At 41.9% G+C, this 144,179-nt stretch overlaps 2 protein-coding genes across 5 annotated transcripts; one reads left to right on the top strand and one right to left on the bottom strand.

The window, feature by feature from the left end:
* The first annotated feature begins 49,074 nt into the window (after positions 1-49,074).
* Positions 49,075-69,190, top strand: LOC120540083 (schlafen family member 13-like). The gene is given in 7 exon segments (XM_039770564.1): positions 49,075-49,178; positions 50,775-51,840; positions 57,096-57,224; positions 59,968-60,425; positions 60,427-60,609; positions 60,611-60,684; positions 67,247-69,190. Coding segments are annotated over 6 exon segments (2,766 nt in total). The 5' UTR covers positions 49,075-49,178; positions 50,775-50,783; the 3' UTR covers positions 68,112-69,190.
* A 14,733-nt stretch (positions 69,191-83,923) lies between these two features.
* Positions 83,924-131,667, bottom strand: LOC120540082 (sialic acid-binding Ig-like lectin 13). 4 transcript variants are annotated; one of them, XM_039770560.1, is made up of 11 exons: positions 131,588-131,667; positions 122,191-122,273; positions 117,142-117,495; positions 113,804-114,097; positions 110,356-110,616; positions 105,014-105,274; positions 101,539-101,799; positions 94,674-94,773; positions 94,441-94,518; positions 91,150-91,228; positions 83,924-84,514 (listed from the first exon to the last, which is right to left on the bottom strand). In XM_039770560.1, the coding sequence occupies exons 2-11, from the start codon at positions 122,243-122,245 to the stop codon at positions 84,443-84,445; spliced, it is 1,815 nt and encodes a 604-aa protein (XP_039626494.1). In that variant the 5' UTR covers positions 122,246-122,273; positions 131,588-131,667; the 3' UTR covers positions 83,924-84,442. The 4 variants fall into 4 exon arrangements, with proteins under 4 accessions (XP_039626494.1, XP_039626493.1, XP_039626497.1 ...); XM_039770559.1 differs by lacking the exon at positions 131,588-131,667 and adding an exon at positions 127,028-127,372; XM_039770563.1 differs by lacking the exons at positions 105,014-105,274; positions 131,588-131,667 and adding an exon at positions 127,028-127,371.
* Between the last annotated feature and the right edge of the window lie 12,512 nt (positions 131,668-144,179).

The raw sequence follows: 144,179 nt of genomic DNA, 5'->3' as shown, positions 1-144,179 counted from the left end.
GTTCAGCGAGCGACTCTCAGACTAGATGGGGATGAGGGAGAGCTGACTGGAGCAAAGTGCAGAGATCTCCATAATGAAAAATCTGCTCAAGGTGCAGTGGACCTCCAAATGGGCTGAAGGTTCACCCTGCAACAGGACAAAGCAAAGTTAGGGACCATTCTGTGAGAATATCTTTGAGTGGCCTATCCAGAACTCATACTTGAGCCCCAACAATCGTCTCTGAACAAAGCTGTCCAACTGATGGTCTCCTTGAGAGGTGTTCTGAAAACCCCCAAATCCAGCTGTGTGAAGCCCTTCATGTCAAACCGGAGAAGACTTCAACTAAGTGCTGAGCAAAGGCCCTGAACACTAGTGACAATGGGATATTTCAATGTTCTATTTTTAATAAATGTGCATTTATTAAAATAAAATTCCTAAAATCTCGGGATATTGAGTGTCAAGTGGTGTGATGTGAATTTAGATAATTTTAGCACAAGCCTGTGACATGAAATGTGCAATAAGTGAAGGGGACCGAATGCTCTCTGAATCCCACTGCATGTTTCTGGAGATCCTCGTGGGGTCCTCTGCTCTCTCTCTCACCTGCTCAGCTCTGCCCCTGGTGATGCCACCTCCACATGGCATCAGATCTCACTTCAGACACTTTTCCTGTGCAGCTTTGAGCTGGCGAAACAAGCAGCCCACCTGCTTCTGAAGTCCCGACTTCCTGTGTTCTTGAGAGGTGTTTGAAGACCCTCACGTTGTGTGAATTACGGTGAAACTGCTAATATCTTTGACTGCTTCTGGTAACTAAGGAAAAGGTTGTGTTGTTCTGTTTGGTTTAGAGCTCTTCATGGGTGATGATCGAGTTTCTAATCTTCTTGTACCTAAGATGACCCCAAGACAACTGGTGTTTACTCAATTATGTGGACTTCTTTTGGATAAAAGCATCTGCTAAGCATATAAACGGCAATGTAAATGGACTTTGCATGTTCTCCATGGGTCTCCCCAAGTGGTCCAGTTTGTCATACCGGTTAGGCTCAAACATGGAGAACAGTGAAACAAATGTACCTTCTATCACCGATGACTCTGAAATGGAAAACTCAGGAAGCTGTTAAAAAAATCATCTCACCACGTGTGACAAATGCAAATGAGGAGGGTGACAGCACCATGAGAGGTGCAGCTCACTGTGTAGGACAGACTGCCATTACCCACGTTGCTCTGCTTCGTCACACAAGCCCTTTGTTGTATCAGACCCTGACCTGACTCCATACAGCAAGACCCCTCAACTAGGCAGTGACCATAACCAAGGCTGTAGTGACGATCTGTTTTACTCTGAAGGGCGACCTGGGGCTGCACTGGAAAAGCAGAAGACTTGTCGAAGTCCAATGCTGACAAGAGTGCTATTAGTTGAAACCTGCTAAGGAATAGCAAAGTGCACGGACAAGAGCGAAACCGCACTAAAAATGCCACACGCTCACCCCGGCTAGAGATCACCAAATGCTCAGCAGATGAAAACGTAACTAGCAGGAGAGGGCACAGTGTGTGTAAAATCTCAAAGAGAAAACTGCAGTACCAGAACATGAAGAAGGGGAAGGAGATCTGAGCAAAAACAGAAAAACATGCCGAAGATCCTTCCATCTGTGCTGGTCAAAGTCAATCAGGAAAGGAACAAAGCATCTCCTATGCCAAACTAGAAGTACACCTACTTTGATTAGTAGTTACAACTTTGGACAAGGACAGCTAAAGTATGATGGGATTGTTAGAACATTAGAACACTCTAGATGAGAACAGGCCATTCAGCCCAACAAAGCTCACCAGTTCTGTCCACTTATTTCTTCCAAAAAAACATCAAGTCAAGTTCTGAAGGTCCCTAAAGTCCTCCTGTCTACCACACTACTTGGTCGCTTATTCCAAGTGTCTGTGGTTCTGTGTGTGAAGAAAAATGTCCTAATGTCTGTGTGGAATTTACCCTTCACAAGTTTCCAGCTGTGTCCCCGTGTTCTTGATGAACTCATTTTAAAGTCACCGTCTCACTCCACTGCACTAATTCCCTTCATAATGTTAAACACTTTAAATCAAGTCTGCTCTTAATCTCCTGTAAAGGCTCAGCTCTTTTATTATTTCCTCAAAATTCATCCCCGGGAGCCCTGAATCGGCCTTGTTGCTCTTCTCTGGACCTTTTCTTGCGCTGTTATGTCCGTTTTGTAGCCTGGAGACCAAAACTGCACACAGGACTCCAGATGAGGCCTCACCAGTGTGTTATAAAGCTGGAGCAGAACCTCCTGTGACTTGTACTCCACACATCAAGGCGCTATATAACCTGACATTCTGTTAACCTTCTTAATGGCTTCTGAACACTGTCGAGAAGTCAATAGCTTAGAATTCACTATAACTCCTAAATCCTTCTCATAAGGTGTACTCTCGATTTTCTGACCTCCCATTGTGTATTCAAACTTCACATTTTTACTTCCTATGTGTCATTCTTTACATTAACTGACATTAAATTTCATCATCCACCAGTCTGCCCAAGCATGTCTGCTGTCCAAGTCCTTCTGTAATGTAATGTACCCCAGTAACTGAAGAGTAATAACCTTTCCGAAGGATGAGTGTTTAGCGGTTATACATTTCTCTCCCTGAACCCTGTAGGAAGTTCAGGGCAGTAGCTCACTGTGTGTTGGAGGGTAAACCAGTGCCACCTAACTGGGGGAAAATGAATAAAAGGCACTGCAGACTTTATGACAAGCTAAAGAAGTTGACCAACATGAGTTGAAAGATCTCAATTCATAAGTCGTGTGCCTTTTTCTATAGGAGAAAAAACAACTAAGCTGTGGTGATCTTATGTCTTGTGTTGATTGCTATCGTCCGTCGTTTATATATCTACATACACTTCCACACAGCCATCTTCTACTATCCTTATGTTATAAATAAATAGTATTATTTGATTTTTTGCAGTATGTTTGTTTGAGTTATCTGTTGAAGAGTAGCTTATGACCACATCCAAACCACAACAGAGAAAGTGAAAGTTAAAGTGGACGTTTCTGATTTATGAACCCCACAGCTCGAGGGTGTCGTGTCTAAGTCTCCCTTTCGGATTTCCTCCATTATCCAAAAAGACATCCATATCAGGTATGATAATAATTGAGCCTGGACACAAAAAAGGTTTGGGGCTGCCTCACGTATACTTGGAAAAATGCAAATTTGCAAAAGTAGCAAGAAAAAATTATCTTTACAGACGAGATTCCAAAATGGAACCAAGGTTTAGTACAGACATGGCAGGTTTAATAGATGGAGGGAGGAAGTGATGTCTTCAGGGCTGGAACCGGATGTGAAGTCTAAGGGCCCCGACAAAATTTCCTGCATTTGGTCTGCTGGGAAAAAAAACGAAAGGATCAATGCACCCTGCCACCCTCTGGTCCGACCGGGTATTACTTTCTTTCGAGCCCTTTACCTGCCTCCCAAGCACATGTGTGTGACACAGGTTAATGGGGATGGGATTCCAAATTGGATTAAGCATATTTGAGAATGTTATGGTGAAGAAATCAGCAAATCCCCCCAGCCAGGTGATGTCTGACATCACGCAAGTGTGAGAGCCGCGGTTGAGCGGGCATAAACTGTTTAAGATGTTGAACATGAGGTAGGAGTCAAGTCGCATTTCACTGAGCCTATCAAAACGCGATGTATGAGAGAACTCGTACCTCCGTATGCAGCCGCTTGAGACGCAGCCAGCTTGCTGCTGCCACATCTCAGTTACCTGCTACAGTGCTGCCATCTTGTGGATAGCCATAAATTTTTTTTTTGGAGGGGGGCAACAGATTGCAGAAAATAGTGCAAGAAATAAACAGTTTGGTCATCACAAAAATTGCTGATGTTTTGAAACAACAAAATTTGTTGCAAGATGAAAATGTGGATGATAATGACAAGATGGTGACAATCAACTGGATGTTGTGATGTTGCATAATGTGCAGGCTCTGGCGCAGACGGATTTTATGATTTGTCAAATATGCAGCATCCTGCTATTAAATTGTCCAGAAGTCGATGTGTCACCGTCTTTAACCACCGGCGCACAAGTCTCAGTGAACTGGGAATACACAATGTGTTATTTGTCACGTCAGTGAAGTCACATACAAATCAAACGTTCAGTATAGAATGAAGTGAAATGCTTAGTCGCTCAATTCCAGTGACTGTGACCTTAAGAAGAATCATAAAATAAAAATAACAATAATACATGAATTTATAAATATCAAATATCATACAATACAATTTATTTTTGTGTAGCCCAAAATCACACAAGAAGTGCTGCAATGGGCTTTAACAGGCCCTGCCTCTCGACAGCCCCCCAGCCTCGACTCTATAAGACGACAAGAAAAACATCCAAAATAAACCCTTGAAGGGAAAAAATGGAAGAAACCTCGGGAAAGGCAATTCAAGAGACCAGGTAGGTTGGGTGTGCAGTGGGTGTCAAAAAGAAAAAGGGGGTTAATACAATACAATACACGGAACAGAAAAAATCCTCAATACAGTATAAAAAATTTAAATTTTACAAGTAAGGAGCAGAATTTAACAGTAGATGATATCACATAACAGGATTTGGATTTGTTTGGAGTCCCGGAGACCTCATCCATTAAGCTGCCTCCCCCATTTGGCCATTCCACAGCTGAAACAGTGCTGGGCCAGCCAATCTGATGAAAGGACCCCTCTTTCCCATGATTCCTGCGATCCTCCATCAGGGATGACTTTACCTTAGGCAGGCAAAACAACTTGGCAGGTGGGCTGTGGCACCAAGTGCTACATTTGAGTACTGAGAAGAGAAACAGAATAGGTGAGAAGGGTTAGTAACCAATTCTAACTCTCATATTACTTCTGTTTTAGTGCTAATGACTAACAACAGAGATGCAGTCTGCACAGTTGATCAGCAGCTCTAGTCAGGGTGTGCTAAACTGAAGTTGTGCGTCTTCAACCATGATTTGAAAGCTGAGACCGAAGGGGCATCTCTTATAGTAGCAGGCAGACCACTCCACAGTTTAGGGGTCCTGTAACTAAAAGCTCGACCTCCCACTGTTATTTTATTACATTTTTGGAATCCTAAGCAGACTGGCATCTTGAGATCTTAATGTGCACTCTTGGTTTGTAAGTCATGATAAGTTCAGACAAGTAAGCCGGACCTCAGCCATTTAAGGCTCTATATATTAAAAGGAGGATTTTAAAAAATCTGCCCTAAACTTAACCAGGAGTCAGTGTAAGGATTTAAGAACTGGAGTGATGTGTTCGTATTTTCTTGTTCTTGTAACAATTCTTGCCGCAGCATTTTAGATTAACTGGAGGCTGTTTAAAGAACAGTTTGAACATCCAATGAACACCACATTGCAGTAGTCAATCCTACTAAATCATCAATAGCGATGTAAGTTTGAGTACTAGGGTCCCCACTGGAGGCCGAGTGATGCACATCTGAGCCCTATGGGGTGGGTGGGGGTCCACTTAATGACAAAAATTGACCAGAAGCTCTTAATGGGTCCACGTGAAAAGCATCCTCTGCATGCATGCACCCCCAGTCACGTTACATATGACACACGTCACTTTTTAATCCCCTTATGGAATGACCACCATGGAAGCCGTCTGAACTCCGCACATGAGTGAAATACAAAGCTGACACGTGAGAGGTGACAGTTACAAAGCCTGTGGTTATTACTAAGATGACATAACTTTTTAAAACAAGTTTGTTTTTTATCTGTTTAATTGTGAACATAAAAAAGCTGATAAGAAACTAAAATTGCTATTTTGTTTCTTTCACAAGCTGCAGAGGGTTCATGAATTGCTCCGCTGCGCATTTCCTGTGGTCTGCCTTATCTCTTAATTCATCGGGTGTGAAGGCAGCCATGGAGACTTTCCTTTCTGTTGACTCAGCAGCAGGAGAGCGTTGGGCATCTGTTCAGACACATGAACTGTGGCTTTCTCACAATAGCATTACGATCAATAATATGGGGATTTTTCATATTTTAAGAAACGTATCTGAATAAGGACATCACGTGCATGAAAAGACTTTGAGGTCAGCGCTCACCTCGGCAAAAGTCGCCTCTTAGAGAAACAGTTTAACTAATTTTTGAATTAATTCATCCATTCATTAAATTTTGAATTAACTATTTAATTAATTTAATTTTTTTATTTTATTTTTATCTTTAATTAATTAACTGATTTTTTTTAGAGTCATAACTGTATGGCTACATATTTATATTATAGTCCCAAATACACTATATGGGCAAATGTTTGTGGACACCTGAGCATCACACTTGTATTAGCTTGTTGGACATCCCATTCTAATAACCAAGGCCATTGATATGAAGTCCCACCACATACCCCCCATAATTGCCTCCACTTTTCTTTCCAGCAACTTTTGGAGTTTGTCTGTGGATATTTGTGCCCATTCAGCCAATAGAGCATTTGTGAGGTCAGGTACTGATGAGGACGAGAAGGCTTGGCGCACAATCGATGTTCCGAATTCAAAGTGTTCGGTGGGCTTGGCGCCGGCCACTTGGGTTCCTCCATGTCTTTGCGGACCACAAAAAGACCCTCCACAAACTGGAAGTACACAATTGTCCAAAATGATGTAGCATTAACAGGACCCTTCACCGGGACCAAAGGGCCTTGACCAAACCCTGAAAAGAATCTCTCCTCTACCAAACTTTACAGTAGGCCCCATGCAGTCTAGAAGTCCTGACAACCACCAAAACCAAATTCGACCATCAGACTGCCCGACGGTCAAGTGTGATCACCACACACTAGAGAAAGCGTCTCCACTGCTCCAGAGTCAAATGGCGAGATGGTGTGCTTTACACCCCTCCAAGCTGGTGCTTGCCATTGCATGTAATGATTCTAGACTCAGCCATGGAACTGGATTTCATGAAGCTCCTGACGCACAGTTCTTGTGACGATGATCCAGAGGCAGTTTGGAACTCTGTCGTGAGTGATTCCTCACGGGTTTGTTCATTTTTATGGGCTTCAGCACTCAGGGGTCTCCTCTCCGTGAGGTTGTGTGGTTTAACACTCTGTGGCTGAGCTGCTGTTGCTCCTTCTCAACTCTTCCACTTCACAATAACACTACTGACAGTTGACCAGGGCAGATGTAGCAGAGCAGAAACTTCACATTCTGATCTGTGGCAATGGTGACATCCTGTGACAGTGCCACACTTAAAGTCACTGAGCTCTTCAGCCTGACTCGATGTTAATCAATGAAGATGGCCTGGCTATGTGCTTGACTTGATGAAGCTGTTAACAATGAAACACCCGAACAGAGTCATTTGGAGGGGGGTCCTCATACTGTATATTAAAACATCTCTATCGATTAAAACAATTTTTTCACATGACTGTTTTTTTGGAACTTCCTTTTCATCTTTTAAAATATATTCATAGGTTTTCTGCCGATTCAAATATGCTTGGGTAGCATTCTGCAGTCCCCAAAAGTGCAAGCAGCACTGCCCTAAAGTACACATCCTGTTGAGGCCGCACTCACAACCCACACCCAAAATCTAGCATGTTGGCACCCAGCAATTAGAACAACAGGGTATTTGGAGATCACTGTGTGTGGTTTCTGTGTCTTGACAGCCAATAAACACTTAATCAGAACTAAAACCCACACTCTCATCCTTCTAGCTGTTTACACCCACCACAATTAATAAGTCCCCCTCAGGAAAGATGAAGTTCTGTGTGGCACAAACCTGCAGCATTGCGCCAAACAGGTGTCAGCCAAGTCTCAGTTTGCTGGACAATAGGCAAGTGACGTTTGCTAATAGAAATGGTCAGACATCCTCACTGTCCCTAAAGGAGGGTAAGCCACCCTGCTTGAATGGCCACACGCAGAATCCGTTGTTAAGAAGGGACAGGGAATGGATGGCATCAGGCCTGTGACAAGTGCTGGCTCAGACCTTCTACATTTTGAGGGCATTCATCTGGAAGGAGAGGTTGATGGTTACAACTCGAAGATGGAGAGTGAACACAAAGGTGACTTCATATCAGGATGCCACACCTATCTAATCATAGAAGTCTTTGGGGGGGGAAGGATTTTCACAATTTGCACTTCAAAGTAGGTGGGCCAATTTACTCCACTGAAGGCACAACATGTGGGCAGGGTGGTTCTCACAAAGTGGTAATGCGCATAATTATATCAGAGGTAAGAAGTGGATGTGTTCACTCAAATTAGTGTGGACCCATCCAACAAGGATTTCTGCCATACATCTAGAGCCACCTAGATAGGCCCTGGTCCATGTGACCCTGGAAGGGTTAAGCGAGTGTGAGAATATTATGTTACATTATATGGCCAACAGTTTGTGAACACATGACCATCACACCTACAGTATATCAACTTGTTGGACACTCGGGATGGAGTTAGCTCGCCTATAACAGTGATTTTGGAGTGTGCCTGTGGGAATTTGTGCCCATTCAGCCAAAAGGGTGCTTTTGAGGTCAGGTACTGATGCTGGACAAGAGGACCTGGCCCATAATTGTCATTCTAACTCATCCAAAAGGTGTTCAGTAGGGCTGAGGTCAGGTATCTGTGCAGGCCGTTCAAGTAGCTCCATGTCTTTATGGACTACAGGAGGTCAGTCATACTGGAACAGAAAAGGGCCTTCAACAAACTGAAGTGCACAATTGTCTAAAATGTCTGCTGTTGTATTAACAGGATCCTTCACTGGGACCAAAGGGTTTATCCCAAATTCTGCTATTATCTGTCCTCCACAAAACTTTACAGTAGGCACTCTGCAGTCCAGTTCGTAATGTTCTCAAGGCAGGCACCAAACCCAGATTTATCTACGAGAGCGAGATAAGTGTGATCCGTCACGCCAGAGTCCAGTGGTGGTGTGCTTCTGTGCAGCTGCTTGGCCATGCAAGCCCATTTCATGAACCCCCCCAGACACACAGTTCTGATGCTGAAACTCATTTGTGAGTGACTGGAGGTTCTTACGTGCTATGTGTTTCAGGACTTGGTGGGCCAGGTCTGTGAGTTTGTGTGGTCTACCGTGTCATGGCTGACCTATTCTTGCTCTTTCCATTTCCCAATAATGGCACTTAAGAGTCGATTAGTGGATTTGTGGAAAAGGTGGCATTATATGTGCCAGGTACCATTGTAATGAGAGAATCAATGTTATTCACTTCACCCGATTCCCATAGATTGTGCTTTTAATCAGGAAAATGTGATACTATTTATCATGACATTTAATGTATAATTTAGTATACTGTATATAATGATGTATGAATTATTTGATTGCATATTTTGTGAATCATTTAAAGCACACTACCACCCCCACCCGAATAGAATTCTTAGGAATTTCCTCATCAAGGAATGTCCATCAACTTTTGAAAAAATATGTATACTAACTTGCAAGAAATAGTAAAACAGAAAATGAAAATGAAAGGAATTGCCTAAGAGTCGAAACTGGCCATGAAGGAGACCGTTCAAAGGCAAAACACAATTGGAAAATCAAAAACCCAGTAGTGGGGATTCAAAAAACCAGAAGGACTAAATAATGTTCTATGAATGCAGGGAAGCAGGGTTAGTCTGTCAGGCTTGGATACCCCAGAGATGCATGGGGTGGCCTTTGTATCGTCGCCAGATTGACGTCACAAATGAGTGCACCCCTGGGAACACTGGGGTACATCTCCAATGAGATGGCAGAAATGGAAATTTAACACACACAAGGAACAAATCGGGCATCACAACAAAATGGGATAAAGTAATGAACTTTCTCAAAAACAGATTCTAGACACAATCAAACCCCATATTTGAATTCCTAGAGTCTCATAACCACATAATCCCGAAGATTGAAATGAGCTGCACACAAATGCACATTGTCACACATATGCGCTTATGAGGGAGCCAACAAGCCCCAAGGTGAGTGATATACCACGAGATGAATGGCCATTCCACATCAGTTCCACTTTCCTACTCAAAAAGATGACGTCATGTCTGGCTCTTAATGATGACATCACTTTCCGGTCCCGCCACGATGATGTCACTTCCGGCTTCTTCTTGATGACATCACTTCCGATAGATAGCAGTGATGTCATTTCCTGCCATATAGCATCCAGTCGACATTTATGTGTATAAATACCACCTTTCCAATACTGTAATTGGTCAATTGCTTCTTGACCTATTTTGATCACAATCTTCATGTCTGATGGACATCATATGGGGTAATTTTTTGAATCAATTTATTGCTTATTACAACATAAAGAATCAAAATGTTTTGGAGATCTCAACAATACACATCAAGGGTTTCTACCTGCACTCACTCGCCTCGTTAAGCCCATTTTATGGATTTTGGAGTCAGGCTGCCTAGGGTGAGGCCTGTTCTAAGGAAGCTATGGAAGGCCTTGGCCTGCTTTATGGGCCTTTTACATACCCCTTGTTATTTTTTATGCTCTCAAAACATTACATTGATTATAGCATCTAACTTATTGTTATTATTACAGATTAAAAAAATAATTTAACAATTAAATCCATAGTTAAAAACTCTATTTAAACTGTTACTTGTTTATCTATATTATGTAAGAGTGTATTGATTAATTGTTTTATGCTGTAGAAATAAATGTTGTTGAAGCAAGCCCAGTGGGATGAAAACGGTTCAGAAGCAACATTCAAAATTTTTGCTTCAAATTGTAAACCGCAGCATATTCTTTCCTTAATCCCAGTTCAGTGGTAATCGCACCCCCATGAAGCTGTCAATTGAGCAAAATGAAACTAACAGTTGGAAAGCAACACTTTGGAAACCGGGTTAGCGACACCCTTCTTCAAATAAGAATAACGAAGAAAAAGTGTTGTTTTCTTTTCTATATGTGGGTCTTGAAGAAGTTGATAATGCCCAGCAGATTCAGGAACTACAAAGTGGGTGCTGAGTGACTTGGAGATTGTAGAGAGAGAAGTGCTGCGGAGTTCAAATAGGCTGAAATCAAACAAGTCACCAGGGCCAGATAATATTATTTACCCATGAGTTCTTAACGATATCAGTGAGTACAGATATAAACCTTTGGCTCATATTTTTAGGAAGTCACTGCGCACTGTGGAAATTCCGAAGGACTGGAAAATAGCAAATATTATCCCGTTAATACAGAGTCTAACTGAACAGTAAGCATGGGTTCAGAAGAGGGAGGTCATGTTTTACTAACATGTTGGAAGCAACAAAATGATATGATAGGAGAGATGCATATGAGAGTATCTTGATTTTCTGATACGGTACCACAGAGTTTGGGCATCAAACTACGAGGAGAGTTTAATAATTGATCGACCCGAGTATGACATATTTGTGTCACAGATCTGAACTGGTTGATGGAGATCAGGATATATTGCGGCCTGCCACTCAAGCGGTTTGAGGTCTTTTCATATCAAGCACTCCGAGAGAGAGGATGGGAAACACATCTACCTGGGAGTCTATGTGGAAAGCGACAGATCGATCACATTGTTCCATCATTAAATTCCTTGCAAAGGGGCCAAAGAAAATTCATGAGTTTGAATACTGTGCATGATGGTAATGCATCCAAGTACTAGAAGGAAAAGGTTTGGACCAAGTAATTTAAATGGAGTTTTGAATTAAAGAAGCTCCCGGCCCTTCCCAGAATGTTGCATTCTATGGAGACAACTTCACAAGAAAAGTGGAGGATACGATTACGGGAAAGATCATCGTGTTAAGGTTAATGCTATAGTCCCTAAACTAGGCATGACAGCTGACACAGTTTCCACAATCATCCATATTCACTTGATGATGTCAAACGTCATTTCCCAATGGGTTCCCCAAGATGCCAACACAGGATCAGAAAGCATGTCATGAGAATTTCTACTCTCTTAGAGGAAATCCCACTGACATCTTCTTTTGGATTGTTACTGCACTACACTATGATCCTAGAACCAAAAACAGTCCATGTAGTGGAAGCTTAAGGGACCTCCAAGAAATTTTGCACACACTAGTCGACCAGAAACGTCATAACCAGAGTTTGCGCCACACAAGTCAACCATCACTGGACAAACCTACACATCCACAATGAACACGTTACTTTAGGCCATCAGAGAGAAATGCTGTGGGAAATCGTGAGCAGATGTGTTGCTGCTTCATGACAATGCAGAGTCCCACAAATTCCAAAAATCAAAGACTGCTATCAGGGATTGTGGCTTCGTAGATCTTAACCATCCATGTACAGTCCAGATTGGGACCCCAGTGATTATTTTCTTTTTCAAAACCTGAAGGAATTTTTATGTGGATGGAGACTTCCTGATGATAATGACCTCAAGGAGACAGTAATGGGTTGGCTGGAGGAACGAGATGAATCCTTCTGTTCTGGAGGGAATACATCACTGGAGACAAAGTGGACCAAGTGTGTTGAAGTGAAAGGTCTGTGGAATTACATGGACAAGTATCAAGGTGAGCTTGAACATCAGATGTTATTTTCATAGTGAGGTGAATAAATTATTGAACACCCCTGAGAAAGGAAGTGAGAGTTGAGGATGTGACGTGTAGGTGGGTACAAAATGCAGACGCTGCATTCACGTTCCACTGGAGAGATGGTAAATAAGAGTTTCTGAATCAGAAATACCACATAAATGCTCTACAAACTCCAAACTCTGAGTTCCGAAAAAATAAAAACGACCCAAATTCAACCGAGTTGTGATGCAACGCTGACCTTTCACCTTAAGTCAATTGAATAAAATTTAAAAAAATATAATCTCTTCAGTCAGAAGTGTCATGTTTGTGGTCAAGTTACATTCAGAGCAAAAAGTGATGCACATTTGATATGTTTAGTAGTTTCCAGGAAAATATACCGTAGACCAAATAGCAAATCAGCAGCAACCTCGCATTCCTCTGAATCGTCCGACCAGAAATTCACACAAACACATTGAAGTGGGAAGATGAAACGTCACAACTTGGAGGTCCAAATACTCAGATGGCGCAGCATAAATCATGAGGAAGCAAAGAGTTATGGAGAGAGAAACCTTCTCAGATCGCGGTGAGGTTAAGGGTGCTGTCCCTGCTGGGGCTGCTGCTATTGTTAATATACATAAATGGTGCAGATAGGAATATAAAAATGATAAGATGGTTAAGCTGATTGTTCACACAGAGAACCAGAGACACATGGAATAAATGACCAAGTAGTGTGGGACTTTATAAACCTCTGAAACTCAACTTATTATTTTAGAAGAATTAAGCAGGTAGGACTGGTAAGCTTTATTGGGTCAGATGGTCTGTTCTCATCCACATTGTTCTAAATGTTTTAAAGTTTGCAGATGATGCCAAGCTGGACGGATTCACCACAGAGGGTCTTGGGCGGCACACAGGCTTGGGCAGATTTGTGGACAATGAAATTTAATGTAAGTAAATGTAAAATATTACTCATGGGGAGCAGAAACGTTGAATTTGAATACAGTGGGAAGTCTGAAATTTGAAAGTACACCTAATGAGGACTCATGGAGTCACAGTGGACAGAAACCATTAAGAAGGCTAACAGAAAAATCAGGGTATATTCACCACAGTGCGTGGAGTACAAGTCCAAGGAGCGTATGCTTCAGCTTTATCACACACTGGTGGGGCTTCATCTGGAGAACTGTGTGCAGTTTGTGGTCTCCAGGCTGCAACTAAGTGATAAGAACATTAGAGCAAGTGAAGAGAAGAACTCGTATGCTGATTCAGGACTGCAGGGTATGAGCCATGAGGAGAGACTGAGGGAGCTGAACTTTGTTAGATTAATAAAGAGTTAACATAATTGAAGGGTCTAAAATTACTAAAGGAATTAATAGTTAGACCACGGCTGTTTATTTGAAATGAGTTTGACGACAGCATGGAGACAACGTTGGAAACTTGTTAAGGGTAAACTTCACACAAATGTTAGAAAGTTTTTCTGGTCACAGAGAACAACCGACAAACGGAATGAATGCGGTGGGACCTTCAAAACTCAACTTGATGTTATTTTGGAGAAATTAGGCAGATACAGTTGGCGTGCTCGGTGGACTGAATGGTCCATTCTCATCAAAACTGCTCTAATCTTCTAATTCATTCTTTAATGTCTTACGATGTTTTAAGAGGTCTCATTTTTACAAGGTTCCTTAAATGAAAAACACGCAGGCCTTGCAATATGGTTCATGTACAAATAACAGCCTTCTGCCAATTCCTGACTTGTGGGGCCAAGTGATCCAAGTTTAATTCTACGACATGTGCATCGGGTGGGGGGGTCACCCTCCAAGTTCTTCACAGGTAGGTGATATCACCCCAAACCGAGAGGGGGACACTGCCTCTGCTAACTACCTTGTCTCCTCTATGTTTGACAGCACAGAAAGACCACCCAGCTCCACCCCTTACAGTCCCTGGGCCTATAAAATCGAGACCACCCTGAGGAAAAAATCTCACTTGAGGCTTAGGCAACCAAAAAGAGGAGCTCCAGACATTGACCGAGAGAACAAAGATTTGACCACCTGATTGCTGAGGAGCAAGTTTTATTTTATTTATATTATTGTTAATAATGGCATTGCGTACGTTGTTTTGTTAAGTAAAAGGAGATGGCCGGCTTTGCACCCCAAATGCTGCAGTTGTACCGGCCCGTTATTCCATTTTTTTCCTTCCCCAAACAACAACTAAGATTTTCATTTTTCTTGATTTAGCCTGAGAAAACGACTACTCGTCCATTCTTAAATGTTAGTAAGTCACTGGACACTTGAGGGGCAACAGGCGCTGGCTTTGGGGGCCTGGCCTCACTACCTTTTGGCCACATCATAACCCCAGTCCTGACCTTAACCATAGCATAACAATACCTAAAGGCTCCATAATAAGTTAAAAAAATATTAAAAATATTAAAAAATTACATAAAACAAACAAAACTACAATAGCATTAAAACAATGGGAACAAGCCTAACATTGGAATGAGTCTTCAGAGAGTCCTGAGGGATTAATGGCATTTTGCCACCAATAGACATGCAGTTACATGTTCTGGCTCTGCCAGTCTCCTTCTCAGTTGGCATGAGCAGGTGCTGGAAAAATGTCACCTCTTAATGGCTTGGGTGGGGTGGGGTGGCTTGGGGTGAGGGACAGGAAAAGTTTTCTATTTTTTAATGTTCATTATAGTAATATAATATTTGATTGCAAAACAACCATATCACCAATACAAACCCCTTGCCACGTGGGGGGTGTCACCCCATCAGCTGACTTTAGAGAAAAGAAACTGAACTTTCAATCATTTGCTTACTGAACTTGAGCAATAAAAAGCAGCCATTCTTTATCAGTACTCAGACGACAACCCGAAACCACCAGCCCCCTAACTCAAACCAAAAGTGACACATCCGCACAGCGTACACGTTCATCTGGCCAAAACTACGAGGAAAAAATAAAAAAAGCAGCCTTGGCACTTTTAGTTCTTGTATACGTTGTGGTGTAAAGTGCATGACCGGTGGTTTTATTTTCGTTTCGAGTCTGAACAGTTTGTTCAGTAAGTGAATTGAATTTCCTAATTTTAACACATATGGATGTTCCACGTGGCGCATTTTCATTTTTGCATTGACATTTAGAAATAAGTCGTCCTGAGGATCAAAGAACTTGCTAAGGTAGTTGTGTGAAGTTTCAAACGACTACAATTGTAGACAGTCCGCATTTTGTATGCTTACCTTGCATTACATGTATAAATAGGAAGTCACTGTGCACTGGAGAGATTCCAAAGGACTGGAAAATGGAAAATATCATCCCATTATATAAAAAGGGTGACAGGGCAGATCCAAGCAACTACAGGCCAGTAAGCTTAACATGCATCACAGGAAAATTAATGGAAGGAATTATTAAGGATAAGACTGATCTGAGTTTGCAGATGATACCAAGATAGGTGGACTAGCAGATAATGTGGAATCTGTTATATCATTACAGAAAGACTGGATAACATACAGAATTGGGCAGATTTGTGGCAGATGAAATTTAATGTCAGTAAATATAAAGTATTACACATAGGAAGTAGAAATGTGAGGTTTGAATACACAATGGAAGGTCTGAAAATCGAGAGTACACCTTATGAGAAGAAGTTAGGAGTCGTAGTGGACTCTAATGGCGCTTTTCCACTGCATAGTACGGCACGACACGGTTCAGTTCAGCTCACTTTTGGGGGGTTTTCCACTGGGAACAGTACCTGGTACCTGGTCCTTTTTTTAGTACCACCTCAGCCGAGGTTCCAAGCGCGTCGAACCGTTACCAAAACGTGACGTGTAAACTCTGCTGGTCACTGATCGGCCGGAGAAAATCGTCATTACTGCGTCACTGGCTATTCTTTTCTTTAAAGGTACACACACGCGGAAGTTTGTGTCCCGTCTCTCCATCGCTGGACGCAGTTTGTTGCATAAGTGGATGAATGTTTCTTCAGACATTCGAAAGTTCTCCAGCCACTGAGTGTTTGTAAAACCGGGAACAATCACATCCCACCACTCTGAAGCACGGTTAAATGTCCAAACAGATGGTCTATTGCAGCGACTTTTTTGCAAAATGTGGAAGATCTGTAATATACAGAATCAGCATTTTAATGTTACACTGGCGTTAAGTTCATTTTATGCTTTGCAACAGTGATATAAGTTAGCTAGTGATGTGTTTTTTTTTTAGATGCTTACCCTTGCGCGTCGTCGAGCTAAAGTGTTGTCGTTGTCTGCGTGTTGTTGTAAAAGTTCCACGGTGTCACGGCAGTAGACGCGGCGCAACTATAACGGCACGTGAATAATCCCGCCCACTCTAAAGCGGTACTAAACTGCAGTCGAAACGCAAACCGAGCCGAACTGAGCCGATCCAAGGTGAGCTGTACTGAACCGTGCTGTGCCGTACTATGCAGTGGAAAAGCGCCTATAGCTATCAACTTCCAGACGGTGTTCAGAAGGCTAACAGAATGTCAGGTTATATAGCGCCTTGACGTGTGGAGTACATGTCACAGGAGGTTCTGCTCAGGCTTTATAACACACTGGTGAGGCCTCATCTGGAGTACTGGGTGCAGTTTTGGCCTCCAGGCTATAAAAAGGACATAGCAGCACAAGAAAAGGTCCAGAGAAGAGCAACGAGGCTGAATCAGGGCTACAGGTGATGAGTTAAAAGGAACTGAAGAGCTGAGCCTTTACAGGAGATTAAGAGGTGACCTGATTGAAGTGTTTAAAAATGATGAAGGGAATTAGTCCAGTGGATCGAGACGGTGACTTTAAAATGAGTTCATCAAGAACACGTGGACACAGTTGGAAACTTGTTAAGGGTAAATTTCACACAAACATTAGGAAGTTTTTCTTTACACAAAGAACGGTAGACACTTGGAATAAGCGACCAAGTAGTGTGGTAGACAGTAAGACGTTAGGGACTTTCAAAACTCGACTTGATGTTTTATTGGAAGAAACAAGTGGAGAGGACTGGTGAGCTTTGTGGGGCTGAATGGCCTGTTCTTGTCTAGAATGTTCTAAATGTGTTATCTTGATCATCTGTTTAAGGAATGTGTATGTTGAAAGTCAGAGATAAAACCACATTACGAGCAGAGGCTTTCAATAAGGAAATAAAACATTAATGACTTAAAAAAAATACAAGCCCAGATTGTAGTGTTGCGGTGGCGCTAAGATTCACACCGTCGATGGGGCAGTGAGGTGGAGATTTTTGGTGGAGATTCCAGGGACGCACCCAGCCTTGGCCCAACCCGTAAATGCACTCACAAGCAGAGACACAAACCAATGAATGAATAAATAAAATATTGTAGCGACCTCCGCGTCAAGTTCGAAAAGGAAAAAAAAAAACAGACGAACGAAGTAAAGCTCACAAAATAGTAAAGAAGAAAAAAAACACAGGGATTTAAAACACGAAAAAAAAGAACGTCTTTGATTTTGAACTATTTACAATCTCCTATACTTCTGTCATATTTGTGGCCCCGAGAGACGCCATTAAAGAAAAACAAAAACAGAAAAAGAGAAACGCAGACTTCGTAACTAACCACACATCACAACCTCCAATGAACCTCCTAACCCTCCTCCCGTCCCGGGTAAAGTCAATCACATCCCCGCTGTACTCCGCCCTTCCTCAATTGGACCCAACAGTCACTCCAAAAGGCCTGGCTGGGACGTTACGATATTAAATGAAAACCCAATTCACAACAACAACAACAAGACAAACCTCCCGTTTCCCCTACGGCAATACAATTGTGACATAACAATGACCCACAACAATAAACTCACGACAATGTCTTCATACAGTCCGATACAGCAAAGGCAGATGAAATGGTTTGGTGTGAAGATGACAATCCCGAGAACAGCTTCCTTAGTAAATGAGTGAAACAGTCCAACTGGTAGTCCTGAGTGGTGAGGGATGCAATTCCCAGGAGCGCCCCTTTTGAAGTACCACCACTATATACATGACAGGAAGGCCCTAACGGGAAATGATCCAGGGGCACAACTGACTTTTCAGACGACATGTTGGACAGGATACACAAAAACACCGATCACTAGGTGTTTCCCCAGAGCCCCATGTTTTCAACTTTACACCTGGCCTCTTTCATCCCGAGCAGCCCCTACTTCCTAGGTGGGTAATCCCCCTTGGCCTGCTGGGAAATGGAGTTCTTCCCACTGTAGCACTACTGCCAAATTATAGTAGTAATATTCGCTCTTTCTCTACTCTTTATAGGATGCTCATCTTGCACTAACATTTGTAAATACACTGGCCACATTATCTGTCAAAGATCGGGAATAGAATCACTTTGAAGATATTTGATTTCTCTCGCCCTGGTGTCAAGTTTCTGAACTTCTGTTCCCGTAAAGCCCGCTTCTCAGACTCGTCCTGCTCGCCTCCTGTCTGCTTTTTGACTACCACATTGACAGATGGGCTCCCATCACCCTCTGTGAAAACCTCTCCCATATTCTTGCAAATACGTCCCAACTTTCTGGGAGACTCTTGGAGTTCCTCCTATGCCTTTCCACGGTATCCTCCTGTGTCTCAATCGAAGACAGAGTAACACATAAAAATTAAAAATTTGATATTTCTTATCCTATTTGCACCTTCTGTATCCTGTGAAGCCTGCTTCTCAGACTCTGTCACTTGCCCTGATCTTACTTGCCTCCTGTCGGCTTCTATACTTCCTGTCTTTGAGGGCGACTCTCAATGTTCCTCCTAAGCCTTTCCTCGGTATTCTCCTGTGTCTCGATCGAAAACAGGCAACAGAAGAAAATAAAAATTTGATATTTCTTGCCCTACTTGCACCTTCTGTATCTTTGAGCATCTGAACCACACTTAGCCAGCACTCCCCTTTTTGAGCATGTTCCTGTGAAGCCTGCTTCTGAGTAATTTGTCCCGATTTTACTTGCCTCCTGTCCGCTTCTATACTTCCTGTCTTTTAAGGGGACTCTCAGCATTCCTCCTACACCTTTTCTCAGTATTCTCCTGCGCCCCAATCAAAGACAGGTAACGGAATACAAGTAAAAATATCCGCTATCTCCTGCCCTAACATGTACCTTCAACGCCTTTCTTCAGGTTCCACGTGTGTCTGAACCTCGTTGGACCGATGGGCTCACTACAGATTTTCCCCATTGCTGGCCCAGCACCAAAAATTCTTTAAGGAAGCTCGACTTACTCAATGCCTGAAAGTCCACAGTGCTTAACATTTCATCCTTCACTGAAACCCAGTGTTCCTTTTCCTTTTTCTAAGAAGAGGAAGCTCCAGTCTACCACAGGAAACAACAACCCCGGAGTGACCAGAGAGACTGTGAAGAGTGAATGGGGAGAAAGCCCAGAAAGTAAGCTGTACTCGGTATAACGCGCCCGCTTTTCTGTAGCAAGCACCATCCCAGGGTGCAACAGACAAATGACGGGATTTGTCCAGGGGCCTCAAAAGGCTCAAGTGCAGGTCTGCTGTCACACGTCCACAGTTTGACACGTCTCCTCAGAATAAGGACAGTAGCACAATGCCAACAAAGGCATACAAAGAATGCAATATAGACATCTACAATAAGTTGTCAGAATTGAAACCATTTGGTGGACCCCAGATTTGGAGATTCAGGAAGGACCAATGCTGTCCACAATGGGTATGGAGTTGCACAGTCCGACTCTCCCAGTCAGCAGGTAAACTTGCATGGCCGACTACTACTGTAATGTGGTGTCATTAGTTCATACGCAACATGAGGAGTTGTCCGTAATCTCGGATACCCCGGAAATGCACATACCAACCTTCACACAATCACTTCGATGTCAGATGCATTCTGGGGAATTCAGGGTAGGACTGGCATTGAAAACGGCCAACGCATTTGCTCCGAAATGGTGGTGCCCACTGAAAATCAAAGATTTGAGCTTTTCAACATTTAACCTTTTCAATTTGTCACTAACCCAAAAACTAACATTAAACTCCAAAGCCTTGTGTTTTGTCAGCAAATGTTACAAAGACTTGAGAGCCAACCAGAAGACAGACGTCTAAACCAGGAGATCAGCAAATTTGAAGATGGAGTTGGCCTACATGAGTCAGGAGCAGTGGCTGAGCCTTGCAGTTTAAAGACCTAAAGTCCAAGAACTTCATATGAGTTGTAGACTGCAGCTCTGGGCTAAATGAATAAAAGCAAATCTCGAAAGGAGACGAGACGCGATTTTCTCAGAGAGACACGTTCACGTCCCGCAAGATGAGCACTTTGTGCGAAGAGATTTAACCACACCTGGGGCCGGAAATAAGACAAAGAGTAGATGACAAAGTAGAACGTTGTAAAGAATTCAAAAGCGCTGGCGCGATACACATGCAGAGCAGGTTAGAGATAATGGAAGTACGAAAATTCAAAAGTCTCAAAAAAAAAATGACAGTAAAGATCGCATTAGCACAAACAAATGGAAATTATTACTCGGTGAAATAACGGAACAACAAAAAGAGATCGAATATATGGTTTGGCTTTAAACTAAGTTGGAGACTTGTAGATCGTCTAATTTGTGTTGCCATCAGGGAAAAGTAGCGTTTCTTCCCAATGAAGAGTCGTATCCACGAGAATGAAATGTGAGCGACATGTGAGCGATATGTGAAGTTACTGGCCTGAAGTGCAGGTGTATCGGGTGGTGGGGGTTGGTTGGTGAGTGAAGCAAGCAGGGGGCTAAGCTCCCTAGTCATTAAGGAAAAAACAGAATCACAACACTTGACGGGATTACATTATCTGAGAAAATCTAGGAGATTCGTCTCGGTCAATTGGAAGTATCCTTTGTCAATGGGAAAGTGATACATTAGAATAAAAAAATAAATAAATAAAAATGAATCTCTCCCTCCAGGGAATGGTTCAAGTTATTTTTTCAGGCTTTGGTAAAAATTCCTAATGGTATCATCAGATAGCTTGCCGGGTCTGTGCTTGGTCTCCTTGGTTGTTTTAATGCATGCTATATGAGGAATCTCCTTGCCCTTTATAGCCATGTGCAGGCTCTCTGATGTGGGCAGGGGAAGGAAGTTTTGCGTTTTCCTTTTAGTTTAAAGAATTTTTTCTTGCATTTTTTTAAATTATTATTTTTAGAACACATTGCTTGTACTGCTGAATTGCTCACGAGTTTGCCTTTGACTCAGTTCTCTGTTAAAAATGCCTAAACATGAAAGAAAAAAAAAAAAAATCTAAGACTCGGATGTGCTTCACTAGCAGCTTTCACAAGGGGAGGATTCCCAATGCTGGAGCACAGACCTCCAGTTGGGCTCCTCTAATTTCTAGTGCCCCTCCATTTATGTGTCTGGATCAACAGGTACTGAAGGATGTGGCCAGGGCCAAATCGGAGGGGCTAAAGGCAGAGCAAATGCAAGCTCAAAGATTGGATGGGGTGGAGCAAGAACAGTCGATAGGAGGAGCTAAGGGCGGAGCAAAATGCAGGACCAGGGAGGGAATGAGTGTGGAGCAAATGGAGTTAAAGGAGGAGCTAAGGGTGGAGCAAATGCAGGCTCAAGAAGGAGCTATAGGCGGAGCAAAATGCAGGACCAGGGAGGGGATTGGCGAGTGAAGCAAATGCAGACTTGGTGGAGCGAACAGATTCCAAAGGAGAAGCTAAGAGCTGAGCAGATGCAAAATAAAGGAGTTTCTAAGGGCAGAGAACAATCCCACTCCTGACACTTGCCTTACTAGGACAACCTGCCTGTCTGTCGGCTGGCCCTCATATGTCTCCTGCTACTTCTTTGCTGTGGGTGCCTGAAGATGTCCACCATTTGCCGGACACTCCTAATAAAACACTTTGAGTATGCTGGCAGTCAGGACTTGGGGTTTATTTTTTTTTTTATGGTTAGATGTCAAGGAATCCGATTAAGCTAATGTATAAAGTTAGTGAATTTGATTTTTCCATCTTGATCACTTGGATTAAGCAGAAGATATTATCTTCCTTTTCACCTTTATGTCTACTTTATGTCTATAAAACTGATTTAGTTTTATTATTAGACTAGGACCCTACACTTCCTCTTTCACATGAACGTTTGGCTTGCATAATGAGATTTCCTAATAACCTCATTACAGGCAGAAGGAGTTACAGTAGCAGGAACAAAAAGAACTTGCAGTTGTTTAACATTTGTTAGTAGGAGCTGAGGGTGGTCTTCAGCTGTGGTGTCATGGGGGGTTCCACCCACAGAATACAAGAAACACAGAAGAACAATACATACATAGATAGTCAGTAGGCCCACCATGACACTGAATCACCTCGGTGGTCTCCCTGTCATCAGCGTAAACCATATGGTTGCTGGACAAACATCAAATGATGAAGACATGGAGGGTGAGGGTCGGGTTACTGAATCAGGTTTCAGATGTTACAAGCAATGGCACTGGGCTCATTTTTCATTTGGTATTTTCCAGTGTTAAAATTTTGTGTGTGGAGTATTTTTTATTTTTAGGGGGTCTACTGCACTACCGGCCAGTGGGGCACCAGATGTTGTGCAAAATAAGTGACAAGTGTTCTTCAGTGATTGAATGTACTCGTATTACTAAAATGTTCAGAACAACCCTATTCTTAAGCATTCTCCAATATCATATTAGAAAGTTATTGCATTTAATTTATCTAGGAAAATCTTGTAGCCTGTGAAATCGTCTGTGTGCAGAGTACTGCCAGCTTGGTTCTACATGAGGAGTGGACCAGTTGGCCCCGCAGCATCCTCTATGCACTTTGTCCTTCCCGTTAAGATTATGCAGGTCACGCCAGTGAAAAGGCAAGTCCAACACCATCTGCACACTTAAAAGTAGTCACAAAGGAGATCACTGATCATTTGTTTTATAGCTGCGCCCACTCAGAAGTATTTTGGACAGAAGATGCTGCTCTGCTCTTTGTAGGATTTCATAAAAACTTTGAGATATCTGTGAAGGTGTGGTTTTATTACGATTAGGATTAAAAGTCAAGACGGCGGTAAAGAATTTAGTGGTAATTATTGACTCTGACCTGAATTTTAAATCACATATTAAATCAGATTACCAGGACAGATTTTTTTCCCACTTAAAAATATCACAAAAGTTAGACCTCCTATAACACTGCAAGGTGCTGAGAAATGAGTTCACACTTTTGTGTTTAGTCAGCTAGATTACTGTAATGCACTCCTCTCAGCAGCACCAAAAAAAGACATCAATCGATTACGACGAGTGCAGAAAGGAACTGCTAGAATCTTAGATAGATAGATAGATAGATGATACTTTATTAATCACAAGGGGAAATTCACATACTCCAGCAGCAGCATACTGATAAAAAAACAATATTAATTAAAGAGTAATAAAAATGCAGGCATAACAGACAACAGGGTCGTTGTCTTGCTGCATGACCCACCATCTCTTGAGATTCAGTTCATGGACAGATGTCCTGACATTTCCCTTTAGAATTCTCTGATATAATTCAGAATTCATTGTTCCATCAATGAAGGCAAACCATCCTGGCCCAGATGCAGCACAACAGGCCCAAACCACGATACTACCAGCACCATGTGTCACAGATGGGATAAGGTTCTTATGCTGGAATGCAGTGTTTTTCTTTCTCCAAACATAACGCTTTTCATTTAAACCAAAAAGTTCTATTTTGGTCTCATCCGTCCACAAAACATTCTTCCAATAGCCTTCTGGTTTGTCCACATGATCTTTAGCAAACTGCAGACGAGCAGAAATGTTTTTTTTCTTTCTCCTTGCAACCCTGCCATGTACACCATTGTTGTTCAGTGTTCTCCTGATGGTGGACTCATGAACATGAACATTAGCCAATGTGAGAGAGGCCTTCAGTTGCTTAGAAGTTACCCTGGGGTCCGACTATTACACGTGTGTCTTGCTCTTGGAGTGATCTTTGTTGGTCGACCACTCCTGGCGAGGGTAACAATGGTCTTGAATTTCCTCCATTTGTACACAATCTGTCTGACTGTGGATTGGTGGAGTCCAGACTCTTTAGAGATGGTTTTGTAACCTTTTCCAACCTGATGAGCATCAACAACTCTTTTTGTGAGGTCCTCAGAAGTCTCCTTTGTTAGTGCCATAATACACTTCCACAAACATGTGTTGTGAAGAGCAGACTTTGATAGATCCTGTTCTTGAAATGACACAGGGTGCCCACTCACACCTGATTGGCATCCCATTGACTCGAATGTCACCTTCAAACTAACTGATCATCCGTGAGGTTCACATACTTTTGCCACTCACAGATGTGATATTCGATCATTTTCCTCAATAAATAAATGACCAAGTATAATATTTTTGTCTCATTTGTTTAACTGGTTTCTCTTTATCTACTTTTAGGACCTGAGTGAAAATCTGATGATGTTTTAGGTCATATTTATGCAGAAATAGAAAATTGTAAAGAGTTCGCAAACTTTCAAGCACAACTGTATAACAGTAAGACTCGGTAAGTTTATAATTTTGGTAAAGCTTTGTAGCAATCTAAAGATGTAGAAATCAGAAATAATCCCATCCGGTTTACAGGACTTCGCTATGCAAACAGCCCAGCAGCACAGTAACATTTTCTCCTTGTTGTCTCACAGTTCCTCTGTTATCACTCACAAGGAGTTTGTATGCCTGTTACTAATAAAATACTGGAGTCACACAAGTTATTAACCTTTAACTTTGGGAACTGTGAATGAAATCTGTCTGTATGAGCATATAAAAAATATCCGGTTTTTCATTTATTGCGTTATTTTATGTTTCTTACACAAGGGTCACAATAACAAAAGTGAACACTAGGCATAGAAAAAAACAATACAAATTTATTTTAAAAAGCTCATTTATGCTGAATATTCCAAGTACAACACCTGTCAATAACAAGCATAATAGTTACATGAAAAGGGGATTTTACAATAAATACTGATGACTTCAGAAGCATTGTGCCATCAGTAAAATGTTGATATATTCTAATTTTTTTCATGTATCATTTTTATGAAAAGTAACATTTTTACAGGGTAAGACTTCACAAAATAGATACGTCACTTTTTTGTGTATTTCTCATTGGCACCCTGCTACACTGGTTACCTGTGCCATTCAGAATTGACTTTAAAACCCTGCTGATGGTTTACAAAGCCTTCACTAATCTGCTTCATCCTGTATTTCAGAATGTCTGACATCTTACACTCCAAATCGTAACCTTAGATCTTCAAATGAGGGTCTGCTTAGAATTCCAAGAGCTAAATGTAAAAGAAGTGGTGAGGCGGGCAGGCGGCCTTCTGCTGTTAGGCACCTCAAATCTGGAATAGCCTGCCAATAGGAATTCACCAGGCTGATATTGTGGAGCACTTTAAAAAACTGCTAAAAGCACATTACGTTAACATGGCCTTCTCTTAACTTCATTTTAGTTAAATCCTGATGCTCTGTATATTAAATTGATTATCATTACCACTCATAGTGGTTCCACAATTCTTACTAACCCCTACGTTCTCTTCTGTTCTTTTTCCGGTTTACTGTGGTGGTGATCTGCCGTGATGTCCCTACATTGATGGATCAAAGGCCAAAGGTCCACATGACCATCATCATCAAGTTCTTCCATGTGAACCCCGAAATACCATGAGGACTGATTGAGGTTATTTATGTCAGGTAGAATGCCTAGAGGGGGCTGGGTGGTCTCATGGCCTCAGAACCCCTGCAGATTTTGTTGTTTTTTTTCCTCTGGAGTTTGTTTTTTTCTGTCCTCCCTGGTCATCAGACCTTACTTTTATTCTATGTTAATTAGCATTGCCTAATTTTCTTTTTATATATTTTGTATTTTTTTTCTTTTTATTCATCCTGTAAAGCACTTTGAGCGACATACTTTGTATGACAATGTACGACAGAAGTAAATGTTGTTGTTTAGATACTCAATAATTATTAGTTATGATTACTCCTCAAAGCCGCATCCGCTCTCGTCAAAATATCACATTCACAATACTGAGGAATACAGTAAGCAGAAGACATGGTGTTGCATCTTGATTATCATCCACTGCCGTGGAAGACTGTGCAAAATTTGAAAAGGTCAACAGAGTGTTACAATAAGTGAAAGGGAACCCACCTCTGAAAGGACCCACAGAACCAGGCCAGATTCTTCACTGGCATGCTGAAGAGAGGCCTCCTCCAAGGCAGGCTGACCCCAAACCTTGCTGATAAACTTTAGAAAATAAAGATCAGGCTCCTAAAGTTCAAAAAATTGTGAAAGGGGAGAGTCACAAAAATCTGACATGAGGAACCTGTCCTCAAAGGATCTTTAAAAAAATATAAAATCTGTAATGGCCTTTACTTCACTATTGGCACATCGACTTCTCTTGCTCTACTGGAAGAATCCTAACTTGCCTCTGTTAAGTCAGTGGGTACCTGATATTATCTACTATTTGAAATTGGGGAAAAAAATCAATTTCTTACTTGGAGGCTCTGTACAAAATGTTTTCAAAACTTGGCAGGATCTAATCAAAAACATTTTAGAATAAGGATTTAAATTTATATTTATTTACATTATTTTTACTGTTGTAAAGCTTTGCTCTGCTGGCCTGGCGCTCTCTCTCATTAGAACAATCTGGACGAGAAAAGGCCATTCAGCCCAACAAAGCTCGCCAGTCCTATCCACTTATTTCTTTATATTATAATAAAAAAAATCCTGGGATGAGACAAGACTTTTAATCCTGCGATGAGACGTGACTTTTTCAGAGAGATACTTTCACGTCCTGTGAGACGAGACTTTATGCCAAGAGATTTAACCAGGCCTGGGACCAGAAATAAAAGACAAAGAGTAGATGACAAAGTAGAAAGTCGTAAAGAATTCAAAACCGTTGGCGCCATACACAAGCAGAGCAGGTTAGAGATAATGAAAGTACGAAATTGGAAAGTCTCAGAAAAAGGATAGGAAAGATCACATTAGCAAAAACAAATGGAAATTACTCGGTGAAATAACGGAACAGCAAAAAGAGATCGAATATATTGTTTTGATTCAAACTAAGTTGGAGACTTGTTGATCGTCTAATTCGTGTTGCCATAAGGGAAAAGTAGTGTTTCTTCCCAATGAAGAGGCGTATCCACGAGAATTAAAAGATTTGCTGTTTGGTGAAAGTGAAATCCACATACGTCAGCGGCAGAGTCACAAAGTGGCTCGAGCATAACACAAGCTATGGGCAGGATAGCGAGCAAAGTGAGCAGGGTGTGAAGCCTCCTAGTCTTCCAAGAAAACGTCAAGTCAAGTTTTGAAAGTCCCTAAAGTCTTACGGTCTACCCACACTACTTGGTTGCTTATTCCAAGTGTCTATCATTCTCTTTGTGTAAAGAAAAACTTCCTAATATTTGTGCGAAATTTCCCCTCCAAGTTTCCAACTGTGCCCCCGTGTTCTTGATGAACTCATTTTAAAATAACAGTCTCGATCCAGCAGACTAATTCACTTCATCATTTTAAACACTTCAGTCAGGTCTCCTCTTCATCTCCTTTGAAGGCTCAGCTCTTTTAATCTTCATAATTCATCCCCTGTAGCCCTGAATCAGCCTTGTCGCTCTTCTCTGGACCTTCTCCTGTGCTGTTATGTCCTTTTTGTAGCCTGGAGACCCAAACTGCACCCAGGACTCCAGATGAGGCCTCACCAGTGTGTTATAAAGCCTGAGCAGAACCTCCTGTGACTTGTGCTCCACACATCAAGGCGCTATATAACCCGTTAGCCTTCTTAATGGTTTCTGAACACCGTCGGGAAGTCGATAGCTTAGAGTCCACTAAAATCCTTCTCCTAAGGTGGACTTTTGATTTTCCGACCACCCATTGTGTATTCAAACCTCACATTTTTATTCCCTATGTGTAATACGTTACATTTACTGACATTAAATTTCTTCTGCTAGAAATCTGGGAGGTTGATTTGTTTCATACCTAGTTTTGTTAAAGTTGACTTGCTTGTATGGAATGCTATTTGATTTTAATAAAATCAATCAAATGTTAAAAAAAAAAAAAAAAAACGAGGATTTATTTCAAATCAATTGAACATTTGTTTCAAATGGAAAAAGCCAGAATGAGGCACAAAAGTATGCATAAACAGATAAACCACAACATAAGCCAGAAGCAAAAATGCAGACCCCAGAAAAAAAACAAAACTCTCGAAATGATGCACTTCTCGTAAAAACCACAAATCGACCACAGTGAACCACCTAAGGGTCCGCTCCTCAGCCTCACACACAGTGGGTTCAGAAGGTGTTGAGACCCCTTCGCTTTCTGCACACTTGACTGTGTTACAGATTTCATTTGAAATGAATACATTTGTCATTTCTGCCCATCAATCGACACTCACGTGGGCACATGTGACCAGAAAGGTGCGTAAATGTATTAAAATTAAACTGAAATCTTTCATGCATTGGAGGTTTCAACTGTGGCTGCTGATCTTGTCACCCGAGTAGATCAGTGTTATGCTCCTGGAAAAATTCCTTGGCTGCCAGTGTTTCAAATGTCTCTTATTTCTTTTGAGTTCATTATTTAACTTAACATTGTTGATCATTTAATTTCAATATGTTGGCATATGTTTTGCTATGTTTTGTTAATTGTGGGTGGTAACCCCATGCCAAGATGTGGGGCCACCTGCCTGTCACCACAAGGGTCTGCCCTCAGCCCTATAAAGGCTAAGAAAATCCTGCAGTCCTTTGCGGTTCATTAGATGTGCTTGTGGTGTGGAGAGTTTCTCCAGTGTTTATCCTGTGCTTTTGTGATTTTCTGCTGACAATACTTTCAAGTTTCCATTGAATCTGACATTATTGTCGTTAATGCTGAACAACAGAGAGCACACATGGCACCAGCGGCAATGTATTTCATGTTCAAAATTCATCCATTGATGCTGTTGCATGCAAACGTATAAAAGTTTTCTCCCTCCCCATCAGGTTCTGTTTATTTTTTAAATATGCAATTTTGCTCTCGGCACACGCATTTATACGTTGAGTAGTGTTTTTTAGGAGACTGACTATTCATCATGTGGTCCCCGGCCGGGGCTGGAGCCCGGCCGGGACGCCCAGGAGGACCAGAGGAGGGCTTGTGCCTCCTCCAGACCGCGAGGGGGCGTCCGTCCTGGTCATGTGGGGGGCCTCGGGTACAGGGCTTAGAAGCCCAACCCTGTAGGGACCCGAGGTCACCGCCAGGCGGCGCCCCGATGCCGGTTTATCCCGTGTGGTTCCGGGCCGGGGATGGAGCCCGGCCGGGACGCCCAAAAGACCAGAGGAGGGCTTGTGCCTCCTCCAGATCGCAAGGGGGCGATCGCCCTGTTTGGATAGGGGGCCACGGGTAGAGGGCTTGGAAGCCCAATCCTGTAGGGGCCCGTGGCCACCGGCAGTCGGCGCCCTGGAGCCTGAGGAACCCTGGAGCCCAGCACTTCCGCCACACCAGGAAGTGCTGGGGGGGAAGACTTATTGTGGCGCCCGGAGAGTTGCCGGGAGGACAGCCGGCACTTCCGCCACGCTGGGGCGTGGCCAAGGAGTGGATGCCGGAAACACCTGGTGCTCATCCGGGAGCCCTATATAAGGGTCGCCTCCCAGTCAGTCGACAGCGGAAGTCGGGTGGAAGAGGACGGAGCTAGCGGGAGGACTGGAGGCGGCCAGAGAAAAGAGAGAAAGAGGCATTGTAAGGCCTGAGGACTGAAAGAGGCATTGTAAGGCCTGGAATTGGTAGAACGGTGCAAGAGGCACTGGGGAGTTGAGCACGGGACTGCTTGTAAAATAGTGTAAATAAATAAGTGTGTGGTAAAATAACGATGTCTGTCTGCCTGTGTCCGGGGTCAAGTTCACAATCATAATCAGAAGCTTGCCGTCTGTTGGACTAGGTTAATGAGAACATCTCGGATCTTCACAGCTCAGAATCCCCGCCTCCAATTTGAGCTGCACCTTCAGGTGGCGTTGGATTGGTTTAGCAACGTGACACTCAGTGAGCCGAGTAATTGTTCCCACTATCACTGTAACTGTCAGAATTATTCAAATATACACTTACTCAGAAAAAAGCGACACACTAAGAGAGAAGTTCAAGATGATTATCAAGCCTAAATGGTATCGTTAAATTAAAGTTAAAGGAAAAATATCAGCACAATTATTAATATTGTGGATGTTAAACACAACAGACAGATACGCAGACACAGGGTAAAAGCACAAAGGAGATCTTTTACTTATTTTTTCTTCTTCAAAGTACCCTTTAAGCACTACAGCCACCATACACAAATAAACCAATAATTATTCAATACAATATTCTCCTCCACACCTCCCAGCAAGCTCCGTCACACTCCTCCCGACTCCAGCTCACTTGCTGGGTTCACAGCAGTCCTTTATATAGTCCTTGACCCGGAAGTGCTTCTGTCCTTCCATCCCCGGGTCAGCTGGAGAATTTCAGTTTTAATCAGCCAGGAAGTACTTTGGGGCTTACGTTGTCATAGTTCATTAGTACTTCCAGGCTATGTGAGAATTTGTTCTTCCACCAGCTTCCCACAGTGTCTCTTGGCGGCACCCACGGTACCTAGCAGGGCTGTGCTGGCGAACTCCAAGTTCCATAGTGCCCTGCGGGCATCCGGGGCACCGCTGCAGTCCAGGGAAGCTGCCAGCTATCATCTGGGGTTGAACCAGAGATGGTGTTTCTTCATCCAAGCTGCAATATTGGCGAGATTCTAGATGACACCATGTGGTGCTCTGGAAGGAATGGCAGGTATCATCAGCATGGCACTGATAAGAGAAACCATGGGACATGATGATAGGACCAAGGGAGTAGGCGTATAGAGAAGACGAGAGGACCCAGCACCAGTCCCTGGGGCACCATTGACATATCTCCTTCACTAGGAAATATGGTAGGATCTTCCCAAGAGGGAATGCTGGGGTCCGAGAGGGTGACAAGGAGGAGCTGGTGGTGGACTTCCATCTAGCAGGAAGAGCACAGATGGCACGCCAGTTGCTCTAGCCTGTCGACAACGGTAACCCTAACCCTGAGTTGAGCCGTCTTGGTGGAATGGCCCCTCTTGGTTAGGCTCAAGCAGTCCGTTCTTAGTGTTGGAAGAAGAAAACAGAAGGACTGTTTGACAAGTGAGGTGTTTAAAAATGTCACCTTCTGTTTCCCCTCTATTTCTGGATTCCGCTTCTCCCATCCACGCCACACAGCATGAAGAGGGTCGTTTTCCTTTTTTTAAATTCAAAATGGCCCTTTTACAAACCTCTCTGTTTGTTCACAGGTTTCTTTTTGTCAAGTCAGTTTTTAAAAGTTTATTCTTCACACTTGTGGACTCGTGCTGTGTAGCGGGTGTGAGGGTCTGTCAGCTGTGATAAGCACAGCCCAACTCATTTAGAAGACAGGAGAACAGACGTCTGCATTTGAGGAAGTGAAACTTTTTTCGGCCTGAAATATTTTTGATGCTTTTCTTTTTATTTGCCTTAAACTCCAGAATGAGGCTTGTTTACACTGAAGAATGTGAGTTTTATTTCACTTTTTCAGTGCAGAAGACTTCCCTGTTTTGTTTGTCAGACCCTGTCACATGTGACTTTATAAAGAAAAAACAAACAAACAAACAGTCTTATCTTTACTCCTCGAATGCATTCGGTTCAGAAAGTATCGACACCCCTTCAACACTTCATTGCGTTGTAGATTTAATTGCCAAATGGATACGTTTGTCATTTGTGCCTATCAACCTACACTCCGTAACCCATAATGACAAAGTGAAGACAGGTCCTTACAAAGGTCTGCAAATTTATTAAAAATCAAAACCTGAAATAAACTCTCCTTCACACAAGTATTCAGACCCCTTTGGCAGCAATTCCAGCCTTGAGTCTTCCTGGCAAGTCTCTACAAGCTTTGCACCCCTGGATTTTGGGCAGTTTATCAGATTCTTCCTGACAGATTCTCTCAAGATCTGTTAGATTGGGTGGGAAGTGTCTGTGAACTGCCATCTTCAGGTCTCTTCACAGAAGTTTTAATGGGTTTATTAACAAAATTCTTTGTTAGTTGTGGTAATTATACTTCAAATGATATCCTATAATGTGGTGTTCAAGGCTCTATCCTGGGTCCGCTGCTCTTTTCGATCTACATGCTTCCGTTAGGTCAGATTATCTCAGGGCATAACGTGAGCTACCACAGCTATGCTGATGACACACAGCTGTACTTATCAATAGCACCTGATGACCCCAACTCTCTTGATTCACCAACATGATCGTCTTACTTGTGTTTCTGAATGGATGAATAGTAATTTTCTCAAGCTAAATAAAGAGAAAACAGAAATATTTCCGTGACTGGCAATAATGGATATAATGAGGTTATTAGAAATAAACTTGACGCATTAGGATTAAAAGTCAAGACGGAGGTAAAGAACTTAAGGGTAACTGTTGACTGTAACCTGAATTTTAAATTGCATATTAATCAGATCACTAGGACAGCATTTTGTCACTTAAACATAGCAAAAGTTAGACCTCTTATAACATTGAGAGATGATGAGAAATGAGTTCACACTTTTGTTTTCAATCGACTAGATTACCGTAACACACTCCTCTCAGGACCACCCAAAAAAGACATCAATCGATTGCAACGAGTGCAGAATGCAGCTGCTAGAATCCTTTTTTTTTATTTTTTATCGTAATCATTCCATACAAATCAATCAATGTTTGCAAAAAGTAGGATTGAGAACAAGTCGCCCCCAACCCTGAGAGAGAACGTGGCCAACGGAGTAAAACTTAAGGCTTGTAAACATATCTAATGGATGAGTTTGATAAGCCAATTGAGATGAATGGAGAAGAAAAAGAAATGTGCTTTAAGAACTTATTCTAAAATATTACTGATTAGATCCTGACAAGTTTTGAAAAAAATCTCTACAGATCCTCTGAGTATTTGATTTTTTTCCAATATTTCAAATAGTATAACACATCAGTTTCCCACTGACTTAAAAGAGGAGAGTTAGGATTCTTCCAGTTTAGCAAAATAAGTCTGCGTGCCAAAAGTGTAGTGAATGCAATCACAGTTTGTTTGTCCTTCTCCACTTTAAACCCATCTGGAAGACCACCAAACACCGCTGTTAATGGGTTAGGAGGGATTGTGAGACCCAGGCTGTCTGAAAGGTAATTAAACATTTTGGTCCAGAATGATGTTAATTTGGTGCAGGCGGCCCAAAACATGTGACCCAGTGAGGCTGGGACTTGATTGCAGCGTTCGCAGGTTAGATTTTGCCCTGGAAACATTTTGGACAGTTTTAAGCGAGACAGATGTGCTCGATATATAAATTTTGAGTTGTATAATTGTATGCTTTGCACATATGGAGCTCGAGTGAATTCTCTGCATTGCTACTTTCCGCTCCTTTTCTGATATCTTTTCCCCCCCTGTGTCCTCTTGGATCTTTGAAAGGGAGGGACTGGAAAATAATTTTATATATTGCAGCTGCTAGAATCTTAACTAGGAAAAGAAAATCTGAGAACATCACACCAGTCTTGGCGTCACTACACTGGTTACCTGTGTCATTTAGAATTGACTTTAAAGTCCTGCTTATGGTGTACAAAGCCTTAAATAATCTCACTACATCTTATATTTCGGAATATCTGACATTTTACATTCCAAATCGGACCCTTGTATCTTCAAATGAGGGTCTGCTTAAAATTCCTTAAAAGAAGTGATGAGGCGGGCAGCCTTCTGCTGTTAGGCACCTCAAATCTGGAATAGCCTGCCAATAGGAATTTGCCAGGCTAATACAGTGGAGCACTTTAAATCACTGCTAAAAACGCATTACTTTAACATGGCTATCTCAGAGCTCCATCTTAGTTTAATCCTGATGCTCTGTATATTTAAATAATTATCATTATCATTCATGGTGGCTCCACAATCCGTACTAAACTCTACTTTCTCTTCTGTTCTTTATCCAGTTTTCAGTGATCTGCGCCACCACCACCTGATCAAAGCACCGTGATGTCCCTACATTGATGGATTAAAAGGCCAGAAGTCCACATGACCTTCATCATCAAGTTCTTCCATGTGAACCCTGAATACCATGAGGACTGATTGAGATCATTTATGTCAGGTAGAATGCCTAGAGGGGGCTGGGTGGCCTCGGGACCCCTGCAGATTTTAAGTTTTTTTCGCCAGGTGCCTGGAGTTTTTTTGTTCTTTCTGTCCTCCCTGGCCATCGGACTTTACTTTTATTCTATGTTAATTTGTGTTCTCTTATTTTAATTCTTACTTTGTCTTTTTATCCATCTTTCTTTATCATGTAAAGCACTTTGAACTACATTGTATGAACATGTGCTGTAGAAATAAATGTTGCTGTCTGGGCCTCTCCAGGGTTGTCTGGGCCGTATGCCATGGGTCACTGAACAGTCACACCAGTCTGAGGTGGCGTGCATTTTGAAGCAGGTTTTGTTCAAGGACCTCTCTGTATTGGACTGCAGTCATTCCTCCCTCGGTTCTGACCAGTCATGCTGTCCCAGAACCCATTGCACAATGCTACCACCACCAGACTCTATCATAATGATGGTATTAAGGAGATAAAGAGCAGTACCTGATCTTTATATTCTGACTCCGAGTTCTGATCAAACAGTACATTTTTGTCTCCTCAGGCCCCATTAATCTATCATCTGTCTTTTACTTAATGGTCTTCTGTCTAGCCACACTACTATAAATGTCTTATTGATGGAGTGCGAATGTCATCCATCCAACAGGTTCTCCCAACTCAGAAGAAGCTCTGTTAGAGTGACCATTGTCTTCTTGGTCACTTCACTGACCAATGCCCTTCGTGCCTGGTTACTCAGTTCGACCAGATTTAGGAAGAGGCCACTGTGCTCCTGGGGACACTCAAAGCTTTAAAAATGGTTTGCTTCCCTTGCCCTGATCTAATGCCTCTCCACATTTTGATCACAGAGGTCTACAGTGAGTTCCTTGGGCTTCATGACTTGATTTTTACCCTGGCATGCAGTGTGAATTGTGGGACCTTCTATAAACTGATGTCATGGATGGCAGGCCTGGGCTGGCATCCCTGCTGGGGTGGGTCCTGGTTCATTACCTGGCTGGGAGGCCAAAAGAAAGGCAGGAGACTTCCTGTTTTTGCCATGAGATTGGCCGGAAGGACAACATCATGGACCAATCGGAGAGGACTCCCTAGACTTCAGTACTCAAATGGACAACTGCAGGGCATGCTGGGAATTTTTGTGTCTTAGAGCAGCGGTTTTGGGCTCCCTGGGTGCCATCAGGGGCTGCTGTGGCGATGTATGCTCCACTTGGGCACTTCCAAGGACACAAGACACCCAAATTGCCACCTAAGTGAGTCTTTTTTCGGATTGTGCCCTCGTGACATGGCATCTCTTTAAGATCACAATTCTGTTTGGGCTGCTGTTGGAGGGAGGGAGGGGGTGCTGGAAACCCCTTAGTAGCCTCACGTGAGCTGAACACTCTTTGGGAGGCCAATGCCATATCTTCATCTCGTTCAGTTTACCCACCCATTGCACCTGCGCACCTTTTTCTTCCTTCTGGGACTTGAACGACCGGCTGGATGAGAAGATCTGAACCCTGATCTTTTCAGTGGTGGCATTTTACAAATTTGTACTTTCAGACACACACGCTCCTTTCCAGCCATGGTAAAACAACCTGGGCAAGCTAAGCTTGGCATTTCATCCATCTTCTCAATTTCCAAAATGACTTAAACTCAGTGCAGGGTTTCAAGGGGACAACTTTGAACTGCAGCCCACCGCAGTAACGCGGAGCCCTCGAATGAAATCCTGTCAGCAGAACCTTCTATAAGAAAAGTGAGCTGTACAGAATCACAACTGAGTCATATAACAAGAACACCGACATTGAGACGAGATTAGTGAGGACTGTAGAGGAAACAGTTTTTATTAGGTTGGATTTCATGCTATATGTGCCACCATCTAAGACAGGGGAAATCTAAATAATCAATGTGGACATACAGCAGGTGTCAGGCTTTGTAATGCAAAATGCGATGCACACGTCTCTGTCATATGCCATTTGGTACGGGATTCGTAAAAGCAGTGTTGTCCAAATATCCCCCTGGGGGCAAATAAAGTTCTCTCTATCTAATATTTGTGATGCACCATCTGTTGGAATTAAAAATGAAGTGCATTTTTTTTTTTTTTACTACAAATGTTTACAATGTGCCCTCTTTTGGAATAACAGACGTACCAACTACGATGGATACACCTATTCTTTCATGAAAGTGGATTCTTCGGATTGTTACAAAGATTAGAGACAATGTATAATATTATAGCTGCATGTTTTAACTTTAACCACATTTCTTTGACTTGAAAGCTGTGTGTCTAAACATGGAGGAAATGATAGCAAGACAGGGGATTAAACTAGCAAAAATGAAACCTGGCTGGGCAAAACTTTAAGTGGTCATTTCCTGGATTTTTCCAAAGGCGTAAAAGCAAAGCTCTTGAACCATCGGTTATCTTCATGCACGCTCACCTCGTGGACATGTACAGATATGGTCTGTCAAAACGACACTGGGCAGAGAAGGACTTGCTACTGCATCAGACAACTTAAATCATCAGTCAAAGTTGACCGAACTTCTTTTGGTACAAAGCTTAGAGCTGCTTATCTAACACAGCTTTGCACATTTTTTTTTTTAGAGAACGAGAAACTAGTGCGTGAAATATTTCTGAATTATTTTATGTAGAAACACTGCACAAAAACCATATGCGGATATTTTTGGAACCAACTGTGCTACCCGTCGAAGACGGCTTGAAATCGAAGTAATCAACACAGACCTCAGCGGTTAATGGGTCTGGGATTCAAAACAGCAGGGTCAATGTTTGTGTTGCACCAATGGCATAAAATGCATTTCATTACTAAAGTGTCTGTGATGTGCCATCAGTTGGAATGACATAGCAACTGGATGGACACACAGACACTTCTCCTTTAACTAATGCATGCAGCTCAAATCAAATAATGTACTGACTCAGCCCGACTTTCACTGTGCAAAACTGGATGCCATTACGCAAACACTCCTCCAGGAGGTGCTCTTTCAGCCACAGGCTCGTTCTACATGCTGTGCTAAGAAATGCTGCTTGGGGTTTTTTTTTTTTAATCAGCCAATTCAATGCTTCCTCCTCCCAATACCACAAACAAAATGGATACTCTAACTTCATTTTGCAATGCATCTACACTAGATTGACCTTTAGGATCGAGTTATTCTAATCTAACTGCAAGAATGTAAAGTTGAAAGTTTGATTCAGAGACAGCACTTCGTGTCTTTTTATTGCAAAAAAAAAAAGTGAAAAGCAAGCCTATTAATGGGCTATTTTTATTGTTCCCAACTCGGGTGTAAAACGAACAATTACTCTTCATGTTTACAAAATGATTTTAACTTTTTTTTAGAGATTTAAAAAAAAAAAAAAGCCCGTAAAGAATGACGTTAAATGCCTTGGAAGGTTGCATTTACACTACCCTCCTTCCCTCAGCCAAAGCAGCACTCCAGAGTTCCACAGACAGGGCAGGATTTAATCGTGTTAATGCAGGAGTTTAAAACGTCATTATTTCAAGGTCTGAACGGTGTTTTGTTCAAGAAACAGACAAGCTCGTTAAATATCCAGGAAGCGACGGCGCCCGTTTTCCTGCACCCGTTTCAAATTCCAACCGGTAAAAGAAGGTTAACACCGAAATAAAACACACAGAGTCCGGTCGGAGGAGTGTCTTCTGCTATGTAACGTACACCAAACTTATTTGAATCGTGAAAACCCGAGACTGCTCGGCGCCACAGCTGTTTTTCTTCGGCCGACCGCTACGAGAGAGAGAGAGAGACTACTGAACGGACCACACAGACTACTCATCAAATAAAATCAAAGTGTGTGTCTCTCAAAATATAATGATCTATAATATAAACACGACGACTAAACTGTAAGCATTATACTATTTCCGTCCAAATCGAACCGATTCATGCTGCGAATAACAAACCAACTATCGAAGTAACAACGTTTTGCTGTTTTACACGTATACGCAGTTTCAGTCTCCATTGCAGGTTGAACTGCAAAGGCCGGGGCCCGAGCCCGCGCTGGAATTTATAGGCGAGCCGACCTGCCGTAAATCGCGGTGTCTCTTAGGAAGGGGTCTTTAGTAACCAGGCAAGGCGTCTTAGCAACAGAATACCAACCAAAAAAAAAAAAACATACAAATGGGAGCCTAACGCTTAACAATGAAACGGAAAAAGTAAAATTCTTTGTTAAGCAAGGAAGTAAAATGAAATCACACACACAAAAGTAACGCTAGAAAACTGAGGTAAAAAAATACCATGAAAAAGTCTCATGAACTGACAAAAAATGATCTAAAAGAAGAAAAAATTCCAGAGGGGTCAAAACTTTTTTTAATATAAAAAAATATGAATCGAACACACAACAAAAAAAATTGAAAACTGTGCTTTGAAATGAATTTTAAAAAATTCTAATGGGACTAAAACTTTTTGCTTTATTTTTTATAGAAGTATTGAGTATAATCAGAGCTACAATATATAATAGCAACTGAAATCTGCAACTGAGTAGTTTAAATATTTTAAAATGAAAATTACATGGAAATAATGCAGACTATCAGAAGAAAAGAAAAGGTGGTTTATTAAATCAATTAATTTCAGGGGTGGTCTGATTTCATAGGTTTTGAGAAATCAAAGAGTGCTGCTGATTCTCAGACAATGAAGTTTGGAGGAGGCCATACGCACCTTCATCTCTTAGTATTTAGCTAAAATTAAACTATTATTGATTAAAAAGTATATTTTTTTGTCTTTAATAAAAATACTAGATTAAATCATTTATTTCTTCTTGCATTTCTGTAAATTCTTAATTTCCCCTTGGGGGACAATTATCTGCCAATCTAGCAATTTAACAAATTAAATTTAATATTTTCTAACTGGAATTCAGGTGAAATATTTTCTGTATGCAGCTAATTGTTTAATTGTTGGACTTTCTATAAAATCCTTAATGTTCCATGAAAGATGTGGATGTGGATTAAAGCCCAGACATTCTCATCCTGCCATTTTCAAAATTTCTGAAATTTACTCTTTACTGAGATGTACTTACTGTACCCGTTGTTCTACATCAAAACATTATGAGGTTAAACATTAATGCTTATAAGCTAATTTTCAGTAGGGTGGAAACGATAGATTTAAATTATTAACAACAAATAAACAATGATTAAAAAAAAAACGTTTTAAATTGAAAATAAACTGTTTATTTTTCCAATAATATCACAATTCAGCGCTTTAGTGACTTTGGGGGCAATAAGGAACAAGCGGGACCTGTTAGTCTAGCTACTCCATTTTGGTAAGCAACTCTCTTCATAAAATTGTAATAAGCCTTTGAAATCATGGATCTTAAACTTCTTTTTTAACTGGAGTGTAATATAATGTATTGTACCCTCATGAACAATCAATCAATCAATCAATCAACATTTATTCTAACATAAATCAAACAGTCCTCTTTGTATTTAGGGTTCTCATGGAAGGACCTGATGATGATGGTCACGTAGACTTCTGGCTTTCAGTCCATCAATGTTGGTGCATCATGATGCTTTGAGTAGGTGGAGGTGGTGCAGGCCACCACCACAAAGAAACCGGAAAAAGAAACAGAAGAGAGAGTAGGGTCAGTACAGATTTTAGAGCCACCATGAATAGTTATTATGAAGAATTGAACATACAGAGTATCAGTATTAAGTTAAAGTGAAGTTATGAGAAGGCCATGTTAAAGTAATGTGTTTTCAGCAGTGTTTTAAAGTGCTCTACTGTATTTGCCTGGTGAATTCCTATTGGCAGGCTATTCCAGATTTTAGGTGCATAACAGCAGAAGGCCGCCTCACCACTTCTTTTAAGTTTAGCTTTTGGAATTATAAGGAGACACTCATTTGAAGATCTAAGGTTACGATTTGGAATATAACGTGTCAGGCATTCCGATATATAAGATGGAGCGAGATTATTTAAGGCTTTATAAACCATAAGCAGTATTTTAAAGTCAATCCTGAATGACACAGGCAACCAGTGTAGTGACATCAAAACTGGAGAAATGTGTTGGATTTTCTTTTCCCAGTTAGGATTCTAGCAGCTGCATTCTGCACTCGTTGCAAATGATTTATGTCTTTTTTGGGTAGTCCTGAGAGGAGTGCGTTACAGTAATCTAGTCTACTGAAAACAAAAGCGTGAATTAATTTCTCAGCATCTTTCAATGATATAAGAGGTCTAACTTTAGCTATGTTTCTTAAATGAAAAAATGCTGTCCTAGTGGTCTGATGAATATGCGATTTAAAATTCAGATTACAGTCAACGGTTACCCCTAAATTTTTACTTCCGTCTTAACTTTTAATCCTAGTGCATTAAGTTTATTTCTGATAACCTCGCTGAATCCATTATTGCCAATTACCAAAATTTCAGTTTTCTCTTTATTTAGTTTGAGAAAATTACTATTCATCCATTCAGAAATACCAGTAAGACATTGTGTTAGTGTATCGAAGAGTCGGAGTCATCAGGTGCTATAGATAAGTACAGCTGTGTGTCATCAGCATAGCTGTGGTAGCTCACATTGTAACCTGAGATAATCTGACCTAACGGAAGCATGTAGATTGAGAATAACAGCGGACCCAGGATAGAGCCTTGTGGAACACCATATCGGATATCATGTGTCTTTGAGATTTGATTACCACAACTCACAAAGAATTTTCTCCTGCCAGGTAGGATTCAAACCAATTTAAGACACTGCCAGAGAGGCCCACCCATTGACTAAGGCGATTTCTAAGAATATTATGATCAATGGTGTCAAATGCAGCACTCAGATCTAAGAGGATGAGAACAGATAAATGGCCTCTGTCTGCATTTACCCAAGTCATTTACTACTTTAACAAGTGCAGTTTCTGTACTGTGATTTGTTCTGAAGCCTGACTGAAAAGTATCAAGAATAGCATGTTTATTGAGGTGGTCATTTAACTGCATAATGACTGCCTTCTCTAAATTTTACTTAAGAAGGGCAGGTTAGAAATGGGTCTAAAATTTTCAAAGGCAGAGGGTCAAGATTATGTTTCTTAAGAAGGGGTTTAACTGCGTCTTAGCGCTGGAAAGCCCGCTAGCATAACTGCGAGCGGACGCTGATCTTGACGTTGGATGGGCGGCGCGGTTGAGGAAGTTGGGTGTCAGGTAGTCAGGAACCTCGTACGGAGACGACGGCGTTGATGATTCTGCTGCTTCTGGCAATTTCGTATTTTACAGGCAGCGACTGCTCAAGCTGGGCCGTCAGCGGACCTGCCGCTGGAGGCCACTCAGCGGATCTACGCAAGATAGTCAAGTGAGGTATAGGAACAGCGAGACTAGCTCAGCGCAACACAGTCGTTTCATGCGAGGTGCGAACAGATGTCCCAGGGTGCCGTGTTGGACCCTGGGGACATAGTAGGACCCTCGCTGGGGGCGTGCTGCCCTTTCGGTTGTGTCGTTGGACCCACGTGTCCTCGCTAGCGGTGGGGCACTGTGGCCCCGGCCGGGCTGGAGCCCGCCGACGCCAGGAGGACGTGAGGAGGGCTTGTGCCTCCTCCAGACCGCGGGGCGTCCGTCCTGGTTCTGTTGGGGCCACGGGTTGAGGGCATGGAAGCCCTTCCTGTAGGGACCCGTGTGCACCGCCAGGCGGCGCCCCGATGCCGGTTTATCCCGTGCGGTTGCCGGTCGGGCAGGAGCCCGCCGGGGCGCTTGAGGACCGGAGGAGGGCGAGTGCCTCCTCCAGACAGAGTGGGGCGCCCGTCCTGGTTAGGCATCGGGCCTCAGGTACAGGGCTTTGAAGCCCAGCCCTGTAGGGACCCGTGGCTACCGCCAGCGCGCCCGGTGCCTGATTATCCCGGGAACCCGACACTTCCGCCACACCAGGAAGTGCCGGGGGGAAGACATTGTGTGGCGCCGGAGAGCTGCCAGGAAGGCAGCCGACACTTCCGCCACGCTGGGGCGTGGCCAAGGACGGCGGAAGCACCTGGGGCTCATCCGGGGCATTATTTAAGGGGCCGCCTCCCTCCAGTCATTGGTGGAAGTCGGGAGGAAGAAGGACTGAGCTGGAGAACGTGGACAGGAGGCGGCCAGGAAGCAAGGCACAGGACTGTGGGCCCTGGACTTGGGGGAATCAGTGCAGAAGGCACTGGGGTTGTGAGTGCACGTGACTTTTGTATATATTGTAAATAAACAGTGTGTGGGTTGAAAACATGTTGTCCGTCTGTGTGTGTCCGGGCCAGCGTTCACAACGTAAACAAGACAAACAAGAAGCTGCTTCAGGATATTAAAGACCAGGAGAAACGTTTAAGTAATCACTTTGACGCAACCTTTAAAGGTTTGCTAGAAAAAAAAATTGAGCAAAAATTTTAGGAAAGAAATACACGAAAAATGCGGGTAAGTTTGAGAATAAGTTTAGGGCACTTGGTCCTCAGCTTGAAGACATTAACAAAAGCATTCACGACTTGCATTGAAATAGGTGAACAACTGGCATCTACTGCTAGAACTACTACCAAAAGTGTGCAGTCGTGGGGTTTCTTGTAGTTGGCTCTGGCCACTTCGAGAGAGTGCAGGAGGAATTGTTCCAAAGTATGAGCAGGAATGATATCTTCCCTCCGTCCATAGGTGAGCTCTAATGTTCAGTGCAGTTGCCAGAGCTTTATACGTTTCTTATGGTCTTTTTTTCCAAAATAGGAACATGCACTTGCCCATCATTGGCTACAATGTTTTGGTGGCATAAGGTTAATGGGAAATAGCAGACAGTGACTATTGTCCATAAACTGACCATCAGGTCACAGGGTACACCTTCTGTCTTTTTAATAACCGGCCTGAGTTTTCTCCACTTGTCACTCCCCATCTCCCTGTCAGGCTGCTTACAAAGCAGTAATGTTTCTCACTGTCAGCTGGTTTGCATAGAGCAGGTATTTTCAGCTTTGTCAATTCTTGGCCTTACTTTTGAATAAAATCATGTAGTATGGGATAAACCTGACCGATCACAGTAACACTCTTCAAACCTTTGGCTACAGACCTGTTACTGAAACACACAGATGATGCTGTAGCAGGTCAGGTCAGGTTGGGGAGCATGCACTGGTACAGAGCATTTGTCGCACCCACTACATGATGAACAGCTCAGGATCTTGGTTGGCAACACCCCAGGCGGTCCAGTCCCACCCTCTGGAAATGATCATGTATCTGCCGCAGCCAGCTGTTACGTGAGCATTCCCTTGGCCTGGTCCAGCCACTTGGGTCCCCAACAATGAGAATCCTGTGGGCCGGATCACCCTTGGGGAATTGCGCCACATGGCCATAGTGCCGTAACTGGCGGTCCCTCATAATGCAGGTCATGTACTTCATTTGGGACTCCGTGAGCAACATAAAGTCAAACCGCGGCCCCCAAGGATTCTCCAAAGAGACACACATAAAGGAGTCCAGTCTTCGTCTCAGGTCACTGGATAGCATCCATGTCTCACAAACTGGAAGCACCAGGACTCTGAAGACTTGGACCTTCGTCCTTTTGCAGAGATATCGGGGAGCACCACACACCCCTTTCCAGAGACCTCATGACCGCCCATGCTCTCCCAATCTGTCTACTGACTTCATAGGAAGAGTCACCAGAAACATGAATGTCAATGCCGAGGTAGCAGCACTACTGTAATAACATGGACAGCTAATCCCAGCAAGCTAGGGAGTACTGCGCCATTGGGCAGTTGCCATGAAGGCTACTGGATGAAACAAGATGAGGGCACCATTTTAAAAGCGAGTCATAAGACGCCAGCAGGGTCACAATCGGTTGTGTGTTTTTGCTTCAACACTTCACTGCACAATTGGATTACAATTTTCTCTGGGTTTATGTTCTTATCCTGTGCCCTTTTGTTTGTTTGTTTGTTTGTGTGAGTTCATCCGGGTTGGAAAGCATCTTCGTTTGGGAAGCACTCCCAACTTTTGCAAATCTTCACTTACATCAGCATCACGGTAATACAAAACTTTACAGGAGGATCTTGACAGGGGATTTAATTTCATGACTACAACACCATCATCTGCATCCCTGAAACTGGACTGTGTATCGTGAGTGTTTATCAATTATTGATTTGTGCTTAGTGTTTTGTTTGATTTCTTATGTATGTGTAATATTAATCATTTTTGCCATTTACTACCATAAACATACCACACAAACTTTATTAAAATAAGTTACATCTTGTAAAAAGTTATGGTTTACTAAAGAACTGCTGAGCTATGCACTTTGTCTCAGGTGGGCCTAACTGCAGCCTGCGATACCTTTGGTGTAGGTCAGGTGATGCCCACAATGTCAGTCTTGAAACGCCCTTTGAGTCAGACAACCCTAACAAAGCCCTAATCTTAACCGTAGTGTAACTGGCATGACGTTGACTGACATGGAGGGCGTTTTATGATGTTAGGACATTATGTGACTGACCTCATAGGTACTGAGGTCTCCAAATACACTCTGTTGTTTTGTGTCGACAGTCAGCCTCACGCACGTGATTAGCTTGTGCTGTGATCATTCTGTCTCGTGTTTCTTACACCACTGTGGGAGTTCCTTCATATACAATAAGCGATACTTGAGTGTTCTGTTAAGGGGCTACAGATTCTATTAAACATTGTCAGAGATGGCTGGGGAGGCGACCCGGCCGCGACGCCCAGGAGGACTGGAGGAGGGCTTGCGCCTTCCCCAGACAATGTGGGGGCGACCGCCCTGGTTGCTTTGGAGACCACGGGTAGGGAGCTTGGAAGCTCAACCCTGTAGGGGCCCGTGGTCGCTGCCTTCAGAGCCCTGGACCTCAGCACTTCTGCCACACCCGGAAGTGCTGGGGGGAAGAAGACTGGGGACACCCGGAATGCTGCCAGGTGCACAGCCGGCACTTCCGCCACACAGGGGAGTGTCCGCAGAGGAGTGTCGGGAAGCACCTGGAGCCCATCCGGGCTTGCATAAAAGGGGCCGCCTCCCTCCATTTGATGGCTGGAGTCGGGTGGAAGAGGACAGAGCTCGGAGGAGAGGAGTGAAGGCCGACCAGAGAAGAAAAAGGCATTGTGTGAAGGCCTGGACTTGAAGGGGTGATTGGTGCTGCGGCACTGGGTTGATGCACTTATTTGTAAATAATATATAAATATAAATAAATAAATATATATAATATATATAAATAATATATATAATATAAATAAACGTGTGTGTGGTGATCAACATCATGTCTGCCTGTCTGTGTCCGGGCTGTACCCCACAACATGCATTGGTCAGTCTTTATGGTAGATCTTTTATTATTCGGCAAGATTAAACTCAGAATATTTTTTAAATTGTGAATAGTTATTTTTATTTGCAGTTATGAACACAATAAAAAATATAATTAGAATGTTTCCATTATGTCACATTTAGGTACAGAACTGAAAAGAAATTTAAATCAAATTTAACGAGCTACACAGTTAATTGATGTATGCAGTATTGTTTGTTCAAAAACAATTTAACATGGGAATATTTAATCAATCTATTTTTTTTAACATATATGTAAAGAAAACAACACACATATTCAGTGACTTGCACATGACTTCACTCATTTTGGCCACTTTAGTTTTTTTGATCGAAAACTTCATTTGGTTGACGCTCCATTTGTCCACTTTTTTTGGTGCATCCCTATGAATCATTTAGCTTGTAGCACCCCATCATACTGATGTAACGTCTTCCCAGTCCCTTCCTTGCATGTCCTTGATATCCTAATGGAATCTTTCACCTCACTCTTCACTCACCACTTGATAATTTTCAAGGAAAAATTCCAAATGTGAATCCAAAAAGGGAATTTTGAGTCTCATGATCTTTAAATTTAACCAACATATTTATCATTTTATAATTTGGAGCATTATTGTTACCTAAAAACTTCTAAATTACTTCTTTCAATGATCCCCGAGCCTCACGTTACAGGTCATTCATTGCACCATCAAATCCTTCAATTCAGAAGTCAGTTTTAGGTTCAGTCAAAATGTCCTCCTTCAGTTTGGCCTCAGACAAACCCGGAAACTTTCAGCACCAATTCATAAAACAGTCGCCATCTTATGATAGGGCTTTGACAAGCTGCTTCATTGAAATCCCAAAAGGGGACAAATAAGGTTTTTTTCTATCTATCTATCTATCTATCTATCTATCTATCTATCTATCTATCTATCTATCTATCTATCTATCTATCTATCTATCTATCTATCTATTGTGGCCCCCGGCCGGGGCTGGAGCCCGGCCGGGACGCCCAGGAGGACGTGAGGAGGGCTTGTGCCTCCTCCAGACCACGAGGGCGTCCGTCCTGGTTCTGTTGGGGCCACGGGTTGAGGGCATGGAAGCCCTTCCCTGTAGGGGCCCGTGGTCACCGCCAGGCGGCGCCCCGATGCCGGTTTATCCCGTGCGGTTGCCGGTCGGGGCTGGAGCCAGGCCGGGACGCCTTGGAGGACCGGAGGAGGGCGAGTGCCTCCTCCAGACAGAGTGGGGCGTCCGTCCTGGTTAGGCAGGGGCCTCGGGTACAGGGCTTCAAGCCCAGCCCTGTAGGGACCCGTGGCCACCGCCAGGCGGCGCCCGTGCCTAATTATCCCGGGAGCCCGGCACTTCCGCCACACCAGGAAGTGCCGGGGGGAAGACTTTGTGTGGCACCCGGAGAGCTGCCAGGAAGACAGCCGACACTTCCGCCACGCTGGGGCGTGGCTAAGGACGGAACACCTGGGGCTCATCCGGGAGCCTTATTTAAGGGGCCGCCTCCCTCCAGTCATTGGTGGAAGTCGGGAGGAAGCGGACTGAGCTGGAGAGCGAGGACAGGAGGCGGCCAGGAAGCAAGGCACAGAACTGTGGGCCCTGGACTTGGGGGAATCAGTGCTGGAGGCACTGGGGTTGTGAGTGCACGTGACTTTCATGATTATTGTACGTAGTGTAAATAAACAGTGTGATGGGTGAGAAAACGTTGTCCGTCTGTCTGTGCCGGGGCCAGCGTTCACACTATCTATCTATCTATCTATCCCTGCCGACTATACTAAACTCACTCTATCTGTCTATCTATTCAATATTGTCTTTCTCATCTATCTATATATTATATACTGTCTTTCACCTCTATCTATAAATCTAATATATAGTTCCTTTCACATCTATCTATCTATCTATCAAACCAAGCCTAATCTAAAGATGAGGTAAAAGCACATGATCTGGGTCCACCAAGCGAGGTCTGATGATGATTTGGCACCAAGCTGTAGCTTTTATTTCTAGCTGGCAGTTCCTTCTGAACCCAATGCCAGTTCCTGGCTCTGCTGTTCTACTCACATGGGAATCTTGTCTACCCCGACTGTTGTCCCAGTCAGACACACACCACTTCCAGTTTCACCAAATGAACCAATGGTGCTCACTATAGTTAATAACTGTTAAATACATAACTGTTTGCTTTAAATATAACTTTTAATGTTACAAAATATTAAATTCAAAGAAATTATTAAAATATTGACATTTAATTAAGTACAGTGTGAAAATAATACAAAATAATAATTAATAGCTTAAAAATATGCTTTCTTGAAAAACGTTGAAGAATGGTATTCATTTTTTCATTCAGTGCCTAAAAATATAGTATAAAAATCACATAAAATAATCAAAACCATGTTTTCAATGTATGTTACCTGTGTAATTGTCAGAGAGAACTCTTGAAAGTTACTACATAGTTTTATGTTTAAATAAGACCTCCTTCAGCTCAGATAAACGCTATATAATTATGTTCATTTTTATACTAGCTAACTTTTATATACATAAGATGAAACTCTATATAAGGATATCATCAGCTATGCACATATAATTTATTCAGTTATACAACTACATTAGTAATTTTACAATCTTAACAAAACAAAACAAAAATAAAGTAAAACTATTGCTTTTTTAAGGCCTTTTTTCTTCATTCAATTTAAATGTTTTTGGTACTCAGTATTATATACTTATGTATAAAAGGACTAAAATGGTAAGGACTTTAGACCTGATATATGTTATATGCATAAATAGATAGATAGATATGAAAGGCGCTATATAATAGATAGATAGGAATGGCACTGCATAATAGATAAGATATAAAGGCACTATGAGATAGATAGATAGATAGATAGATAGATAGATAGATAGATAGATAGATAGATAGATACTCAAACTCACACACTGGTCTCAATACACAAAAAATCTTCTGTCTTGGCAGTTACAGTCAGTATAACATATAATATGCCAGTAGTGCCGCTGCTAGTTTATTTTACTCCCTAAGCCAAGCTTATCAGTGCGCCAGCCGACTGTTTAGTAGCTAACCCGTACGGTTGGGTTTTCCCCCTCTTATGATCTGAGTCCTAAACAAATGCCTAATTCGCCTTAATGGTGTCGCCGGCCATGTGTATAACTTATTGTCATGTGCAAAGCATTTAATAAAATGTAATTAAATAAACAAATGACTTTAACGACGGGATTCGTGTGCTCGTGCCTTTCCAATAACGTTTTTCATGTAATTTGAATGCAAGTGCTTATAACCAATCACAATTTTGGTAGTCCGGGCCTGATGCTGACGTCATATTCTGCGCGCTTCCTATTTCCAGGGCTACAAAGACTACAATTCCCAACCACCTCTATTAGCTTTACATTGTATTTAAACGCTACATTAGTAACTAGTTCCTTCTTCGGATCGAAACTCCACCCCCGATCGCTCATTGGTGTTGTATTACGCGGGATATCTTTGAATTTGAATCCGTTCGCGATTTTTCTCTTTAAAGTGAAAGCGAAAGGTACAGTACTGGGAAGTTAGCGGTATTTACAAAACAGACGTGCAGTGTCTAAGTGCACAGTGATAGTTTTACTTTTAGTATTATTTTGCCGTTACTGCATATCGGATCATTGTGATCAGGTAAAATGAAACTTTCCTTTTTGATCGTAGTCCAGCCTGGCGCCAAATTTAAATTTTAATATGGCGCTTCTTTGCGGGCGTTCGGAGTTCGTTTAAGAGGGCAATCAGCCGTGCCGCGCATTCGGGAGATTTCGTTGACGTTGCAGAAGCATTTTTTTTTTCTTGAACGATTCTGGAGATTGTGATACGATTTATGAGCACAAATATGTGCCTTTGGTAGTTTTTCTCTGATAAAGTGCTACAAATTTTAGTTATGCTGTGTAACGTTATATAACGTTATATGTGATAGGACATTCCTACTGAAGGAAATTTCCTAAATAACTATTTAATTTCCAAGCGGTGTTGCCAACAGGGCCCGAGAAAGCAAAGCGAATTTGGTAACGCAGTGCTGCCTTTGTATTACTCATGATCGGCTGATTCATTTTACAGTTAATGTTTCATAAGAGGGTGGCGTAGTGGGTAGCGCTGCCGCCGCCTAGCAGTAAGGAGACCCGGGTTCGCTTCACGGGTCCTCCCTGTGTGGAGTTTGCATGTCCTCCCCGTGTCTACGTGGCTTTCCTCCCATAGTCCAAAGACATGCAGGTTAAGTGCATTGGTGATCCTAAATTGTCCCTTGTGTGTGTGTACGCCCTGCGGTGGGTGGCGCCCTGCCCGGGGTTTGTTTCCTGCCTTGCGCCCTGTGTTGGCTGGGATTGGCTCCAGCAGACCCCCGCGACCCTGTAGTTAGGATATAGCGGGTTGGATAATGGATGGATGTTTCTTATGCAATTAACTACACTTTGCCTCTTTATCTAAAAGCTTATTTTCCAAAAGAATTATGCTACAAATTGGCGTTTGACTAAAAAAAAAACAAAACAAAACAATGCAATTTAACAAGTAAGGCGGAACTGAAAGTGAGAAGCAATAAGGCAATGAAAATGTCTGATGACTTGAGAAGTAAATAATGATGATTACTTAAAATGGACACCATAAAGAACATCACACAACAAAAGTATACACAAAGTTCAATGTTACAGGGTTGAAAAAATACAATTTTTGTTATTCTTTTATGCATTTTGTAATTGTGTGAAATTGAATGAATAAAATTCAAGTTTCCATATTTCTTTTCAAGCTGGATAATAGTTTGTTTTATAGTTTTTGTGGTATGATTTCATATCTTTATACCATTCCTGTAATTTTTTTTATCCTCTTTTAAATTTATGTTTAGTTAAGTAAAATTTTATGAATTATTAGACAGTAATCCTGTTACAGATAATGTTAAGCATTAACTGTTTTGTAGATCATAGTCTTCAACTGCTAAAAGAATGTGTTGACTACGTTTTTGAGACGGTAAAATATATGCATATAACTTTTCCTTTCAGCAGATTTTGAGGTTGTTTTAGTGAAATTAAAATTTACTGTATGAAGAACACTACATTGAGAAATTACATATACATATGTAATTATATGATATTATATATACAGTAATATTACATATTACACATACAATTCTCTATAACATATATGTGGAAAATTAGGTGTTAAAAATGTCATCATTTACAAACAGAACATAAAACAAAACTTTAAAATCACATTTTTACCCTTTTTCTTTTCCAGGGCATCAAAATGTTTTCTAAACTAAATAACATCCATCTAGTAAAGACTGCGTATGCTGACCGAGTAATAAATGTTGGTGAAGTACTACTTGGAGAACACTGTAGAAATAAAATGAAAAATCAAGACCGTGATATTCAAAGAAACCACATTCTACGTGCAGCTTGTGCTCATCTGAATTCTGGAGGAGGTTTGATTGTAATGCGTGTCAAAAATGAAAATTACGCTTTATCTGATGGTTTGGGACATGATATTGAACAAGGACTTAGAGAACTTGTTAGCCCCCAAACAATACAAGATAACTTTGCCTTTTTACAACAAGGAACTCACGTCATCATTTTTGTCAAATCCTGGACTGGAGGCAGCAGAGATACTGGAAGCGACAAAGCCAGGATTTGCAGTATTGACTGTCAAGCATTTAAAAGGTGCGGGACATCAACTTTGAGAATTGCACCAAATGAGTTTGTTGGATTTTTTCGGCAAAAGCACTTGAATGCAGGGAAAATTTGCTCTCCTAAGAGAATAAAATTATCCACCCCACAAGATAAAATACTAACGCAAGTAATTCAATTCTGCGCTAAACAAAATGTGAAAGTTGGAGAGGTTGTAGATTTTGGAGAAAGTAACTATGTAGAATTAAAAAGTTTTGAAGGGAAAAAGTTTCAAAACAGGCTGGATGAGAGCCTGCGAAAATATATTTCTGCATTTGGAAACACAAATGGCGGGATTTTCTTTGTTGGCATTCATGATAAAACCAAAACAGTAGTGGGATGTGGGAAAGATGCTAAGCCAGAATTATTTAAACAAATTGTGGAAGAGACGATGAAGAAACTAACTATTGTCCATTTTGCTCACTGCTCAAGCCAGCGTGACATCGAGTATAAACTGCATGTTATAAATGTCACTGATGACTCAGAAGCACACCAAGGCTATGTAATGGCACTCAGAGTGAAAAAGCACTGCTGTGTCATTTTTTCAAAAAATCCTGAATCATTCAAGATTGAAGGAGATGACATAACAAGTGTAACACCAGGAGAATGGATGCAGATGATGATGGGTACTGATCCTGGTGAGAGATGCTACTTTCATATATTTTATGTAAATATTCATATTGTTGGCTTATATCAACTTTTTGATGTTGCCATTCACAGTGCTATAAATACTGTGCAAGTTACAGTTAGCCAATACACATTCCGTAATTTTCTGATTGCTCTACCATACATCATTTGATTGTGAATATATACCAGAATCCTCGGTGTAGGCACTGTAGGATGATTCTTATCACAATGAAGCAGTGGTGGAGCAGTTTGACTTCAGACCCCATTAGGCTTTACTGCTAAATCAAGAGAAAACAGTTCACCGTCACTTTTTTAAATTGCACTTGTTTCATACTACTGAAATGAGACCTGCAGGCAAATGGCTCTGGCAATAAAGTCACTGGTCTTGCTTTAGTGAATCTTTTGAATGCTAAGTTAGAAAATGCACCAATTTTCCTAACAACTTGTTTTGATTTGGGAAAATGGTTCAAGGGATTAAAACATAAGTAGGCAAAAATCAGAGAGAAGAGGTCCGATACTTCAATAAAATTTACTTATTCAATTATAACATATAAATACATATGAATGGGTTATAGAAATAAATATATATGCTTAAAGAGACAAACTTATACTTACAATAACATACATACATACAGTAACATACATCAAAAGACCCAGAGCCATCATCCTAGACCAGTAGACTGAGGGAGCCCGCATGTCAGTCTCGTCAGAGGATCAACCCCGTGTGCCTTTTATCAGATAAGACCGGGCGGTGTGCACGTTCCCCACGGTTGAGCGTCCAAAGAAACTGAGTGTGGAACCTTCCCTTATATACTAATTAGGTGTCGTTGCCCAAAAGCGGCCTACGTGGAAGCAGTGTATGCAGAAGTGATCAGTTTCAGCATACCCCCTCCTTCCACGGGACACGGCATTTGGCCTTGACTGAAGCAGTGCCTAGTACTAGAAGACACAGTAATATGCTTACATGTGAAAAAAGCCTCTCGAAGTGAAAAACAACTCCTTACATAGCCATGGCTGTATCTTTAGAACATTCCCGGCTGTTTCTCCCAAAACATTAGTAATGCAGCTGGGTTTGCACTGAAGCGACCAACGCCCATCTGCTCTCTTGATTCCCTTCCTCTCTTTAGAAAAATCCTTCCATTACACAACTCAATCCAGCTCAGTTCAAGTTTGCCTTGGAAAGTTTGTTTAATAATCAAATCGTAGGAAGGTGTGCTGCCTTATTTTTGAACAGTTATGTTTTGTGTTAATACATGCAAAATGTTCTTTGCTTATTTTGTTTGGAGACTTGAAGTATTTTGTAAGTAATAAGTACCCCTTTAAAACTTTGTTTTTAATTTTCTGGGTTTTTGAGCATAAAAAATCAAAACCAGAAGATTGGTGGCAAAAAAAGGATATCAAACAAATAATTGGAACAAAATCATAACACGTTTTGGGTTTTTGTCAGACGGATGCATGCTTAAATGCATCGTTTTTGTGTTCTCTGCTCATTTGACCATTAGAACAAACATTGCAACAATCTAGACAAGAACAGGCCACTCAGTCCAACAAAGCTCGCTAGATCTGTACACTTAATTCTTCCAAAATAATATCAGGCCTAGTTTTGAAGGTTCCAAACACCCTACTATCTGCCACGTTACTTGGTCACTTAATTCTACGTGTCTGTGGTTCTCTGTCTATAGAAAAGCCTCCTAATGTTTGTGCGAAATTTACCCTTAGCAATATTCCAACTGTGTCCACGTTTTCTTGATGAACTTGATGAAGATTTTTAAAGTCACAGTCTTGATCCACTGGACTAATTCCCTTCATAATTTTAAACACTTCAATCAGGGTTCCTCTTAATCTCCATTTGCTTAAACTGTAAAGGCTCAGCTCTTTTACTTTTCCTCATTAGTCACCCCCTGTAGCCCTGTAATCAGCCTAGTCACTCTCCTCTGGACTTTTTCTAGTGCTGTGATGTCCATTTTGTAGCCTGGAGACCAAAACTGCACACAGGACTCCAGCTGAGGCCTCACCAGTGTGTTATAAAGCTTGAGCAGAACTTCCATGGATAGCACTCCACACACCATCACTGTCTACACTAGGGTCTTGTGACTACACCCTGCTGAAAAACAATGTCACTTGAATTAACACAGGAAGTCTCAATAAGAAACAATAAAATAATAGCATAGTCACCCTTCAGATGGCCATCCTCTATCCTCCTAGATTTATTGCCTTTCGCAATCACCTAACACAGACACTGTATCTTAATTAAATGCAGTTATTCACTATCCCTAACTATCAAAAGGAAATACATTTTTCTCACACTCTGTGACTAGGAGTATAATCTTATTACGTGGGACAAAACAAATATGTGAATCTTTCCTTCAGCTCATACTCTTAAACAAAGGTGTTTCCCTGTGTACTTCATTTAAATGTTGTGATTGGATTCTGCCTTTACATTTTTGTTTTTGTTTCCTTTTAGTGTTTGTGATCATCCTGGTGTGTATTTTGTGGTTTATATACCCAAAGGATGATATTCTGGCATGTTTTACTTTGATAATGTCCCTAAAGAGTTGTTTTTACCATATATTGCAACACCATTTTGTTTTTCTCGTGTGTATCACATTTTTTGTTCTTTGGTTGTAGAGGTTGCTATGGTATTGATATTGATAGATAGATAGATAGATAGATAGATACTTTATTAATCCCAAGGGGAAATTCACATACTCCAGCAACAGCATACTGATAAAAAACAATTTAAAGAGTGATAACAATGCTGGTATAACAGACAATAACTTTTGTGTAATGTTAACGTTTACCCCCCCTGGGTGGAACTGAAGAGTCGCATAGTGTGGGTCTCCTCAGTCTGTCAGTGGAGCAGGATGGTGGCAGCAGTCTGTCTCTGAAGCTGCTCCTCTGTCTGGAGATGATCCTGTTCAGTGGATTCTCCATGATTGACAGGACTCTGCTCAGTGCCCGTTGCTCTGCCACGGATGTCAAACTGTCCAGCTCTGTGCCTACAATACAGCCTGCCTTCCTCACCAGTTTGTCCAGGCGTGAGGCGTCCTTCTTCTTTATGCTGCCTCCCCAGCACACCACCGTGTAGAAGAGGGCGCTCGCCACAACCGTCTGGTAGAACATCTGCAGCATCTTATTGCAGATGTTGAAGGATGCCAGCCTTCTAATGAAGTATAGTAGGCTCTGACCTCTCTTACACAGAGCATCAGTATTGGCAGTCCAGTCCAGTTTATCATCCAGCTGCACTCCCAGGTATTTATAGGTCTGCACCCTCTGCACAGTCACCTCTGATGATCACGGGGTCCATGAGGGGCCTGGGCCTCCTAAAATCCACCACCAGTTCCTTGGTTATGCTGGTGTTCAGGTGTAGGTGGTTTGAGTCGCACCATTTAACAAAGTCCTTGATTAGGTTCCTATACTCCTCCTGATGCAGCCCACGATAGCAGTGTCATCAGCAAACTTTTGCACGTGGCAGGACTCTGAGTGGTATTGGAAGTCTGTATGTTGGCTGAACAGGACCGGAGAAAGTACAGTCCCCTGCGGCACTCCTGTGTTGCTGACCACAATTTCAGACCTGCGGTCTGTCTGTAAGATGGTCCACGATCCATGGCACCAGGTACGAATCTACTCCCATCTCTGTCAGCTTGTCCCTGAGGAGCAGAGGTTGGATGGTGTTGAAGGCGCTAGAGAAGTCCAGAAACATAATTCTTACAGCACCACTGCCTCTGTCCAGGTGGGAGAGGGATCGGTGTAGCATGTAGATGATGGCATCCTCCGCTCCCACCTTCTCCTGGTATGCGAACTGCAGAGGGTCAAGGCCATGGCAGACCTGTGGGCTCAGGTGGTGAAGCAGCAGCCGCTCCATAGTCTTCATCACATGTGACATCAGAGCAACAGGCCGGAAGTCATTCAGCTCACCAGGACATGATACCTTTGGGACTGGGGTGATGCAAGATGTTTTCCAAAGCCTCTGGACTCTCCCCTGTTCCAGGCTCAGGTTGAAGATGCGCTGTAGTAGACTCCACAGTTCCAACGCACAGACCTTCAGCAGTCGTGGCGATACTCCATCTGGACCCACTGCTTTGCTGGCACAAAGTCTCCTCGGCTCTCTGCTCACCTGAGCTGCTGTAATTGTGGGTGGGGATGTCTCTCCTATGCTAGTATCAGCAGAAGGATGGGTGGAGGGTGCAGTACTCCGAGGAGAGAGTGGGTTAGGGTGGTCAAACCTGTTAAAGAAGTTGTTCATTTGGTTTGCTTTCTCCACGTCTCTCTCGATGGTGGCACCCTGCTTCGAGCTGCAGCCAGTGATGATCTTCATCCCATCCCACAATTCCTTCATAATGTTATTCTGCAACTTCTGCTCCAGTTTTCTCCTGTACTGCTCCTTCGCCGCCCTGAGCTGGACTCGGAGTTCCTTCTGCACACACTTGAGCTCATGCTGGTCACCGCCTTTAAAAGCCCTTTCCTTCTGATTCTAAAGGCCCTTGATGTCACTTGTGATCCATGGCTTGTTGTTAGCATAGCAGCGGACTGTTCTTATCTTATTTGCAACATCCGGGGAATACTGTATGTGTCATTGGGAGTCAAGGCTGTTTAAAGTCAGCTTTATATATTTCTGGTATCCAAGATTGATTAAAAAGTTCAATTTGTTCAGCAGCCTCTACTTTGGTACTTTATTTCTGTCCTTTATTGACTAAGATTTTTGGTTAATCCCAGCTCTTGGTTTACAATCCTTGCATGGCTTTCTCAGTCCTGTCATTAAAAATCGATACTGTCTTTTTGTGGCAGAAACCCAGTTCAGTCTGAGGGTGCATTACTCTCTGTAGTTGTGGTCTCTGGTTGACTTATCCACTACCCTGCAGCAGATTTTGTCCTTGTGGGGAGAGTTATTTGTCTGGCTATTTCAGTTTCCATTTAGTGTGTCAGTATTGGTGTGCTATTTGTTTCTAATCCATGCTCTTTATGCTGTCCAGTTTTCATGTGGCTCAAGCATTACCAGATTTTTACAGTTGAATCTCACCATACAGAAAAAGTCTTTACAGATCAACTGTAACACCGCAGTAAACCCACATTTGTTTATTCTTTACTAATGTACTTTATGCCCCCTCCTCAAATAATTTAAATATTTTTCAGTGTAAAACCCAACTTTGTTCTATAAATTCTTAAAAAGACAAACAATAAGCAATTAAGTGTAAATCTGTTCAGTGGTGTGTTTTCTGAAACAAACTGCAATAATTTAATACAAACGTATATTTTTTCATTTCAGTTGTTCAAGAACTTTGTGAAAATTTTGAGAAAGAACTAAGTATGGCTTCTTCACCACCACAGTGTAAACCAGTTTATGGTCTAAAAAATACAGACAGACTGGACCAGCTGCAAAAAAAAATATACCCAGGTAAACCAATTATAAAATAAATAATAACCAAATTTCATAATTGGAACCAATGCCACATTGTTGACATCATGTGGTTGTCAATCTCAGATAAAAATGAAAATCATATTCATTTTTCTAAAAGGATCTCTGCTAATTTTGGAATCTTTTTGTGTAACACTTGCATGAACCTGGACTGTGCCACATGTCTATGGATCTCTGACTTTCTAATGATTAGATGACTACAGTGAAGGTGAGCAAATGTCAACCAAGGTCCCTGAGCACAACTTCCCCTGAGGATGTCTTCCTGTCTACTCTCCTTATCTCTCTCTCTCTCTCTCTCTCTCTACACCAATGACCGCTAATCCAGTGACCCACCCAGTTAAACTGTTCAAGTTGGCTGATGGCACCAGTGTAATTTGCCTGATCACAGACAGGTGCCATATCAGAGGAGGTGGATCGGCTGTCTGGTTGTTGAATCCTCAACAATCTCAACTTAAATATTCTTAAAATAGTTCAAATGGTTGAATATTTTAGGAGATGCTCCTCACAGCCTGCTTAATCTATACTAATAAAAGGCAAAGCAATCACTGACTGACTGACTGACTGACTGACTCACAGACTCACTCACTCATCACTAATTCTCCAACTTCCTGTGTAGCTAGAAGGCTGAAATTTGGCAGGCTCATTCCTTACAGTTTACTTACAAAAGTTAAGCAGGTTTCATTTCGAAATTCTACACGTAACGGTCATAACCGGAATCTACGTACGTACATATATACGGCCATAGCCTGCAGCTCGGTCGCCGTGAGAGACGGAGTTGCGTCCCCCATCATCACGCCTCCCACGTAATTGAGTGCCTGCCCATATAAGGCCGTCCGTCAGCAGCAATCCAGTAGACACGCTGCTGCTAAATATTCACGGGTGAAGGACTGTGCTTATGCAAACGAAGATGAGACGGTCAGGGATAGAATAGTGTTTGGCACAAACTCAGTGAAAGTGCGAGAAAAACTTTTAAGTGCCGGGTCTGAGCTAACATAAAATAAAGCTGTGGACATCGCGAGATCGCACAAGCACAGCTGAGAACCTTCGATGCATGTACTCCAAGCGGCTCACGTGAACTGGCTTTGCAGGACTGGGAAAGGTAAACCTGTGCATGCAGTGTGTGATGACTCAGATATAGAGGAAGACGAGCTGTTTATTGATGCAGTAAGAAACGAACAACCCTCTGACGCTGAACAAGCCTTTGTAGACATATCAATAGGAAAGCAAGGTGTAAAGCTTAAGTTTAAATTACGTTCATAGACACGCTGCCGCTAAATATTCGCAGGCAAATCCACAACTTAATACTGGGAATGCCTGTTAAACATCTTAGATTCACGAGTACCGATTTGGGTAGTGAACACTTCGATGAATGAAACCTCTTATCTTTACAACGGTTGACAAACACGGAATGTAACTTCAAAACAACACGTCCTCCAAATACGAACCTGATTGAAAGAAATAATGATAATCAAATCCTTGATGACAGCAACACTCGTAACAGTCACAAAACAACTACATTGACAATCAGGTTACGTTATTTTTAAAATGTTCCCTTTTCTTTTTCATAACTTCTTTAACACACTACTTCTCCGCTGCGAAGCGCTGGTATTTTGCTAGTTAGTTCTAAATGGTGTCACATTCAATAGGGTGAAATCATGTACATTTCTTGACCTCACTACTACTCACTCAGCCTGAATGAACCCATAAGTTTTGTTAGTAAAATAGCTCAGCAGTGTATATTTTTTCTCGTCCTGTTTTAAAACATTTAACCTGTCCCAATCAGTTCTGTCTCGGTTTTCTCGAGCTGTCATTAAAAACATCCTCACTTCATTCTTAACAGTCTGGTAAGGCAGTGCATCTGTCCACTTCAAACCCCAACTGCAGCCTGCCATTTGGTCATCAAGAAGGACTGTGGGCCTAAAACTGGACTCTACATCTCAGATCAGGAAACATACTGGAAATATAATTAAAGATTACACTCCCTCGGGTACCCTTCTCTTTTACCGGGCATCAAAAGCAAGAACTACTGGACTCATCAAAAATTTCTTTACTACAGAAGTCAGTCCAGTTAAGCATAGCCTGTGATTCATGCCTGTTTCTTCTCAAAATGATATTTATTATGTAAAGGATTACATAATATGTTACTGGGTATGAGTGCAATTCTCCCCCATCAAATTATTTTATATATTTGTGTGAAATATTTTTCTTCATGGATACTGTATATAATGTTGTGAAGGTGTTCTATATTTGCACATCCATCCATTATCCAACCCGCTATATCCTAACTACAGGGTCACAGGGGTCTGCTGGAGCCAATCCCAGCCAACACAGGGCACAAGGCAGTAAACAAACCCCCGGGCAGGGCGCCAGCCCACCGCAGAGCACACACACACCCACACACACCAAGCACACACTAGGGCCAATTCAGAATCGCCAGTCCACCTTATTTGCACATTGTGATGTTAATTAAATTTACTTTTTTACTACTTGTGTATGGACGTAACGCCAAAGAGAAGTTCCTAGCAAATACATTGCCTGGCAATAAAGTTCAGTTTAAATTCAAATTCAGAAAAGATCAGAGTTTTAAGAGCTATAATATCAAAGTGTTATTTATCACTATTACCATGAATTTGTCTAAAGAAGTAAGTTAATAATTGACCTTTATATTTTTTACCAGAAAAATAATAATTGTGAAATTTTCTTTATTAATCCCTTTTCTTAGTTCAATCTGAAGGAATAGAAAGCATCCCACCTACACTATGTGCACGACTAAAAGTTGAAAGGTTTGATGACAAATTGAAGCCAAACGGAGAACAAGGTGTTCTGATTTTCTCTCGGAGTTGGGCAGTTGACATTGAAATGGAGAAGAATGACAACGTTATCTGCGATGCCCTGTTGTTCTGCACAAACAGCTTCCCAGTCTTGTACACCGTAGTGGAGAAGGCCACCGAAGAGCTGCTGGAGTATTCAAGGCAAACTGCATGTCAAATAAAGCAAAAGCTGGTCAATGTTGGGGGATACTCTGAATGGATCTGCGTGATACCGCAGCTTTTTGAACTCCAGTCCAGGACTGTGATTTCAAGTGAGGCAAACCATTCCACTTTAAATCTGAGGAACCAATATCCAGAGAACTACCATATTGTTGATGTTAAAGCCATTCTGCGGTCTCTAGTGCTTATTGTTATTAAGTTTTAAGTCACCTTTGAGTGACCAACTTGGTTGTGAATTTCTAAATTTGCTCACCATTGAACAATTTGAAATTCTTAATTCAAAGTACAACATTGAATACTTTAGAGAAATGTTTGTTCATGGCTTACCAGGAACTGGAAAAACAGTGATTGCAGAGATGCTCATCAGGAGAATCCCAAAGAACCTTTCACTGCCGACCAGAAGAAGTCCTTTATATCTGTGAGAATCAACCGTTGAGAGAATATATGCGGTGAGTAATCTAATTCAGGTAGTATTCTTTAATTTACACAATGCATAAAACATAAAATTGTGCTAAAACAATGCAAAATGTACCTGTTACCTCTCAAGAAAACATGGAAAGCTGTGAAACATACCATTTGTTACTTTTATATTAGTATACTCTATTTCTTTAAAACACTTTTTACCATTGAGGGATGGAATACCAGAGTGGCTAAAAATTGCCAATGAACTTGTTTTAGAAGTTTTGCATTATATTAGTAACATTTACACAAAATCACAGATCATTACTGTCAACACCTTACTCATTATTAAAGAGGTGTAATAAGCAAATTACAATTATATTTGCAAAAAAAAGAAGAAAATTAAGGTAAAAGTCAGATTTGCCAAGGCCTTTTTTCCAATTTACATGTATTTGTGAATTGAATTAAATAGGGCAGCTACACCAATTTCTATTTTAGAATCTACAGTAAGCTGCCCCTTTTAACAAATTGAATGTTTCTCCATCTGGTTTTTAAAAATTTACATGAAAACTTTTCATTGTGAGAAGCACTCCTGTTACATTCTGCTCTGCTGCTTAAATTGAGACAGAAAAAGCTTATCACGTATATAATACTGCATTTTTTTGCAGTGGCATGACAAAAGAGCACCGTGACAAATTCATGTGCAAGCAGCTAGTAAACAGTCACTGTCCTGTGCAGTTTATAGTGCCAGAAACAAAGTTTGCAAAAAAAAATATAACATGATGTGATACACCATACAAAAAAGGGGAGACACCAAAATTTTAAAATAACTGAACTGTGCAATTTATAATGTCACATTTAATTTAAAAAGTGTAAATGGACAATCCATATATATATATATATATATATATATATATATTGTGGAAGCTGGCCCGGACACAGACAGACGGACATCATTGGCTCCACCACACACTGTTTATTTACACTAATATTTACAAAGTTCTCGTGCACAACAAACCCCAGTCCCTCCAGCACCGATCCCCCTCAATCCAGGCCACACAGATCTTCGTGCCCTCTCTCTTGGCCGCCTCCAGTCCTCTCTCCAGCTCTGTCCACTTCCACCCGACTTCCGCTCTCGACTGAAGGGAGGCGGCCCCTTAAATAGGAACCCGGATGGGCTCCAGCTGCTTCCCGGCATTCCTCTGCAGACACGCCCTCGTGTGGCGGAAGTGCCGGCTGTGCACCCGGAAGTCCTCCGGGTGTCTCCTGTCTTCTTCCCTCCAGCACTTCCTGGTGTGGCGGAAGTGCTGGGCTCCAGGTCTCTACAGGCACCGGGGCCGCCTGGCGGTGGCCACGGGTCCCTACAGGGCTGGGCTTCCAAGCCCTTTTACCGTGGCTCCCAACGTAACCAGGGAAGCCCGGCTGGATGCCACAATATATATATATATATATATATATATATATATATATATATATATATATATATATATATATATTGTCGACGTAGAGGTTCTGAACCACCTCTCGAACCCTCAGGTACCACTCCAAACACCAGGTAAAAAGTCCACAATTATTGTTTATTATACTAATAATGTGCACCAAGCACCGCCACTCCTCTCTTCTCAATAAACACACAATCCTCCAACACCCAGACACTTAGCCACCTTTCCTCCCAGCTCAGCTCAGTCTCAGGGCTTTCCCACAGTCCTTCCACACACCCTGACCCGGAGGTGTTCCCTCCCAATCAGTCCACAGTTCCTTATTCCTTCTGGATCAGGGTAAACCGTCCTTTTCTTCAGCCGGGGAGCACATCGTTCCTTCCTGTCACGTGACCGTGATGTACTCTCGGGTTATAGGGCACATAAGAGCCCACAAGCCCCCCTACAGCAAGTCCCGGTGGTCCCCAAGGTATCCAGCAGGGCTGTGTATAAACACTACATAGTCCATGAGGCCCTGCTGGAACTTGGGGCACGATCATGCTGTCAGGAGAGCTCCTCCTGGCGGCCTGGGGGTGAGGACCGGAGTGAGAAGCTGGCAATCCTCCACAATATATGCAGTATATATACATACAGTGGTGCTTGAAAGTTTGTGAACTCTTTAGAATTTCTGCATAAATATGACCTAAAACATCATCAGATTTTCACTCAAGTCCTAAAAGTAGATAAAGAGAAACCAGTTAAACAAATGAGACAAAAATATTATACTTGGTCATTTATTTATTGAGGAAAATTATTGCATATTACATATTTGTGAGTGGCAAAAGTATGTGAACCTCACGGATTAGCAGTTCGTTTGAAAGTGAAATTCGAGTCTGGTGTTTTTAATCAATTGGATGCCAATCAGGTGTGAGTGGGCACCCTGTGTTATTTAAAGAACATGATCTATCAAAGTCTGCTCTTCACAACACATGTTTGTGGAAGTGTATCATGGCACGAACAAAGGAGACTTCTGAGGACCTCACAAAAAGAGTTGTTGATGCTCATCAGGTTGGAAAAGGTTACAAAACCATCTGTAAAGAGTCTGGACTCCACCAATCCACAGTCAGACAGATTGTGTACAAATGGAGGAAATTCAAGACCATTGTTACCCTCGCCAGGAGTGGTCGACCAACAAAGATCACTCTAAGAGCAAGACACACGTGTAATAGTCGAACCCCAGGGTCACTTCTAAGCAACTGAAGGCCTCTCTCACATTGGCTAATGTTCATGTTCATGAGTCCACCATCAGGAGAACACTGAACAACAATGGTGTGCATGGCAGGGTTGCAAGGAGAAAGTCACTGCTCTCCAAAAAAGACATTGCTGCTCGTCTGCAGTTTGCTGAAGATCACGTGGACAACCAGAAGGCTATTGGAAGAATGTTTTGTGGATGGATGAGACCAAAATAGAACTTTTTGGTTTAAATGAAAAGCGTTATGTTTGGAGAAAGGAAAACACTGCATTCCAGCATAAGAACCTTATCCCATCTGTGAAACATGGTGGTGGTAGTATCATGGTGTGGGCCTGTGTTGCTGCATCTGGGCCAGGACGACTTGTCTTCATTGATGGAACAATAAATTCTGAATTATATCAGAGAATTCTAAAGGAAAATGTCAGGACATCTGACCATAAACTGAATCTCAAGAGAAGGTGGGTCACGCAGCAAGACAACGACCCTCAGCACACAAGTCGTTCTACCAAAGAATGGGTAAAGAAGAAGAAAGCTAACGTTTTGGAATGGCCAAAGAGTTGAAACTGTTCTGTACGGAGGAATAAGCTAAAATTCCTCCAAGCCGGTGTGCAGGAATGATCAGAAGTTACCGGAAACGTTTAGTTGCAGTTATTGCTGCAAAGGGGGGTCACACCAGATACTGAAAGCAAAGGTTCACATACTCACAAATATGTAATATTCAATCCTTTTTCTTAATAAATAAATGACCAAGTATAATATTTTTGTCTCATTTGTTTAACTGGTTTCTCTTCATCTACTTTTAGGACTTGCGTGAAAATCTGATGATGTTTTAGGTCATATTTATGCAGAGATATAGAAAATTCTAAAGGGTTCACAAACTTTCAAGCACAACTGTATGTATATATAAATATATATATATACAATACAGGCCAAAAGTTTGAACACACCTCCTCATTCAATGTGTTTTCTTTATTTTTATGACCATTTCCAGCACTCCATCACTCTCCTTCTTGGTCAAATAGCCCTTACACAGACAGCCTGGAGGTGTGTTTGGAGTCATTGTCCTGTTGAGAAATAAATGATCGTCCAACTAACCTGACTTCTGCACAACACAACTGCTGGTCCCAACCCCATTGATAAAGCAAGAAATTCCACTAAATAGCCCTGATAAGTCACATCTGTGAAGTGAAAACCATTTCAGGTGACTACCTGTTGAAGCTCATCGAGAGAATGCCAAGAGTGTGCAAAGCAGTAATCAGAGCAAAGGGTGGCTATTTTGAAGAAACTAGAATATAAAACATGTTTTCAGTTATTTCACCTTTTTTGTTAAGTACATAACTCCACATGTGTTCATTCAGAGTTTTGATGCCTTCAGTGAGAATCTACCAATGTAAATGGTCATGAAAATAAAGAAAACACATTGAATGACGAGGTGGGTCCAAACTTTTGGCCTGTACTGTGTATATATATATATATATATATATATATATATATATATATATATATATATATATATATATATATATATATATATATATATACATACACACATACAGTGATGATTAAGCTGGAAGAAAACCAAAACAAAATATACATACTCAAGCACTGGGACAAGCCTCTCCTCTCCTCATTTGTCCCATCTCCTCCTGCAGTTGGGATGATCGAGTGCCATACATTGTGATGCACCATCCATCCTGTGGCCTGCCTGTCACAATCCTTTTTCCAGTATGTGAGTCTTGAAAGTTCTCAACTCCTGCCTCCTCAGTTCCTTAGTGCTTGATGAGCTTTTCCTCCTAACAGTGCAAGTGCTGCTGGTGATTTTATGAACTCTATCTTAAAAAAAAAAAAAGTAATTTTTTTCCAGCACTAATCAACTAAGAATTATATGTCTGCATACGGTGAGTGATGATTAATCTTTCTGATAAAGGTTTAGGAATTGGTGAATTCTGACCGTTAACAGGCTGTCTAATATTAGCTACAATGTTACGTTAGCAAACTGGGTAAATTGCAAACATGTATTAGTGTGTCTCAAGGTGTGCTTTATGGATCATTCAGTTTCAAGTTCAGGCTCTGTTTGGGTAACTCATTGGCATTCATGGTGTTGATCCTAAGCTAATCCTGTGTTGTCTTTGTTTTGTCCTGTTGGGAGGTGAGCCTTTAGCACTGTGTGAGGTCCAGAGCACTCTGCAGCAGATCCTCCTTAAGGATATCTCTGTACTTTGCTCTGTTTAGCTTCTGTTGCCCCTGTCTAGTGATAATGAGCAGTGCCTGGTTTCTACCAGAAATAATGCTAATCTTGGTTTCATCAGACCACAGAATCTTGTTTCTCCTAATCTGAGTCTCGTTTAGATAGTTTTTTGCAAACTCCAAGTGGCTTCTGTGTGTCTTTAGCTGAAGAGAGGCTTCTGTTCAGCCTCGCTGTCTTAAAGCCCAGATTGATGGAGTGTTCAAGTGATGATTGTTATTTTGGAGGTTTTTTCATGCAGAATCTCTGGAGCTCAGCCGGAATGACCATTGGGTTCTTGGTCACATCTTTTACCTTGGCCTTTCTCGTAGTTGCTCAGCTTGGCCGAACATGCCAGCTCTAGGAAGAGTCGTGATTGTTTCAAACATCTTCCATTTAAAAATTATGGAGACCACTGTGCTCTTGGGAATCTTCAATGCTGCAGCTTTTCCCAGATGCACTCCTCGGCACAATCCTGTCTCTAAGCTCTGCAGGCAATTCAACTGATGTCATATAAAGTGGAATGTGCATTTACTACTCAGTCCAATCAATTGAATTGGCCGCAATAGGACTCCAAACATCTCAATGATCAATAGAGAATGAGATGCACTTAAGTCGAAGCAAAGGGTGTGAGTACTGATGTCAATGTTGTATTTCAGTTTTAGATTTTTTTTTTTTTAATAAATTTGTAAACATTTCTTATAATCTTGTTTGCGTTTTGTCATTCAGGAATATTCAGTGTTGCTTGATGTGGGGTGTGATAAGGCCCTATATAGCACCCGACCCGGCAAAGACTGACACAGAGGCACGTGCTAAAATCAAAGTCTTCCCCATGTCCCACAGGCCCAACACAGTCCCAAAGCACTTAAACAGAGCACAAACAATCTTTCCTCTGGCACCACCACTCCTCCCAGGCAACCTCGTCCTCTTCCACCCGATTCTGGCTTCTGAGTGGTGGATGCTGGCCCTTTTTATAGCCCACCCAGAAGTGCTCCAGGTGCTTGATCACCTGTAGCTAATTGCACTTCCGGTGGGGCTGTAGAGATGTCCAGGTGGGCTCGGGGATCCATGCAGCACCCCCTGGCGGCCATCCCAGATCCCCACAGGGTTGTGGAGAACTCCATCTCCCATGAAACCCTGCGGGAAACTGAGGCACCATCGTCAGCCAGGGAGGCCGCCACCAAGTGTCCCAGGGGAGGTAGTGAGACGCCCATGGTTGCTCCCCCAGAACATATGCAGAAGGGGACCCGGCAGCCCGCCACAGGGGAAAAATAAATGCAAATGATTTTATCAAAATATGAAGAAAGTGAAGGGGTCTGAATACTTTCTGAATGAAGCGTGGTTCTCATTCTGCTGGCCATCACTGCTCACCTTCAGACATATTCTGTCTTTTATACCTGCTATAGCAGAGTTGAAATACAAGCAACATAACTAGCTAAGGTGTGCCCGAGTGTAATGATGTTAAGCAATGTCAGTGCATGGAAAAGCTTTGCATCATTCTGTACAAAAAGAAATAAAATTGAATATTATGTATTTATACTATGTTGTGGACTGAGACAATACTGTTTTGAAGACACAGTGTGCTAAATGTTGACAGGTTACATAAGACAAAGAAATTTAACTGTAGGAGAAATATAAATCTGAAATATTTATGATGGGTAGATTAAGATGTAAATCAGTTTAAGGACTTATAAAAACGTCTTTTTTTTTTTTTTTAGGAGATTTGAAATTTGTCGTTGTGAAACAAGATCAGCATTTATAGCTTCTGAATTTCCTGATGTAAAACACATTGTTGTGGATGAAGCCCACAATTTCCGTAAAGAGAATACTAACTGGTACACCAAAGCCAGAAACATTATTCATAAAAGAAGTAACGCTTCTGGCCGTGGTGTGTTCTGGATCTTCCTGGACTATTTTCAGTTAAATCACCCGTACCCCAGTGGTTTACCCAAAATTGAATGCCAATATCCGAAAGTGGATTTAACCCTATGTGTTCGCAACAGCAAAGCCATTTACAGCTTAATGTATGAGGAGATGATCCAAATAATGAACGGCAACTTTTTGAGAAATCGAAAAAGTCTTCACGCTCATTGCATCAAACAGATTAATGAAGCTAAATGTGGGCATTCCTTTCAGGGATTTAGAAAAAGTATTTGCTACAAAAACCATGATGGCATTGCGGTTCATATTTTCAGTATAATACAGTCCAAACTAAAACAAGGTTACACAAACAAGGACTTTGTCATTCTTTGCAACACAAAAGTGGATTGTAAAAAGTATTATGACAAACTGGTTCCTCTTTTCAAGAAGGTGAGGCCTCCACCAGTATTTTCAGAGGCAGTTGCAATTTACAAAAATGAAATTATATTAGATACAGTCCGAAGGTTTTCGGGCCTTGAAAGAAACATAGTATTTGTTGTGCATCCAGAAGTACACGAAAAGCACAGGGATCTTCAGGACAACTTTGTTCTTGACGCTGCCTCCAGGGCTCGTGTTCAACTATTTGTTTATACACAAGAGGAAAATTCAACAGAGGTTAATAACAAAGAGAATGAGCCAATTACAGAATTTATACAAATCTGAATGCAGGAATGGATCTAAAGCGTTCCAGTGTGTACCTTTCAGAGCTCTTCTTAATTCTTGAGATTTGGTCCCCATTTTACTTTGAGGCTGTCATCGTCTGATGCAGCATTCTGCACTTGCTAAATCTGAAAAGACAGCTTGACATTGCATATCTCTCTGAAATGTACTGTCAAGAACATTTCAGTTCTATCGGTTTATCTTTCAGGACATGCCTAACAATCGTCTTTTAGCCTTAAAATGAGACAAATCTCAGCACAAGTGACAATCAACCCATAACAAATGTGACTTTGTCTTTACTAATTCAACAATATCCAAACATGTAGAAGTCATAAATGTAGCGCTGGACTGTTTCCATGCGGTTTACAAAAAAAAAAGAGCCTGGTGCTGCCAAATCAAGTGCACTTAATTAGCTGATGATCAAGAGGTTCTGTGACTGAGGAAAAAAGTGAAGATCTTTGGCTGTTTGGTCAGAAGCATTTCGATTTGTGGCAACACCATGCTAAGGACACACACGTGTGCAATGAGCTCAGAGAAACAACTTTGGCCTCTAATCATTCTGGGAAGGCTCATAAACCCACTTCCAAACAATCCACGTTCATCAGCCTTCATTGATCTACAGTCTACAAATGAAGAACATTAATAACTTCAGAAAAAGACCAAGCAAGTGAGGCCTTTAATGGAGGAGTAGTAAAGAGAAACCACTTCTCTCCAAAAAGAGAGCACAGCCTCACAGTTTAGGTTTTCAAAAATGTATCTGAATGAGCCACTGGACATCTGCAGCAATTGACAAAAGATGCTAAAATGGAGTTGATTGGTCAAATTTTAGATGGCAATGTTTTGGAAATATCAAATACAGTTTATCCCTGAAAGATACCATTTATTTTTGTATAGCCCAAATCACACAAGAAGTGTCTCAATGGGCTTTAGTGACCCAACATTTGCGCGATAGACACATGAGTGCCGTCAAAATAGCGCCCATTAAAACACGGCGTCAAAATCGCACTGACAAAATCGCGAAAGTTTCATTAAATATGAATTACTAGTTTAAAGCATATATAATAATGTTTATTTTAGAAGTCAATATTATAAAACACGGCACGCAGATAGTCCTTAAGATCACGCCCTACATATGTAGGAAGAATTGCAGCAAGACGTCTTGATAGTTGAGCGTATTTAGACTTGCTGGCTGCCTGACTGCTGGTAATTCCGCTTTGTATACGACGCGTTATGCCCACCCTCGACTGAGTTATTTGTTCGCGGCACGCCATCAGCAGTTATAACAGTTATAACCCAGCACATAATGTGCACGTAAGCGTCCCACTCTCTTGGCCTCTCTTGCGATTTTGTCAGCGCGCATTTGTCAAAAACCAGTTGGCGAGTTTGTCGGCGACTGTATTCTGAAGGGAAACTAGAATCTTTCAAAAGGCCGAACCTTTTCCAGAATTCAGTCATACAACAGAACAATGAATGTAAACACAGTATCAAATTTATATCTACAAATGGCACTAAAAAAATGAACCTAGGTGTTGGACTGGCAAAGTCTAGTGGACCCCTTAACCCAATTGAGATGCTGTGGCAGAACCTTAAGAGAGCAGTAGCTGTGGGTCAGCTATAATATGAAAGAATGAGTAGTGGATAAAAATGAACGCTTTGATTTATATCTGTTGAAGGATCTTGGCTGCTGAATTACGTAGCCTGCATGCCTTTTCTACACATGGCTTTGGCATGCAGGCTTCTCTTTTGCTGAATAATTAATGAAAAAGTAAAATCTGTTATGTGTTGTTTGCCATTTGAATTTATCTAATTTCAGAACTAAAGTAGTTGAAATATTAGATACATTAGTGTAGACATGTCTTAATATATAAAACCATCGAATTAAAAGTGTGCACATTTGTTACATAACATACAGTACTTCTATCCTCCCAAACAATGCTAATTCTGAACTACAATGGAAGTCTTTCTCCATTAAGTGGCTCTAAGAACGTTATGTTATCTATTCTTAATAAGGGTTTACTTTCTCACTTTCTGAATACCATATGAGATATTTACAAGTTTCATTTTTCCATTATTTCTGTAAGTCGGCAGTTTCACTTTTTTATTGTACTTTTATTGCATTTCAAATCTGACAATTTCAGATAGAAGTGGGTACTAAGCCTGAAATCTTACCTTTCGGCAGGTATTGCGATATCATTGATGTTTCTATGTACTTTATGAATGAATACCTTTTTTACAAATTCTGCATGAAGTAATTAATGAACAGTCTCCAAGCAAAAAGTGAGAAGCACTTTATATAGTGTTTTGCTTGTACATTCTTTATGCCCGTATCCATCTTTGGGATGTTAGTATTGGGAATCAGGACCTGTGCCTACATGCTCAGTGTTCCAACAAACGCATCTTATCTGGTAATCATCCCAGAGGCTGGCAGAAACAGCCCTCAGCGACTGGTGAAGTTCAGATAGATAAGGTTTAATTACTACTAGCTGGGAGAAACAAATCATCAGAAAAACTAAAAACAGGTCCTCCTGATGGACGTCTCTTAGTAAGGCTCAGAAAATCAAGATCCTTTATATAAATCTGAGTTGCACAAATCCGAGTCTTGTCTGTCTTGTATAGATGTGTCCTGCTTTTCTTCAGGAGACGTTTCCTTGACGCTTAACGGCTGGGAACAAGACATTCAACTCCTTATGAGGACAGATAGTTCTAAGCTCAAATAGATTAGTGGAATTCTCTTAACTATGATAGTTGACCTGATGGGTGACCAGTGAAGGGAAGACTCTGCACAACAAATTGTAGATATTGAGGTTCATTTGCAGATGCTTTGTAAATTTGAGAAAATGAAATAGGCTTTCAGCTGAACTGTGGCCTTCTGGATATGATTCTCTACTGCCAGAGGCCTACAGTTCATATAAACATAGATTTTGGAAGCTTGTTGCCACTGTAACGTCACCCTTTGGATTTTATTCCTTTTTACTGTCTTTATGTTGGTTTGACTTGACTCTCTCAGCAGAAGGTCATAAGAGAACCAAGGAGGACAGACACTTGTTAACTACTATATTTCAGTTTAGGAACAGAGAGGCCATGCCTGGTGAGGCACATTCTTATTGTCTCTCTCTTCTGCAATTTTAATAATAATAGGTATGCATTACCTATTATATATAACAATCATAATATTAATCATATTAATTCTTTACATTTTATATAGAGCTTTCCTCGCTACTCAAAACACTTTGCATAGTGAGTGGGGAGCCACCAATGATGTGCAGCATCCACCTGGATGAAGCGACGGCAGCCATTTTTACGCCAGTAGGCTCAGCACGCATTAGTTATTAGGTGGTGAAGTCTTGAGAGATATGGTGAGAGGAGGGGTGATTAGGGAGCCAGAATGACCAGGCCATATAGCTCAAAGACAAAAGAACACTTGGCAAGAGAAAAATTCACATTTTCATCTTTTTCTCCCAAGATATTTGTGAGGATCGCATTTAATGCAATATATCAGCACAGCTACTGTAGCTTGAAGATCTTAACTAATGTTCGCTTATTAGCTCTCGTACACACAGTTCTATTTAATTTAAAGCTTTTCGGTATTTTGGTGCACAGTATATATTTTATTACACATTGCATGATAAGAATTAGTTAACTTCTGTTTAATTGATTTTGTAGCCTTATAGATGATCAATTTGCATTACTCTGTATTCCAGCATTAGTGCTCCTGTATATTGCTGTATTCCACAGTGTGGAAGCAGGGACCTGAGAGGTTTCATGGAGCTTGCATTTCAGTTAAAGGAGATAAATATTTCAGTCTTTGAGCTGTGTATATATATATATATATATAGCTGTAGCTATACAGTGGTGCTAGAAAGCTTGTGAACCCTTTAGAATCTTATTTCTGAATAAATATCACCTACAATGTGATCAGATTTTTATGTACGTCCTAAAACTAGACAAAGAGAATCCAGTTAAACAAATGTCACAAACATACTTGTTTGTTTATTTAAAAGGATCAAAGGTTGTGACCTTCTTGTGCAGGAATAAAATCAACTAAACATTTTCGCTAACTATTGCCCAGACCAGGACATCGGTTTTTGGGGAATTTTAGCAGAACTGCTTCAGCTCAAGGATGTTGGTGGGCTTCCTTGCACGAACTGCTTTTATAACTTTTCTATAGGAGTAAATCAGGACTTTGACTCGGTCATTCCAAAGCAACAAAATTCATCTGCTTTAACCATTCATTGGTAGAATGACTTGTGCAGGATCTTCCTCTTGAGCTTCAGAATTCACAGTTGTGCCAATGAGTGCAAGCCATTCTGTTCCTAAGAGAGAAGAGCAGGCCCAAACTATGATACTGCCACCACCACGTTTCACAGATGAGAAAAGGTTCTTATGCTGGAATGCAGTTTTTGCTTTTCAGCAACTATAACACTTCTTATTCAAGCTAATAACCTTTTGACTTATCGCTGTGGTCCTTAGAAAACTTTAGATGGGCAGGAGTGTTTTTCTTGGAGAGGAGTGGCTTTCTCCTTACAAAACTGCCATGCACGCCATTGTTGTTCAGTGTTCCCCTGATGTTAGACTCATGAACAGTGACATGAAATAATACAAGAGATGCCTTTAGATCTTTAGATGTTACCCTGGAGTTCTTTGTGACCTCCAGGAATATTACGTGCCTTGTTTGATGTTTGCTGGTCGACCGCTCCTGCGATATCAATAGTGATGAATGTCCTTCATTTTTGCCTAACAGTGAACTGGTGGAGTCCAAACTCTTTAGAATTGGTTTTGTAATGTTTTCCAGCCTGGTAAGCATTGACATCTGTTTTTCAGACATGTCACACTTCCACAAACGTATGTGGTGAAGATGAAACTTTGACAGTGAAGATCCTGATGTATGTTCTTTAAATAAGTTAGGGCCTCCCACACACACACAACCCAATAGGTTTGTCACCCCATTGATTGCAACTCCTGATGCAAATTCACCCTTCAAATAAACAGATAATACTTTTTCATGGACAAATATGCAACATTTGACCATTTTCCTCAATAAATAAATTAACAAATATAATGTTTTTCCATCAGTTGTTTAATTTGGGTTCTTACATCAAAATCTAGTCATCTACTAATCAAGTCAAATTTATAAAGAAATATTGAAATTCTTCACAAGCTTTCTAACCCCACTGTGCAGGTTAGGTTACTGTACTTGACAACTGTCACTTCACCTCATGTGTGTCTTTATATGTGCAGGTGTGGCAGCAATGAGCCCCGTGATGGACGGGCTGCTTGTCCATTTGTTTAATGCCGTGTTTGCTTTGTAATTTTTTTGCTCACTTACTTGAATATTATTAGTATATGCTAACAACAGTTATTCTATTATCAGTTTTATCCACTGTTAACAAGCCTTAGCCATTTCTTAATAACTGTAAATGACTTACTGTGCCATTTTTTTTTAATGATTGCTAACTGCAATGTGGGTTCTTTGAAGTTTCATTATAATTTTTTTTTTTTTCTTACAGAATAATTTGACCTGTTCTCATGCTGCTTGAGTAAAACAATAAGTAAAGATATTAGAAATAAAATGTAGACTAGCAAACAAACCGTGAATCCCTGACATTGCATTCAGTATACATTTGTGTCTTGTCACATATGCAAACCAAACAGAGGCACCTCTGCCCTGTTGAATTGGGCAAAAAAAAAAAAAAAATTCTTAAAATCCATCCATTTTCCAACCCGCTATATCCTAACACAGGGTCACGGGGGTCTGCTGGAACCAATCCCGGGCAGGGTGCCAGCCCAACGCAGGGCACACATGCACCCACTAGGGACAATTTGGGATTGTCTATGCACCTAACCATGCATGTCTTTGGATTGTTGGAGGAAACCGGAGCAGACACGGGGAGAACATGCAAACTCCACGCAGGGAGGACCCAGGAAACGAACCCTTAAGGGTCTACTAACTGCGAGGCAGCAGCGCTACCCACTGTGCCACCATGCCGCCATTTCTTAACATAGTTTAAGTAAATTTCTTTCCCATATTTCCAAAGCAGATCATGGCATTTTCTAACCCGCACACACACCCCAGGGCCAGTTTAGCATCACCAGTTCACCCAACCTTCAGACTGTTGGAAGAAACCCACACACAAATTCCACGAAGGGTGGACCCAAGACCCAAACCTTGCCTCCTTACTGTGAAGCAGCAGTGCTACCACTGCACCACCATGCTGCCCCAAAGTTGATCAATGCACAGCTTTTGTTAAATTTTGTTACTCGTAAAGCAGAGGTTCAGAGGACAACGTCTGCACTTACACATAAGGTTGTGGATGGTGAATTGTCTTGAAGAAGCAATGCAAAGCATCTGACATTAGGGTGGGAAGGTAGGAAGAAAAACATGAATGGCTGAAAGATCAGTTGATGAGCAAACTTGAATTAGGTAAGAAAGTAAATGAAAGGGTTGTTGAAAATTAAAAACTTTGGTTGGCAAGATAGATAGTAAGGTCGAAGGAAGTAAAGCAAGTAGGTACTGTAGGTAAGTGATTAAGCTTATTACAGAATTGCAATAAATATTACAATAAACACAACAAATAGTGAATAGAATACAAAAAAGATGAAAAAATCATACTTGGCTAATGAGAGAGCAGTCACAGGGATGGACTATAAAGGCGTAATACGTAGGTTGAAGGAGCCCCAGTAGCATTTCTCCACATACTTCTGCTGATGTCCTCAAGGCCTAGTGGATCATAGTGAGGCTGTGCAGCGTTGTTCATAATGGCACTCAGTTTCGGCTTGTTTCTCTGTGACCTCCAACCAGTCCAGAGTGCATCCCATAACTGTGACTGCCCTTTTAATTAACTTAATGATTCGGTGGGCCACTCTTGAAGTGATGTCACCAGCCCAGCACACCACACTGACCACCACAGAGTTATAGAGGTTGTGAAGGACGTCACTTCCTCCAATGGCTCTGTGTTACCAGACCAGTCCAGCTGGTCACTAATGTAGACCCCCATGTACCTGATTGTGATTCCACAGTCGCCATTGGCCGAGACATCTCTGTTACTGTATCGTTCATCAAAAATATACTTGGTTATTCATGTGCTTTTTAGGGCAGCATGGTGGTGCAGTGGTAGTGAAACCCAAGGAGACCTGTGGGTTCACTTCCCGGGTCCTCCCTGCGTGGAGTTTGCATGTTCTCCCCGTGTCTGCGTGGGTTTACTCCGGGTGGTCTGGTTTCCTCCCACAGTCCAAAGACATGCAGGTCAGGTGCATTGGTGATTCTAAATTGTCCTTGGTGTGTGTGTGCCCTGCGGTGGGCTGGTGCCCAGCCCGGGGATTTGTTCCTGCCTTGTGCCCTGTGTTGGCTGGGATTGGCTCCAGCAGACCCCCGTGACCGTGTAGTTAGGATATAGCGGGTTGGATAATGGATGGATGGATGTGCTTTTTGTAAAACCGAAATCTGTCATTTTTAAAAATACCATTGAATTTGTGATGACTGAATGAATGTTTCTCAGAATTACAAATGTAATCTTCTTTACTTGTACACTACAAAACATATTTCAAATTAAAATTGTGCTTTATTACTTCATTCTTGCTTCCGTGTAATTTGTGAATTGTTTGTACAGTTAATTTGGGAATAAAAAAGTGTAAACCAAGATAATGCCTCCTGTCTGAACATTTGATGATTATTATCTCCTCAAATATTAGTATTGCAGGTTTAGGAGAACACGGGATGTCTGACAGCATCCACGGATGACGTGATCATCTAAATTTTAAATAATCTTGAAAAATGTAGCATCTACCAATTATTTTAAAAGTGAGGCACATGTTTTCTTTTAATAAATCCTCTCATGCCTGATCACTAGTTCAGGTCCCAGCTATTATGCTTTATTTGAGGTGTTCAAATTGTACCTCTGCTTCATTATTTGTTCCCTAAGGTTCAAAGAGTGACGTTCTGTTGTTCAGTGACTCTCAAATGTGTACCCTTTGGCCGGCTGCTGTTCTGTTTAGAGAAGGTCGATTTCATGAATTCATTGCTGCTGGATCGGACTGACTCCCCTGAGCCTATACTAGAAAAATCCGGAGTAGTCTCCCCTCGACTTTCTCGTACACTCAGATATGGGGATGGATATTTGAGGAGTAAACCACAAGACAAAGATTATAATTTTATATTACGTACATTAAAGAACCATCAACATCAAATCAACTAATAATGTATTGAACAATTATTTTAAAAGTAAAGTTGAATAAATCCGACTCTGCAGCAGCATGAAAGTAAAAAATTGAGTATGTGTTCAGGTAAAGTACCGCTTCTGGTTGATGGATTTGACCAAAAAGTTCATACAGATCTACAATGGTGGTGTAATAAGCACATGCCAAAGTTCATCCATCTATCTCGTTGCATTTTTGAGTTAACGTGTTTACACACACACACAGACATAATTCCAAAAAATTGTATTTTCGGACTCAGGGAGGTCTAAAACGTGAAGATTCATCAAAATCTCAAGGTTGAATTTTTTCATGATTATTTTACTTTCTCTTTACTTCGTATACGAAAAAGTAAAAAGCAGGCCTAGAAAAAGGGACGGACGGATGGATTCTAATATTGTGTAGGTTTCCCTCATGACCCGTCGAGGCGTGGGCACCATAAGACTTCACAAGGCATCCTGTGACACCATGACGTTAGCAGCAGCCCCTTCAAGTCCTGTAAGTTGTGAGGTGGGCTCCCATGGATCGGATTTATTTTTCAGCACATACCACAGATGCTCGATCTGTTTGAGTTCTGGAGAATCGGCAGGCTAAGCCAGCACCTTGAATGTTTTGTTATGTTCCTCAAACTATTCATGAACAATTATCCTGCTGAAAGAGGACACTACCATCAGGGGAATACTGTTTACCATGAAATTTAACATCTCACTATTATAATAAAAAAATCCTGGGACGAGACAAGACTTTCTCAGAGAGACACTTTCACGTCCCGCGAGACGAGACTTTGTGCCATGAGATTTAATCAGGCCTGGAGCCGGAAATAAAAGACAAAGAGTAGATGACAAAGTAGAACGTCGTAAAGAATTCAAAACTGTTGGCGCGATACACATGCAGAGCAGGTTAGAGATAATGGAAGTACGAAAATTTGAAAGTCTCAAAAAAATTATAATAAAGATCACATTAACGCAAACAAATGGAAATTATTACTCGGTGAAACAACGGAACAGCGAAAAGAGATCGAATATATTGTTCGGATTTAAACTTTAAGTCAGAGCCTTGTAGATCGTCTAATTCGTGTAGTGTTTCTAACTAATGAAGAGGCGACTCCACGAGAATTAAAAGATTTGTTGTTTGGTGAAAGGTGGCACGGTGGCGCAGGGGATAGCGCTGCTGCCTCGCAGTTAACGTTTACCTTTGAGTCCCTCCAGTCATTTCTGTTTTGCCAAAGCAGAGTGAATATTTATTTTCGGGATCCAAAGATGGGGCGGCACGTTGGCGCAGTGGGTAGCCCTGCAGCCTCACATTAAGGAGACCTGGCTTTGCTTTCCGGCTCCTCCCTGCGTGGAGTTTGTGTGTTCTTCCCGTGTCTGCGTGGGTTTCCTCCCACAGTCCAAAGACCTGCAGATTAGGTGGACTGGCGATCCTAAATTGTCCCTAGTGTGTGCTTGGTGTGTGTGCCCTGCAGTGGGCTGGCACCCTGCCTGGGTATTTGTTCCTGCCTTGTGCCCTGTGCTGGCTGGGATTGGCTCCAGCAGACCCCAGTGACCGTGTGTTAGGATATAGTGTGTTGGATAATGGATGGATGGATGGATGTTTGGTGAAAGTGAAATCCCATGAGAGAAGACTTTATGCGAAGAGATTTGGAAGGGGGGTTGGCGAGCAAACTGAGCAGGGGGCGAAGCCCCCTTAGTTTTACTAAAGAAAGAAACATCCAGTAACAGGACAACTCAGTAATCAGGCAGGAGAAAAGCAGGTCACTGTGTCTTTTAATTACTCCTCGGCAAAATGCCTTGGAGGGAGCACACTGTTACCGCCTGGACAGAGAAACAAAGAACAGACGTTCATTTTATAGACTGTTGAATTTACATACACAGTGTTAATCAATGCATACATTTTACTCTGGTTGGTTTATTGGTTTACACCCAAATGATTTATATAAAATAAAAGTCTACTAAGTTATATTATATTCTGGTTCTCCTTTACCTTTTGCAATGAGCCACCACCCTTGAACTTTCTGTACATATAACAACTGTGTCCATTCTGGTCCTTTACAGGACATTTGCCGATTTCTTAGTCATCCTTCAGTACATTTTGTGTATTACATCAACCTTACTTCTGGCACATTATTTACTTGACCATCTCAGTATTTTTCCTAAACCAAACCTTATATTTCAGTGTACATTTTATTGTTCACTTGACCTTAATTTGGTTTCCCACATTTATTAACTCTTTATGCTATTTCTTTAAGATGAATGCTGTGTTACCCTAAAATTATTTTTCCACATTGGTATGCAACAATTTTTAGGTGGGTAGTACGTGTCAAAGTAATATAAGCATGAATGTTGGCATCCCAAGGTTTCCCAGCAGAGATTCGCACAATCCACTACCTCCGCCATCTTTTTTCTTCTTCCCAGTGTGCATCCTGCTACTCTCTCTTCTGCAGTTAAATGACTGACACACACACACACATACACACATCAAACCATCCACCTTATCTAAAAGAAGACGGGGTTCATCAGACTGGGCCTCTTTGTCCCATTGCTCTGTGGTCCAGTTCTGATGCTCACATGTCCATTGTAGGTGCTTTCAGTGGTGGACAGGTGCCAGCAAGGACCCTCTGATTGGTGTGTGGTCACACAACAAGCTGTGTTGCACTGTGTGTTTTGACACCTTTCTCTAATGGCCAGCATTATATTTTTGAGCAATTTTGTATTACAGCAGCTCTTCTGTGGGATTGGACCAGAAAGGCATCAATGGGACTTGGGCACCTATGGCTCTGTCACCGGTTCACCACTTTTGGTAGGTACTAATCCATTGCATACTGGGAACACCCCACAGGACCTGCCATTTTGGAGATGATCTGAGCCAGTCGTCTGGATGTCACAAAGTGGTCCTTTGTAAGATCCTTATGGTTGGCCATTTTTCCTGCTTCCAACGTGTCACCTTCAAGAACTGACTGTTCACTCAGTGCCTAATATATCCCACCCTTAACAGGTGCCACCGTAGCAAGATAATTCATGTTATTCACTTCACCTGGCAGTACTTTTAATCTTGTTATTGGTTGGCATATTGTGCTGCAGATCTTATTTTAAATTTAAAAAATTGCTGTTGTTGCCCACTGTCAACATTTAATAACCCAAAATGACAAAGTGAAAATATGTTTTCAGAAAAGTTTGCAAATGTATGAAGCAGAGACGGCCTTTGGGGTGTGCAGGACCCCACGCGGGGCCGGTTATGTCAAGTGCTGTTACTGGTGTGTGTGGACTGCAAACTTATTATAGTTTTGCCTTTATATATTAGTTTTTATTTCTATATTTTTTCTGACCTTACTTGGAAATTCAGTTTAGTTTTAGTTTTCCTTCATTGTGTATTTTTAGTTTTAGTTTAGTTTTTATTTCACAAAGACATTTCTATTTTATTTTTATATATGTTAGTTTCAGTTTTAGTTTTAGTAATTATGGCATGGAGCGCCTACAGAGTTAGATTTGTGTCACAATCAGACAGAACTGTACACTTAACAGATTTGGATATGAGTTTAATGTTAGTGAAAGCTTACTACACTGCCTGGTGTACTATCTGGTTTTGTTTTTGTCTGATCAAAACTAGACACTGAATATGAACAATTTTACACAATTTTATAATAGAGTAATTATAATAAGAGTATGGACAGGCACAAAACAACAGAGACAGCGTCTGACATTAAAAACAACATATAAATTGTACAGGTGCCGGTCATAAAATTAGAATATCATGACAAAGTTGATTTATTTCAGTAATTCCATTCAAAAAGTGAAACTTGTATATTAGATTCATTCATTACACACAGACTGATGTATTTCAGATGTTTATTTCTTTAATTTTGATGATTATAACTGACAACTAATGAAAGTCCCAAATTCAGGATCTCGGAAAATTTGAATATTGTGAGAAGGTTCAATATGAAGACTCCTGGTGCCACACTCACTCTAATCAGCTCATTAACTCAAAAGACCTGCAAAAGCCTTTAAATGGTCTCTCAGCCGAGTTCTGTAGGCTACACAATCCTGGGGAAGACTGCTGACTTGACGGTTGTCCAAAAGACGACCACTGACACCTCGCACAAGGAGGACAAGACACAAAAGGTCATCGCTAAAGAGGCTGGCTGTTCACAGAGCTCTGTGTCCAAGCACATTAATAGAGAGGCGAAGGGAAGGACAAGATGTGGTAGAAAAAGTGGACAAGCAATAGGGATAACCGCTTGTACTCTGGAGAGGATTGTGAAACAAAACTGTGGTGGAGATTCACAAAGAGTGGACTGCAGCTGGAGTCAGAGCTTCAAAGACCACCAGGTACAGACGTATGCAAGACATGGGCTTCAGCTGTCGCATTCCTTGTGTCAAGCCACTCTTGAACAAGAGACAGCGTCAGAAGCGTCTCGACTGGACTAAAGACAAAACTGCTGCCGAGTGGTCCAAAGTTATGTTCTCTGATGAAAGTAAATTTTGCATTTCCTTTGGAAATCAAGGTCCCAGAGTCTGGAGGAAGAGAGGAGAGGCACAGAATCCACGTTGCTTGAGGTCCAGTGTAAAGTTTCCACAGTCAGTGATGGTTTGGGGTGCCATGTCATCTGCTGGTGTTGGTCCATTGTGTTTTCTGAGGTCCAAGGTCAATGCAGCCGTCTACCAGGAAGTTTTAGAGCACTTCCTACTGTTGACAAACTTTATGGAAATGCAGATTTCATTTTCCAACAGGACCTGACACCTGCACAAAGTGCCAAAGCTACCAGTACCTGGTTTAAGGACCATGGTATCCCTGTTCTTGATTGGCCAGCAAACTTGCCTGACCTTAACCCCATAGAAAATCTATGGGGTATTGTGAAGAGGAAGATGCAATACGCCAGAGCCAACAATTCAGAAGAGCTGAAGGCCACTATCAGAGCAACATGGGCTCTCCTAACACCTGAGCAGTGCCACAGACTGATCGACTCCATGCCACGCCGCATTGCTGCAGTAATCCAGGCCAAAGGAGCCCCAACTAAATATTGAGTGCTGTACATGCTCAGACTTTTCATGTTCATACCTTTCAGTTGGCCAACATTTCTAAAAATCCTTTTTTTGCATTGGTCTTAATTGATATTCTAATTTTCCGAGATACTGAATTTGGGACTTTCATTAGTTGTCAGTTATAATCATCAAAATTAAAAGAAATAAACATTTGAAATACATCAGTCTGTGTGTAATGAATGAATCTAATATACAAGTTTCACTTTTTGAATGGAATTACTGAAATACATCAACTTTGTCATGATATTCTAATTTTATGACCGGCACCTGTATAAACCTGTTTATCCAGAGTAGGATTGCAGGAAACCTGAAGCCTACCACAGCAGGTTTGGATGCTAGGCAGGAAAAATCCCTGGTATGAAATATGTATGATAAGGCTGATATTAAGAACACAAAGAATATGATATTTCAGCTATCTATTTTGAGGGAGAGAGAAAAACATTGAAAAAAGGGAGACAAATATTTTAAAATATAATTCTGCTAATGGATTACTTTCACAATATCAGGTATTTTGAGTTGTGAATATGAACTAAAAAATATAAATTAATAAAGATTGAATAAATACAAAAACCCATTAGTAGTTTTTCATCACTTGACAGACTCTCTACCTTTGTTTGTATCGCTTCGTTGTTAAACAATGTTAGGCGGAGTTACGCCTCCCACATAATTTAGTGCCTGCCCATATAAGGTCGTCCGTCAGCAGCAATCCAACAGCAAACTGCCACGGGTAAATATTCACGGGTGAAGGACTGTGCTTATGGAGAGGAAGATGAGATGGTCAGGGTGGTGTTTGGCACAAACTCAGCGAAACTGCGAGAGAAACTTTTAAGTGCCAGGACTAAGGTAACATTAAATACAGCCATGGACATAGCACGAGATGGCACCAGCACAGCTGGGAACCTTCGATGCATGTACACCGAGCGGCTCACGTGAACTGACGCAGTGCAAAGATAAAAGGCAACAGTTCCAAAGAGCGCTGAACAAAAACCGAATTACACAATTGAAAAGGCAGCAAAAAATATGAAGCGTCTGATAAGCATATTCATAAATCCAACTACTGTGGAAACAAAGCACACGGTGGAAAAAGTCAATGTCCCGCTAAAGGAAGACAGTGTAAAAAAAACCTGTGCATGCAGTGTGTCAGGTCTCAGATAAAGAAGAAGACGAGCTGTTTATTGATGCAGTAAGAAACGAATCGATGAATGAAACCTGTCATCTTTACAACGATTGACAAACACGGAATGTAACTTGAACACAACACATCCTAACAAATACGAACCTGATTGAAAGAAATTTTTCATAACTTCTTTAACACACTACTTCTCCGCTGCGAAGCGCGGGTATATATATATCTGTATATATATACCCCGATCTACATACTCTCAAATAGACAAACCACACGCTGTGGCGCAATGGAAGAGGCTTCGCCTCTAGCGCCGACGTCCAAGGTTCGATTCCAGAGAGTGGGTGCAGTGAGTATGTACGCCTGATGACCCCAAAATTAGGGCAAAACACGTGTCGCGTACTCTTTGCATTATTTCACAGTAAAACTATTTCAATATATATATACACACACATACTGTACATATATATCAGCACTTCTCGATTCATTTTACCCTCGCATCCCCTTGGTTTGAGACGTATGAAAAAATATGCGATTAACGCAGAAAGACAGATCACCAATTGAAGCTTTATGAATAATGGATACTTTATTCACCATCAATGACTGTTTTGGTAAAGCCTTACTCAGTGTATTCATTAGATGAACTGTAAAGAAGTAAGAGCGAGGGGAGGATGACTTATTGAGGCACGCAGGCGAAACCACAATAGCACGCAGGCTCGATGTACTGTAGTGCGCGTCAACTCGATCTGAATTGCGCAATTACATCCGAAAAAATATATCTTTTCAAGTTCTATTTAGTCGACACAAATATCTTTGGTTGGAATGTAAGGCAAATTTACTCTTTACATTTCTATGGTGAAGAAAAATTTATGCAATGATGCCTACATTTAACTTACATTCCTACCAAAGATATTTCTGTTGACTAAATAAAAATTCCTTCTATTTAAAATTTAAATAGAACTTGAACAGATACGATAGTTCATAATATCCACGCAGACTTGCACGTAAGAGCGGGAGTCATCTGTTTTAACAAACAGCGTATTGCACTGATACGAAATAGCCTGCCCATTTAATTATTTAGGAATGGATAAATAAATTAAGATTTTGTACAAATAATGTTTTTCATTTTTCTTCCTTGATGGATTCAGCCACCCCCAGCAACAGTTGCTCGCACCCCAAAGAGTATATATATATATATGTGTGTGTGTGTGTGTGTGTATATGTATATATGTATGTATATATGTTTATATATGTGTGTGTATGTATGTATGGATATGTGGATGTGTGTGTATATAAATGTGTATATGTATATATGTATGGATATGTATATATATATGTTTATATGTGTGTGTGTGTATATATAGATATATATATATGACAGCAACACTCATGACAATGACAAAACAATTACATTGTCAATCATGTTACGTTATTATTAAAATGTTTCCTTTTCTTTTTCATTACTTCTTTAACACACTACTTCTCCGCTGCGAAGCGCGGGTATTTTGCTAGTTCACTTAATAAAATGAATGCAGTTCACATTGTGGTGCTTCTCTACACACTTCCAGAAAATGAGGTTTTTTCAAATAACTCGATATCTTCAACTCTGGTTGAGAGTACGCAGGCAGGCTCAGTACGTCTTAACGTTTCGGTATACGGATGCTTTGCATGTTCTGATTGAGGATACCAATATGAGGTGGAGGATATGGACCGTCCTTTCCACATTCAATTTAAGAAACCTTAATAAATGAGGGCACTGGTCGTGATGTTTCATTTTTCATCCCCTAAGGAGGCTCCACCGGTTTGACGCGCCAGAAGAAATGTTAAAGAGTTGACGATCATCACACGTGAAAAATAAACGATGAAGAGATAATCAGTATCACTTGTCAGGCCAAACAATTGTGAACTTAATGCACAAGAGAATAATAAAGTAAAGTCACACAGAACACAACAACGGGATGCCTCGTGTCACTCGTGTGTCAGTATCTTGAACAGTGTTGGTGATTTGCATAAATTTCTTCTTGAAAAACGTTCCCATATTCTGGTTGTTCCTGTAAAACAAAGAATGCAACACAAATGTTAACAACATGAAGATTCTGAATCAATAAGCGGCCCAAAAGTGCCCAAACCTTACAGCGAGCAATACACAATTGTTGTGATTCAAATATCATGTTTTATTTTTTTGTCATTTTTTTGCTCTTAGTAAATTTTGTTTCAAGATCATTTTAACATTTTAGAACGTTTTAGACGTTACACAATCACCCTGTATGATTATTTTATAAGTTATTGTCTCAAGACATTTGTTAGTAATTATAACTGTTACGTGTTTGACTTCCTGCCATTAAGACCCACTGTGAGTACCTGCTGCTCAGACGTGAGTCCCGGTCACAAGGCCATCGGTGTGACTCTTTAAAAGGCGACGCCACATGCTGAGTGACATCTGAGGTTGTTGTTACTCGTTGCGGTGCGTTTGCCTCTTTTACTAATCTTTGGTTTAAGGGTTATATTGAGCCTCTTCTCATTCCTCTTCTCATTTTGAATTCTGCTGAGTGTTTCTGGGCCTGGTTTTCCTTTTTTTTGCTACACCGGATTCAGAAAGTCTTGGGACCCCTTCACTTTCTGCAGGCGTCATTGTGTTTTAAATTTAATTTGAAATGGATAAGCCAGGCGGCACAGTGTCGCAGTGGGTAGCACTGCTGCCTCGCAGTTAGGAGACCCGGGTTCACTTCACGTCATGGAGTTTGCATGTTCTCCTCATGTCTGCGTGTGTTTCCTCCCACCGTCCAAAGACATGCAGGTTAGGTGCATTGGCGATTCTAAATTGTGTGTGCTTGGTGTGTGTGTGTGCCCTACAGTGGACTGGCGCTCTGCCCGGGGTTTGCTTCCTGCCTTGTGCCCTGCGTTGGCTGGGATTGGCTCCAGCAGACCCCCGTGACTCTGTAGTTAGCATCTAGCGGGTTGGATAATGGATGGATAAACCAGCTATTTTTACCCATCAGTCAACACTCATAGGTCCCATAATGACAAAGACAAAACCATATTTTCATAAATATTTGCAAATTTATTAAAGTGAAATCTCTCGTTCCTAGAAATTTTCAGACCTTTTTCTGTGGCCCTCCAAATCGTGCTGAGGTGTCTCCAGTTTGCTTTAATTCTCCTTGAGATGTTTCTAGAACTTGATTGGAGTCCGCCTGTGGCCAGCTGATTGGACATCATTTAGAAAGGCACAGAAGGTCCCATAATTCACACTGTTGGCCAGGACAAAAACCAAACCATGAGGCCCAAGGAACTCTCTCTAGACCTCCATCATCAAATTGTGTTGAAGCAAAGATCAGATAAGGAGATCAAACCATTTCTGCAACGCTGAGTGTGTTCAGTAGCACAGTGACCTCAGGAAGTGTGAAATGGAAGAAGTTTGGAACAACCAGGACTTTTACTAGAGCTGACCAACTGAAGGGACTTCGTCAAGAAGATGTCCACAAACCCAAAGGTATCTCTAGCAGAGTTTCAGAATTAGTTTCCATTGAAGTAGTGCTGCTGAGATGATTGTCCTTCTGAGAGGTCCTCCTATCTCGGCAGCACCCCATCATTCAGGGGTGTATGGCAGAGTGACAGACAGAAGCCACTCTTGAGTAAAAGGCCTATGATGGCATTTAAAGGACTCAGGGAGCAGGAGGGAAAAGATCCTCTGGTCTGATGAGACAAAAACAGAATTCTTCAGGCAGAACTCCCAGGGCTCTCTCTGATGAGGACCAGGCACTGCACATCACCTGCTTACTACCATCTCAACGGTAAAGCATGGTGGGGCCTACATCATACTATGGGGGGTATTCCTCAGTGGCAGGATCAGGAAGACGGGTCAGAAGCGAGGGAAGGAGGAATGCAGCCCGACTCAGAGAGGTTCATGAAGGTGACCTGCTCCAGGGGGTACAAAACCCCAGACTGGAGCGATGGCTCCATGACCCTAAGCATGCAGCCAAGACAATGGTGGAGTGGATTTGGGACATATCTCCGAGGGTCCTTAATTGGCCCAGTCAAAGCCCAGACTTAAACTTCATAGAACACGTGTGGAGAGACCTGCAGATGACAGTTCACAGACGCTTCCCATCCAGTCTAACAGAATCCTGCACTGATCACTGAGCCACTGTGCTGCTCTCTACTACTAAACAGAATATAAACCTGACAATTATGTCATATAATAAAGTGCAACTTCCTAATTTCACAAACCAACTCGTTATTGTAAAATTAATTACACATCCTGCTCATAAAATAATTTCAGTTTTCATTACTGGTGTTCACCATTCCCCAGTCACTTTCTGTCCCTATCAAATCCTGGCCCCTCTTTCTCATGGCACTGAACCATTGCCCAGTTCACCTTCAATTCCTAAATCTAAACTGAACCAGTACAGCATTGAAATGCCAGGGTTCAGGTCCAGCATGGCCAGCACCTCCATGGGCAGGACTACAAGTCCAGAGGCACAAGCTTACAGTGGCGTCTAGTGGTGCATGTGGGAACAACACCCTGAGATCTAAGCAGCTTTGAAACGTTCTGGCTCTACCATTTAGGTGAAATAGGAGGTCACCTAGGGTGACAAAATTTGAGGGATGGAATTTTTTTTTAAACAATCCAGACTTTGACTTCAATGTCCAATTTTGTTTAACCCGATTATATTGTTTTCTATTTGGGGTGGATCTATTATGACACTTCTCTTCTTCTTTCAGTTGCTCCCGTTAGGGATCGGCCACAGCGGATCATCCTGTTTCATCTCATCCTGTCCTCATCGTCTTGTTCTGTCACAGCTGTCACCTGCCTGTCCTCTCTCACCACATCCATAAACCTTCTCATAGGCCTTCCTCTTCTCCTCTTCCCTGGCAGCTCTATCCTTAGCACCCTTATCTCAATATACCCCTATATCTCTCCCCTGCACATGTGTGAACCAGCACAATCTCGCCTCTCTGACTTTGTCTCTCAACCGTCCAACTTGAGCTGACCCTCTATTGTCCTCATTTCTAATCCTGTCCATCCTTGTCACACTCAATGCAAATCTTAATATTTTTAACTCTGACACCTCCAGCTCTGTCTCCTGTGCCACCGTCTCCAACCCATATAACATATCTGGTCTCACTACCGTCCTGTAGACCTTCCCTGTCACTCTTGCTGTCACAAATCACTCCCGACATTCTTCTCCACCCACTCCACCCTTCCTGTACTCTCTTCTTCACTTCTCTTCCACAATCCCCATTACTCTGCACTGTTGATTCCAAGTATTTAAACTCATCCATCTTTGTCAACTCTACTCCCCTCATCCTCACCATCCCACTGACCTCCCTCTCATTCACACACATGTATTCTGTCTTGGTGGTCCTACTGACCTTCATTTCTCTCCTCTCTAGAACAGATCTCCACCTTTCTAATGAAGCTTAATCTTCAGGGCCTCTAATTCAGGAGGGAACCCAGAAGTGACTTTCATCCATATTGCTTAAAAATTTTGGGTGTGTACCATATTTGGTGGTTGGGGGGATTTAAACCCCCTACATGTACTGGTTACGTTTTTAAAAAAATTGTGAAGAAGATAACAGCGGTCACCCAGACTTTGTTGCTGGTTGCAAAGGGCCCCCCATAACTGTTCAACCTGTAGGACCCCAAAAATGTAGATCTGCCACTGTTTCTATTATTTCTTTTGTTTTCACATATTAGCAATTTTGGCTCTTATTGTCTGGTAACCTACACGTGCCTGTTACGGGTGGACTTATAAATCCTGCACTCAGCTTCTCAGGGGGCTATCTTACCATGGAATGTAGTATTCTTGGGTAAAAATATTAACAAGAACAACAATTTTGATAACAATAGTAATAATAATAATCCTCAAACTGGCATAGCGTAGGACACACAGACGCGTCAAAATAAAATCTGACATTGAAAATGGCAGCAGGGCTGCAGCTTTTGTCTGCACTGCTAAAGGCTGATTTAATTCAAACTGTAATCATCTCCCTTAATGGCTTACATTCAAGCAGGCATTAACACTTGGTAAATATGACCCCCATTGGTCACCATTTGTTCTTGGAATGCAAAACAATTTCCCCATAATCCATTAATCATTGAAAAAATAATCTCTGAAGTTGTACACTGATTGGATTGTTAGATTGCGGTGTTTGCATATGTTAATGAGGATACTGTAAATAAGAATCTTGGGTAAATGCTTAAAGATAATATTATACTTCAGTTCTATTAAATTTTGTTTTAAGCTTGTCAGTTTTGCTCAGTAACCTAAACAACATGTACTGTATATGATTATAGGGCTCCCTTATAACTGGATTGTCACCATCATTGTAAGCTAACTGCTAGACTGCTGGTTTATACAGAACTACTATACATAATTATATTTTAAGTGGAAATTTCATTATGTAACAGTTTTTTTAGAGAAATGTTACATACAAAAATAAATAAATAAATAAAATCTAGTAATAGAGCCCAACTCTTGTGTGTTTTCTGAAATGACAGCCCTCTCGTTATTCTCAAACTGTGGTGGGAGGCAGCTGGCAGTTCAACCTGCCTGGGACGCCCCTAAAATGGAAGGATGGGGGAATGCAGCTACTTGTCAACACTGCCTTCCCCAAAACGCTAGATGGCAGCTCCCTTGGAGTGTAGCGGTGCCCCGGATTCCTGCAGGGCATCCTGGGATTTGGAGTTCAGTTTCTCAGCCCTGTTGGGTGCCATGGGTGCCACCAGGGGGTGCTGTTGAAGGACCTGGGGAACCATGCTTTCCCTACGGATGCCCTGATGTACTTCCGGGCTGACTAAAAGAACTTGGATTCTCCAGCGGACCTGGAAGTGCTGGCAAGTCATGTGGGCGGAAGAATGGAAGCATTTCCGGGTCAAGGACTATTTAAAGGATTGTTGGGAACCCAGCAGATGAGTGGGAGGCGTAGGACAGAGCTTGCTGGGAGGTGTGGTGGAGAAAGAGAGAATTTATTGTTGTACTTGGTGTTTCTCTTCCCTGTTTATTTGTGGCGGTGGTGCTTGTGGGCACTTCATAGCAGGAAATGAAGAAATTAAATAACTTTTTGGTGTTTATAACCTGTCCTGCATCTGTCTGTTGGGGAAAAAGGGGCAACAGTGACCCCTAGCTTCCACACATTTACATTGTAAATTCACAAAACCCTCTATATCTTGCACTTTCAAGTCCCAGCTCCTCTGTCGTGTCTCCAGGTTTCTGTGTTCAGCTCTGGCAGTGATACATCCACTCAAAGCAAAGGGGTTGGTGGGGTGCCATTTACAGTTTCACATAGGACAGCAAAAATGCTAAAGCCAACTCTGGAGCCAACCTTACTTAGAGAACATGTGCTGACCCCCCTGCCAGCCTTCCTTAATATCTCTGTTATTGTCTCAGACCCTTGTAATGTATTCCTGTCTTTGTTTCTTGTCCTAGAATGGTGGTTTCTGCAAGCCTCCTCCTCCTTCTCCTCCCAGACCAGCAGGGTCTCTCCCTTTCTTAGTCCCAGAGGAATTTCCAGAAGATACGCTTCCATGGCACAACCTACTCTACAATGGCAAACCCACTGCTCCTTGCTGACTCTTGTCTTCTCACACTAATGTGGAGAGGTGATCTTTCTACCCACTTGTGCTTCTGTGCCTCCTCGAGGTCTCCCACAGACCCTGATTTAGGTCATCTAACTGGTGCCTTTGCCTCTGACTGCAGCAGCACTACTTAAATGAACTACAAATCCCAGCAGCCCCGGTAGTACTTTGCCATTGGTCAGCCTTTGGGGGCTGCAGGGTGGAAACAATGTATGACGTGGACTTCAAAGGGACGTCAGAAGAAGCCGGCAAACAAGCTCAATCATCTGTCTTTTGTGTCTTGACTCTTCATCCCAATATCACTTACTACAGTTTCCCAAGGATTACGGTTTTTGGATTTGTGTTCCTGTCCTGCGGGTGACGTTTGTGTGGTCTGAACAGAGTTGGTCAACATCTTCATCTGTGGAGAACTCCTAGAGCCTGCAAATCGTCACCGTCACCCCATTGCGGTAGGACAAAACAAAGATGTTCACTTGGGACTTCCATTCATGTATCACCTCCAATCTGCATCTGCATGTGGATGTGGACTGTTTGGACACTATATTGTGTTGCTTATCGTTGATCTTTTTGTACTCGCGGTTTCATTTGATTCTGTTTTAGCTAATTAATTATCTTCATCACGGCTATTGAGGAGGTCCGACACCAGCTTCTGTTCATCTGTCGATTAGCCTTATTGGTCCACAGTTATCTTGAGTGGATGTTATTTGTGGTTTTGTTTCTGATGATTCCACAAGGACACTGAAAGCCCCATGGACTGACCGCCCCACAGTTCTTATGGAACCCACCTGGATGTTTATGAATCTCACTGAGACACTTTACCTGACCGTTCTTCATGTAGATCTCCATCATAAGGTCTACACATGCGATTGAAGCTCCTACCAGATCCCCTATTTCGTTGTTTCTGAGAGAAGCACAATGTCTGGCTACAGCTTTTGTAAACAGCTTTTTGTTGTGAATAAATCCTCCTCTTTTGTATTTTCTGGCCTTCATGGGATTTGCCAGGATTGGAAGGTCACTACGAGAATTAACTTGTTGTTCACAGCATTAAAAGTAGGAATATTCATGACAGGACAGCATCTTGATGTGAAAAGCCCTAACATTTCATACCTTGAGGTTTTCATAGGAGACGTCGTCTTCGTCTTCGACATCTGAGACGTTTCTGTCCGAGAGTTCTTGCAGGGTATAGCTAATCGAGAGAGAGATGTAATCAAAGTTAGTCTGTAAACTGAATATCCAGTGAGCACACCACGTTTGTGTTTTGACAGCACAGAATAGCAAAGGGGTGAGGCCTCCAACATAGTGCACACAACAAAGCGCACCCCTAGGCAAGCCTGACCCCAGGAAAATACAGGCTATTAATATTATTATCTCTCTATTATGAATAAAAATCTTGGGGAGGGAGACTAGGGAGACAAGACTCGATCTTCTCAGAAGACAATTTGAAGTGCCACGAGAGACACATTAACTTGCTCCCAGCTCTTAAAACAACGACAAGCGACAAGCAAAACATGAAGCTCGCCGGCAGCAGAAAGCCAGCAGATGATCCGACTGCTTCTCCTTAGCCTGCGTTCAGCCACCCTGCCCATTCCTCCCTTCACAACGCAAGCGGCAGAGACACAAAGTGGCAAAAGAACAGCTGCTGCACAGGCTTTGAAATGACCGGGCAGCGAGACAAGCAGAACAGGCAGCTCGCCAACAGCAGATGATCTGACGGCATCTCCTTAGCGTGTGTTCGGCCACCCCCCACTTCAAGACACAAGCAGCGTTATATGTCCTGCGAGAAAGAGATTTAACCACGCCCGGGGCCGGAAATAAAGGACAAGTATTGTTTTTACCATATATCTATCCATCCATCCATTCTCCAACCTGCTATAGGCAGGAAACAAACCCTGGGCAGGGTGCCAGCCCACCGCAGTATTGTTTTTACAAACGTTTTATGAAAATAATGCTTATGTAACAATTCCCATGAAAATAACAATCTCTTTAAATTGTATATCACGGTAAACCAAACCTGGGGGTGGGCGAAGCGAGCAGGGGGCAGAGCCTCCTAGTTATTTTTTATTATTATTAATAATAATATTAATTAATTATTAAATATTAATAAATCCATCCATCCATTATCCAATCTGCTATATCCTAACTACAGGTTCACAGGGGTCTGCCGGAGCCAATCCCAGCCAACGCAGGGCGCAAGGCAGGAAACAAACCCCAGGCAGGGCGCCAGCCCACCGCAGGGCACACACACACCCACCCACACACCAAGTACACACACGGGACAATTTACAATCGCCAATCCACCCAACCTGCCCGTCTTTGGACTGTGGGAGGAAACCCATGCAGACACGGGGAGAACATACAAACTCCACGCAGGGAGGACCTGGGAAGTGAATCCGGGTCTCCTAACTGCGAGACAGCAGCGCTACCCACTGCGTCACCGTGCCGCCCTTATTATAGCACCTTTCCTATTAATTATGTAGTGATGTATTATTATTATTATTTAGCACCTTTTTTTATACTCAAGGCGCTTCACAGAGTCTCAGAAAGAACAGCAGGGCAGATGAAACATTGGATACAAACATTTTCTACATAGAACAATAAATAAATAAATATAGGATATATAAAGCATTAAACATCCATCCATCCATCCATTTTCTAACCCGCTGAATCCGAATACAGGGTCACGGGGTCTGCTGGAGCCAATCCCAGCCAACACAGGGCACAAGGCAGGAACCAATCCTGGGCAGGGTGCCAACCCACCGCAGGACACACACAAACACACCCACACACCAAGCACACACTAGGGCCAATTTAGAATCGCCAATCCACCTAACCTGCATGTCTTTGGATTGTGGGAGGAAACCGGAGCGCCGGAGGAAACCCACGCAGACACAGGGAGAACATGCAAACTCCACAGGGAGGACCCGGAAGCGAACCCGGTCTCCTAACTCGAGGCAGCAGCGCTACCACTGCGCCACCGTGCGCCCAGCATTAAACAGAATAAATAAAAGAATAAACCAGTGTATAATACTAAATTCAGTACTAAAAAAAATGTCTGAACAAATCACATAGTCGGTGATATAACACAGAGACAAATTATCCTGAGCTGCTGGGCAGAGAGATGAACTAAACGTAACATTCTGGCCCTTCTTTCAGTTCAAAGCCTTCCTGAACTGATGAGTTGGAAGTTTTGTTTTTTAAAAGAATGAATGGAGTCGGCTGATCTCGTTCATTTCGGGAGGTCATTCCAAAGTCTGGGCGCTATATGGAGCTGAAGGCCCTGCTGTCACCCACAGAGTGCAGGTTAGCGTGGGACACACAACAAGATGGCCACAATCAGAGCACTTTAGTGGGCAAACAGGAGCCACAGTCATGGGGAAGGGGCACTGAGGTAGTCTGGTGTGAGGCCATTTCAAGCTTTGTAAGTTAATTGATAGAATTTTATACTCGATCCTGTAAGACACAGGGAGCCAGTGAAGGTGAAGCAGGATGGGTGTGACGGCCATTCGGCATCAGTGCGGCAGTGGACACTCGACAAGCCTTTCTTGCTGTATTTAGGTAGACATTTTGGTATTGACTTGTTTCTGTTACATGGAATTGCATTTTTTTGTGTTAAAAAAGCATTTTTCACTCGCTTTTCCAGGGGTAAACATAACGTGAAGGAGGTTTCTGTTCTGCTGTGTACCTGGTGTGACAATGGAATCATCTCAGATAGGCAGTTAAATCAAAAAGGAGTGAAGGCATTGAGTTTTCTGACTGTATGTACATATTTATGTATATTAAAACGTAGGTCCTGTGGTGGACTGGCGCCCTGCCCAGGGTTTGTTTCCTGCCTTGCGCTCTGTGTTGGCTGGGATTGGCTCCAGCAGACCCCCGTGACCCTGTAGTTAGGATATAGCGGGTTAGATAATGGATGGATGGATGAAAACGTAGGTCATTGTCTATGTCATATCATATAGAAAATCAAAGAAATGTAACCATGAAACATTATAGACCAGAAGGCTTTTTTAGTTGCATGTCTTATGAACTTTTTCTGTATTTTTTGTGTAAACTGTTTGCTTAGAATTTCACTAAAACTTTTAAAACGTGGACTGTGGATTTGTGTTGTACACGAGTTATGCTAATTGCTCGAGTCTTTATAGTAGGAGTATTTGGATAATTTTTTTTTTTTAAATCCTCAACAAACGCAGCTACACTGATGTTCTGACTTCCATCCATCGTCTTCTTCTCCCAAACTGAGCTCTTCAGTTCCCTTTCAAAGCCGCTTTCGAGAAACTAAAGTCAATAAAGGAGTAACGGCAGCCTGACAAGACCAATAGACACACAAAGAAGGAAAAGCAGGAGGGCTGCAAAACACCGAGTGATGTCAAAGAGCTTCAGTGCAATTTGCCAACCAGTCACCTTTTTAGTGGGGGGTCCAGCGCGTCATCACTCGGATAGAACTTGCTGTCATTTCTTGAAGATTTGTTCTTCGGATTTCTGGGTAAAAAAAACAAAAAAACAAAATTGGGAAAGACTGAAATCGGGCTGAACTGGGAGCGGGTGACAGGTGCCACATGTCATTTCAACAATGCAGTAAACATTTGAGAAAGGCCTCACAGTGAAAGCTACTGAGATGTCACTATGTGACTCACCTGCTTGTGCGGGTCCGCACTTTGTGACACGTAAACACCAGAGCTATGGCCAGGAGCACTGCAGTGAGGGGCACAGCTACGAGGAGAGACAAATGGACACCTGCAGACGAAATACAACACATGAGACTGAAATGTGAATGCCCGTCCATCCATTTGTATTCATAAGGCGCCAGGGCTTATCCTGGTGGCACTAAGCATGCAGAAGAAGCCAAACCCACGTCAGGCAATGGCAGCGCAGAGCAGGGACATTTCTAGGACTTGCAAGAATCAACTTAGACCCCTCTTTGATTTTCATATGTGCATTTAGATGTATAGGGATTGAATGACCAGCTTGGTTTTTGGGTCAATGTGTATCAGTAGGGGTCCGCTTGGGGTTTTGAGTGCATCTTTAACACAATCAGATATGCTTTGATTACGGGTTAGATAATATATAACGGAGAAAAAAGCGCAGAGGTTTGCCACAATTGATTTATTTATAATGTGACCAAACTGATCAGGGGCTTCAGCCTAGGAAGACGTAAAAACACCACTAGTGACAAGAGTCTCACATACACCCACCCTGAGCTAAAGTACAATCATCAGTCAACCCGATCCAAAGATAATTAGGAGAACGCTGGAGTGCCAGGAGGAAAACACGACAGACACAGGGAGAAGGTGTGGTGTCACAGTGGTGGTAGAGACCAGGAGGCAGTTCATGGGATGGTGAGGTGGCAGAGCCAACTGCTACAGCCCTGAGCCTCCATGATCTAAATGTGTGATACTGAATTTATTCCAGTCTGGTTTCCACACTGATCAGAGTATAGAAACGGCACTAACGAGGGTTGTAAACGACATTCTGACATCCTCTGATGAAGAAAACTGTAATTCTGTTGCTAGACTTAAGTGCAACGTTTGACACCATTGACCGTTTTATTGTACTGCACAGGCTAGAAAATGACATTGGGCTCACAGGCCCCGTGCTCGCTTGGTTCAGTTCTTATTTATCAAATCGATTCCAATATGTACAGAAATGCGCAGACAGGACTCCATCATTACACACAGAAGTTCAATATTGTGTCCCGCAGGGCTCAGTACTCGGCCCTTTACTGTTTTCACTTTACACTGGGATCTCTCATTAGGAAACATCATGTTCATTTTCACTCGTATGAGGATGACACCCAGTTCTACTTTTCTTTAAGATCAAATAAAGTTTCTCCAATGTTGTCTTTAATTAGTTGAGTCAGTGAATTAAAGGAGTGGATGGATGAGAACTACTTGTCTTTAAACACCAATAAAACAGAGATGGTAATTATTGGAGAGAATGACGCTGATCGCAACAATATTTTGTCAACATTTAACTCGGTTGGAATCGCCATTAATATTACTAAATCAGCCCACAATCTCGGACTTATCTTTGACTCTAGCATGTCATTTAAAGTGCATATTACAAAGTTGTCCAAATCAGGTTTCTTTCATCTTAAAAATGTTGGGAAAATAAGTTAACAGGATTCTGAGAAATGAATTCATGTATTTATTTCTAGTAGGATTGACTTACAGAATAATGGAGATTGTGGAAGAGAGGTGAAAAAGAGAGTGCAGGCAGGGTGGAATAGAGTGTCAGGAGTGATTTGTGACAGACGGGTATCATCAAGAGTGAAAGAGAAGGTCTACAGGACGGTAGTGAGACCAGCTATGGGCAAGATACAGAGCTGGAGGTGGCAGAGTTAAAGGTGCTAAGATTTGCATTGGGTGTGACGAGGATGGACAGGTCAGCTCAAAGTGGACGGTTGGGAGACAAAGTCAGAGAGGCGAGATTGTGTTGGTCTGGACATGTGCAGAGGAGATATGAGGGTATAAAGTGTGAAGGGTACTAAGGATAGAGCTGCCAGGCAAGAGGAGAAGAGGAAGGCCTAAGAGGAGGTTTATGGATGTGGTGAGAGAGGACACGCAGGTGACGGGTGTGACAGAACAAGAGGACGAGGATAGAAAGATATGGAAAAAGATGATCCGCTGTGGCGACCCCTAACAGGAGCAACCGAAAGAAGAAGAAGATTTCTAGTAGGATTGACTACTGCAATGCGGTGTTCACTGGATGTTCAAACTGTTCTTTATACAGCCTCCAGTTAATCCAAAATGCTGCTGCAAGAATTATTACAAGAACAAGAAAATACGAACACATAACTCCAGTTCTTAAATCCTTACACTGGCACCCAGTTAAGTTAGGGCAGATTTCAAAATCCTCCTTTTAACATATAAAGCCTTAAATGGCCAAGGTCCGGCTTACTTGTCTGAACTTATCATGACTTACAAACCTGAGCGTACATTAAGATCTCAAGATGCCGGTCTGCTTAGGATTCCAAGGATTAATAAAACAACAGTGGGAGGTCGAGCTTTTAGTTACAGGGGGCCCCTAACCTGTGGGCTGGTCTGCCTGCTACTATAGACAGAGTATTGACATAAAGCTTGGGTTGAAACAATTGGCAGCTTTAGGCCAGAAGACTTGTTTTTCAAAATGTCTATTGGCACGGTCAGAACCATCCAGACATGTCTGCTTCCCAGCATAAATTCTTAAACAATATGTTGGTATATATGACAAGTCAAGTCAATTTTATTTATAAAGCACCTTTATTATTCATTATGTGAATTTCCCCTTGGGATTAATAAAGTATCTATCTATCTATCTATATAAAAACACAAAAGTGTTTACCAAAGTGGTGTACAGTAAATAACAACAATAATAGACAATAAATAACATACAGTATAACAGAAAAACATTCCATAATTGCAATCAACATGTACAAAGTACCGTGACTATCCAATACATAAAATATAAACCAGCAACCCTTAAAATTATAATTCAAAGCCAGAGAAAAAAAATGTTTTCAATCTGGATTTTTAAATGTTCAAATTCGGAGCAGATCTAAAGTGCAGCAGCAGGCTGATCCAGAGCCGTGGAGCTGCCACCGTAAACACAAGATCACCGCTCTGCTTCAGCCTCGTCTGAGGTACCACCAGTAGCAACTGGTCAGACGATCTTAAAGACCGAGACGGGCCATATGGTTTAAGAAGATTCATAAGTTATACAGGTGCTAAACTGTTTAAAAATTTATATACAAGCAATAAAAGCTTCAAATCAATTCTAAAACTAACAGGTAGCCAGTGAAGAGAGGCCAGTATCGGAGTCATTTGTGGTGTTTTGCGCCCAGAGACCTGTAATCTTTTTTTTTTCAGTTATAACAAATCCTTCATTCCCTTTTTTTTTTTTTAGTTTTTCTGACATTTGTTGGGTTTGAGGAGCTGCAAGAGAGTCGCCGCCCACTTGTCTCTCATATAACACAATACATATTTTTAATGCATGTGTTTTAATCTATAATAAAAATAAGATTACTTGAAAAATGTAAATTGGGACAACTTTCCTGGACAGCAATGCACTACAAAAGAGTTTGGGATGAAAAACTGACCTGGCAAATGTGCTCACATTCAAGGTATCACCTGACCTCTTCTGCTAGATATTCACATTACATGTTTGCTGTAACACCCGCCTCTCTCCATCATTGATTGGCCAATGATCCTGTCTTCAATTCAGAAATGTTTGATCCCGTGTGGTTTCAGTTTCCGATTTAACAGCATAGCCATGTCTTGTTTAATGAAGGCATACTGTTCCGACCAAAGCATTGGTAATTAATATCGCTGCTAAGAGGCTTGACGTATGTCAGGGGGCGGGGCCTCTGTGTATGATGTCATTTTCACCACACTGACTTTGGATACGAGGCAGAACATCGGAATCGCTGCATTCTGTGTGTAGTGTGTAGTGAAAGCCTAGCCATGTGGCAGCAGAACACACAGATGTTCCTTTGTTTCATTTTCACAGCGATGACCCATAAAGTATACACCTGACCTGAAGTAACCTACCAAAAGCTAACTAATTAAAACTTTTTATAAGATTAATTAAAATCATTGGTTAATTCAGGATGGTAGTACTGAGGAGATAATAGTAGGATAGTGCTCAAATAGTTAGGTGATCATGTAGTAATTTGGATAGATTTAGTGATCCTTGTAAAATAAAAATATTATGACGGAAAAAGTGTACCCATGCATTGCTCAGATCCCCTAACCTAACCTAACATTAGCATAACACATTTACCGTATAAATGGATAATAATTATTGAAATACATTAATAATAAGTCATCCATCCATCCATTATCCAACCCGCTATATCCCAAGTACAGGGTCATGGGGGTCTGCTGGAGCCAATCCCAGACAACACAGGCGCAAGGCAGGAAACAAACCCCGGGCAGTACGCCAACCCACCTCAGGGCGCACACACACACCCACGCACCAAGCACACACTAGGGATAATTAAGGATCGCCTATGTACCTAACCAGCATGTCGTTGGACTGTGAGAGGAAACCGGACTGTGAGAGGAAACCCACGCAGACACGGGGAAAACATGAAAACTCCACGCAGGGAGGACCCAGGATGCGAACCCAGGTCTCCTATCTGCAAGCGAGCAGCACAACCCACTGCGCCACTGTTCCGCCCATAATAAGACATGAAAAACAAAATGAATAGTGTCATAGCACCGCTTACGACTGCATTTGGACGTAATTCGGTTTTATTTATTGTACCTCTGCCATTAAAGTGCAATGGCATGACGTTGGTAACAGTGTCGCGACTCTATTTGAGCAAAAATGCAGGCGCTTTCCACGTTTTGAACATACAGCTGGATAACTGCTGCAGCACGAGTAACGTGAGAAATGTATTTTTTCCATGGATGCTTTTTACATCGTTTACATTGTGAAGCATCGGTTACTATTTTCTTGTATAATAATTGTTATTCTTTCTCTTCCGCATGAAAGCGTTAGATTTAAAAGTTTTTCTCAGTGGTCACTACAAACTGCAATGGGGTAAGTAACACATGTAATTTTTGAATGGTGTATTCGTTTCGTCCTGTCTGGAAGCATTTTCATGCATTAATTCCGTTCACACCTGCCTGCCGTTATTATTTAATTATTAATATCTAGTGAAAATGAATATCACTCGACTCATTTCCTATCGCACGTAGACATTTTGATGAGCCACCAGATGTGTTCTGGTAGTATCATACCACTTTGCCAATTATAATGACAATCTTGTCAATCACAATCCTAAGGATGCATCGTAGGCAGAAGAAAACTTGAAACTCCATAGCAGTTGAAGCCTGCAAATACTCATCTTCATCTGCAGGGATCAAGAAACAACACACTCAGACTGAGGACCTCTGTAATGTTCATTTTGACTTTAAGTATTTTGGCTTTGTCAATCAGTTGCATTGGATTTTTTGTAGCACTGCCACATAGTGCATTCTTTTCTGATGTATGAGAGAGATGGGCAACGCTTAATGACAGCTCATTACTGTGATTGCTCACAGTTCGGATATTGGGGACTCAAGGGACACCTTTGTTGTTGCCACCAGAAGCCCTTGAAAAGGACTATAGAGTAGCAAGAAGAAGGAGACAGACAGCTACATAGATTCATTTCAGCATCACGGTTTCAAAAAGGACATATTGTCTTGTGCATTGTGCAACAACATCTCCTGCTGATAAAAGACTTGGCAGACCATTGATGGAGAGTTTGAGGTGATAAATGTGACCACCTCAGGTAGCGCATTTAGTAATCAGCTGCAGTAGCATGAGAAGGACCCTGTCTGGATGGCATTGAACGGTAGCACCAGAATGCTAAACCCGGTAAGGCAGCAGCAGATTTTCATGTCGAGGAGTGTGCCGGGTACAGATGCTCCCACCTTCTTCACCGGCCTTTTCACATTCCATGTTTGCCACCATTAACTGTTAAACTGGACTTTTCTTGGTTTTGTCTGAACGGTCTGTTTCTGTAGATCCCCTGTAAAATTCACTGAGCTACGAACTCAAAGGGATTTTTGTTAAGAGATTTGCGGGGACCGTTTTGTTGAATATGTAATTTATGTCATCTTTGTTCATATTTTATTAGAATGCTTAAAACATTAATTAGCTTTTTGCTTTTTTTATTTTTGTTTGGATATTATGAAGAGATAAGGATGAAGAACAAAGCGAGAGTACAGTGAGGGTGTTGTCCTTCTTTCGAGCTTTCGAGGTGAAGAATTGTAACAGGTCACCCTTCGACATTTGGCCGTACTTTTTCACTGCGACCTGCTTCCTCTTTTTGAATCCTCTGTTTTCTGTTCATTTTTTATTTATAATTTTTTTGTTTAAACACACCTGGTGAATATTTAAAATAGGCCTGAATCGTCCCACAAGATAGACATACTCCAGCCAGGGGGATTCAAATGTCTCTTTTGTTTCAATTGTGTTCATTGTTTATGTTCGCATTGTTGATTATTTAGTTTCTTTATTTTTCTAAGTATATGTTACTATCTGATATGTGTTCTGTGGGTGGTTCCCTGAGAGGCGGGACCACCTACCTGTCACTCTTCACACCTATAAAGGCTGGGAAAAACTCACAGTCCCTTGCGGTTCATTGTGAATGTACTTGTGGAGTTTGTGAGTTCTCCTGTGTCTATTGCTCTTTTTTGATTGGATTTTGTGACCTTTCACTTTGCCTTTTGACCATTTTGTGATTTTCGTATTCCCTTACTTATTTTTGAAGGCATTACCTTCTGGGTTTTTGTGTTTTTGGGAGCTTTGCTGTCTTCAGCAAATTAACCTTTTTTATTTATGAAGGCTTGTTGTCCTTTTTTGTGACTAGCTGGGGTTTGATGGTTTGCCTCCTCTATTGGATATTTTGAGTATTTTTGGGGACTTTGTCTGCATGGGAACTCTCTAGCTCATAACATAAAGTCTCTTTTGGATTTCACATGAAATGAAATGCTGAATGAGAAAAACATTGAAAATGAGCTTCAAGCCAACCTTTAACAGGCATTACGATAAGCTGACTAACAGTTCCATAGTCATTTGTGGCTGTGCAAAGGATTGTTCCACCAACTTGCAGAGCTCCCTCGAATGTTCCCACGGACACGGTCCCCCGTCTCTCGATGTTGCTGCTGGACACTTCGCTATCTGACAAGTGCCATTTGATGTCAGCAGCCGGGTTGGAATCCACAAAACACTGACAAAACGTCCAGCTGCTGTTGGCGATGCATGTGGTGTTATTCAGAATTCTTGGTTTATCTGAAATGAATAATTAGAAGGAAATGATACATTTCTGTCGTCTCTCATTTTATTGTTGCAAAGTCACCACAATTTAATATACGACGTGGCAATTCAGTTGACAAAAAAAATTAAACAACTAGCTTATCTTGACATGTCTACCTGATGCCATCTTAACTGCGCAGAGAGGAAGTCAGTGACTTACACTTGTAATGATGAAACAGATACAATGTGGCGCTATTGATAACGTCTCTGGTTAAAGTTGATGTTACTTATGGTACACAGGAAGAGGAAGCAGGAGAGCTTCAGTTTCAGTTTTTACAGACGGCAGCAAAAAACAATGTCATGAAACTTAGCGGGTTAGACATCTGCCTACTTCTCTTCTGAATTTCTTGATCAGCAAGGCCAGTGACCCCTCAGAGAAGGAGAAGCATACTTCTGGAGGGGTCATTTAACATTGTGGATCCGGAAGCTTGGATGGTAGTTTGGCAACAAGACAATGATTGGAGACAATTCTTCCAAACATATCATGCCAATCTCTATTCACCACTTTGTAAATTGTTGTTATGAATCTGGGGAAAGAAAAACTTTCTAATGTTTGGGCAACATGCCATTAAAAATGCTATTTTTTAAAATGTTACGTACCCCATACAGTTTGTAATAATGGCTGAAACCAAATGTTTTTAAGAATAAACTAAATATTATTTAAACTTAATGGAGTCGATTGGTGATGAGTGCTTTACAGTGCCAAATGATGTGAAAATAGTCCATGAAAAATTTAAAAAGAATTCTCACCTAACTCATCTTATATATAAACGTCTACAGTACGCGTGGAAGTGTGTGTGTCTGTCTGACCCGGAAGTGTGAGGCTACAGCGTGAAGCTCAAAGAAGGCGACTCTCTTAGCTGCTAATACACAAGCGAGACGAGCACTTCGGCAAAATGAAAACCGCTGAGGAACAAGGACCTCAGTTAGCCGCTGATGCACAATCGATGCAATTGATTGATTGAAGTGCCAGAATCCACAGTTTCTAGGAGCCTGGGCTTTTTACAGCCTGGGCTTACACAGCTAATATCTCGTAATTATTATGTCTGATATCCATTTGTATGGACAATACGTGTAAAAGGTGTGTCTGTTTTGCTAAAATATTATTAGCTAGATAGCTGACGCCCACTGTAGCATACGGCAGTGTAAGAATAGGAACGGAAAACGGTGCATTGCCTTGTGTCAAGAAATAACCCAATGATAGAAACAGACAGTTTCTGGATCCCGGAATAGAGACAAAGTGGTTCAAAAACCCGTCGACAGAGAAGATACTGTCGTTCATTTTATAACTAAGGCTTAGGAAACAACCGTCACAGCATAATGAAAATAGCAAGGTGTATGGCAGGCCGCAGGCAGCGTAGGGAAGGGTTTGGAAGAGGATGAATAGGAATCGAGAAATGCCATGTCGGCTGCGTGTGAGCGGGACCGGCTTTGAAGAGGAAGGAACGCGGTAGTCCGAAGGAGGAATAGGAATCAAGAAAAGCAGCATGGGGGGTGTTTGGGAGGCCGCAGGCAGAATGGGGAAGAGTTTGGAAGAGGACGAATAGGAATCGAGAAATGCCGTGTCGGCTGCGTGTGAGCGGGACCGGCTTTGAAGAGGAAGCAGGACGAACCAGAAGAGAGATATATATAAGAAATATTCAGTAAAATTCCTGCTCTTGCCATATTTTGCTCAATCGTATTCTTAATAAGTCCTTCCATTAAAGTACCTTTGATGCACATTATGTTTACTGGCCTATAGTTGCTTGGATCTACCTGGTCACCTTTTTCTCTATAATGGGAAAATATTTGCTATTTTTCAGTCCTTCAGAATTTCCTCAGTGTGCAGTGACCGCCTAAAAATATGCGTGAAAGGTTTTATATCTGTACTCGCTAACCTCCTTAAGAACTCAACGGTAAATCCTGGTGATTTGTTTCATTTCAGCCTGTTTAATCTAAGCAGCTCTTCTCTCTCTACATTTACTTCCTTAGTAATCCCTGTTACTACTGGGGGGTTATCTACCTCCTCACCTAAGAAAAGTTTTAAACTCAAAACGTTTAATCTTATTGTTTCTTTATGAAGAAGAGAAATTAAAAGTTTTATGATTTTATACAGATGAATGGTGGCTAATGTTGTACAATGTCAAATGATATAAAAATGTCCAAAGATAAAGGAAAAGAAAAAAGTAAAGTGACTCATGTCACATGATCTACACATCAGTTATCCAGTCCTATGCGTAACACCGTGTCAAAGGAATGCATTTTTGCGTTGCGCCCTCTCCCACCATAACTTGTCGTCTATGAGGGAGGAGTGGAAGCTTTAGATTGGTCAAAATTTTTAATCTCCAGTTTTTTGACGAATCTCAACATTTTAAGGTTCCCCGATACTGAAAACAACGATATCTTGATGATGGGTGTGTGTCTGTCTGGGTATCTGTGTGTCACAGTTTCTTGAGGACGCTCTAGAGTTAAAACTGGGAGTTAAAAAGGAGATTGTGGGTTCGCTTCCTGGGTCCTCCCAGTGTGGAGAGAGCTTTGAGTAGTGAGAAAAGCGGCATAGAAATGTAAAGAATTATTATTATTAAAATGGCTGGATGGAAAAATACCAAACTTGAAACATAAGCCTGTTATGAGGTGACGATGTGCCGATTAGTTTTTGAGCCAAATTGTGCAAGAGAAAGAGGCATTCTAGAGGGACCCTCAAACACCATAGTTTAACAATTCATTATGAATTCTTCTCGTCAATTGCTCTCATAATGACATATTTTATGATCAGAAAGATCAGCATCACAGCGATAAATAATTACTGAAATGTCATAAAAGTGTTCGGGTAATTTAGTTCCTAGGTAGGCGTAAAGTCTACTGACACTCATGTCCGAATTTTCTCCTAAAAAATCCCTAAATAGATGAAAATCAGCACACATTATACACAGGAAACTAAATTCACATGGAAAAAAATTGGCAGAAATTAAATTTTCTAATAACTGAAATTTATTTTTAAAATAAAGGTTAGTTACAAACATGCAAAAAACAGTTTAGGGAAGTAACGATTAAAAAAGAACCTGTAATGGCATTCAAAAGTTTTCCAAACATATGGAAATCATAACAAGAGCTGTCATTTCTCCTACCACAGAAAGACGACAAACAAATTGAGAAAAAAATAAAATCGAAACTGAAACTAATATGCTAATGTACAAGTAGACAAGCCTACCTTTAACAGGCAGAGTGATCGGCCGTTTGACAGTTCCATAAACGTTTGTGGCCACACAAAGGATTGTTTCACCGACATTCAGAGGTCCCTCCAGTGTTCCCACTGACACTGATCCCTGCCGCTCAATGCTGCTGCTGGGCACTTTATTATCTGCAAAGTGCCATTCGATTTTGGCAGGAAGGCTGGAGTTCACAAAACACCGACAAAATGTCCCGCTGCTGTTGCCGATACACGTGGTATTGTTCAGAATTATTGGTTTATCTGAAATAAATATTCAGAAGGAAACCATGGACTGTTGTGTTCCACGTGGTCTGCAATGTAATTAAACTCCAAATACATAGAATTGAATAAAAACAACATGGGAATTGAAGTGACCAAGAAACTAAATAAATAAGGAGCTCAGGTCGGCACTCCATCGGACGTAAACAACGAGAATCCTGTCTTCTCACGGGAGGAGCTTCTTGACTCGCACCAAAATAAATCGCCATTCTCACCTATTCTTTATAACGCTCTTATTTATACATTTGGGTTTTAATCAGCCAGTCAACCCCTCAAGAGTTCTTTCTTTTATAACGAGCAGCATCTCTGTAGAGAATCAGCCGGCTGAATAAAAAAATAAAATCGCTTTCTTCAAAGTATAAAACTGTAGTGTTGAGTTGTTTTGTTTTTATAGCAGTCGTGTTGCGATCAAGTCAAGCTTTCCTAAAAGTTGACTGAAAATGCAAAAAGACAATGTCCCCCTCTGGGATTAACAAAGGGTTACAAATCAAATCAAAAGGTCAATGAACTTCTAACGTGAGATGGAAGTGTTTTATGGGTAAACCCTGAAGGATAATCAGGGCAGATCGGGAGTCGGCAGCCAAATCTCTAAGAAATCCGCAAAAATAATCAGATGAGATGAGCCAGTGGTCCAGACGTAGAAGTCAAAAAATGTTGGAAAAGCAATCCCAAGACAATAGTTTTGCCAAGTTTTTTTTTTTTTTCCTTTGAGACAAAGTTAAGACAACAATAGTGATTAGGGCTCGGCCTTAAATAAGATGGTCGATACATCTAAGACTTCGAATGCAGGCAGGTACACGTGTAGGACACACTTTCCAGTGATGTGTGGCATCATAGCAGCCAGACTGAGGATGTCATCAATTCCGTGCCTTATAAGAATACGATAAAATTACAAAGATAAAAAAAGAAGCTAACAATTTAAATATTTGACTCAGTGTGGCCAACAGAAAAGCACTAATTCAATTCAATTTTATTTGATTTATTGTCACTGTGCCTTACACCTCACAAAAGGTAATCCCATGGCTCTAAGATTCCAAATACTAACTGAGGAACTGGACCACAATGCAGCCTTCATAGCAGAGTCCGCAAAGGCTTGCTTTACATACAAAGTAAACAACAACAACATTTATTTATATAGCACATATTCATACAAAAAAAAATGTAGCTCAAAGTGCTTTACAAAATGAAGAATAGAAAATTAGAAGACATAATAAAAAATAAAAATAAGTCAACATCAATATGCAGTTATGATAAACAGTTTTTATGAAATGTTTCTGTGCTTCCCTGAACAGAATTAATTTATATATGCATCTGTTTGGGGTTCTAGAACCCAAACATTATGCAAATGACATTTGCTTTGTTACAAGGCATTTCGAAAAATGTGAACTATTCTAGTGCTGTGCTGTGATGCCATATTTGTTTTGTTATGGGCGCTGACATTTCAGAACACTCACATCAGGAATATCTGTGACGATGTTGTAGAGCAGGGGTGCCCAATGCATCGATCACGATCGACCGGTAGATCGCAAAGGTAGTTCGCGTTGCATTTTTTTAAACGTTAGTCTATCATATATCCTCCTTATCCCATTTGCCACTTGATTGACATACAGGGCGGCCAGTCTGAGATCTCTTGTCTTCTAACACACTGGTCATCCCGCACGCACGATCAAATGCGCGAGCTACTGCATAACTCCGGCTGTGATCTAGTTAGCCTTCCAATTTATATCGACTAAAGAAGGGGTTTAAAAAAAAAATTGTTTGGGGAGGGTATGTGGAATTAGAAGAGGATTTTTTTTCTCTCACAATGTCACAATCGAAGTGCGTTTGTCAGATCTGTCAAACTATCATTGCTATTCCAAACAAGGAAAATGTGGAAAGGCACTTTCGAACCGTTCATAAAAACTACGAAACTGACTTCCTTCCGAAAAGCGATCTACGAAAGAGAAAAGAATGGAACTAAAATCGCAGTTAATCGGACAGACGTCATTTTTCACTCGGCTGAATTCAAAAGCTCCTTGACTGCATTATTCGGCTCTACTTATTTATGCGAGTCAGCCTTTTCCCATATGAAGATTATTAAATCCAAATACTGTACGGTCCATAAATGTATTGAATTGTTATTGTGCCATAAAGGTTATTCAGTTATGCAATTACGACAACATATATTTTATGTATAAAGTATACTCAGTATATATGTATCAGTATGGGACAGGGGACAAAATGATCAAATATGGGTCATGTCCCATATATAAGGGACGTCTGGCAACCCTACCCCAAGAGGAAATTAAACCTTACAGAAGTTTGAAAGAGAGAAAGCAAAACATTTAAATAATATATAAATAACTAGGGGGGTCCGCCCCCTGCTCGCTTCGCTCGCCAACCCCTGGCTTTGGTTAACTGGATATACAATTTAAAGAGATTATTTCATTTCATTCATTTTTAATTTCTTGGTATGTGCCAGTAATAAAGCTGTAGTGAATGAGTTCTGTCCTATAAGCCAGCTGCTGCTTGTGCCGAGCTGCGTGTTCTGCTGCATGTCGATCATTTAAAAACCTGTACAGCAGCTGTCTTTTTGTCTCATTTCCTTGTCTCGTGTGATGCTAAAATGTCTCAGAGAAATTGTTTGTAAGTAGGGTGTGATGTGCAAGTAGTCTTCAAAGAATGACTTCAAAGTGTCTTCGAGAAGATCACGTCTCAACCCAAGTTTTTTTTTATTATAATAGAGAGATAAAACAAACAGCAATCCCCTAAACACACGTAAGAATTTCTGGCTTCAATACTGGAGAACTGCTGGAATCTATAACGGGGCTCTGAGTGGCAGTGAGATGGCCACACCTGTCCAGATGTTCATTTGAATAAAGCATCTCCAGTATGTCCAGCTTTGCTCTGCTTATTAGATACTTTGAGGCTTACTTAGCGATTATAATTTTTGCCGACTTTTTATTCTGAACTTGGCTCGTTCCATCACTAGCTTTCAAAACACCCGTACTGTCTCACTCTGAGTCACCATGCATGTGTAACACATTAAAAAATATCATAAAACTTTTATTGAGTTCACAGCAAGATTATATAGAAATGATGGATGGTAAGTTAAAAGAGGTTATGGATATACATGCTGTGGGCCCATTTTTAAAATACCGGGCACAGTTGGGCCTCCTTGTTATATGAAGGATATAACTGCAACTGAGGAAGGTCCGAGAAGTGACTTATTCTAGGACTGCTATGTCTGGAAACCGAAGGAAAACTGAATGAGCTCATCTTATCAGGCTCAGCATACCGAGATGACATGATAGTCATGGTCAGTGGACATGGGCATGGGCAAGTGTCCTTGTACACTCACCTAAAGGATTATTAGGAACACCTGTTCAATTTCTCATGAATGCAATTATCTAATCAGCCAATCACATGGCAGTTGCTTCAATGCATTTAGGGGTGTGGTCCTGGTCAAGACAATCTCCTGAACTCCAAACTGAATGTCAGAATGGCAAAGAAAGGGATTTCAGCAATTTGGAGCATGGCATGGTTGTTGGTGCCAGACGGGCGCTCTGAGTATTTCACAATCTGCTCAGTTACTGGGATTTTCACGCACAACCATTTCTAGGGTTTACAAAGAATGGTGTGAAAAGGGAAAAACATCCAGTATGCGGCAGTCCTGTGGGCGAAAATGCCTTGTTGAGGCTAGAGGTCAGAGGAGAATGAATGGGCCGACTGATTCAAGCTGATAGAAGAGCAACTTTGACTGAAATAACCACTCGTTACAACCGAGGTATGCAGCAAAGCATTTGTGAAGCCACAACACGCACAACTTTGAGGTGGATGGGCTACAACAGCAGAAGACCCCACCGGGTACCACTCATCTCCACTACAAATAGGAAAAAGAGGCTACAATTTGCACGAGCTCACCAAAATTGGACAGTTGAAGACTGGAAAAATGTTGCCTGGTCTGATGAGTCTCGATTTCTGTTGAGACATTCAAATGGTAGAGTAAACAGAATGAGAACATGGATCCATCATGCCTTGTTACCACTGTGCAGGCTGGTAGTGGTGGTGTAATGGTGTGGGGGACGTTTTCTTGGCACACTTTAGGCCCCTTAGTGCCAATTGGGCATCATTTAAATGCCACGGGCTACCTGAGCATTGTTTCTGACCATGTCCATCCCTTCTTGACCACCATGTACCCATCCTCTGATGGCTACTTCCAGCAGGATAATGCACCATGTCACAAAGCTCGAATCATTTCAAATTGGTTTCTTGAACATGACAATGAGTTCACTGTACTAAAATGGCCCCACAGTCACCAGATCTCAACCCAATAGAGCATCTTTGGGATGTGGTGGAACGGGAGCTTCGTGCCCTGGATGTGCATCCCACAAATCTCCATCAACTGCAAGATGCTATCCTATCAATATGGGCCAACATTTGTAAAGAATGCTTTCAGCACCTTGTTGAATCAATGCCACGTAGAATTAAGGCAGTTCTGAAGGCGAAAGGGGGTCAAACACCGGATTAGTATGGTGGTCCTAATAATCCTTTAGGTGAGTGTATGTGTGGGTGTCTCTTTGTGTTAGTGTGCACACAATTAATGGGCATAACCTCCACAATGAATATGCATGTCAGTAGAAAGTAGGAAATGACATCAAGGCAACATGTTTAGGAGTTAGAAGTGGAAATGGAGGATATGATAGACCTGATTAGGAAAACTATGTGCCCTACCAGCACCTCCAGATGGCGAATTATTGAAAGACTTTCTCAATTTTTTGGTGGAAGACAATCATCCACATAATAATCCATTATGTTTCTCCTGTTTGCTTCTCAAGGCTATGCTATTTTGATTCAGTTTTTCGTCCCTGTTTCAACAGCATCAATGTGTGGGACATCGTTGATCAACATTATATAAGATGCTTTGCATGTGATTCTCGACATCCAACCTTTGGATAGTCAAAAATAAATGCTAATCATTTTCTTTGGTTCAGTTTTGGAAATTGAATGTAATCACCTGTGTCCTTAGACTTCACACGAAATGAAATGCTGAGAAAAAGAAGGATGCTAAGGTTCAAGCCTACCTTTAACAGGTAAGGTGATGGTGTGCTCGGCAGTTCCATGAGGATTTGTGGCCAAACAAAGGATCGTTTTGCCAACGTGCAGAGCTCCCTCTAGTGTTCCCACTGTTACGGTTCCTCGCCACTCGGTGCTGTTGCTGGGAACGTCGTTATTTGCAAAGTGCCATTTGATGTCGGCAGGTGGATTGGAGTCCACAAAGCACTGACAAGATGTCCAGCTGCTGTTGGTGGTACAGGTTGTGTTTTTCAGAATTATTGGTTGATCTGAAATTAAGAAAAAGACTATAAACGTCTGTGATGCGCATGGATAACAGTTCAAATGAACAGTTGATTTTCCAAAGACACATAATTTAACATATAACAATTCTGCCACTGCAAAAATAGAACAAAATGATAAGCTTGCCCGATGTAAAGAGTGAGCTTCTTATTTCCACACGGGTAGCCCACTGACTTCAGCAAATAAATCGTCTTAAACATCAGTGGTGGGCAACCATTTTGACCGGTGGCCTGATTTTTGACAAGTGGTCTGGTTCGTGGACCTCTACGGGAAACGACGTATAACGATGAGAGCAGGAGTTTGTATTCGGGGGGGTACGGGGGGGTCCCATGGAATTTCAGGTGGCTCGTTCAGTTAACGTTACATCAAAGAATACAGGAGTCCACCATAGAATTTTCGGCTGATTGATTGACATTACAGAGAAGACGGCAGGGAAACGTGGACTTTCAAGCAGCGACAAGTACCTCATTAAATTAAGAACAGGTTATACTTTTGAGTTTTGAAGATGCTGGATTTATTAAACATGGAGAACACCACAGACCATCAACATTCATAGCCTGCTTTCCAGGGGGCTGGCAGTGGGGACGGACAGCATTAACATACGTGGCATGCCTGATTTTCACGGACCTGCCAAACATTTCAATGGACCACTGCTGGTACTTTTACTGACAGTTGGGAAGCACCGTCCTTCATGACGTTCTTTATTTTGTATGTGTTTGCTTATCAGACCATCAGTATGAAATCAACAAACGAGACCCCTTAGCAAAGCACGCTCATGTGTTTAGCTAATAGCTAAGCTGTCCCAATATATCATCCAGATTCATCTTAAAAGGTTTCTGCTTCAATTCCATGTCTCGGTAGTTTGTTCCAGATTCCCATCAATCAGCCATTGATCCAGCAGCTCTGTACTGCTATGGCTAACAGTGCAACTCAGCCGGCTGAACAGAAAAAGAATACATTTTCTTCAAAGCATAGAAGCATAGTGTTAAATAGTTTAAGGTTTAGAATGAAAGCGTAGTGACTGATTTTAAATATAAACTTCTACGTGTGGAAGTCTGTCTGTCTGTCTGTCTGTCTGTCTGTCCGGCCCGGAAGTGAGAAAGCTACAGTGTGAAGCTCAAAGAAAGTGACTCTGTTGCTAAAGGTAAACCGCAAAGAAAAGAGAAACTCGCTGAGCCGCTGATACACAAGTGAGGTGAGCGCATCGGGAAAACAAATCCTCCTAGGAGAGAGAAACTCGCTTAGCCGCTGATATACAAGCGAGACGAGTGCATCGGCAAAACAAATCTTGCTTGGAGAGAGACACCCAGAGTAGTTCCTTTCAATTTCCTGATATCTCTACATTTCAATTGTTTTTTCAGATGATTTCAAAAGTTTCTAGCACCCTAGGCTTTTTATAGCATGGGCTTACACGGCTTCTTCTTCTTTTTCTTCTTTCAGCTGCTCCCGTTAGGGGTCGCCACAGCGGATCATCGTCTTCCACATCTTCCTGTCCTCATCTTTTTGCTCCGTCACCCCCATCACCTGTCTTTCCTCTCTCACCACATCCATAAACCTTCTTTTAGTCCTTCCTCTTCTCCTCTTACCTGGCAGCTCTATCCTTAGCACCCTTCTCCCAGTATACCCAGCATCTCTCCTCTGCATGTCCAAACCAACACAATCTCGCCTCTCTGACTTTGTCTCCCAACTTGAGCTGACCCTCTAATGTCCTCACTTCTAATCCTGTCCATCCTCGTCACACCCAATGCAAATCATAGCTAGTCTGTTTATAAACAGTCACGTGAAAACGTAAGAACATCCTTATTTATTATCTACCGTCTACCACTTGGTGATATTTTTAGGAGAGCTGGTATTCAGTTTCATTGCTACACTGATGACACCCAGCTGTAGACATCTACCAAGCCTAATCCTCTCCTTCCTCCTTTCATCCTTGCCTTGCTGAAACAAAAGTGCAGCTCTCTCCTTCAATTGTCTCCAACGTAATAATGATAAAACTGAGGTTCTCCTCATTGGCACTCTCGGTAGACCTGACAGTTTTTCTTTGGATGGTTCTATTCCTTCTCCTTCTCCTTCTCCTCAGGTTAAGAACTTGGGTGCCGTCCTTAACAGCACTCTGTCTTTCAAATCACGCATTAATAATATTACCCGGTCTGCGTATTTTCACCTTCGTAATATAAGCTGTCTCCATTCATTTCTTACACCTAATTGTACCGCTATCCTTGTTTGTGCTCTGGTTTGACTTCCTCATAAGATTTTGCGTAGGCTTCAGACTGGTTCAGAATTGTGCTGCTTGTGTCATTTCCAGAACCACCTCCAAGGAACACATTACTGTACTCCAATTCTAGGTGAGATATTGCATATCAATTTAATAACTTTAATCGCTATTAACAGTCAAAGCTCTTCATAATCTGGCACCCCAATATCACTCAGCTCTGTCACACATTTATACACCTGATTGTACTCTTAGATCTTCTCCTTGTTTATGTCTTCTGCTCACTGATCCACCACGGGCTCCAGCTCTTTTAGCTTCATTGCTGCTCGTCGCTACAACTCGCCTTCCTTGCGATATCCGCAGCAGTGATTCACGTCCCAATTTCAAATCCAGACTTAAGACTTACCTTTTCAGACTTGCCTATTTCCCTGATTTTGCTTCTTGACTGTTTGTTTTTTGCACTTTTATGTTTATATTTTATATAAAGTTGCTATTATGCTTATAATGTCAGGCAACAGAATAGGCAATTAAGTTCAATTTCATTATATTTAGACCCTTATTAGCTATTTGTATTATCGTTTTTGTTTTTTTATTTACCCTTCTTGTACATGTTTTGGCTATTTTTTTGAAATTTTCTTCCTAACCTTATCAACCGGTCAGACACACAAATACACAGATACTTGTGCTAATATTAATGTGAATAGGCTGATTTCTATGCATTCGGCTGATCCTCTCTGTCGGACAATTCAAAGTTAGCGTTTGCAGTGCACCATCTATTCAAATGTACTTTGTAAGGCATGTAGTAATAAAATGCATATTGTTTTTCATTCCAACAGATGGTGCATTTCAAACATTGGCACTGCTTTTACATATCCAATACCAAATGACATATAACAGCCCAGAGACATACTGACCGGGGCAGACACACAGACCCTTGTCCTTTCATTAAGGCGCATACTCACACGTGACATGCAGAACGACAGATGTCTCCACTTGTATCCCACCCCAGTATCTAACTTTGCATGTCAGTTTCTCTCCATGCTGTCTTGCCTCTGGGATGAGAGTAATGGATGATGCCAATTTCCATTGAGCGTCTTTGGCAGCCAAGTGCTGGACTTTGCTTTCGGTCGTGTTGTAAGTCCAGGTGATTTTAGGGGGGTGAGTTGGGCAGGTGTGCCATACCACGCATAAGGCAACAACGGCGACACCCGCCTGCAGATCGGTTGAGACAATCAAGTCAGGATCGTCTGGGAGGCCTAAAATCAAAAACACATCATTCAATATGAATCAACTTCTACTTTAACCTGGGTGGTCTTCTCATGCTGTCTATACCTTTCTGGAAACTCAAGGCAGTGGACCCTCCCAATGCCACCCACCTCAGAACAGAAGTGCTGTAAACCCACTAAACCAGCAGTGCTAAGAGCTTGGCAGTGCCCATAATTAAAGAAAGACACCCTGTGTTGGAATTAAACACAATTTGTTAACCAAAGCCATTTTTTAACCTCTTGCAAAGTTTGAGTTTCATAACTTAATATTCCCAAGTCCATCTGATCCATCTGAGGATAGATTTACCTGATTTCCAAAAAATAATCTCTCAATTAAAACCCTCCACCTGCGTCCTTGATCCAGTACCAACAAGGTTTTTCAAAGAAGTATCAGACGTGCTAATTGATAAAGTTTTTGACATAGTTAATTCGTCATTAGATACGGGGGTCTTCCCAGACTGTCTTAAGACTGCTGTAGCTAAACCCCTTCTTAAGAAACATAATCTCGACCCTCGGCTCTTGAAAATTTTAGACCCATCTCTAACCTGCCTTTCTTAAGTAAAGTTCTGGAGAAGGCAGTCATTATGCAGTTAAATGACCACCTCAAGAAACCTGCTATTCTTGATAAATTTCAGTCGGTTTTAGAACAAATCACAGCACAGAAACTGCACTCGTTAAAGCAGTAAATGACTTGCGGGTGAATGCAGACAGAGGCCATTTATCTGTTCTCATCCTCTTAGATCTGAGTGCTGCATTTGACACCATTGATCACAACATTCTTAGAAATCGCCTTAGTCAATGGGTGGGCCTCTCTGGCAGGGTCTTAAATTGGTTTGAATCCTACCTGGCAGGGAGAAAATTCTTTGTTAGTTGTGGTAATCAACTCAAAGACACATGATATCCGATATGGTGGTCCACAAGGCTCTATCCTGGTCCGCTGTTATTCTCAATCTACATGCTTCCGTTAGGTCAGATTATCTCAGGGCACAACGTGAGCTACCACAGCTATGCTGATGACACACAGCTGTACTTATCAATAGCACCTGATGACCCCGACTCTCTCGATTCACTAACACAATGTCTTACTGGTATTTCTGAATGGATGAATAGTAACTTTCTCAAGTTAAATAAAGAGAAAACTGAAATCTTAGTGATTAGCAATAATGGATACAATGAGGCTATTAGAAATAAACTGGATACATTAGGATTAAAAGTCAAGATGGAGGTAAAAAGCTTAGGGGTGATTGTTGACTGTAATCTGAATTTTAAATTGCATATTAATCAGATCACTAGAACAGCATTCTTTCACTTAAACATAGCAAAAGTTAGACCTCTTATATCACTGAAAGATGCTGAGAAATTAGTTCACGCGTTTGTTGTCAGTCGACTAGATTACTGTAACGCACTCCCAAAAAAGACATAAATCATTCGCAATGAGTTCAGAATGGAGCTGCTCGAATCCTAACTAGGAAAAGAAAATCTGAGCACATCACAGTTTTGATGTCACTACACTGGTTACCTGTGTCATTCAGGATTGACTTTAAAATACTGCTTATGGTTTATAAAGCCTTAAATAATCTGCCCCATTTTATATATCAGAATGTCTGACACCTTATATTCCAAATCGTAACCTCAGATCCTCAAATGAGTGTCTCCTTAGAATTCCAAGAACAAAACTTAAAAGAAGTGGTGAGGCGGCCTTCTGCTGTTATGCACCTAAAATCTGGAATAGCCTGCCAATAGGAATTCACCAGGCTGATACAGTAGAGCAGTTTAAAACACTGCTGAAAACACATTACTGTAACATGGCCTTCTCCTAACTTCACTTTAACTTAATCCTGATACTTTGTATGTTCAATTCATCATAATAACTATTCATGGTGGCTCTAAAATCCGGACTGACCCCAACTCTCTCTTCTGTTGCTTTTTTCCGGGCCTGCGCCACCACCACCTACTCAAAGCGTCATGATGCTCCAACAATGATGGATGGATTAAAAGCCAGAAGTCTACGTGACCATCATCATCAAGTGACTCCGTGAGAACCCTAAATCCAAAGAGGATTGTTTCATTTATGTGAGGTAGGATGCCCAGAGGGGACTGGGCCGGTGGTCTCGTGGTCTGGAATCCCAACAGATTTTATTTTTTTCTCCAGCCGTCTGGAGTTTTTGTTTTTTTTTCTGTCCCCCCTGGCCATTGGACCTTACTCTTATTCTAAGTTAATTAATGTTGACTTATTTTGTTTTCTTACTGTGTCTTTTATTTTTCTATTCTTTATTAAGTAAAGCACTTTGAGCTACTGTTTGTATGAAAATATGCTATAGAAATAAATGTTGTTGATCCAATATTTGTTCAGCTCATTGGGCGTCACTGCAATTTTACTTACCCAGGATGCGTATTACTGGAGTTCATGGAAAGCCTGCCTTCCACCTACCGCCGTTCTAAAGGGTCTTCACAAATCCGTCAGCTTAGGGTTATAGGGAGTCGGCACCGAACCCCATTCATTTTTTCACACACTTTGTTAATTTTGATTATTTTTCATAGAAATGTTCTGTTTTTTGTTGGGCTCTGATTTAAGGTTAACTGGTGACATCATTGGGCTGCCATTTTGGTTTTGATTTTCAATGTGAGGGTCACCCAGGAGTCTTTGGAGTCTTGGAATCAGAAGCAATTAATGGGTTACTGGAGTCAGAGTCCCAATCTGATTAAATGCAAATTGCAACCCTGGAGGGGGAGCCCCCTCTGCCACAGGGCACCTTCACACACACACACCCACCATCACAGTGGGCTGACTAAAGACCCCCATTGCCTTAATATTCACATCTTTCTGTTATGGATGGAAAACTGGAGTACCTGGAGTCACAACCTACAGAAACATGGAGGACATGCTAACGCAGTTCCTGATACTGTGATGCAGCAGAACTGACCACCATACTGACTTTACAGACAACAAAACTAATAAAAATAAAAATATGGAAGGAATGAAGCCCAGCATGCAATCTCATAGTTTTGAAATTCAGAATCGACGGAGCTCTCACCTTGAACTTTCACGGACACGACTTTGTTCAGAAAGCTGTAACTGTCGAGTCCGTGCACAATAATTCTGAAGTGTAGGGGGACGCCGTCCTTCGGCTGGACGTCCTTGATCTCCAGAGAGCAGTTGTTCTGGCCGATGTCGCCCACCAGCTTCATTCGGTCATTCGAAATCTGCGTGTTAAAGATTTCCTCCTCTGGTGATTTTTTCCAAATTGCTACCAGGTTTTCCGTTGGCTTTGGTGACCCGGGATACGACACCGTGCAAGGGATGACCACACAGGAACCTTTGAGGGCTCGGACACTTTCAGGGATATCTTGGACTTCCCACGTCTGGCAAAGGATACTGAAATAGAGAACTGAAAAATAAAAAGAGCAGACAGACGTCCATCACTTGCAAGGGTCTTACAAAATATGCAGCCTATGTTATGTGTACGTCCTTTATGATAACACACAATCTTTATTTTATGTAGTGACTTACAAATGTAATCCCAAGGAGCTTTGCAATACAGCACTTTAATACAAAGAAATGTTTAATCTTTAAACCTTGTGGTTTGAAATTCAGAGTTTTAGCCACTAGAGGGCCACACTGAACACAAAGTGCTGTCAAACGCTGTTGTGCTGCTGCTGCTGGGAGAGGCTTCAGCCCCCTTAACTCTGAATGGACTACGTGGGTTTGGGGAAGGCATAACATGCAAGCCCACCAGTCTGGGGTTCTTCTTCTGCCTTGATCTTGAAGCTATCTGGATAGGCTCCTCACTCCTCACAACTGCAGGTTTGGAAAAAAGATGGATGTCTAATCACAGATTAATTTACAGTGGAAAAGCAGACATACTGTACATGAAAGAAAGAAAGAAAGAAAGAAAGAAAGAAAGAAAGAAAGAAAGGGTGAAAATCTCAGGAGAACACCATGAAAAATAATGCAAATATGAACTCCAGGCAAAGTAGCTGAGCTGTTCCAGACAGAAATTTGGACTGTGGTGTGAAGCGCCCAGTGGACGGTGAGCAGAGTGCCTCTTCATTGTGGGGTTTAGGGGGGTGCAGCTCATTCTCTCTCTCAGTCTGCTCACAACACATAAATAAATATATTTTTGTGGTGTTGACTTGTCTTTTTTGTTTTAGACAGAAGGTGTCACTGAAGAGCAAAACTGGAAGAACTTTAATAAAGTCAGCTAAGAAGAAAAAAAACATGAAACAAGGCAGCAATACTGATGAACAAAGGAACAGCGTACTGCATTTGCAGGTTTGCAAAAGCAGAACATACGACAGACTGCTCTATTTTCGTTTTCCAGAGAACCAGTTTTGTAGATTTTTTGAAAACTGATTGGGAACTCAGAATTAGGTGTTACTGGGGAGGGTCTCAAGGCTTCATACACAGTAAACACGATGGTCACCAAAGTCAGGTCTGCCGTTTGTGGTACACCAGTCAGACACCCACAGAGGTCACTGAAGCACGGCCAAAACTACCTGCTCAACAAAAGAGCCTCCATCAGATGAAAACCCAACAAATCTAGGCCTTACTTTGTTTTGTGCCCATCATGTTTGAAGGGTGTGGCCTTATATAGTGCCTTTCATAACTATCAATCTATTATATAGTGCCTTTCATAACTATCAATCTATTATATAGTGCCTTTCATATCTATCTATCTATCTATCTATCTATCTATCTATCTATCTATCTATCTATCTATCTACCTATCTATCTATCTATCTATCTATCTATCTACAGGGTGGTCCAGATCTAATTATGAAAGGTGAACACATCACACCCGCTGTTCGACTGACAACCATCTCCCCACCATTTTGAAATGCAGGGCAGGTGCTGCCATCTATCAGCAACAAAAAGAATTTTTTGTGAATGCTCTATGTAATAAACTGAATAAGTTATAGCGTAATGAAAATTACATAATTAGACCTGGACCACCCTGTATCTATCTATCTATTATATAGTGCCTTTCACATCTATCTATCTATCTATCTATTATATAGTGCCTTTCACATCTATCTATCTATCTATCTATCTATCTATCTATCTATCTATCTATCTATCTATCTATCATACAGTTCACTTCCCATTTATCTATTATATAGTGCATTTCAAAACTATCTATCTATCTATTATATAGTGCCTTCCTCATCCATCTATCCATCAATCTATCTATCTATCTATCTATCTATCTATCTATTATATAGGGCCTCTCAAATCTATTTATCTATCATATACGTAGTATTATTGTATAGTAGACCCACACAGATAAGAAAATGTGATATTATGAGATGAGATCTATAAGGTCTTTTGAAGACCTGGACTTGGCTGTCCAAGTGGCTTCTCCATCACAGTAAGTCTATGGTCTGCAGTCCAGAGATGGACCTTTTTGGACCTTTTAGTTCTTCTATGCTCAGGTTCTTGTGCTGCTGTCTCTTTTCTTATCAAAATGAATAGAATGGCAGAATTTACTCCCATGGATTATTGACCCAAAGCATGAGGGCCTCTTTGTGAGGAAGGCCACAATCTAAATATGGGGCTCAGTGATGTCAGATACAGTAAGTTGACACTACAGTAGATCATCATTTTTAGGTCATGATATGAAAAACAAAAAAGTGAAAACAACTTACACCGCTTGAGTAATTTCTATTCCTCCACCTTAAAATATCTAATAAACCACTGAAAGCTCAGAAAAAGGAAGTTGAGCAGCTGTGGCCACGAACCCTTTGTGCTCAGAGCGACTCAAAATGAAACAAAAGATCTGCTCAGTTTAGGGGGCAGGAGACATGTGGCTGGGCAATCAAGAGAAACACATTCTGCCAAGAAATGCAATTAGGGCATAAGCACGCCACGCCCAATGCCACTTTTTACCATTAACGGGTGGGCATTGGCCCAGATACATATGTCTCCTTCCCAGAATTCCCTGCAGTAGACTCTTAAACCAAACACCCACTTGTACTTGAGCAGAATGGTGACAGAATTTCAGCTTTCAAGTGTGATGTTCTCTCCACAGGACGGGTTAATAAAACATAACTCACCTACGGTGGGCATTTGTTACATCACTGCCCATCAAACACTCTTTAAAAAAAATAATAGAAGACGTTATCCTTATATGGTGTCATCTAGAGCAGTGGCTCTCAAAGTGCTTTGGACTGAGGGTCACAATGTCAAAGTCAAAGATATGGAGGACCACCTCTGGCCGACAGCCACTTATTGCCATCAATTTTGCATGACACTGATCTCATTCTTTATTCTGTAAGGTACTTGTGTGAAAAATACGGTAATGACCTGACGAGTTGGCACACGGATACAAAAAGTGAGTTAGTAGGCCTGAGCGGGGCAGTTTATTTGGAGAGCACCTCCTTCATTTGAGTGCCTGTGCTACGTCTGCTGCTCTGTTTTTAGAAGGCACCATAAGAAAGACAAGAGAAGCTCAGCACAAACGAAACTTGGCCAAACTCGTACCGCTCCTCAGGTGCTTTCAATGTTGCAAGCAAATTCTTGTTCTGTTACTCTATGAGCGACCATACTCAGGGCCATCGTAATGCATGTGCATGCTGGGCAGTTGCCTGGGGGCCCCACGAACATAGTGACCCATGTTTTTTCTGATGCCTATGTATGTTTCGATCTACATGCTTCCGTTAGGTCAGATTATCTCAGGGCACAACGTGAGCTACCAGAGCTATGCTGATGGCACACAGCTGTATTTATCAATAGCACCTGATGACCCCGACTCTCTCGATTCACTAACACAATGTCTGACTTGTATTTCTGAATGGATGAATAGTAATTTTCTCAAGCTAAATAAAGAGAAAACTGAAATTTTAGTAATTGGCAATAATGGATATAATGAGGTTATCAGAAATAAACTTGATGCGTTAGGATTAAAAGTCAAGACGGTGAGTTTATGGAAATGTGGAAAGAGAGAAAGGGAAGGAGCAGTCACTGGAGTCATACTGGACTGGGATCAGGCAGGAGTGATGTAGAAGTAAAAGATGTCGTCGTCTGCAAGAACATCTAGACTTATTCCATGTGGCTTTGTCATCAAGGAAGTCCTTCTAAGAAAAATGACTTTGGTCAGCCCACAGAGCACCTGGCACCTGCTTGTGGACCACACTTGGAGAACCGCTGACCTCGAAAGCTAACAGTAGGGCATGAAGAGGCTAAGCTGAGCAGAACAGTGGAGATGGCACCAGGGAATGACAAGAAGAACATTGGATAAAACTCCCCTAAAGAAAACATTCACACATAAAGAGATGGCTGAACTTTGAAGTCACTGAATCCTGATTTCAAATGCAGAGGCACATGAGGGTCCAGCGATTTTCTTGTCCACATTACGGCGTTTTCATTTTTATTAATTTTCATGTTTACTGATTTATTTTTGGATTTTAACCCTTTCGGCCCTGGATTTTCTGTTTTTATGGGAGAAATTATTTTGTGAAATATTCTACCTTTTTGGTGTCTAGGAAGCTCAAAAATGGAAAAAACAAAACAATGATCACTATTATTATACAATAGCTGCCTAATACTCAGTCTTCTTGAGGAAATAAAGTTGAAAGTGGTGCACACAGTCCAGAAGCGTCCATTTTCACTTCCGTGTTTCGCGGACTGTATGCCAGTCTCTCCAGTCATGCCCGATTCTAACAACCGTACCTGTGCTTTACAAAAATGGCTACATATATATGTCTGCGGTGGGCTGGCGCCCTGCTCGGGGTTTGTTTCCTGCCTTTTTGCCCTGTGTTGGCTGGGATTGGCTTTAGCAGACCCCCGTGACCCTGTAGTTAGGATAATGCGGGTTGGATAATTGATGGATGGCTACATATATATGTACTGGTAATAGGATGTTAGGGCCGAAAGGGTTAAGATGAGATTACCTGGTATGCTGGGTATATTGGGGAAAGGGTGCTAAGGATAGAGCTGCCAGGCAAGAGGAGAAGAGGAAGGCCTAAGAGGAGGCTTATGGACAAGAAGGTGATGGGTGTGACAGAGCAAGATGATAAGGACAGGAAGAGATGGGACAAGATCAGGTGACCCTTAATGGAGGTACCCAAAAGATGAAGAAGATTACCTTTCAGGCTCAAACTCTGAATGATCAGACCTTGGAGGTGCGCCATTCTTGTCATGATGGAAGCCGTAGAGATGGACTCACGTCTGTTAAGTAGGAAACATTATTTATATTCAGTCAACAGATTTACATTTATTTCAAGGTACAGTATGGTTCAAACTATGAGATGGTGTGCACCTGGATGCTGCAGATTTTTTTATTGTATTTTTGCTTTTGTAGTTTACGTTACCAAGAAGTGAAAGTGCGGTGGTGCAGCGGCTAACATTGCAACCTCAGACCACAGGTGGTTGGCTTTGAGTTGCTGCCTGGTCAAATTCACAGAGGAGGACAATTCAGTATTGTCATGGTGTCCGTGTGAGTTTTCCCTGGATTCTCCAGTTTCCTAAATATCTCAGTGACCTACAGATCAAGGAGACGGGTGCCACTAAAATGCTGCAGGTGTGAGCATGTGTGTGCCCCCTGGCGTACTGGCATCCCTTCACCTGCTTTATTCCTAATGCTACTCCTTCAGTTTGGTTTATTTTTGCCCAGTGCTGCAGATACAAACTTCACAGGTGACACATAGAGAACACATAAAGACGCAGATTTGATTAAGCAGACAGGAGAACAAAGCAGTTTGAATGGAGCCCCAGCAATATGTGTGAGCATCAATCAAGTGTGGTCAGCTAACATCACCTGTGAGAAGGTCAGAACTTTGACAATCGAGAAGATGAGATTCAGTCCATCAAGCTTCTTTGTTTAGCTAATAGATGAGAGACGGGTGGATCTTCCATTAGGGGGCACTGTGTGCATCCCCAAGGACCTTTTTATCAAGACCCCCACCAAGCCTGATGAAACGATTGAGTATCCGCAAGCAAAATGTTCATGGTGGACCCCACCCCCACGGCTCAATGAAACGATCGAGTCTCACGCAGAAATCAAGAGAGAGAAATACAACGCTGTATTAAACGAACAGGCGTCCAAGCAGCTGCCTGCTGAGGAGATAAGTCACCTAGGGGCTCGTGGCGGGGCATGGGGGTCTTAGTCCGACTTTGGGTTAAAATGTCCCAATCATCTTGTAAAAGTCTTCAACGTTTCGGTTTCTGCTCTTGAATTTATTCCAGATTCCTACAGCTGAGGGTCCAGCTCAAATATTAGGGTGTAGAATTCCATGATCAATGGAAAGGAATTTGCATTGTTGGCTACTTTGGAATCGTTAAACATTTGTACTCCTCAGTTATGAAGTCAGCAATAATGGCATAAGGACAAATAAATAAAACTTGTAGAAATACGCCTGCCCACCAAAGACGGCACCTTTAATTCATGGCACGCGTTACTACAAACTCCCTGAAATGGAGACATCGGGACGTTAGAAATCCACAGAGACGTCCTGTCAGATTACAGCAATGGAATACAACAGAACAACCTTCAGCTTGGCTAAAGGAGTCTAAATGGGTCTAAACAAACAAATTGATTGATTGGCTGATTGATGAAACATCACTTGTGAAAATGAATGGATTTAGGTCCAATTCAAGACATTGGTGAGAAAGCAGAGCTAAACTCAGGACCACCAAATCCCAGACCTTGGAGTCCATTAGCCTGTAGTGGTCTGGTGCCGCTCAGATTCACACCGTCGAAGGGACGGTGATTTATCGAATATACTTGCAGATACGTTTTCCCACGGGCTTGATTTTATCGTGTAATTTCCGGTATTTTATAATGTTGGTCATGTAAGTCGAAAGTGGAAAACTCACACTATTGGTCCAAGAGATTATGATATGCTAATGCCCACCTGAGAGAGCCACCACGGAGCACACGGCCTTTTTGTGCCTACGTGACCACATAGTAATACCCAAACTATTCCGGAGCGACATTTGCACCGTTTTGTGTTTTTTATTTCATCACCACTTCATACACCTTTCATCGTAAGAGCATCCCTTATCTACGATGGAGCGTTCGATCAGAAGAAAATAATTAAAAGTCATTGAAATAGCGAATAAAATTGGTAACTTTGTTGCTGCGACAAAATTTGATGTGCCTGAGAAACTGGTGCAGGATTGGAGGAGGCAAGAAGATGTAAAACAATAAAATAAAAATTTAAGTGTCGTATTTTTGAACGGGCGTATAAGTTGGGCTCTGATTTTATGATCGATTTTTCAGGTTTCAAGACCTGACTTATACTCGAGTATCTACGGTATTTATTTTTTCTTGAGAGATTCCAGGAACGCACTCAGCCTTGGCCCTAATCGCACTCACTCACAGACAGAGACACGAAATCTAATAAATCAAATAAATGAATGAATAATATATTAAATGGAAATTAAATATAATCAAGAAAAAAAAAATCAGATAACCCTCCCCTTCCGCTTCGGCGAAAACAAATACAACGATAAACACCCACGACAGCATCCATGAATCAGCAGTAATGGAGGAAGTGATATGGAGTGAAAGATGGCGATAACGGGAACAGCTTTCCATAAGCAGCGTAATAAACGGTCCCACTGGTAGTCCTGAGGGGTGAGATTTGTGGGACCCGGAGGCGCACAACGACCAATCCACCACTATTCACAAGACAGGCAGGCACGAGACAGTCCATAGATCCTTATGGGTTCACCATCCACAGTACAAACGATATTATATAATATATATTATATATATTATATACTATATAATATTCCACAGGGGTTATTTTAGATGAGACATCCTGCCCTTGCTACTTAGTCGCTCCTTTTCAAGATTCCCGCTGGTCCTTCTTATCCCAAGCAGCCCCTGTGCCCATTTCAGACGTCCAATGAGTGGAAATACCCTTGGGGCAGCTGGGAAATGGAGTCCATTAAGTTGTAACTCTGCTACAAACCGAATACGCATGTCTTTAGGATGTGGAAGAGAAAGCCACCCTGACTGGAGGAAAACAAATCGGGCAGACATGAGGAGAAGGTGCAGACTGCGGCTGGGTGCAAAATTAGACTCCAAGATGCCAAATCTGTGTGGCTGAAGTGCTAACCACCGCGCCAACCTCCAAGCTACAGTCACTAGTGATTCAAAAGTGATGACGTCAAACATTTCTGCAAAAATGTCATTTTTATCTGGTGTATTAAATTTGTGTCCTGGTGGCACAATGGGTAGTGCTGCCATCTCGCAGCAAGGAGACGGGGATCTCCCTGTGTGGAGTTTGCATGTTCTCCTTGTGCCCATATGGGTTTACTCCCACAGTCCAAAGACATTCACTTTAGGTGGGCTGGTGATGCCAAACTGACGTGTGTTCTGTAGCTGTGTGCATATTTGTTCACCCTTTGATGGACTTGCACCTTACCCAGGGGGATTGTTGCTTTCTGGGATACCCTAATGACCCTGCCTTGGACAACTGGGCTTGGCAAATGCATCCAACCCCTGGAATTCAACAACATTCTGACAACCAGATGCCATCATCTTCAAACCAATCAGAAAGAAAAAGACAATGCGTCTTCCCTTGGCCCCAATTTGTGATTGGTTGGGCAAAAAAATCTGATAGGGGGGGTAACGCCCAACCTTGCCCACCTGTAGCACCGCCTCTGGATGGATCAATTAATGTTTTATGAACAACCGCAGCTCTCCTCAGAGACTATTGTGAGACGTGGAAACTCCAAGCCAGGTCTGTCCAACTAATAAATCACAGCCAAGTGAGTCACAAGATACGCACCCAGCCTGGCCATCGGGGTCCCTGAATTTGGGGTGCAAGTCATGTTTTGTGGTGACGAAAGTAACTGAGCAGATTTAATCTGGATTATGAAGTTTGCCAGTTGAGCTCACATACGAATTCACCTTCCCGTATTACGTTACTTGGAATTTCAGTAACACTTTACTGTAGAAATGCGTCACTTAAAAGATTTGCACAAAGGCGTCTTTTGGTCTTCATAACGCATATAAAACATTCGTAGATGGGGCAGTCATCTCTGTGCTGTGTGGCATATTGACATGATGATAAAATGACTTGTTAATATTGAAATATTATTAATCAGTCCCACCAGACTTTAATTGAAGGAATAGCATAAGAGCAGCAGAAGGAGAGAAAGAGAGAGAAAGAGAGAGCTTGTTGCCTGGTCATTGGGTAAGATGTTTGAAAATTGGGATTTTAACTTTTCTTTCTAAGCAGCCTAAACACTAAAAGAAAAAAATAAGTAATTAGTATGTCAACTGCTTGAAAAGTTAAAACCCCATTTTATAACATCTTACCCAAGGACCAGGCAGCAAACTCTCTCTCTCTCTCTGTCTCTTTACATGCTGCTCTTATGCTATTGCTTTAATTAAAATCAGCGGTGACTTATTGCAAGTACAATGTGAAGGATTCACAGGTTTTATTTTAAATATGTAATATGAAGAGCAATGTGTCTCAGCACATCAGACAACTCCTAAGAGAAGTTTTTTTATAGTCGACCACATTGAGATGAACAAACACTTAACTGATGCGCTTTGTAAGTGTTATGAAGACCCAAAGACGGGCTTGTTAAGGTCTTGTTACATAATCGGAAATGAGTAATCGATGCGCTTTTGTAACACCTGTTACCGTAATTTCTATTCAGTGGTGCTCGGTTTGCAAGCATACCTGAGGTATTTCATTAACACATTCATTTACACCTTATTACTACTTTCATCATTACTAAAAAAAAAAAAAAAAAAAAGAAAATTACATCTGGCAAAATAAACGGCAGTGGATTAGTTGCGCTACGGAAATGCTGTAATTCGGTAAAAGAAAAAGGGAGACCTGAACAAATACGATGAACATGTAGCAAAAAGGATTGATGGTCCACGTCGCGTTAATAATAATAATAATAATAATAATAATAATAATAATAATAATAATAATAATAATAAAACCTCTTACTTGTGCTAAGGAACGGACGAGTGCCATCATCAGTGCCGCACAGAGCTGGTCCGACGTCCGCGGAAGCTCACGTGTTTCTCACCAGAAGTGTAAAATGCCACTGTCGCATACTAGGGAATCGAGCAAGAGACGAAGCGTGGATCCCCGACCAATTAATAATCTTCAGTGTTGACAATAACGTTGGGCAGTCAGTCTATGGCCTTCAGATGAAAGCTGAAAAGGCGCTATATAGACGAGGAAGTGACTCTGTGCGGTGCGGTGCGGTTCCGTGCGCTGATTTGACTTCGCGTCTCCTTCCTGTGCTGTTTGCTAGGCTTCGCCAGTTTTGACTTTGACGTTCAGGCTGAAGACCCACCCAGTCTCTGTGGCTTTTTATGGTGGTCTCGCTCCACAGATTTCACGTGTCCCACTTGCCAGTGAGATAGATCCGGCACTTGTATTGCGTTTCCAATATTATCTTTAAATCCTCAAAAAATGCACCCACTACTGTCTCTGTCAAACCCTATTTGTAAGTTCATATTTTAGCTGTGATATAAAATTACAGAAATACCACTGCAGTTACAATAACAATTACAACTTATTTAGTGTATAGCGTTCCTCACCGAGCGCAGGCGCAGAACGCTGTGAAGAATTCTCCGTTAAAACACAAATACGGATTACACAAATGACTAAATACAGAACTAAATAATTCAATAAAGCAAGTCTTCAGTTTGTCTAAATAAGTCTGAATGAGTCTAAACAAACAAACAAACAAAATAATGACCACCTTAGAAATGAACTGAGGTCCAAGATATTGATAGGAAAGCAGCGCTAACCTCAGCGTCAACAAATCACAGACCACAGGCTTCCTTGTCTGAACTAATATTCATTTTAATGCTTTAATGATTGATTGATTTTATGCTTTTCAATGAGCAAAGTCACTACAACAGTCTTAAGTTTAGTGTCTTTCACATATACCATAGATTCAGAAAGTATTGAAGCCCTCTTGACTTAATGTACACTTCACTGTGCTGTGGTTTTCATTTTAAAATCGATACATTTGCCATTTTTACCCATAATAACAAAATGAAAACCCTGTTTATTGAAGGGTTATCAAATGTATTAAAAATGAAAACTGAAATCTCTCCTTTCAAGTACTGAGACCCTTAATTCAGTACTTTGTTGAAGACCCTTCAGCAGCAATTCTAGCTTTGAATCTTTTTAGGTAGGTCTCCACAAGCTTTGCACGCCTGGATTTGGACAGTTTACCCCATTCTTCATGGCAGGTCCTCACAGGCTTCGTTATACTGGACGGGAAATTTCTGTGATCTGCCATCTTCAGGTCTCTCCACACACGTATTCTTTGGGATTTAAATTTGGGCACTCAGTGACACTCAGAAATAATCCTGAAGCCATTCCAGTGTTGTCTCTGCTGTATGCTTTGGGTCAGCCCATTCTGAGGTCACATGCACTCTAAAGCAAGTTTTCCTTCAAGGACCTTTCTGTATTTGGCTGCATTCATCCTTCCCTCAGTTCTGACCAGTCTCCTTGTCCCTGCACATCCATAGCACAATGGTGCCACCATCATTCTTCACCACAGAGATGGTATTAGGCAAGTGGTGAGCTGTGCCTCTTTGCTTCAGACATAGTTACTGTAGTTCTGCTAAAAGAGTTCAATTTTTGACTCATCAGAACACATAATCTTTCCCCTCCTGCTCTCTGGGTCTTTTAAACTATCATATGCCTTTTATTAAAGAGAGGCTTCTGTCCAGCCACCTGACCATAAACAACTGATTGATGGACTGCTGCTCAGATGGATGTCTTCCTTAAAGGTTCTCCCATCTCAACAGAGGACTTATGAAGCTTTGTTAAAATGACCATTGGGTTTTTGGTCACCTCCCAGGTCCTTCTTGCTTGGTTGCTTAGTTTGGTCGGACAGCTAAACTTGATGGATTCAAATTTCTCCAATTCCACAATTCCTGAGGCCACTGTGCTCCTGGAAACACTCTTGCTCTGATCCATGCCACATCAAAATTTGATTATGAAGGTCTAAAGTGAGTACCTTTGGGCTTTACTGCTTGGTTTTAGTCCTAACATGCAATGTGAATTGTGGGACCTGCTATACACAGATAGACGTCTGCCTTTCTACACAATGGATGTCCAATCAATTCAGTTTGCCACAGATGGACTCCCATCAAGTCGTAGAAACATCTCAAGGAGAATTAAAGACACAGGAAGCACATGAACACCGTTTGGAGTGACACAGAAAAGGGTCTGAAGACTTCTTGGAATAAGAGATTTCAGTTTTTGATTTTTAATAAATTAGAAAACCTTTCTAACAACATGTTTTCATTTTACCATTATGGCCTATTGAGTGAAGAATGGTGGACAAAAGAGGAAAAATTATATGATTTAAAATTAAATATTAACCACAATAAAGTATGCAGAAAGAGGGGGGATCTATCTGTCTATTATATAGTGCCTATCTATCTATCTATCTATCTATCTATCTATCTATCTATCTATCTATCTATCTATCTATCTTTCATAGAGTGCCTATCTATCTATCTATCTATCTATCTATCTATCTATCTATCTATCTATCTATCTATCTATCTATCTATCTATCTATCTATCTATTATAGAGTGCCTATCTATCTATCTATCTATCTATCTATCTATCTATCTATCTATCTATCTATCTATTATATAGTGCCTTTTCTATCTATCTATTGCGACGGACGGCCACAGCCATTACCTGGCCAGGATGCCAGTTGGACAGAAGGATGGGGGAAGAGATCAGACTCCCCTGGCTGTGGAACCATGGATTCCCGCAAGGTATGCTGGGAATTGGAGTTTGGCACAGCCCTGTTGGGTTTCGTGGGGGCCGCTAGGGAAAGTTGCAGAACTCAATTTTGAGTTTCCATCACACCTGGGAGTGATTCCATTTAACCCGGATGAGCCACCTGGAGCACTCCCAGGTGCAAGATACAGTAACAGGAGCCGCCTCACTCCATTCGGAGAGTCAGAGTCATGAGGAAGAGGGGCGAGACTTGCCAGTGGAGGGGTGGAGGTGGAATGAAGAAAGGAATGAGAAGAAGAAGGAAAGAAGGGACTGTGTTTATTGGTGCTGCATTATACTGTGCTGCTATGGGGAGCGAGAGAAACGCACTTCCCCACTTGTGAATAAATGTGTGCTCTGCTGGAACTCGAGTCTCTGCCTGATTGTGTCAGGTTGGGGTGGCTGGAGTGCCCTGTGTGGTCCACACTATCTATCTATCTATCTATCTATCTATTATATAGTCCCTTTCACATCTATCTGGGCATTACCCAGTTCTTGTGCAGACTTCAGCTGTCCTCTCCCTCGCTTTGGTCTCTCCAGGTCGTCTCAGACAGCCTTGATGATGTTGAGATCAGGGCCCCTTGGACACCATCACTATCTCCTTGTTCTTGGTTTTGCTGAAGGCAGTCCTTTATGACCCTGGCCGTGTGTTTGGGACCATTGAAGTTGAGATTGTTCAGACACCTCACTGGTGGTACTGTGTGATGGCTGACAGTTGTAAACATTAAGGACGCCATTCATCACTAAGTCTATTTAGTACCTTCACTGTTGTCTGCAGATACGCCTCCATGTTGTGTTCTCCAGCTGTTCTATGAAGAAACTGCCTTTCAGCTCTCCTGCCATTGTTCAGCGCCCCAGCTTGTGTGTTTTTATGCATGTGGAGGTGAGTTTCTTGGCTTTGTTTCCAGCAACTCCTCCATGAAGATCACTTGTGATAACCCTTGGGTTCCACTGAGTCGATACCAGCGCCCAACTTCTTCCAGTTTCAAGGAGACTTCAGCTTCACGGATCTCTCATTCCATTTGCATGGTGGGGCGCTGCGTTTCCACTCCTCCATCTTTCTTGTTTCTTTATTTCTTGTCAAAAGAGCGTTGACGGCACCTCTTGGGACTCCTGATGGAGAGATCTCACTGACGCAGGATGACCACCTCATACCTGGTTGCTCTGCTCAGTCTTGAAATGACGATTATAACGTTCATCTGTCACACGTGCCCTCCACTGTCTCACGTTTTACTTTGGTGCTCCTTCTCCACAGTTTGGTTCCGTACACTCCTGATGTCAACGATCCTCCGCACGTCTTTGATGTTTTTGAACCACACACCAGGGTAGAGGCCAGAAAGTCAGCAGTAGCGCCCCATTCCTTAATATGTCCCTTGTCTTTAATTGAATACAAAAAATTTCTTTGGAACATTTAATTCCTTTGGAAAATTAGAATTTGAAATATGAAATTTGCTTTTTTTCCTACTCTTACATTAATGCAGAAAACAAAAAGCTAAACCTGTATGACAAAAATTTGTAGGGTGCTAGGACTTTTGCACAAAATTTTGTATATATTGTACAAAATAAACTTTTAACACAGAATAGAAGTAAACTGAAAAAATATATATTCCTAAAATACAATCCTTAAAATGAGATCTTTTCCCATTAATACCCGACCACCATACCCCCCCACACACACAAACTGGGTTGTCCAGTTAACTGGGGGTCTCCCTCGGCCAACTTCATTAAAGTCCCCTTACCTGCTTTTAGGGTTTTCTGATCATTTGACTGAAGTTCGCCACGCAGTCCGCCCTCTTTGTTGAAGTCGCATCAATTAGAAGTGAACGTTTCCTCCGAGTGAAATGTTTGGGACTTTTTAAGCTCCAATCGTTCCCCACCTGCATCAGCTGTGAAGTTCACTTCTGGAAAAAAACACAGATGGGTGGGGGGGCAGTGAAATTCAGAAACGCTAATGTCTGATCTCAAGTACCAATGTCAGCATTTTAGGTGCCGAGGCTTTACTGCAAAGCAGAGACTTGCTGTTCTCACGCAGCTTCAGCTGAGCTCAGTTCTGCTAGCGAGTGCGTTCGGACCCCCAGTGTTACAAATGGGCAGTTAGCTTCTGTAGGCGCATACTTTCAATATGTTAATACTATATAAAAACTTAATACTATAAATATTGCAATATCCCTGCAGGCGGGCAAATAAATCTCGCAAGCAAGTGGTGGTAATTGTCCAAAAAACTAAACAATGGTTTTATTTATTTTCTTCTGACTTCATAAGCCGAAAAACAACGTAGTCAGGACAAACCATAAGTGCACTGAAACTCAAAAGCCATCCCACCCCACGAGTTAAACAGCCTCTTCTTTTAAATGAACCTCGTTTTCCAAAAGTCCCCCCTCCCTAGCACCCCAAAAGGCTGCTTATTAAGAGTGGCACTTGTGTCTCTGCCCGCCCCTCTTTTTTGAACTTTTTAGACCACACTGCCCTAGTGGTAATTTCTTATCCAGATCGTTACAATATATTAACTTAAAACTATATAATGTCACAACCGGATGGAGGTGGTACCCAGCCGGGACGCCTGAGAGGACAGGAGGAGGGCTGGTGCCTCCTCCAGACCTCGAGGGGGCGACCGCCCTGGAGGCTTCGTGTAAAGAGCTGGGAAGCTCGTCCCTGTAGGAACCCGGGGTTACCGCCAAGGGGACCCCAATACCAGGAAGACCCTAGACCTCAGCACTTCCGCCACACTCGGAAGTGCTGGGGGGAAGAGAAAATGGGGACACCTGGAGTGCTTTCAAGGTGACAGCCGGCACTTCCGCCACACTGGGGCGTGTCGGTGGGAGATTGCCGGGAACACCTGGAGCACATCCGGGTGCTTATTTAAAGGGGCCGCCTCCCTGCAAAAGGGACAAGAGTCGGGTGGAAGATTGGACAAGGTCTGAAGAAGGCAGGAGACGGCCTGAAGAAGAGAAGAAGAGAGAGAGAAGGCATTTGGATTGGCCTGGACTGAGGGGTATTGGGGATTGGTGAGCACAGAACTATAGAGAGAAATGAAAAATAAACGTGTGTTTGTGGGTGACATGAACGTGTCTGCCTGTCTGTGTCCGGGGCAATGTTCACAATAATAATGATAATAATAATAATGCATGGGCGGCACGGTGGCACAGTGGGTAGCGCTGCTGCCTCGCAGTTAGGAGACGCGGGTTCACTTCCCACGTGGAGTTTGCATGTTCTCCCCGTGTCTGTGCGAGTTTCCTCCCACAGTCCAAAGTCATGTTGGTTAGGTGACTTGGCGATCCTAAATCGTCCTTATTGTGTGCTTGGTGTGTGGGTGTGTGTGCCCTGCCCAGGGTTTGTTTCCTGCCTTCCTGGATTGGCTCAAGCAGACCCCCGTGACCCTGTGGATTGGATAATGGATGGATGGATAATAATGCATTTTATTTCTATAGCACCTTTCATAGTATGTACTGTGAAAATGAAAAACAACGTGAAGGCTAATTCGATTGTAGGAATAAATCAACAAAAGGATCGTAAAGAGTTGGGGGCAGGATGGATTGAAAACACACAATGAAATGGCAACAATTGAGTGGAAAACGGCGGTGAAATGTCAGCGCTATAGCGTTCAACGAGAAGCGCGTACAATTCAGCCATCGAGGTCAGAGTTGATGGTAACAACACTTTGAACGTGGAAGCCACTGCACCGAGACTGTGAAACTGCTGTGTTAGTTAAGTTAGTAAAACTTTTTTAAAAATCTATACGGCCCCGAGTGGGGCACCGAAGCTCGTAGACCCTTGTGCTTTGCACCATCTACGCCAGTGCCATTTAGTTATTCTACAGCAAAAGAATGTTATACTTGAAGGTCTAATCATCATTCTATTGTTATGTTAAGTTTTCTATAAGGAATTCTATATGGTCCGAATGGAGTTTGAGTCACAGGCATCCTGCACACTCTTGAGAAGTCGCACACTCCCAGTCGGCCTAGTGGGCGGGGCTAATTGTGGGCATTTAAGGGCTCAACGTTTGTCCCGTCCCGTTAGCAACTGGGTGCAACCAATCATAGGAAAAGTTTTCTGATTATGTAATGAATTCCTTGGAATTGTGATCTGATCGATGAATTGTATAAATAGACGCTCTTTTCCTTTGCAACAATCGCTAATAAGATACGCTGTTGCCTCTTGCAAGATTTCGATAAAAGAATTAATGACTGACTGCCGTGGTCTGGCGCCCTGCCCGGGGTTTGTTCCTGCCTTGCGCCCTGTGCTGGCTGGGATTGGCTCCAGCAGACCCCGTGACCCTGTGTTAGGATATAGCGGGCTGGACAATGACTGACTGACTGAGAATTAATCATTGACGCTTTCTCCTGCCCGTGTTTAATTGCTTAAACTGGGGCATTCCAGTCGGGGAATTTTTTCTTCTGCACTTGTCGCATCAAACCAAAGCTGGAATTGTGGCTGAAAGGGGGCTTCAGTTTAAGTACCGAGGGAAGGGGCTGAGTTTGCATGTTCTCCCCGTGTCTGCGTGGGTTTCCTCCCACAGTCCACAGACATGCAGGTTGGGTGCATTGGTGATTCTAAATTGTCCCTAGTGAGTGTGTGTGTGTGCCCTGCGTTGGGCTGGCGCCCTGCCCAGGGTTTGTTTCCTGCCTTGTGCCCTGTATTGGCTGCGATTGGCTCCAGCAGACCCCTGTGACCCTGTAGTTAGGATATAGCGGGCTGGATAATGGATGGATGGATGGATGGAAGGGGCTAAATACTCGTGTCAAAGAGTGTTGCCTGATGTAGAAAAAGATGAATTTAAATGATATTAGCAAAAGAAAAGCAACAAAGCAAACCGTGTGAGAAATGTGAAGTGGTGTGAAAACTCTTTGAAGATATTATCTACAGTATATCTATTAATAAATACATTTATCTTATCCTGTGTCACATATGAGTGCTGAACTTCCTAACACGTATGCTTCTCATTTCACACATTCATTTATAACACCTCCTATCGTCATTTAATATGATCATTAAAACAGAGCAGCTGCCACCTCACATTAGAGACACGCGTGACTATAAAGCAGCAGTGCTGCAGCATCAGGACCCCCGACCCCAAAGTAGCCCATCTGAAAAATGAAGGGAGCGACACCTGGAGGGTGGATGTGAATTAGCCGGTTACTTCTTTGCTCCTTCTTGTATCTTGGAGCGCCTGATGTCTGCCTACATTCCAAGTCGTAACCTTAGACCTTCTAGATGTCTACACTGTGGTCTCCTAGAGGGGAGCGACTTGAGCTGAAAAGACGCACAAATATCTGAGCAGACTTACCTGGAATGCCTCCTCCATCATCGGGCCAACCCCGGACACACTGGACGCTGTTGTGGAAAGGAGGATGGTGGCAAAGTTGGATACCATCGTGGAAAAATGTCCTCCATCCCCCTCCAGGTGGCGCCCTCTTGGGGCAATTTTAGGGCTCATTCCACCACGGTGTGCTAAGAAGCACCTCTGGGGGGCTTTTCAGTGCTTCCTCCCGATGTATTTATTTATCGATTGATTGATTGATTGATTGATTGGTCCTGTGAGTCTGTATCCTTGTTTTTGTTCTGCTGCTGCATAGATGGAGGATTAATGACGTTTATCTAATCTGATAGCGGCCAGTTTATTATTCTAAGAGAGGAAGAGCGAGGTTAGGACACCCACCACATGACAAAACAGTACAGGATCCCAGATTAGGACCCAAGTGACGGCCAAACGACGGGTGACACCTCAGCACCAACCAGTTCAAATCGAATGGAACCAGTGTGAGGTTTTTTTATGGTGGCTGGAGTGCCAATTTGCACTTTGGAGGGCCTACCCAGGACGGAGCAATTGCTCAAGGGAGTCACTTTTGGCGTTTACGGGATTTGAACATCCGATTGTCAGTGCAGATCCCTAACCTCTGAGCCACCACTCTGCCCAGTACTCTTATTCTAAGAGCCAAGCATAAAAAAAGCAGTGAGGTGGACTTCTGCTGTTATACACCACAAAAAATGGGGAATACGTTAACAAATAAAGGTATGCCAAGCTAACACGGTGGATCCATTTTAAAAAAAGCTCCTAAAATCCCACTTTTTACTTTTTCAATCTGGCTTTCTTTATAGTTGAATTTCTAGTTCTAAACTTAATAAATTAGATATGCATGAAATTGTCATACCCTTTGGTTTTTTCTTTTCCGGGTCTTCTGTGTTGAGGTTTCTGCACCACCACCGCCTGATCAAAGTCCTGTGCAGGCGCCTCTGATGTGCGAATGTCTGCATGGAAGCGGATACCCCAGTGGTCCTCGAGACCCACTGCACTGCGTTGAATTCTCTAAGTCAAGTCAAGTCGGGGAGCCTGCACTGGTACAATGAGTTACCGCACCCACCACACGGCGAAACAACTCGGGATCTATGTTGGCAACCCCCCAGATAGACACGCGGACCACCCTCCGGAAATGACCCTCTATCTGCCGCAGCCAGGTGTTACGTGGGCGACCCCTTGGCCCGGTCCAGCCACTTGGTCCCCAACAATGAGGATCTTACAAGCCCGATCATCCTCGGGAGAAACGCGCCACATGGCCGTAGTGCCGTAACTGACGCTCCCTCACAATGCAGGTCAGGTGCCTCATTCGGGACTCCATGAGCAACACAAAGTCAAGCCAACGTTACCCAAGGGTGTTCCGCAGAGACACACATGAAGGGGTCCAGTCTTCGTCTCAGGTCACTGGATAGCGTCCATGTCTCATAACCTTATAGCAAGACAAGTAGCACCAGGACTCTGAAGACTTGGACCTTCGTCCTTTTGCAGAGATATTGATATAGATATCTATCTAAGACAAAGCCATAAAAAATATATAAATAAAAAAATAAAGAGATTTATGTTAGGGAGAATGCCTGGTGAGGGCTGGGTGGTCTTTCGGCCCCCCTTCCTTGAACCCCTGCAGGTTTTGTGTTCTTCTCCAGCTTATCTGGGGCTTCCCTGCCTTCTGACCTTTTCATTAGAGACTTAAGAAATGACACTAAATACATGATAAGGGACTCAATGTTTCTACTGTTTATATGTCTATTTTATGTAAGTGTGCATTATTCATTTTTAATATGTCATTTATTCATTATGCTCATCAAATTAAATTTTTTTTAACCATTTTATTTTGACATTTTGTAAAGCACATCCTGTGTATGAAAATGTGCGACAGAAAGTAAAGGTGCTGTTGGTTGACACTCAGTCGGCCCCCAGTGACACAACGAATCAGTCTCCTCCGTTGACTCCGGTGGGACCCCGAGTGAGTCGCTTTGCCCACAGGGTCTCACGCTGCACATTTACATAACTGCTGCAGTCTCCCTTTTATTGCCACTTTTGTGTTCCTGTTTCATTTTTACACTCCATTCATTTTCCCAACTCTTTACGCCAGTTTGGATTTCAAAGCAGGGTCTCTTCAGTATATCAAAAAACTCAGACACATTTATTTTTAAAACCCACACCTTTTATGAGTCTCAGATTGTTTGGATGTACATTTGTTGGTTGAATATTTGTACTGGCACCAGGGCCATGCCCGGGGGTCCCATGCTAATCTATGTGTGTTGTGACTCGCTGTCAATAAATAAATATTGTACAATGCTAACTTATAAATACTTGTTATTGTGTTCCAAGTGGACATTGGCAATCGCCTCTGATTTAGTTTCACGGTCACCTGTGCCACCTCCCGTGCCTGTATGTGTTTGGATCTCACCCACTATGTAACGTATAAGCGTATATGTTAACGTCACTTCGACACAATTACCTGCAAAGAAATTTCACAAATGTTTGCGTTGAACACTTGATTCATAATAAATAATGTAATTTCATACGGTGCCATCTCCGTCTTATGGTCTACCAATTGAGTATCATTTATATGTTGAACTTTTGGTGTTGTTCAAAGAACTTTGTTCAAAGTTGTTCAAACTGTTGTGCCGTACAGCAGGTTTTTTAATGTTTAAACAGTGATTTCGTTGGAAGTACCAATACAATAAATATATGCTTCATTTTATGGACCGCTTAACATTTTTATTCCTGTGAGTGGTTGTGTAGGTGCACTGCTTTGCCCGGGGGCCCATGATGCTGTTAAGACGGCCCTGACTGGCACCTCTACACACGTTCAAACTGCGGGCATCTGGATACGTACCTGAGTGAAGCAGTAGTGGAATAAATGGCAGCCCAGAACCCCGTAGTTGTTCAAAAAGAAACCAATTCCTTGCACTATTGGCCTCTGGTTGGTTTGCCCCTCTCCTTAATTGTTTTCTTGCAAAAAGGGGCTGATGTGGGTTTCCTTCTTAAAGGGGGATTTGCACCTTCAAGGTGCAGACAGGACAGTCGGCCTAAAGGGGATTTAATCTGAAAAGGTATGAGGCGACATCTGGATGTGAAGCAAGGGGCAACAGCGCCAGGGCATAGGAAATCCCCAACTGGAGCGTCACCTGTTGGAAATCGGAGTTACAAGTGAGACGTGTCAAGAGAACAGATTTGTTGTTTGCATTTTTTTTTTCTGGAGCAACCCACTACTTTTCCTATTGGACGGAACATTTTTATTGTTTGTGTCAGCTTGCTGGGAATTCCTTCCTGCTTCCTCCTTTGCCACTTTAGCCCAGTGCAAGACATGTGAAATATGAATAAATTAAAAATAAAACAGGAAACAGAAGTTAACACAGCCAGATTGTGACAATGAATGAGGTGCCAAGTGCCACACTGTACACTTCAACAAGGACTGGTTTCAGTTCCCAAAAGCTCCAAGGGCCTTAAAACTCTGAAGCTGAGCTGCCCATGTCTGAGATGTGCCATCGCCTCGGCACTGAGACCTGGTGGACTGATGCCAGGGCACCTAGTATAGCTTTACAGAGTGTATTATAAGAATCACTAATTAACTACAATTGTGCCAGTTGCCATGACCATTCGCTTACCCATCCTGGCATCCAACACTGACTTTGGAGCATCTGTTACTTTAAGCAAGGTCCAAGGGCCTTAAAACTGTGAAGCTAAGCTGCCCATGTCCAAAATGTGCCATCACCTCAGCACTGAGACCAAGCAGACTGATGCCAGGGCACCTAGCATGACTTTACAGAGTGTATTGTAAGACTGACTAATTACTGCAGCTGTGCCAGTTACCTTGACCATTCACTTACCCATCCTGGCATCCAACACTGACTTTGGAGTATCTGTTACTTTAAGCAAGGTCCAAGGGCCTTAAAACTCTGAAGCTGAGATGCCCATGTCCGAATTTTGCCATCACCTCAACACTGAGACCAAGTGGACCGATGCCATGCCACCTAGTATGGCTGTACAGAGTGTAAGACTGACTGATATCTACAGTTGTGCCAGTCGCCATGACCATTCACTTACCCATCCTGGCATTCAACACTGACTTTGGAGTATCTGTTACCTTAAGCAAGTTATGCATGGTGGCTTTGGAGTCGTTATATGTTATAGCCAGGATTTTTTTTTTTCCCTGGCTGGTGTTTCTTTTCTGTTTTATGGTTATTTGTGTTTCTTATTGAATTATTATCTTCATGTTTATTTGTCATTTCTGAAAGTTTTCTTTATCATTTGTGGATGATGTAGTGTAACTTTAAATGTTCTGCCATTCCATATGCTTTGTGGGTGGAGCCCCAGGAGGTGGAGCCACCCTGACATCACTGCTGCTGACTCCTCCTTCTGGCTTTAAACTCTCAGCCAGCAGTGAGACACAGCAGTGGGGCACTGAGGTTGTAGAGACCTTCACTGTAGGAACTGTTGGTCTTGATTTTCTGGCTTATTTGAATTATTTTGCTTCTGTCTTTGGATATTATTACCGGATTTTGAGACAAATTCTATTTTTGTTGCTATTCTGCTTTCAGTCTGTGGAAGAAATTTAATGGGCAGCCCCACCCCTGCCCCCTCCACCTGGTGTCCCGTACAGGCAGGCCGGAGAAAGCGCCAATCATTATTCTTTATCAAAATCTCACGAGAGGCAACACATGCATATCTTATTAGCAAGTGTTACAAAGGAAAAGAGCGTCCCCTGTGCTATATTTATACGATTCATCGATTAGATCACAATTCCAAGGAATTCATTACATAATCAGAAAACTTTGCCCATGATTGGTTACACCCAGTTGTTAACGGGACGGGACAAACGTTGATAGCTTAGATAACCACAATTAACTCCGTCCACTATGTTGATTGACAGTCCTGTTAGCTCAGGAGTGCGTGATTTTTTAGCAGTACCCTCCGTGCCCAGGATGCACGTTCATTTTCATTCTGAACCAGTTTGCCATCAACAGAAAACTTAGCCTGAGTATAACAATAGAACAATGATTATACATTAAATATAAACTTTTTCTCTTAAGCTTTACATATTGTTTTGCTATAAAATAACTAAAAATGCTCAGAAAATAAAAATATAAAACTTGAGCATAGATAATAAAGTTGGCCTCCTTTTAACAGTGACCTGCGTCACAAGTTAACTGCAACTTGAACCCTGGTGCAAATTCAACAACAGCAACAGCATTTATTTCTATAGCACATTTTTCATACAAATGATGGAGCGCAATGTGCTTTACAAGATGAAAAAGAGAAGATAATAAAAATACAAAAATAAAAATAAGATCAGGCAATACTAAATAACAAAGAATAAAGTAAGGTCCGATGGCTGGGTGGACAGAAAGAAAACAACGAAAAATGCCAGAGGGATGGAGAAAAAAAAAATCTGCAGGGGTCTCAAGGCCACGAGACCACCCAGCCCCCACACTGGACATTCACCCTGACCTCAATGATCTCAATCAGTTCTCATGGTTTTCAGGCTTCACACGCAAGAATTCAATGATGATGGTCATGTGGACCTCTGGCCTTCAATCCATCAACGTAGGGACAGCACGGTGCCCTGATGAGGTGGTGGGGATGCAGATCACCACCACAGCAAAATGGAAAAGAACAGCAGAGAAAGCAGGGGTCAGTATGGAATTCGGCGCCATGAAAAGAAAAAGATAATTAAATGCATATGCAGAATATCAGGGTGAGTACGCCATGTTACAATAATGAGTTGTTAGCAGTTTTATAAAGTGCTCCACCTCATTAGCCTGGTAAACTTGTATTCCGGATTTGAGGTTCATAACAGCAGAAGGCCGCCCGCCTCACCACTTCTTTTAAGTTTAAATCTTGGAATTCCTCATTTGAAGATCTAAGGTTACGATTTGGAGTGGAAGGTGAAAGATATTCCGAAATACAGTATAAGATGGAGCAGATCATAAGCAGGATTTCAGTGACGTGCGCTGAGGTTCATGGCTGGTGTCTTCTTCAGAGTGAGATTTACAAATAGATGAACCCCAAAGAGTCGCTTATTCACTCTTCAGTTAGCAGTCTGCACATCGACTGCTGGTTATGTTTCAAATCAAATTCTTTACACACACACAGGTAAGGCGCATATTTGGCTAAGAAAGAACAGCAAGAGAGCGGAGAGAGCGCATTTGCTCCTCATCCACTATGTGTTCTAAATTTGCCGTCGCAATTCCACAATTCACACTCGTTCAAAACAAACGACAGTCCAGAGTGGTGTACAAAAAAAAAACGATTTCAATTTTGACCTTAATTGAAATATGAGTTGTTTTTAAAAGCTTTTCATTCTGATGCTTTAACCAATTATAATACAGACAATTCATCAAAAGCATAACAAGAAAAACAAAAGAATATTTTATTTAAGGTCAAAATTTAAATATTGGATTGTGTTTTTCTTAGTCTGATCCCATTTTTTTTTATAAAATTGAAAACCGTTTATGGTCTTTACCTTTATTTGTAAATGAAGTCCATGAGCCTATCCTTCTCCTTGAAAATCTCAGTCACTTTCTTGTAAAAGTCCTCCTTATTTTCCTTTAGTTTTAAAAGTCTTAATCTTCCACACAAACAAAAAATAAAAATAAAAAACAGCCCGCTGCAGTGACTTTCTGATCTCGCTAACTTATCGGCGCCTCTGCATAGAAGAACAGCAGCAACGGGCACCTGTTGGGCTCACATGCGCCCCCTTCAGGGCGACACCGTACTGTCTGCCTCACTCACTGTGCCTTTTCACTGCGGTTTTATGTCCGACCAGTAAGACTAAATACAGTGGGATGCAAAAGTTTGGGCAACCTTGTTAATAGTCCTTATTTTCCTGTATAAATCGTTGGTTGTTACGATAACAAATGTCAGTTAAATATATCATATAGGAGACACACACAGTGATATTTGAGAAGTGAAATGAAGTTTATTGGATTTACAGAAAGTGTGCAATAATTGTTCAAACAAAATCAGGCAGGTGCATAAATTTGGGCACCACAAAAAAGAAATGAAATCAATATTTAGTAGATCGGCCTTTTGCAGAAATTCCAGCCTCTAAACGCTTCCTGTAGGTTCCAATGAGAGTCTGGATTGTGGTTGAAGGTATTTTGGACCATTCCTCTTTACAAAACATCTCAAGTTCATTCAGGTTTGATGGCTTCCGAGCATGGACAGCTCTCTTTAACTCACACCACAGATTTTCAATTCTATTCAGGTCTGGGGACTGAGATGGCCATTCCAGAACGTTGTACTTGTTCCTCTGCATGAATGCCTTAGTGGATTTTGAGCAGTGTTTCGGTCGTTGTCTTGTTGAAAGATCCAGCCCGGTGGCAGCTTCAGCTTTGTCACTGATTCCTGGACATTGGTCTCCAGAATCTGCTGATACTGAGTGGAATCCATGCGTCCCTCAACTTTGACAAGATTCCCAGTCCCTGCACTGGCCACACAGCCCCACAGCATGATGGAACCACCACCATATTTGACTGTAGGTAGCAGGTGTTTTCTTGGAATGCTGTGTTCTTTTTCTCCATGCATAACGCCCTTGTTATGCCCAAATAACTCCATTTTAGTTTCATCAGTCCACAGCACCTTATTCCAAAATGAAGCTGGCTTGTCCAAATGTGCTTGAGCAGACCTCAAGCGGCTCTGTTTGTGCTTCCTCTTCATCACTCTCGCATACAGCATCTCCTTGTGTAAAGTCGCGAATGGTTGAACGATGCCCAGTGACTCCATCTGCTGCAAGATGATGTTGTAGGTCTTTGGTGCTGGTCTGTGGGTTGACTCTGACTGTTCTCACCATTCGTCGCTTCTGTCTATCCGAAATCTTTCTTGGTCTGCCACTTCGAGCCTTAACTTGAACTGAGCCTGTGGTCTTCCATTTCCTCAATATGTTCCTAACTGTGGAAACAGACAGCTTCAATCTCTGGGACAGCTTTCTGTATCCTTCCCTAAACCATGATGGTGAACAATCTTTGTCTTTGGGTCATTTGAGAGTTGTTTTGTGACCCCCATGTTGCGACTCTTCAGAGAAAATTAAACTTCCAATGGACCCCCTTAAATACTCGGATTCACCTGTGTATGTAGGTCAGGGGTCACTGAGCTTACCAAGCCAATTGGAGTTCCAATAATTAGTTCTAAAAGTTTGGGAATCAATAAAATGACAACGGTGCCCAAATTTATGCACCTGCCTGATTTTGTTTGAACAATTATTGCACACTTTCTGTAAATCCAATAAACTTCATTTCACTTCTCAAATATCACTGTGTGTGTCTCCTATATGATAGATTTAACGGACATTTTTTATCGTAACAACCAACGATTTATACAGGAATATAAGGACTATTAACAAGGTTGCCCAAACTTTTGCCTCCCACTGTATGTCACAGACATTCATTAAAGAGATTAGCCAGACTGTGGAAAGTCAGGGTGTATAATAAACGTGTCTGCAGACATTATATTGGCGACATACAGAGAGACAGCGACAGGCACGCGACAATCACAGGCATCAACCCGGTCAGTGTGTGAGGAGAGTGTATGTCTGACGTCTGGTGAGGCTCGTCGCTGCCGCACCTCGCGTTTCTCCCCAGTATTTAATTTTTTTTAATAATAATTCTTTGCATTTATTTATTTTTTTTTTCTCACTTCTCAAAGTGCTCAGCAATTGCAGGTTAAAGGCCTTGCTGAAGGGCCCAACAGATCAGAGTCCCTTTTGGCATAACCTTCCGACTGCCAGTGCAGATCCCTAGCCTCAGAGCCACCACTCCACCCTATTTGAACAGGAAATGCGCCAATTCAGCGATTCTGACTATAAAAACAATCGAAATGACTGGAATTATACAGAAAACAAATTTATAGCACAGACCAGTGGCCACATTTATTTTATGTTATCATTATTAGTTTTTTTTTTTTTAACTTTTCATGATGCCTCCCCTGACCGCACGTCCCTGCAGTATTTTAAAGTCAATTCTGAATGGCACGGGTGACCAATGTAATGACGTCAACACTGGAGAGATGTGCTCTCGGTTTAAAGGTGGAGG

The sequence above is a fragment of the Polypterus senegalus genome, chromosome 12, assembly GCF_016835505.1.
Source record: "Polypterus senegalus isolate Bchr_013 chromosome 12, ASM1683550v1, whole genome shotgun sequence".
NCBI lineage: Eukaryota > Metazoa > Chordata > Cladistia > Polypteriformes > Polypteridae > Polypterus > Polypterus senegalus.
The sequence above is the reverse complement of the archived record's forward strand: the minus strand, read 5'-3'. Positions and strand labels throughout refer to the sequence as shown.

Excerpts from the sequence above, each read along its gene's own strand:
- LOC120540082 (XM_039770560.1), bottom strand. The coding sequence starts at position 122,245 with ATGACAAGAATGGCGCACCTCCAAGGTCTGATCATTCAGAGTTTGAGC. Across the intron at positions 105,275-110,355 it reads CATCACCTTACCTGTTAAAG|ATAAACCAATAATTCTGAAC; the intron begins GTAGGCTTGAAC and ends TATTTATTTCAG. Across the intron at positions 91,229-94,440 it reads CTGGACCCCCCACTAAAAAG|CTATACCCTGCAAGAACTCT; the intron begins GTGACTGGTTGG and ends TCTCTCGATTAG.